We start from the raw sequence: 144,179 nt of genomic DNA on the forward strand, positions 1-144,179 counted from the left end.
TTTTAATGTAAGATGAGATTCTTGTATGCAGCAGATATCGGGCTTGAGTTTTTGTATCCAGTTAGCCAACCTGTGCCTCTTTCGAGGACAATTTAAACCATTCACATTAATTGAGAATATTGATAAGCCTTTTGAGAGTCCGGTGGACATTTTTAATCCTTTTGCGACTGTGGAAGTTGGAATTTGATCAAAATTTTCTGGGTGGGTTTACTTTTGTGGTGGAGGAATATACTGGTCTTTATGGAGGATAGGTCTGAGAATATCCTGGAGAGCTGGTTTAGTTATGGCAAATTTCTTCAACATGTGAATGTCATTAAAGTATTTAATTTCATTGTCATAAATGAAACTCAGTTTAGCTGGATACAGGATCCTGGGTTGAAAGTTATTTTGTTTTAGGAGATTAAAAGTCAATGACCATCCTCTTCTAGCTTGAAAGGTTTCATCAGAGAGATCTGCAGTTATTCTAATATTCTTGCCCTTGTAGGTGATGGTTTTCTTTCGTCTGGTTGCTTTCAGAATTTTGTCCTTCATATTAACTTTGGTGAAATTGATTATGATGTGTCTGGGGGATGTCTTATCTGGGTTGAGTCGTGCTGGAGTTCTGAAACTGTCTGCTATCTGGATTTCAGAATTTCTTGGCATGTCTGAAAAGTTCTCTTTCATAATCTCATGGAGAAAAGACTCTGTGCCTTGTGAAGCCACTTCATCATTTTTGGGGATCCCTATAAGACGAATATTAGTTTTCTTTGAATTATCCCAGAGCTCTCTGAGAGAGTGATCTGTTTTTGCCCTCCATTCCTCTTCCTCTTTGAGAGTTTGGGAGCATTCAAAACCTTTGTCTTCAATGTCAGAAATCCTTTCTTCTGCTTGCTCCATTCTGTTACTGAGGGACTCGACTGTGTTTCTCAGATCTTTGAGGGCTGCAACTTCTTGTCTCAATGTGTCAAAATCTTTGGTCATTTGGTCTTTGAATTCGTTGAATTCTTGAGATATCTTTTGGGTTATTGCTTGGAATTCTAGTTCGATCTTATTTGCTATTTGATTTCTGACATCTCAGCTATTTGTTTTTGCATGGGATCTTGTGCTGTGTCCACCCCATCGATCCTTGGGGGAGTTGATCTACTCTGATTATTCATATTGCCAGAGTTTTTCTGTTGATTTTGCCTCATGATTGTTTTTTCACCGTTGCCTCTAGCTGTCCTCAGAGTTGGGGAGGTGCCTCTCCGAGATTAGACCCCAGCGGGATCACTCTATTGTTGCTGGATTTTTGTAGGGAGTGACCATGTGTAGCTCATCTGGGGCTGCCCCAGCCAGGGAGTTCTGGTTGTGGGAGCAGCTCCGGAGTGTGACACACCTGGATCCAGCAACAGGGTGGGGGTGGGGGGGTGCACATGGTTCTGGGAGTGCCTGGCACCCAGTGACTTTGGCTCAGAGAGCCCAAGGCTCCAGCAGTCTCTAGCCAGGAGAAGAGCTCTGCACAGAAGCAGGAAGGCTCCGGAGGGCACAAAGCTACCAGAGTCCCTGGCCAGATGAGCAGGCCGGTGTGGAGGCAGGGAGGGTACAGGAGGGAGGACGCGGTTTGCGCAGTTCCCGGAGTTCCTGGTCAGGGCGTGTGGAGGCCCAGTGGGAACAGCTGTTACCAGGGTCTGGGCGGGGGCAGATCGCTGATCGCAGCGCAGCTCTTACAGAGGTCTGGGCGCAGATCGCTGATCTCAATTATTCTTTTTATTCCTCCTTTTCCAGTCGTTTCCACTAATAGATGGCAGGCAGTTGGCCATGGGGGCACTTGAAGAGATTCAGGTGGTTTTACTTTTTTATTTTTTTTCAGTGCAAAAGAGGAAAAGATCCAACCTGTTTTCAGCAGAGAGGCTGCACTTGAAAAGCCCTGGGGATCAGTTGTCCTGGGTTGGTGCCATTTGTTACTTTTCACACTCACAGGCAAGATGACAGAGGCCTTTAGCTGCTCACAGCTTTGCCATTGATGAGGATTAAATGGTACCTTGCTTGCGGATCACAGGTCACCTTCGCTGCTGCATTTCATGTCAGTGCCACTCTGAAAAGGTCATGCATGGCAAGTCACATCTCTCTCTTGCTTTTCCAGGAGCTGATGCAGTCAAGGGTCATCAGAGGTCTTCCAAGTGTCTCCTTCAATGTCCTCCTCTCTCATTGTGGAACCTCTCCTGGTTCCATATGAAGTGTAGGATAATATATTCTGGATCTGCAATTCTGAGCTCCCTGCCCTCCCCCCAACTCTCACTCTGAGGTCTAGAGGCTTGTACCCCAGGAGTCCAGATTCTTGGGTGATTTCTCAAGGGGTCTGGACAGGGCCTAGACTGCAGCTGGTCAGTGCTGATTCTTGGCTTTGCAGTTTTTTCCTGAAGCAGTAGAGTCTATTTCCTCACCTTTGAAAGTGGGCTGGCCTTGTGGTCTGCTCTGACCAACAAAATGCAGCAGAAGCATCTGGGTGGCAGTTCTGAGCCCTGAGCTCGGGCCCCAGAGGCCTGGCATGTAGGCATCTGCCCTCTTGCACCTCAACCAGAGAACCAGCCTGGGTGATATGCACGGAGCACAGCCCAGCTACCCCAGGGACCCCACCCCAGGCTGTCTAGACCAGCCAGCACCCAGCCATGTCAGATGTGCAAATGAGCCCATCCAAGATCAGCATCCTGCTAGCACAGGGATCTGATGATACTATTATCTTTTGCTGGGTGCCTGTTAAGCACCAGGTACTCTATATAACATCACACAATATCACAAATCCTTGCATCAACTCTACTGAATTATATAGATGAGCAACAGAGGCTCAGAACGTTCAAATGACTTACCCAAGCCATACCTCATTAAGTGGCAACATCCCACACCCCAACCCCTGCAAACTTTGACTCTTCCTATGGCAGCAAATAGCATTTCAGGTCCTTACCTCTTCCTCCCCTACCCAAAACTTCAGCATTTCCCAGAGCCAGTAGAATAAAAGCCAATCTCTTTAGCATGGGCTGTGTGGTCTTGCTTATTGCTATACTCACCCAGATTGGGATGCCCCAGGCTTCCCCACATCCTGTGGCCACTGCTACTTCCTCAGCCTGTGTGCTCCCTCAAAGGTCCAGTCCAGCTCAGATGCATCTTCCCCAGAAAATCCACTCCCCTGTGTTCCCACAGCCTTCTGCCAGGCCCTCTGTGCTGGCCTGGGTATGTCTCCCACACCAGATTCAGAGGTCCTCAGAGACACAGACTCAGTCTGACCCACTCCTGGATTCCCCTGCTGCATCCACCACAGAGCCTGCACTCAGTAGCTGCAGGACCAGCAAGCTGAATAGGATAGAGTCACTGACAAAATAAGAAAGTGGGCTCAGTCATGGCACAGAAATTGGTTGTGTAGATTCATTCAACCAATGTTTCTTGAGCACCTCCTGTGTGATCCAGGATTCTTGGTTGTAAGTAATAGTAACAACTCAGGTTAACATAAGTGAAAAAAAAAAAAAAACTGAAGTAATATAGACTATCAATGGGAAGGCTTAAAACGAGGCTCACAGAACAACTAGGAATCCAGGAAGGCTCGCCCGCCCAGGGGACCTTGTGGGCAGAGAGTCCGTGCAGAATTCTACTGCAGGTGTCCCTCACCTTGGGTAGGGCCTCTCTGAATGGAAGCTCTGCTGTCCCTTTATCTCTGAGTTATTCTCTCTGGATTCGATGTTCTGAACTTAGATAACATGCCCCTACCCAGCATCCAGAGAGGGGGAGGAGGAAATATCTGACCCCCGTGACCTCTGTGCAGACACTACTCTGCTTCCCTTTAAGACCCACGTGAGATTCTCTCAAGTTAAGGGCCGGGTTTGGGGTGCTGGGAAGCCAACATTATTTGGCAAAACATTAATAACAGTCCCTGCCCTCAAAGAGCTGATATTTTGGAAGTAGAGGTAAGGAGAGATGTAGAGATCATGTATTCCAACATTTCCTGAAGTGTTATCAGTGGAACACTGTGAGGTCAGGAGTATGAGAAAGTTCTGTGGTCAAATGAATTGTTTGAGATACACAGGTGAACTTGGACTTCTTCACTTTAGAATTTCTCGGAGCCTTTAATATGCCAGCATGAACATCCACAGGTGAATGAGATCACTAGGCTTTCCCTGGCTTGTTTGACACTCTCTTGAGTAGTCTTCTGTAGGACTAATGTTTAGCAGACCTTACTTAGGACAAAATCAATCTAACTCAACCGTCTTGTTTTCAGTTTCAGGGGAAACTAAAAAACTTTCCTGGTCTCTCCAGGTCCCTGACCTCCTGACAGTCAGCCAGGACTCAGGAAAGGGACCAGTTCCCAGAAAGAGGAGGCAAAGAGGGAGGTAGGAACTGCTCGCGCCCTCCCCAGCCTGGCATTGCCCACCCTGCTGTCTGCTGACATGAGCTCACCCTCCAGGTGCAGCTGAACAATGCTCCCGCTCCCTGCCTTCGGGCCTCCCTTCCACCCTCAGGAAATTCCTTCAGGGGAAGAGGGGGAAACTAAGCAAGACAGACCCAGAAACCCAGGTGACTCCACAACCAGAGGGAAGGGGGAAGACATTCAGCAATTAGCAAGTGCTCAGGGCCTGGCTGTGAAGCAGGGATGCTGGAGTCCAGCCCCGTCCTTCCACATGGCTGTGTAACCTTGAAAAATGGTAGTTAATTCTCTGAGCCTTGGTTTCTTCATCTGAAAATAAAAACTGATCAGTTGAGATGTTTCGAATCAAAATATTCAGTAAAGTGTGAGGCATTCTTCAGATGTGAAGAGTTATTATTATAGTGGAGAGGGAATATAATGCAAACTTTCCTCTTTTTCCTAAGGAGAGACCCTGAAAAAAACACTGAGAAGGTAGGGCATGGCAACTCTGAGGGGACCTCCCCAAGAGGAGGTGTCTCCTGTTTGGTTACATTTGACAAGGCTATGACCTGCTGAAAAACAGAGCGAAGGCAGCATTAACACTGCAGTATTCATTCCAGGAGTATTCACTTCACCACCCGGAGGCATGGAGCGTGGGCATTGTTCAGCTGCACCTGGAGGGTGAGCTCAAGTCAGCAGACAGAGCAGGGTGGGCAGCGCCAGGCAGGGGAGGGCCCAAGCAGTTCCCTTGGCCCAGGTCCCTACCTCCATCTTTGCCTCCTCTTTCTGGGAACTGGTCCCTTCCCTGAGTTCTGGCTGACTATCAGGAGGTCAGGGACCTGGTAAGACCAGGAAAGTTTTTAGTTTCCCCTGAAACTGAAAATGAGAGGTCGAGTTATGTTCACTGAGAGCTGCTAGTGGGCTAGGGACTGTGCTTATAATCACATGAATATGCACACTCTCACACACATACACACGCACATGTGCCACACCAGCTTGCACCTGCATCTCTGTGCCCTTGCTCTCGTGGTCCAGGTTGCCTAGAATGTGCTCCCCTATCTTCTGCTGAATTTTTATTTATTTATTTATTTGAGACAGAGTCTCACTATATCACCCTCAGTAGAGTGCTATGGTATCATAGCTCACAGCAACCTCAAACTCTTGGGCTTAAGTGATTCTCTTGCTTCAGCCTCCCAAGTAGCTGGGACTACAGGCACCCACCACAATGCCTGGCTATATTTTTCTTGTAGTTGTCATTGTTGTTTTAGCTGGCCTGGGCCGGGTTCGGCCCCACCAGCCTCTGTATATGTGGCTGGCACCCTACCCACTGAGCTACAGGAGCTGCCAGCTGCTGAATTTTTATTCACCCAGGCTTATAGTGGGCACTCCCCAAATTAGCTATACAGTAGAACCTCCCCGCATGAGCCACCTCCTTAAGTTGATCTAATTTTCTTTTTTTATTTCATATTAATATTAAGAGTACAAGTGATTAGGTTACAATGTTTGCATTTGTTAGGTAAAGTCCCTGTTGTAGTGGTGTCCTGCACCCAGAAGGTGTGCCATGCACCCTTACACTGTACTCATTAGATGGGAGCATGCCAATCCCACTCCCTCTTTTCCCCTCTCCCCAAGTTGAATGGAATTGAGTTTTTGTCTGGTGTGGAAGTATATTAGTTTGTCTACGTGCTTCATATTAATATTGTGTACATTGGATACTTGCTTTTCCATTCTTGCAGTACTTTACTAAAAAGAATGTTCTCCAACTCTATCCAGGTAAACACAAAAGACATAAAGTCTCCATCTTTTTATGGCTGAATACTATTCCATGTTGTACATATACCACAGTGTATTAATTCATTCATAGGTTGATGGGCACTTGGGTTGTTTCACATCTTGGTGATTATAAACTGAGCTGCAATAAACAATCTAGTGCAAATGTCCTTATGATAAAATGATTTGTTTTGCTTTTGGGTAGATGTCTATGATCTAATTTTCATAACATGCACCGTATGTACTCGGTGAAAATTCCCAATGCTGACCACCTCTGTATGTTGACCAGTTCATTACAAGCCCCTAGGTGATCAACTTACAGAGGTTCTACTGTATTATTATTTCACTGGTAGTAAAATGGAGAAAGTTGCAATTACCACTACTTCTCTCAGGGAAAACACTGTATCTGTTTGGAAAGGATATTTTGGCTAGTATCAAAGGTGAAATGTCACTTCCTCAGGAAAGTCATCCCGGCTTCTCCTTTCTCCAGGCTAAGCTGGGCACCTCCTTTGTGCTCTGACTGTGCAGACGATCATCCCTGAGTCTATTATCCCAGGATGACTCTAACCTGTCTGCACACCTGTCTCCTCCAATAGATTGAGAATGACTTCAGGGCTGTGACCTTTGAGCCTAGCCTGATTCATACAAGATGAGTGAATGAATGCGTGACCCAGCTGTTGACTCTTCCCGCTGAGGGATGCTTCTGGTTTTGCCTCCTGCCAACCCTTGAAGCAAGATTACACATGTCTTCACATCTTCCCCAAAGAAAATACATTCCACAAAGCATCTGAGTACTGAAGCTTCTACAATGAAGACACAGGGATGCATACCTGCAACAGACTCGTTTATTCTTATCTCCTTCCCACCAGCAGCAATCCTTGGTAGAAGGCAGGATGTTGATGATCTGATTCCATGATGCCCAGAACCTGTGAATATGTTGGAGTACATGGCACCGGGAATTTAAGGCTACAGATGGAATTACATTTGCTGATCAGCTGACATTAATGTAGGGAGAGTGTCCGGGATTATCAAGGGAGTCATTAAAAGTGGAAGAGGAGCCTTGGTGCGTTGGGTTGGTCCGCCTCGGGCCTCGACCCTGGCCAAGCAAGCCCGCCGTGGAGGGAGATGGCCCCTCCGCCACTGCCCGATACCAGCCAGCCAGCCCCCCGGGAGATGCTTGCGTTTACAGCAGCTGCTACTGTGATGAAAATATTTGGAAGCTCTGTGAATACATCAAAAACCATGACCAGTATCCTTTAGAGGAGGGTTATGCTGTCTTCATGTCTAGTGAGAGGAAAATGATACCTATCTGGAAACAACAGGCAAGACCTGGAAATGGACCTGTGATCTGGGATTACCATGGTGTTTTGCTTCATGTTTCAAGTGGAGGACAGAGCTTCATTTATGATCTGTCTGCACACCTGCCTTGCCATTTCCCTGCCCATTTGATACTTATGTAGAAGATGCCTTTAAGTCTGAGGATGACATTCATCCACAGTTTCGGAGGAAATTTAGAGTTATCCGTGCAGATTTATATTTGAACAATTTCGCTTCTGACCTATCTCACATGAAAGACTCCAGTGGGAACTGGAGAGAGCCTCCCCCACCATATCCCTGTATTGAACTGGAGATTCCAAAATGAACCTGAATGATCTCATCAGTATGGATCCTGAGGTAGGATGGGGAGCAGTCTACACACCATCTGAATTTGTGCATCGGTTTGGCAGTAAGAACTACTGAACTTGACATTAGGATGTGGAACTATGGAGAGATTTTAGGACATGAACAAGCTATCCCTTCATTTAGGATCGTAAACTATCCTATGGTACAGTTGGCTTGAAATTATGTTTTTCTTTTTCAATTCAATTGAGTGGAAACCTGAGTTAAAACAAATATTATAAGTGAACTGTAATTCAGCTTTTTTTTACTATGTCAAGTTGAAACTTGATTTAGTATATAATTGCTAAGATATTCCTGTAGCTCATTTGTTAAAATGTATAATGACTTGTGCCAGTGACTGTTCTTGTTAAGATAGAAGTGTGGATTCAAAGCCAAACCCTTGTGTCTGTTCTGGATGACTTATGTCTTTCCAGCTACATTGTAAGCTCCTTGAGGGCAAGGTTGTGGCTTACTGCTCTGTGAATCTGTAAAGCCCATAAAATGTTTTCTAGCGAATGTGCTGTTGCTTGAAAAGGGATGGTAACTATGAGCTGAATCAGCAAAAAGTATCAGTCTTTTTGGACTATTATATTGTTAAAGAGCGCAGCCCTTTCAGACTTGAGTGTTACTTGGCCTATTTATATATGGTTTTAAATAAAATTGATTTAAAATTTTTAAAAAAAAGTGGAAGAGGAAAGCAGAAGTGGAGGTCAGAGTGATGTGATGGGAGAAGGACTTGAGCTGCTTTTATAGATGAGGAGGGGGAGCCATGTGCCAAGGAAAGCAGGCTGCCAGAAAAGGCAGGTATGTGGATTCTCCCCAAGGGCCTGCAGACAGAAATGCAGCTGGCTGACCCCTTGATTTCAGTCCAGTAAGACCCATTTCATTCTGTCCTCCAAGACTGTAAGATAATTAATTTATGTTTTGTTTTGTTTTTTTGAGACAGAGTCTCACTTTGTCACCCTGGATAGAGTGCTATGGCATCATAGCTCACTGGGACTGCAAGCGCCCGCCACAACACCCGGCTATTTTTAGAGGTGGGGTCTTGCTCTTGCTCAGGCTGGTCTTCAACCTGTGAGCTCAAGCAATCCACCCACTTCAGCCTCCCAGAGTGCTGGGATTACAGTCGAGCCACTGCATCCGGCCCAAAAATATATGTTGTTTTAAGTCACTGAATTTGTGGTGATTTGTTTCAGCAGCAACAGAGAACTAATATATCCTCCTCCTTGACCTTGCCACATGCCATGCCCAGACTCTCCTGCTTCAAACAAGTCAGCTGTAGTCCAAAACTTGCTCATCTCACTCATATAAACAAAATCCCTGCAGTTGTTCAAATCTACCCTCCTTAAATAAAGGCAACTTAGCGACTCAAGGATATATCCCAAAACATTTATATCCCTGTGATATTTTGAAATAAAAAAAAAAAAAAGGATATGGCTTGGCGCCTGTGGCTCAGTGGCTAGGGCACCTGCCACATACACCAGGGCTGGCGGGTTCGAACCCAGCCCGGGACTGCCAAACAACAATGACAACTACAACCAATAAATAGTCAGGAGTTGTAGCAGGTATCTGTAGTCCCAGCTACTTGGGAGGCTAAGGCAAGAGAATCGCTTAAGCCCAAGAGCTTGAGGTTGTTGTGAGCTGTGACATCACGGCACTCTACCAAGGGTGACATACTGAGACTCTGTCTCAAAAAAAAAAAAAAAAGATATATCCCTTGGCAAGAGGGCTCACACCCTAGCAATTAGTCAAAGTATCCTTACCAAACAGATACATTGTTCTCCCTGAGGGAGGTAGTGGTACATTCAACTTTCTCCATCTTACTGCTAGTGAAAAAATAATACAAGAGAACCTATGTAAGTTGACCACCTAGGGGACTGTAACAAACCGGTTAACATACAGAGGTGGTCAACATAAGGAACTTCCATTGAGTACCTGTGGTGAATGTCTGGTCTATGAAAATCAGCTCAATTTAAGGAAGTGGTCAATACAAGGAGGTGGCTAACTGTGGAGGTTTTGCTATACAGCTAATGTGGGGAATGCCTACTATGGCCCTGACATTATTCTCAGGGCTTCACATGATTAACTTATTTCGTCTTCCCAACAACTCAGCAAAGCAGGTACCAGGATCATCCCCATTTACACCAGAAAGAAATGAGACACCAAAAAGTTTAAGCAGCTGGGTGCAGTGGCATGCACGCGTGGTCCCAGCTACTGGGGAGGGTGAGGCAGTAGGATCAGTTGAAGCCAAAAGTTCAAGGCCATATTGCACTCTGATCACACCTGTCCACAGCCACTGCATTCCAACCTGGGCAACATAGCAAGACCCTGCCTCTAAAACAAAACAAAACTTGCCCAAGATCACAGAGCTGAGATTGTATAATAATTCAGGCAGTCTGACTCCAGAGTCTGAGCTTTTGCCATCACTGTTTACTGTCTCCCAGTATACAAGTAAATGAATAAAAATTTTTAGTCATTTTTTTTAAATGACTTAACCATGGAAGCATGTGCAGACTTTAATCTATGCTGAGAAACACTGTCATTAAGACAGGGCACCTGCCCTCCAGTTTCTCATAGCCCGGTTGGGGACGCAGAGACATAACTCATCCACAACAGTACAGAGCTCAGAGAGCTTCTTGCATGGAGCTCTGGGAGTAAAGGGAAAGGGACTCTGAACTGAACAGGAGTGGTGAGAGAAAGCTTTCTGGAAGAAGTGGCACAGGGCTGAGTTTTGAAGGGTATGCAGGCGATTACTGAGGGAGAGGTGGCAAAGGCATTGGGTCAAAAAGACCCTGAGGCCTGAAAGAAAAATGCAGAGACAGGACAGAGACACTGAGAGACAGAAGAACCAGCCTGCAGTTGGTAGAGACAGCGCAAAGGCCACAGAGAAGGAGGAAAAAATAGCCGTGTCATGACTGCTGCTCCCAGCCCAACCTCCCTCCAGTCCTGGGACAGAAAATAGCCTGGCTGACCCGTGGTGTGCAAAGCATTTCCTGTGCAGCCCTGGGGACCCCTGAGCTGTACTTTCTCAGGGGTGGGGCTGGTTGGAGTAGGGTGTGAGGACGGAGGAGGAGGGGACACGCAGTCCCGGGCCTGGATGAATTCTCTGGAATGAGAGTGGCTGAAGAGGGAATGAAGTGGTGTGTGTGTACCGGGGTGTGTGCATGCATGTGGGTGTGCCTGTGAAGTGGTGTGTGTGTACCCGGGTGCGTGCACACATGTGGGTGTGCTTGGGCCCTTCCTTGCGCTCGTGCAGGCGACCGTGCCTCCCTGTGTGCACATGGCTAATCTGGGTTTCTATGTGTCTTTCCATGGAAACCGAAGGCTGGATTGACACACAGCAAGCCATGGCAGCCACCTCCCTATCTGCGGCCCCAGGGCAAAGGATGGCTCTGAGAGCCTCCTTGAGGTCACAAGCCATCTCCTCTGGGAAGCCGCCAGCTTCAGTGTTCCTGGAGCAGCTTCCAGTTCTCTGTCCTGCCTGGTCTCCAAGGACACCACCTCTGTGTACTCTCTTCACGGGTCAATGACCTGGTCCCAACTTTGACCGAGGACTGAGTAATCCAGAAAGGACTTTCTCTAAGGGCCTCGCCCTGGGAACAGGAAGGTGGAGCCAAGAGGCAGTTAGGACTGGCTCCCAGAACCCAGAACACCTAACTGGGGAGAGAATCTCCTCTCAGGAAGACCCCAAACATGCCCAGGTGGCTCCTCCCTGACCTTACCCAGCCCTTTCCCTCCCCACTGTTGAGTCCCTGTCCTTGTCCCCAAGGTTGCTTTTGAGATAAACTGGCTTTAAATCAGCTTTCCTCCTCCTGTGTTATGCAGTTTATTTTTTTGCCCTCTACCTCTGTTAGGTTGTCAATCTTTCCCACATGCAGAAGTACCTTTAACCCTACAGCAGTGGTTCTCAACCTTCCTAATGCTACAACCCTTTAATACAGTTCCTCATGTTGTAGTGACCCCCAACCATAAAAATATTTTCATTACTACTTCATAACTGTAATTTTGCTACTGTTGAGTCGTAATGTAAATATCTGATACGCAGGATGTATTTTCATTGGTCGTGACCCACAGGTTGAGAACCGCTGCCCTAGAGCATAAGCTGTTCCTACTTAATGGGCCTGCTCTCAGAAGCATTCCAGCAGAGGCTGAGCATCAGGCCTGCCACAGAAGGACTCCTGCCCAGGAGGAAAGCTGGCCTTTGGTTTTCAGTAGGGTAGACACAAATGCTGCAGGGGGTCATCAGGTAGAGCCCCAGTTTTCAGGACACTCAGAATTTATCTTGCTCTCCTCCTAAGCCTGAGTTCTCCCCTCAACATCTCAGCCAGGATTACCTCTCCATGACATTTCAACTCATACCCTGTCCCAACTAACCCCCAGCCAGGATCACTGATTCCACCACACTGGGACCTCCAGAGATCCCCCCCACCAAAAAAGTCCACAGAAGAGCTGCTGGCCTGGAAGAATGAGCTTCATCTGGCTGTACCTGGCCAGGCCTCCCTGGCCTTCAGGGCCCCAAACAGCTACACAGATGAGAGGTGCTACTGTCCCTGCCTTTCCAAGAGGGAACCAAGGAACTCATGGGAAAAAACTGACATTTGTTGTGCACCTAGCCTGTATCTCCCTTAATCAACAACAATACTTCTAAAAGGGAACTCCAATTCAGGTGAAGAGGGGTTTTCTAGCAAAGCAAATCAGGGTTCAGAGTTAGGCTATAGCTGATACATTGAAAAGCCAGCACCCCTCCACCCAGCACCATCTACACGGGGAGTTATCTGACCCAGAGTCTCCTGGAGAAGGAATGACCAGAGCAAGAAACCTTTCCCCAGCTCTGCTCCCGTGACCAGCTCAGACCCTCCAGAAGGGACAGGAGGAGCTTCTGGCAGAAGCTACAGGAGTGTCCTGTCCTAGGAGATTTTGTGAGAGAAGATTCACTAGCCACACTGCTTTGGGCCTGAGTGGCAAGGTATGATCTGGGTTTGGGGAAAGGAACCTTCTCCCCACTTCCTGGAACTCCACGTGGTTCCAGTTCAGTGAGGACCAATGAAACGTGATGCCACCTGGTGCCTAGGCTGTCTGCAGGTTTGAGGACAGTGGCACAGCATTGGGTGTGGAATGAAGACCCTTTAATGGGCCCCATAGTCTTTCTGTGGCTTGCAGGTCAGGGTCAGTCATGAAAAAGCAGGCTATAAAGACATAAGCGATATCCTGGGGGCTCTGACTAGGTAAAAGTCCGGGTTCTACAGATGGGTGTGACTATCAGGCATAAACATAGGGTAGTAAGGCCAGTGTGATTTCACCTGCATCCGCAGATGGTGAGGCCAGGGGAAGTTATACCTCATGCACTTTTAAAGATGGGGATTGGACTCAAAGACAAGCCACCTGCAGAGGTGATGGAGCTAGTGCCAAGCCTCACCTCTTTCCAATGCACCAGTCCACCTGGGTCACCTTTAACACCCATTTTCAAGCCCAATTCCTAAGAATCCTCATAGTCAAATTTGTTTGCCTCAGTTCCATTTCTAAGGCCAGTGCCCTTCTACTAAGAAATCACCTTAGCAGAGAGGGCTGAGTCCACCACTGAAAACAAGAGGCAAGAGGCAACATCATACCTGGTCCCCCATCTTGTGTCATCTAAGGAACCACGTGCCTTTGTTGGGAACTTGGCCCCAACACAATGGGGATTCTCTGGGATTTTTAGATTTAGAAACCAGGGATCAAAGTCAGCCCTCTCCTGTGACAGAACCTGAACCATGCAAGACTTGGGGGGGCCATCTGTGGGAGAAAGGGGTCTGCAGTAAAAGGCTGGAGCCACCTAGAAAGAGATACAGAGGTGAGAGTGATGTTTGAATCTGTCTCCGAAGCTGCTCTGTGAACTAGCAAAGTCTCCTTTTTGCCTGAACAAGTAAAAGCTAGATTTTAGTCACTGGCCTAAGGCCTTTCCTGATTCCCAGGAGAGGAAGGACAAAGGGCAGCAGCGCCAGGGAAAAGAAAAGCCCCTGGGGGGAGGGCACCAGTTGGGCCGTCCCTTGGGTTCTCCCAACAATGGCACGGGCAGCAACATTGTTTGTTTCTGGGATGGAGACCCCTCCCCGGATACCGCCACCCCTCAAGCTGGCTGCTGAGTGAGGCAGAGACAGGAATGGGTGGTAGGGGCAGTTGCCAGTGTCTCTGGAGACCTTCTGGGGACCACCTCTCTAACCACACCATCACTCAGGCAGGGAGGAGAACTGGAGAACAGCTTGTTCTGTGTTGGGGAGCAAGAGAATGACTCCGGCCTGGACGGAGAAAAGAGCTGGGACCTCCCACCAACAGAAGCAACATGGACGCGTGGTCAGTGCTGGGGCCCCCAGTGTGGCCTTGCATCAGCCATTGCTCTTTTCTCGCCTCAGCGTCCACACCTGCGGACCAGGCAATGGGAGCAGAACATAGTCTGGGCTAGAGACCCTAATCTCTGCCCAAGTTCAGAGACAACATAGTCTCCCATGTGATCCCAGAGGGGCTCCTGACCTCAGCACCTGCCAAGCTCCTCTGAACTCTACCTGCTGTGACTCTGTGAGCTTGCGAGCCCACGGGGCCTTCCTAAACCTGTCCAACAACAGTGGCCTCTGGTGCCAGGCATGCAGGAACCCACTGTTGGCGCAAGCTACAGTCAGGAAGCTGGGACTGGGGCAAGACCCAGTTCAACACTGATGTCTTTAGGCCCATCTGGTGTTCAGAGCAGGTTCCCAGTCCAGAGCTCAGGAGGACAGACACCCAGCCCAGCTGTTCTGGGAGGAGTGAGGGGGATAGTGACAAGGCTAATCAGAGTGTCAAGATGCAAAGTGGGGCTGAAACTGTGTAAACTGGGAACATTCTGCTGAGTTAGATGGCTTTGGTCCAGAGATGCCCAGGATTTATGCACACCAGGCAGCTGGCCCACAGAGGCTCAGATGCCCGTGCTAGGTGTGGTAGTATTGCACCTGCAGCTAAGTGAGGTGAGGAAGGAGAGACTGCAGGTCACCTGCGGGACACCCTGATAGCTCCCAGCTCCAATCCCCGCTGAAGGGATGAGGTGTTATCAATGTCAGGGCAAGGCCATGTGTATGTCTATGATTTCTCTGCTGAGGATGGGAGACAAAGGGCAGAGTGTGGAGTAGCAGGCTTTGGGATAAAGAGTCCTATGGTATCTGAGGCTTCCCCAGGCCTAAGGCAGTCACAATCCACACTTGCACAGGGGCTGCGGGACAAGAAGCAAACTTGGTTAGTCTGTAAGGTCCAGAGATGACCTGTCCCCAGAGCACAGAGCCTACACAGATGGCTTTGTCAGTCCAGCCTCAGAGGTGCCTGGCATTTGAGTGTTAGACCAAGCGTGCTGTGGATTAACCCCACTAGTGGGGGAAGACCCAAACCCCACAGACACTCTCAGTAGCAAAGGGACACAATTTGACTCAGTTCTCAGCCACCCACATCCCCTTTCCTCACTAATTTACCTCCTTCTGCTTATCAGGTTCTGTGATTACATCGCGTGCTCTGGCTCAGCCCTATCCAACATCAGTCTGCTGTGATGGAAATGTTCTGTGTCCCCAGTGGCACACAGTAGCCACTGGCCACATGTGGCTGCTGAGCACTTGAAATGTGGTTAACAGGAAGCTGAATTTTTCATTTTTGATGACTTTACTTTTAGCAGTCACGTGTGGCTTGTGGCTACCACACGGAACGCCCAGGCCTGGCTCTCCCTGGCCACGGGGCAGCGGAACCCCACTGAAGCTGAACACTAACCATCCTGATGCACCAGGAAGCATCAGAAAGGGCTCTCTGCCCAGGGTAGGGCTGAAGCGACAGAGACAAGGAGGAAGAGGGAGAAAAGGAAGGAAAATGCGTGCTGGGGAAGGGCGTGTGCATTGCCTGATTTCATCCTCACGGAGGCCCAGCAAAGTAAGCACCACTACCCTACCTTACAAGTGAAGAGGCTGAGACTCAAAGTGTCAAATAGCTCATCACACTATTAGTTAGGGCCAGAGTCTAAGTCTGAACCCAGGAGTCTGCCCCAAGAGTCCATAGTTCTCCACCTATCAGATAGCTGAGAAAGAGGGTGGCCCTTTCCTGGCACGGAAGGGGTGACAGAATTGGACAGGGCCAAGCCTCGGGCTGCCAGACAGTTCTCTAACTTACCTCTTCCGGAGCTAGATCTGTCCTGTTACAATGACATTATGTGGTCTGAAGTGAACTTCTAGAAATCAGACACACCCAGATTCTCATCTAAGGCCAAAGGCACATGGCCAAAGAAAAATTATCTATGACTGTGGCATCCATTAGTCCAGATAATTAATAGTTGATTTGATATTCTTGGCATAAAGAAGGCAGAGTAATGCTTTGTTTGGGCTGATAGTCAAATACCTCTTCATACCCCCGTACACACTAACTCGCTCGCTCACTGACGGGCCAGATCAGGGGGTCAGAAGTGAGTTGGAAGGGAAGGAGATGAGGGTGGAGAAGGAACTCATGCTTCTTAGATATCCAGTATGTGCCGGGTACCATGCTGACCACCTCAAAAGATTGTCTCAAGTCGTGATCATTCCTATGAGCCAGCGATGACTAGCCTCATTCACAGGGACAGGATTAAAGCTCGGAGGGGTGAGGTGACATGCCCAAGGTCACACAGTTGATAGTGGTAGAGGATGACTTCAAAGTCTAGATCTGCCTGACTCCAAGCCCGTACTATATGCCACACTGGTCTTGGTAGTTATCTAGAAAAACCACCACTGCTAAGAAAGTGCTGGAACTCCTTTCCGGCTCAATCAGGTATCATGCCCAGTCAGGCTCCTGCACAGCCAGGCCTTGTCCCAGAAGGTCAGGCTCCCATGAGCAGGAGAAGACCCCAGCCCCCAAGCCCATTGTGCAACCAATGACAATGAGAGGCAGGCACCCCCTTTCTTACCCACCACTTTCCTCCCCACCCCATGGGGTGCTGCCAGTCCAGCACAATAGTGCATTCTGTGTCCAAAGTCCGCTGGCAGCCCCCAGCCTTTTGCAGCCCCTCCAGACAATGGCAGGGCCCAAAAAGTCTGATAGCCAGTGACAAATGTATGTGAATGACCAGCTCACAGGAAGTGGCCTTCAATAGTCCGATAGCTTCCTGTATCCTGACATTGTGAAGGTCCACTTCCTGCGCTGTCTCCGAAAATATAGCAAGGCAAAGCTGGGGGCAGGGGCAGACGCAGGGTTTCCCTGTCTACCCAGGCCCAGGCTCCCCTACCATGGTCAACTCATAGCCTAAGTCACCACCAACCCCAACTGACTTCTGACTCAAGGGAGGATTCCTCACCAGCCTCTTGACCAGTCCCTCCGCCTCTCAGCCAAACCCCACCCAAGCCCAGTCAGAACAAAATGACCTATTTTTAAAGATTTTTACAGCCTTCTTCAGTCTCACCCCCCACACCCTTCCAGGATCTCAGGCCTTCTGCTGGGAAAGGTTTTCTCATGTCTGCTCACATACCTCAGCTGTACCCTAAACACATTTCCCGCTGTCCCTGGCCACTCTGCTCTGAATGATAACCTTCAATAGGCTTACAAATGCTTTATCTTCCCGGAGTCGATAATCACAATTCACTCAGCTTCCTCTGTATTGCAAAAAGCAAAGGGAAGCAAGAGAGCATGGGAGGAGGAGGCCTCGTTTATCTCTGGGGCCCAGCTGGACTAGGGAAAGGCCGTCCCAGGTCGCATCTCCCCACCACACCTTGCCTCTCCAGAAGCTAATCCCAGAGATCAAGACCACCTCCAAGCATTAGGAAAGCGGCAAGAGGGGGAGCTAATGTCTTCTATGGAGCGAGGCACCATGCCAAGAGCTTCCCCCTCGGTTACTTGGTGAAGCAGGTAGTAAATCCTCGTATTAAAGACTAGGACACAGCTGGGCACGGTGGCTGACACCTGTAATCCTGGCACTCTGGGAGGTGGAGGTGGGTGGATTGCTTGAACTCAGGAGTATGAGACCAGCCTAAGCAAGAGCAAGACCCCATATCTACTAAAAATAGAAAAACTAGCCTGGCCTAGTGGTACATGCCTATAGTCCCAGCTACTCAAGAGGCTGAGACAAGAGGATTGTTCAAGCCCAAGAGTTTGAGGTTGCTGTGAACTATGATGCCATGGTACTCTACCCAGGGTGACGGAGTTAGACTCTGTCTCAAAAAAAAAAAAAAAAAAGACTAGGAGGCCGAGCGTGGTGGCTCACACCTGTAATCCCAGCACTCTGGGAGGCCAAGGTGTGTGGATTGCCTGAGCTCACAGGTTCGAGACCAGCCTGAGCCAGAGCGAGACCCCACTTCTAAAAGTAGCCAGGCATTTTGGTGGGCACCTGTAGTCCCAGCTACTTGGGAGGCTGAGGCAAGAGAATTGCTTGAGCCCAAGAGTTAGAAGTTACTGTGAGCTGTGACACCACGGTACTCTACCAAGGGTGACAAAGTAAGATTCTGTCTCAAAAAAAAAAAAAAAAAAGGATCAGGACACAGAGAGGTTAAGTCCCTTAGTCCAGGGTTACATAGCTAATGAGAGGCTGAGCCGCACTACCCACAGCCTTGCTTGGCACTGGGGAACAGATTTAGATATATGGGACTGCCCCTCTCCTTTCATACCTGCTCTTAGGAACCCCATTCTCATATCCCAAGATCCAGGCCTGCCAGCAGCCCTTCTCCAGAATTGTTCTCCACTTGCAACAAAGTGGCCAGATCAGCCTCAGGCCATTGTGGCGTGGGGTGAGGGGGTACAGGTCAAGAAGTGACAACTCATTCATTCTCTCCTGGCCACTGGCATCTGAGAGCTCAGTCAGAAGCTCCAGGTTCAAAGGGTCCAAGGGCCCGGGAATCAAGAAGAACAAAGAGGCCTCTGGAGCCGGGAGGAATAAGGAAGTGGCAGGCCCTCACTGACTTTCCCACCCTCCACTTTCCAAGGGGAAGAAAGGGAAGCACAAAGCTGGGAGCTACAGTTGTGGGTGACAAGAGCTCCACCGCAGCAGACCTGGGCTTCACTCCCGGCATGACCACCTGGGCAATGTACAACTCAGACAGTTACGACTTTACCTTGGGGCTGTTTCCTTATCTATGAAACGGAGAAACAACGCCTGCCTTGAAGGGCTCTCAAGAGGAATGAGATAGAGTGAAGCACCCAGCCCACGGCTTACCCTAAAACTCAGTGAGCACACAGTTTTCCTTCTCTTCTTTTCTGGGATATACCTGTCTTGGGTTCCCAAGACTAAAGAGGTCTACAGGAGGAGGAGGGTTGCTGCCTCCTAGCCCTTTCCCAGAAGCAGGGAATCTGCAATCCTGGGATTCATGGAACTAGCTGGGCAGAAGGCCACAGGTTGCTGGACCTAAAGCATCCACCCCTCCTGCCTCTCCAATGCTGGTTCCTGGGCCCTGGGGGAACAAAAGGCCAGGTAAGACCTGAGGCTGCTGATGCCTGAGAGGGACACAGGGAGCTAGCAAGGGCTGTGCACCCTCAGAGGCCCCTGAGATGACCCCTAGCCCACCAAGTGGGGCTGCACGTAAGAACGATGGGGAGGTGGGCTCCACTTGTTGTCTGGGGTCAATTCTGATTCCTAGAAAGCTTCTGGTCCACTTCTCCACCCTGCACTCAGGCTTTTATCAAAAAACACACGTGCTAAAAGGGAAAACTCTCCACTAGACTATCAGCCCGAAACAACCCAATCAGGCAGGTAAATCTGGAAAAAATAATAGAAGTGATGTTTGGATTCTCAGTGTTGTTTCTACCACTCCCTGCCGGAGTTGCAGACCTCAGCTAAAACAAAAGCAGCGGTGTTACCCCCTTCAAAGCCAGTGTACCCCCATCGCGAGGGCCTGGAGCTCCAGCCTTGAGGCGGAAAGGAGTTGAGGCTTTGATAAGGCAGGGGAAGGATGGGACAGTACAGGGCTGACTGTTCCTTCACCCCAGGGACCACAGGGATAATCAGTTCACAGAGCCTTCCGGGAGTTCCCACCCTAAGGCTTCCAGTGGAGAGGAGGAGCCAGCACCAGCCTCTCCCCAGGGTCAAGTGAGAGGCCAGGGCCCAGAGGACCCTGCCCTCAGTAGGCTGAGCACCTCTTCTCTATGGAGGCCAAATCGCATCCCCTCAAAATGCATATGTTTAAGTCCCAAACCCCAGTACTTAATAATGTAATGTATCTAGAGATAGGTTTTAAAAGATGTGATTAAGTTAAAATGAGGCCATTAGGGTAAATCTAATCTAATTGCACTGGTGTCTTTATAAGAGGAAATTTCTTTCTTTTTTTTTTTTTTTTTTGAGACAGAGTCTCAAGCTGTTGCCCTGGGTAGAGTGCTGTAGCATCACAGCTCACAGCAACCTCCAACTTCTGGGTTTAAGCAATTCTCTTGCCTCAGCCTCCCAAGTAGCTGGGACTACAGGTGCCCGCCACAATAGCCCACCCGGCTATTTTTTGGTTGTAGTTGTCATCGTTGTTTGGCGGGCCAGGGCTGGATTCGAACCCACCAACTCTGTTGAATGTGGCTGGCACCTTAGCCGCCTGAGCTTTAGGTGCCGAGCCTACAAGAGGAAATTTAGGCACAGAGACACTTTGCCACAGCATTACTGTAGACCTCAGTTTCCCCTCTACATTTAAACACCCCTTCTCAGAGCCCAGAGAGAAACCAGCACTGGAGGGGCAAGAAAAATGGATGCTTTAGGTCCAGCCACCTGCTGCCTTCCACCCAGCTAGTTCCACAGGGTAGTATGCTCAAAGGGATAACCACGTGAGAGGCAGCAAAAGGGTGGCTGTCTGTAGTCAGTGAGAATAGCCTCGGGAGAACCCTGCCAGCACCTTGAACGTTCAGCCTCCACAACTGTGAGAAATAAATTTCTGTTGTCTAAGCCACCCAGTCTGTACCATTTCACTGTGGCAGCCCTAGCAAGATAGCTCCCCTGGCAAGATAGCTCCCCTGGCTTAGTGGAAGGATCTAAGGAAAGGTCTAGGAGCCCTTCCTCCTCCCCAACTCCCAGCTGACACTCACAGTGGGACAGTGAACCAAGAGCCACAATAATCTAGGTAGTGTCCCTCTGGTCCAGCCCCACCCCTCAGCTTCTCCAGCCTCCTCTAGAATCTCCATCTGCCTGGAGGCCAACCAGTGAGGTTGAGCAGGGCTGCATAGGTCTGGGGGACCCAGCTGGAGCTGGGCGTGGAGGGTGCTGCAAAACCCCTAGGCGGTGCAGGTCTGGGGGTGGAAGGTACTACAAAACCTCTAGGCAGTGCAGGCCTGAGGAGAGGGAGGCAGTGAGACAAGCCTTTGGAGCTGAGGATCAGGGTACCCTCACCACTCCCTAGCCCCCTGCCACAGCATTATGCAGACCTCAACTTTCCCTCTACATTTGAACACCCCTTTTCAGAACCTAGAGAGAAACCAATGTCTTAAAGCATGGCTAAATGTACGGAATAGTAAAAATACTACTGATCACAACCGACTTTTCCTAAGTGCTACCTGTATGTGAGTCGGTGTTCCAGATGCCTTGGCATTTTTCTTTCATCCTCACGATGATGCTGTAAGTAATACATTAGCCCCACTTGACACAAGATTGAGACACTGAGAAGTTAAGTGGCTTCCCAGAGGACATACTGCTGCAAGCCGCAGTGCTGGGGTTTGAACACAGGCAGTCTAACTCCAGAGCTGAGTTTCTGGCAGGTGGGGGTGGGAGCTGAGATCTAAGCCCATTAAGGTGCCAGCATATGTCAGAGAGGCAAGAGCAAGCCAAGGACAGGCCCTTAGGGACAACAGCAGCTGAACAATCCACCTTGTCATCCGTGGACAAATTATAAACACATGGGACTTCCATCTGTGGGAAAGTCTGTGACCTCCTACCCTCCTGCACGTGGGGAAACAGCTTGATGAAGGTCAAAGAAGCAGAGCTACCCCAAGAGTTTATCTTTGCACTGGGAAAATGCGACTGGGAAGGGGCAGGAAGAGCAGGCTGAGGCCTTCAGCAGAGGTTAAGTCACGTGAGCCACCGCCGCCATAGGGGCTGTGGCTGTAGCTGTGCCTGGTGGCCAGCAGATGCTCAGGGTGTTTCCCCTCATCAGCAAGTCAACCCCTCTGCAGGCCAGGAGCTGACCTTGGTTTGGTGTGATGAAGAGATAAAAGGGGGTGGGTGGGGGGAGAGGGGAACAGCTACGGTCGCAGCTTTGCCAAGAATCCTGTGTTATCATTGTGGGGGCCAATTCCAATCCAGCCACATGGGGAGGATCAGAGCTTTTCTCCCTTCTGTTTGATCTTGAGGGTGAGGGACAAGAAAAGAGGGCTTCAAATAAATACCAGGAGTCAGTACCGTCAGCTTCTTGATGACATGAGAAATCAGAGCCTACTCCATTTCTATTCTCAAGGCTTCCAGGCCTCACCTGCCACCCTGCCTCACTGTCAAAGGCCCTGGGGTGGGGGGGGAGGCATGACGGGAGAAGGGAGACAACCCCGTGACACTTGAGAAGCAGCAGCAGCTCCTACAAGCTCCCCGGGAAGCCATTCCCACTCCTTCCCAGGATTTCTTTCTCCCACTGGGTTGGCCCAGGGGTCCGTGGAGAGGCTGCTGGGGAGCTACACCTGGGAGTGCATTACCTTATGTGGTTCCCTGGGCTCAGACCCAGGGCCTTGCCAGATTCCTTGGAGTTTCCCCATCCACCCTGCTGAGCTGCCACAGAGCTTTGATCACTGCTACACGAAGGGTTTCCTGAATGCTTTCCTGAGGACATTGTTCCCCAAAGCAGAGTCAACGGGGTCAAATTCATCATGGGCTATGCTGATCCAGGTCCTACCCAGTGGGGAAATGCAGCCCTCAGACCAAGCCCCACTTCCCCTGGGAAAATGAAGCCAGTAGTTTCTTCGAGTTTAGCTCATTACCAGCTTAGGGGAAGGCAGAGCTGGAGAAAAGCACCTCTGCCTTAGCTCTAAGCAGCCGGGGTCCTCAAAGCACACACCTGGCAGCCCTGCTCCCTACCCTCCAGAGAGGCTTGTCTGCAACCCAGTCCCACACCTGCTCCATCTCAGAATCCCACCACAGCCGCTTAATTCATTCAACATTGATGGACAATGACCCTGTGTACTCTGTAAGGGGCAGAAAGGTAAGACTTGGTCCTGGCCCTCTGGGAAGTCATTCACACTGGGAAGTCAATGCCAATCCCAGTGTCTTACCAACAGATGTTAGAGCAGAGGAATGAACACAGGCCTGGGGCGCAGAGCAGCAAAGAGCAGCTCTGCCTAGGGAAGCTGGACAGGGACCCCGTTGCTAAATCTCGTAGTATAACCAGGAGCTCACCCGGTAGCCAGTGAGGGAAGAATGAGGAAGGCGCGATGCAAAAGGCACGTGGAGGCATCAGGTTTGCAGGAGCCCAACAAGCTCAACAAGTGGCAGAAATGAGATTCTGTCATGGGGACTGATGTCAGATGAAGCTGAAGGTGTTGGCTGGGGGCAAGCTGGAGAAAGATGTCACATCGCACACAAGAGGCTTTGGTCTTTTTTTCTGTGAGGCACCAGGAAGGTCTTTAAGGAGGAGTAACCTCATCAAATGTGTTTTAGAAAATGCTGGCAGATGTGGAGAATTTTCAGAATGAGATCAAAAGTTTAGGCAAGAGATAGTGAGGGCCTAAAGCAGCAAGTGAGATGGAGAGCAGAGGATGGATTCCAAATGTTGAAGAGGGTCGTCGCAGGTAAGTGATGGAATCCATGAGGGGGGATGTGGGTTGGTGTGGGGGGGAAGAGTCAAAAACAACTTGAGCAATGAGATGGACTCCATGCCAGACAATGTACTAGATATTTTGAAAATATTACCTCCATCTTGGCCAGGAGCCCTGGCTCATGCCTATAATCCTAGCACTCTGGGAGGCCGAGGCATGTGTATTGCTTGAGCACAGGCGTTCGAGACTAGCCTGAGCAGGACCAAGACCCCACGTCTACTAAAAACAGAAAAACTAGCCAGGCCTGGTAGTGCATGCCTGTAGTCCCAGCTACTTGGGAGACGGAGGCAAGAGAATTGCTCAAGCCTAAGAGTTTGAGGTTGCTGTGAGGTATGACGCCACAGTACTCTACCCAAGCTGACAGAGTAAGACTGTCTTTAAAAATAAAAGTTAAAATATATATATATATATATTACCTCAATCTTTACAACTCTGTACAGGAAGCAAAATTAGCTCCATTATACAAATGATGCTTAGTAAAGTAAATCTCTAGTCACACAACTAGATTACAGAGATAGGCTTCAAACCCAGGTCACCACTGTAACCATCACACTCCGTGGGAAATCCAGCCAGAGAGGGACAGCACGCTGTTTCAGATAATCATCTGGAGTTGAGGGGGAAACTCAGACTAGAGATAGACATTTGGGAGTCAGCAAGGTAGAGAATGGTGGTGGTGGAAGCCATGAATGAGGCTAAGACTGCCCAGCAAGAAAACAGGCAAGGATGAAGCTGAAGAACGTCTACATTCAGAACAGGAAGGAGCAGTGACAGGGCAGAGAGGTGCACAGGACATTGAGATGGAGGTGAGGTCAAAGGAGAATTCCACAAAGACAGCATCAAATACCAGAGCTAGAACCTGACTAGGACCAAGACAAGGATCCGAGACCTGCGATTATGAAGGCTTTGACCCAAACTGGCTTTACCGCTGTAGCAGTGGAGGCAGAGGGCAAGCAGCAAAGGGCTGTGATGAGTACAGGAGGAGGCTGGGGACTTAAGGAGCTTGGTTTAAAAACAGAGCATCTTGGGTGACTGGTGGGATCACACCTACAGTGCATCTTACAAGGGTACCTGTGAAACTTACTGGATGTAAAGTATAAATGTCTCAACACAATAACTAAGAAAACGCCAGGAAGGCTATGTTAACCAGGTTGATGAAAAGATGTCAAATGGTATATAAAACCAGTGTATGGTGCCCCATGATTGCAATAATTTAATAATAAATTAAGAAAAAAAAACAGCATCTTGCAATGCCACAGACTAGGCTGTTTCCAGAGAGGGCCAGCAGTGTGGTTATGCCAATTGCTCCAGCTGCACTTGGCAGCTCAGGCTCAGAAGTGAGAAGAAATGGACAGCAGAGCCAGCACCAGCAGTGGGGGACGGGGGCAGCAAGAGAGGTTACAGGGCGCAAAGGACTTTGGACTCTTCTAGACAGAAAAGCTGCCCTTGCCGGAACACTAATAAAGATTTTTTAAACTCTCAATCATTTGGAGGGTCCATTTGGCATTTTTTTTTTTTTTTTTTACAGTTTTTGGCCGGGGCTGGGTTTGAACCCACCACCTTCGGCATATGGGGCTGGCGCCCTACTCCTTTGAGCCACAGGCGCCGCCCTCCATTTGGTATTTTTTAACAAAAAACAAAGCCAGAGTTTACCTTTGCCTTATGTAAAAAGGATGTGTGAACAGATAACTAATGTTAACAAATTTCATTCAAAAAGAATAAACTGCTTTTAAGTACATCAGAGGCACTGCTGGAATAGGATGAAAACTGATATACCAATTACTAATTACTCTTTACTCTTCAAACTGATTCCCCCACAGGCTTCTATTTAGCAAATACTTTAAAAGAGACTGTGTACAGAAAAGGAATAAAAGCCTATTCATTTTTATTTCTTTATTCAGTCTGGCTGCCATCCCAATTAGTTAAAAGGGAGGTTTCACCGGCCTTAACATCCAGCACTTGGTGTTTTCAAAGCACTACAAATTGGTCCCTCACTCTTCACACTACCAGCAGGAACACACGAGCATCCCCATTGTGCAGGCAAACCAAGGCCAGGAAAGGTGACACACACTACTCCAGCTTCCCCCATTTTCTTGCCTCCAAGTCCAAAGTGGTTTTCTCCACCCATTCTCCTGATCCATAACCTCTTGGGCACCTCTCCCCCCATTTCTCATCTCTGACTTTGCAGACTGATGAAACTACTACTTAGTAACACCAGTCTGAATCCCCTGTCCACACTGGTTCTTATGCAAGGCAGTGCTTTCTGTAAAATATTCCAAAGAAGCCCTCAGCCACCAGGCCTGTGAGGGTCCCAGTTACCCTTCAGCCAAGATTCCCCTCTCCTCTAGATCCCCACCTCACCAGGACCACAAGGACACTTGTAACTACTTCAGGAAACATTGGCTCTTCCTGAAATAAAACTAAAGCAGCCAACATTCATCAAGCACCTACTGGTTGCCACAAACTGTGCTAAGTAGCGTATACACATTATCCTCACAACAACTCAACAAACATGTACTCATTTAACGCATGACGATATGGAGGTTCAAAAAGGCTAAGTGACTTGCCAAGGTCACCCCATTAGTCCTTGAGGCACTATTCATAACTTACGTCTGTCGGACTCTAGAATCCATTTTATTTTTACTCTACTACACTGCCCTGATCACCACTCTGTAAGTACTTAGGGACCCTCACCCAAGGAGAAAAGAAAAAGTGAGGCATTTCATTTTCACTGCCTGGCTCCGGAGTCACACTCTGCAAGGCTCAGAGTTTTACTCAGCCGACTGTCCCACCAGCCCAGGGCCCTGGGAAGCTGACAAGAAGCAAAGGGCTCCCTGGCAGGCTTGTCCTGGCAGCTGCCCAACTGAGTTGTGCTAACACAGCAACAGGCACAGGAAAGGGTCTAGAGAGAATGGAAAAGCACCAGACACCGCGCCGCTGGGGGAGAGAAGAGATTCCTGCGGTACTCAACAGGATAGCCCTGCTCAAAAGCTACCACTGTCATAGGAGGCTGGGAAGAGTGGGGGAAGGGAGTGCAGGAGGGCCAAGCAAAAAGCCCCAAGCATATCCACTTACTAATTCGTCTCAGTGAACTGTGACTGTTAGTCCAGTCAAACTGAGAATCACATGCCTTCAAGGTGAATTGGCAAGCATGGAAGAAAACCAGTCTGTGCCCTGGTTCATCCTAGCACCCTTGACACCTGTCTTTGCCCACATCCACATAAACTCTGCTTCCTAACATCACCTGAGCAGAGGCAAGAAAGGCTGCACTATCACACAGCTGTCCCAGCAGCAGATCTCAGCCAGCCCATGGGAAAGCACGATCTTGCTGAGAATATTAATAGACTGGCTGGCGGCAGAAATTCAGTGAGGACACACCCTAAGAAATGAAATTATTTAAAAGGGGCACAACCAAAGCGAAACTAGAAGAAGGGAGCAACTTGGATTTCCAAAAATAGGGTTTCCTCAACCACACACAGGGAGCAAGCACACCAAGGGAGACAGGGTTATTGTAAAACATCTGAAAATCCAAAATTGTCTGTGGGAAAAGCGTTTTGGTATTGTTTCTGAAGGCTTTTGGTCCTCAAATGTTTTTTTAGGTTGATTTTAAACTGCACGTATATGCAGGATGCCCAAAGTGTTGTGAGAGAAACCAGTGCTATGATCTAGTATTTGCCAGAAGTTGTTAGATTGCTAAAAATGCACACCTCTCACGTGTCATTAGAGAGAGGCGGTTTGAGAGGTTGCAAATTGGCATTTGTTGGGTCAAATTAACACCACAGGTATGTCAGCATGCTTAAAAAAATTTTTAATGTATTATCAACATTTAAAAATCAGAAGTACACACACACACACGCCCCTGTAATTTCTAGCATCTTAGAAAAATTGGGAGGCCAGGTGTGGATTGCTTTAGGAGTTCAAGACCAGCCTGAGCAAGAGCAAGACCAAGATCCTGTCTCTAAAAAATAAAATAGCCAGGCATTGTGGAGGGTGCCTATAATTCCAGGTACTTGGGAGCCTGAGGCAAGATCTCTTGAGCCCAAGAGTTTGAGGTTGTTGGGAGCTATGACACCATGGCACTCTACCAAGGATGACAAAATGAGATGAGAAGAGACCAAATGAGACGGAACGGGACAAGACGAGACGAAATGAGAAGAGAAGAGAAAAGAGAGTGGTGCCACTGGGTGAGCAGCACAAATAGGAAGATGATGAATCACTACTGCCCCCTTTCGGCAGGCCTGTACTTTCTAATTCCCAAACGGGCCAGCCTAGTGGCCCATTTAAGTCACGAGACTGACCCCTGCCGGCAGGAGGGTTTGGTACAAGCCCAGGGAAGAGATCCCAGGTGTGGTAATGCCCAAGACTGCCAGGAGGTGGCAGCACTGGCCCGTCAATGAGGCATGCCCATCAGCGGGCGCCTGTAACTTTCCAAACCATAAATCTCTTCCTTGTGTAACCAACAATCTTTCCCCGCTCTCCATACCAAAGACATTCCCTGGGGAAGCAACAGCAGCTCATTTCTGCATTCCCACTAGGCCTAAAGACACTGAGGACAAGCCATCAACTCAACCTGCTCTCTGCCTTCCACCTTCCGGGACCAGCACTTCCCACTCCAGAGCTGGCATCTCTACCCCCTCAGGAATTCCATCCTCACCCATCAGGTGAGAGAGATCCTGAGATAAGAAGCCCCTTTTAGAGTCAGATTTCATTCATCAAAGGCTCCCTACTTCCCTTTGCTCTCTTAAACAAGTCAGCTTCACCAAGAAACGGGTCTTCCTACCCTCTGCTCTCACTCCCTCACTCCCCTTACAACCTCACCAGCAATATGTAAGCCACTTAGGACAGACATTTGTATTATGCACCAAGACTCTACAATTGCTCATCCTCCGTGGCTCACGCCTGAAATCCTAGCACTCTGAGAGGCTGAGACTGGCCTGAACTACAGCAAGATCTCGTCTCTAAAAAAAAAAATAGCCTGGCTTTGTGGGGGGAACCTGTAGTCCCAGCTACTTGGGAGGCTGAGGCAAGAGAATCGCTTGAGCCCAAGAGTTGGAGGTTGCTGTGATCTGTGATGCCACAGAACTCTACCCAGGGTGACTGAGTGAGATTCTGTCTAAAAAAAAAAAAGATCAAGATCAAAAAACTGCTCATCCTATTCCATCCAAAACCAAGAAAAAAGCTTTATGTAACATATTCAATGCAGTATTTAAACCAGTGAACAACCAGAAACAATTCAAATATCCAGCAATAGAGAAATTGTTAAAAACAAACATGCTATGTTCCCACTTAAAGGGCAATTATGTAGCAGTAACAATTATCATGTGATAAGGTAGAAAAATAATTTAAATAATATGTAAAAATACATATACAATCAAATGTACAGTAACGATAACTATCTTTAAAACCTATGCAGAGAATAAGTAAAAGATAACAAAATGTGAACAGCTGCTTGTACGAAGAGCTGGAAGCACAGGAGACCTTTTCTTAATCCCTACCAAACTTCCTTTAATGTGCATGTATTATTTCTATAGAGAAACAGCATGTGTGTGTGTGTGTGTGTGATCTAATTTAGACTTGACGGTGTTGGGGGAACCGTTTCCCCTCCCCCTTCTCCTTTCCTCCTAAAACAAAAACACAAAAGATCTGGCTAGCCCACTCCCTCAGAAGTTCATGCCAAAGACCCTAACTTTCCAGGCAAGCTGTAGAATTTGCCCACCCCCTAGGCTCCATATAAAACAGTTGTCTAACTGTTCTAAGTAATGGTGTTATCCTATTCTGAACTTGGCTTTTCCAACAGTGGGACAAACCTATACTTTACAAATCTGCTGACCAAACCACTTCCAATATATACTATCTTCAACCAAACTGTTTGCCCATCCCCGAGGACCTCGGGCACAGACACCATCTTTGCACTGCCCGGGGTGTTGGGGCGGGGGGGGTCACTCTCCCTTTCAATAAACCTGGCTAGGCTCAGAGCCTGTAGCTCAAGTGACTAAGGCATCAGCCACATACACCAGAGCTGGGGGGTTTGAACCCAGCCCAAGCCTGCCAGACAACAATGACAACTACAACCAAAAAATAGCTGGGTGTTGTGGGGGGCGCCTATACTCCCGGCTACTCGGGAGACTGAGGCAGGAGAATCACTTAAGCCCAGGAGTTAGAAGTTGCTGTGAGCTGTGATGCCATGGCACTCTACCCGGGGCAACAGCTTGAGGCTCTGTCTCAAAATAAATAAACAAATAAACCTGGCCTGACCCTCTCCTCCGCAGCCTCGTTTCTGGGTGCCATCGTTTACATCTTTCAAAGGGTACTACTTTACATCTTTCAAAGGGTACTACAGCGTCTTGTTACCATGCTCTTGCAAACCTGTGCCTCCATGATTCAGTGCAACCAGGCTAGGACAACAAAGTTTCCAGCCCCCTTTCACTCCCCCGAAAGCCCTTAAACACCAGTGTTGTCCTGCCTCGAAATGCCTGAGCTTGCCTAACTCCTAAGGAGATCAAAAACACCATTTGGAAGATAGGATTCACTCCATGCAGTTCTTGGATGTCACTTTAATCAAGTTTTGCATTATACAGTGATGGGGGTGGATGATGGTGATTGTTTTCAAGCAAATTCACCAGGTACATGTTCCTCCCTCCCCCAAAGTGAGCAGCCTGGGCTTCCTTTGGAAGAACAGAAAAATGCTTTCCTTCCCCCATAGAATCCCATTCCTGAGCTGACAAGACAAAATTTCAGCAAGAATGAACACAAACGACAGGGCAAACTCATGAAGGGAGGCACACAGATTTCTGAATTCTTCCCAGTGCAAACTGGAACAGGACATGTAGGTATCCCTCCCAAAAGCAACACCTGAAAAGCCATTCCCACTTGAGGCCAAACCACCTCTCCACGGAGCCTGGCAGCCAATGTTCATTTCATAACATTCATCCCAGAAGTATACCCAGAAGCTGGAATGCCTGAGCAGTCGCGGCTACCACATTAACAGATACAGTCTTTTGGCCAGAACCCTCAAATGCCTTCCTCTTCACTGGCCCCTCAGCTGCTGCTATGTCTGCCTGGCCACCAAGAAGTAGCCAGTGTACGTGTAGCTGTATGGTGAGGGAGGGGCCGGAGTAAACAAAGCAAATCAGATGTGGGTTCTGGAGCCAAGTCGACATGGTGCCAGGACCAGTCAGGGCCCACAGTAGGGCCATAAAGACCTGTGTCCTCCATTAATTCTTCTCCGGGCGGTTTCTATTCAGGACAGCTTTAGGGGCAAATTCCAGCTTGTCTTTAAGGCTCACCACCTGGGTGTGGTCCTTGCCTAGCAGCTCATCCAGCTTCCGATCCTCCCGGCGCTCCGAGATGCTCTTTTCCTCTTCCACAGGCTGGGGATCCTTTCCCCTGATAAACCATTCCAGGTGGTAGCCCACTGCCCCGACCACAAAGGCCACAGGGAATGTGACATAGGGAGCGTAGGTACGTACCACGGTCCAAAACACTGGCCACATGACATCTGCAGAGAATAAAGGCACCATTAGGGAGAAACCAGCATCCTCTCTCCCAGCAAATACGGACAACCCACCAGGGCTCTCCATTTACCAGGCAAACTGGCACAACTTACTAAGCACCTACCTTGTGCACAGCAACGCAAGAGGATACCTAGCTTTATGCAAGAGGTGAATCTCTGAAAACATCTAGGAAATTTCAGAAGATTCAATTGTTGAAGAAGGGAGAAAAGATCTCTATTTTAGGTACTATACTCTGACAATTGAACACCTATGGATAGCAAGCAGTATTTACAACAGGTCTGCAAGGGGACTTCTCAGCCTTACCTAATAGACCTCTATGAAATTTCTCCATGAAACTTCACCAACATATACAAACCTACTCTGAATCTCCTGGCTCCACGATAATGAAAAGTAATTCATTCTCCTCTTGTTAAGTATAAGAAATATATTTAAACAGCCAAATCTATAATCCATTACCTGACTGTTCTGTTTTATGGACAGATATATAAGTAATGGTGTTATCCTATTCTGAACTTGGCTTTTCTAACAATGGGACAAACCTATACTTTACAAATCTGCTGACCAAACCATTTCCTGTATATCCTGTCTTCAACCAAACCCATACATTATAAGGTCCCGAAAATATCACAAACCCTATACATACTCTAGGTACCCTAGAACTTGAAAATGCTCTGTAAAAACTACTGAATAAGCCATGGCAGGGAGAAAAAAGGGAGTGGAATTGCTCCAAAGCCTCCTGAAATGAAGTAGGATAATATCAAAACAATGTAAAAACACACAAATTGGGTTAATGTAATGGTCATTTAAGCTCAAATGATTATCATTAATAATTATCAAAGATCATTCACAATTATCACAATGATAGTAACCATTTACCTTGTGCTAAGCACTTTACATATAATATCTCCTTTAATCCTCATGTCTATCATATGAGACAGACTGCATTATCAGAGGATTAAGCGACTTGCCCAAAAGTCTCAACTACAAGATCTTTCTAGTGATGCCCCTGTAAGTATTTCTCCAAAACAGCTATCTGTGGTCTAAACAATTGAAATCTCACCAAACAGAAGATAACCCTCTCCCTCTCTGTGGTTCCAATTCTCTTTGAAAGAATCCAGTGTTCTGTGGACCTAGAACTATAATGAACCATTATGAGAAAGATAAAGCTGCAGCAGCTCCAGGATTTCACTCCTGGTTCTTCATCCCAACACTAAGCAGTATGATGGACAATCTACACACCAACCATCATCTGAACCTCACCACACCCTCCTGATGTAGGAATTACTAACCCAGATTTTTGTCTAAGGCCACAAAGGCTCAAACGTATTATGTTAACTTGCCCAATCTCACCATAAGTGATCCTGAACCGAGGTCTCTCCAGCTTCAAAACCTAGGTTCTTGGGCGGCGCCTGTGGCTCAAGGGGGTAGGGCACTGGCCCCATATGCTGGAGGTGGCGGGTTCAAACCCAGCCTCAGCCAAAACTGCAAAAAAAAAAAAAAAGAAAGAAAGAAAGAAAAAAACGTAGGTTCTTTCTAGTGCAAAGAATATGTCACAGATAGATGTGTGGTTTCTGTCCAAATTCTCTGACTTCGAAAAAGCTTCCAGCAGTTTTTCCCCATATGTTTGGCATTTCATTACCTAGAAGATTTCCTCTTTGCAAACTCTGAGATTATACTCATAGATTCATGAAATTATAAGACAAAGTAGTTGTTAAAAGAGACATCCCTGAAGATGGCGGCCGAGTAACAGCTTCCCTGCAACTAGGCACGGTGAATCTGGGGAGATAAGACTGCAGGCATCTTTGGCTGGTGGGATCTGCCTATAATCATTCCTTTGAGGATACAGGGAGTCAGCAAGGGACTTCTGGACCCCGAGAGGAGGACAAAAACAGTGGAAAATTGGTAAATGGTTGCATATGTTGGATCAACCTAATCCTGCCGGCAGAGGTAAGTACAAGCCGCAGTGAGACTGCAAACCAGAAAGGCCTTACCTGTGAACTGTTTCGGTGTTTTTGGACTTGGCACTCAGTTGAACTGCCTTGGGGAGAGCCTGAGCAGGAGTGTGGAGAACTTTGGGCATTGTCTAGGAACCCAGACTGAGCCGCTGAGCCAGACACAGCTAATAGTGTTCTGCTGTGGGCCACAGGGAGCCATTATGAGAGAACTGCCCCGGCAAGCTCTGCCCTCAGGGTCACAGAGCAAGGATCGGGTGGGAGCTAGTAACCTAGTGACTGAGCAGCCTAAATGCAAGGACTGAGCTGCCTTACAGTCTTACTCCTCAGGGGCAGAATGAGACCGGTTTTGGCACACTAGAGCCTCGGGCTGTTGCCCTGGGCAGAGTGCCGTGGTGTCACAGCTCACTGCAACCGCAAACTCCTGGGCTTGAAGCCGCCCGGACCTCCATAAGAGCTGCGCTGTGACCCCTGACCAGCAACCCGAGCCCACCAGGCCTCCCCATGCCCTGACCAGGAACTGCGGGAGCTGTGCAACCCTGCGTCCTCCCTCCTGTACCCTCCCTGCCTCCACAGCGGTCCGCTTGTCTGCCCAAGGACTCTGGTAGCCGCATGCCCTCCGGAGCCCTCCCTGCCTCTGCACAGAGCCCTTCTCCTGGCCAGAGACTGCTGGAGCATTGGGCTCTCTGTGCCAAAGTCACTGGGCGCCAGGCACTCCCAGAACCGTGCACACCACCTCCCACCCTGTTGCTGGATCCAGGTGAGTCACACTCCGGAGCTGCTTCCACAACCAGAACTCCCTGGCTGGGGCAGCCCCAGAGGAACAACACAGGGTCACTCCTTACAAAGATCCAGCAACAATAGAGTGATCCCACTGGGGGTCTAATCTTGGAGAGACACCTCCCCAACTCTGAGGACAGCCAGAGGCAACAGTGAAAAACAACCATGAGGTAAAATCAACAGAAAAACTCTGGCAATATGAATAATCAGAGTAGATAAACTCCACCAAGGATCAATGGGGCAGACACAGCAAAAGATCCCATGCACAAACAAATAGCTGAGATGTCAGAAATCGAATTCAGAATCTGGATAGCAAATAAGATTGAATTAGAATTCCAAAAGTTATCTCAAGAATTCAATGGATTCAAAGACCAAATGACCAAAGAATTTGACACATTGAGACAAGAAGTTGCATCCCTCAAAGATCTGAGAAACACAGTAGAATCCCTCAGTAACAGAATGGAGCAAGCAGAACAAAGGATTTCTGACATTGAAGACAAAGCTTTCGAACGCTCCCAAACTCTGAAAGAGGAAGAGAAATGGAGGGCAAAAACAGATCACTCTCTCAGAGAGCTCTGGGATAATTCAAAGAAAACCAATATTCGTCTTATAGGGATCCCCGAAAGCGACGAAGTACCTTCACAAGGCACAGAGTCTCTTCTTCAAGAGATTATGAAGGAGAACTTTCCAGACATGCCAAGAGATCCTGAAATTCAGATAGCAGACAGTTTCAGAACTCCAGCACGACTCAACCCGAATAAGACATCCCCCAGACACATCATAATCAATTTCACTAAAGTTAATATGAAGGACAAAATTCTGAAAGCAGCCAGACAAAAGAAAACCATCACCTACAAGGGCAAGAATATTAGAATAACTGCAGATCTCTCTGCTGAAACCTTTCAAGCTAGAAGAGGATGGTCATCGACTTTTAATCTCCTAAAACAAAATAACTTTCAACCCAGGATCCTGTACCCAGCTAAACTGAGTTCATTTATGACAATGAAATTAAATACTTCAATGACATTCACATGTTGAAGAAATTCGCCATAACTAAACCAGCTCTCCAGGATACCCTCAGACCTATCCTCCATAAAGACCAGCATAATCCTCCACCGCAAAAGTCAACCCACCCAGAAAATTTTGATCAAATTCCAACTTCCACAGTCGCAAAAGGATTAAAAATGTCCACCGGACTCTCAAAAGGCTTATCAATATTCTCAATTAATGTGAATGGTTTAAATTGTCCTCTAAAGAGGCACAGGTTGGCTGACTGGATACAAAACTCAAGCCCGATATCTGTGCATACAAGAATCACATCTTACATTAAAAGACAAATATAGACTCAAGGGGAAGGGATGGTCATCTATACTCCAGGCAAATGGAAAGCAGAAAAAAGCAGGCGTTGCAAACCTATTCGCAGATGCAATAGGCTTTAAACCAACCGAAATAAGGATGGATCAGGATGGACACTTCATATTTGTTAAAGGTAATTAAAGGTAATACTCAATATGATGAGATTTCAATTATTAATATTTATGCACCCAACCAGAACACACCTCAATTTATAAAAGAAACTCTAACAGACATGAGCAACTTGATTTCCTCCAGTTCCATAGTAGTTGGAGATTTTAACACCCCTTTAGCAGTGCTGGATAGATCCTCCAAAAAGAAGCTAAGCAAAGAAATTTTAGATTTAAACTTAATCAGTCAACATCGGGACCTAACAGACATCTACAGAACATTTCATCCCAACAAAACTGAATACACGTTCTTGTCATCAGCCCACGGAACATACTCCAACATCGACCACATCCTAGGCCACAAATCTAACCTCAGCAAATTTAAAAAAATAGAAATTATTCCTTGCATCTTCTCAATGATCACGGAATAAAAGTTGAACTCAATAACAACAGGAACCTGCATTCCCATACAAAAACATGGAAGCTAAATAACCTTATGCTGAAGGATAGATGGGTTATAGACGAGATCAAGAAGGAAATCACCAAATTTTTGGAACAAAACAACAATCAAGACACGAATTACCAGAACCTCTAGGATACTGCAAAGGCAGTACTAAAAGGGAAATTTATAGCACTGTAAGCCTTCCTCAAGAAAACGGAAAGAGAGGAAGTGAATAACTTAATGGGACATCTCAAGCCACTGGAGAAGAACACTCCAACCCCAAACCCAGCAGAAGAAAAGAAATAACCAAAATCAAAGCAGAATTAAATGAAATTGAAAACAAAAGAATTATACAACAGATCAATAAATCCAAAAGTTGTTTTTTTGAAAAGACCAAGAAAATACATAAACCTTTGGCCAACCCAACCAGGAAAAAAAGAGTAAAATCTCTAATTTCATCAATCAAATGGTAATAATGAAATAACAGACCGCTCAGAAATTCAAAAAATCTTTAACGAATACTACAAGAAACTCTACTCTCAGAAATATGAAACTCTGAAAGAAATCGACCACTACCTGGAAGTATGCCACCTACCAAGACTTAGCCAGAATGAAGTGGAAATGTTGAACAGGCCTAGATCAAGTTCTGAAATAGCATCAACTATACAAAATCTCCCTAAAAAGAAAAGCCCAGGACCAGATGGCTTTAAGTCAGAATTCTACCAAACATTTAAAGAACTAGTACCTATATTACTAAACCTCTTCCAAAATATAGAAAAGGAAGGAATATTACCCAACACATTCTACGAAGCAAACATCGCCTTGATCCCCAAACCAGGGAAAGACCCAACAAGAAAATTATAGACCAATATCACTAATGAATACTGATGCTAAAATACTCAATAAGATCCTAACAAACAGAATCCAACAACACATCAAAAAAATTATACACCATGACCAAGTGGGATTTATCCCAGGGTCTCAAGGCTGGTTCAATATATGTAAATCTATAAATGTAATTCAGCACATAAACAAACTAAAAAATAAGGACGATATGATTCTCTCAATTGATGCAGAAAAAGCTTTTGATAATATCCAGCATCCCTTCATGATCAAAAAACTTAAGAAAATTGGTATAGAAGGGACATTTCTTATAATAGAGGCCATCTACAGCAAATCCACAGCCAATATCGTATTGAATGGAGTTAAATTGAAATCATTTCCACTTAGATCAGGAACCAGGCAAGGTTGCCCATTGTCTCCATTGCTCTTTAACATTGTAATGGAAGTTTTAGCCATTGCAATTAGGGAAGAAAAGGCGATCAAGGGTATTCACATAGGGTCATAAGAGATCAAACTTTCACTCTTCGCAGATGGTATGATCGTATATCTGGAAAACACTAGGGATTCTACTACAAAACTTTTAGAAGTGATCAAGGAATACAGCAATGTCTCAGGCTACAAAATCAACACCCATAAATCTGTAGCCTTTATATACACCAACAATAACCAAGCCGAAAAAACAGTCAAGGACTCTATTCCTTTCACAGTAGTGCCAAAGAAGATGAAATATTTGGGAGTATACCTAATAAAGGACGTGAAAGATCTCTACAAAGAGAACTATAAAACTTGAAGAAAAGAAATAGCTGAAGATGTTAACAAATGAAAAAACATACCATGCTCATAGCTGGGAAGAATCAACATTGTTAAAATGTCTATACTACCCAAAGCAAGATATAATTTTAATGCAGTTCCTATTAAAGCTCCATTGTCATATTCTAAAGATCTTGAAAATAAATACTTCGTTTTATATGGAATCAGAAAAAACTTTGAATAGCCAAAACATTACTCAGCAATAAAAACTTAACAGGAGGAATCACGCTACCAGACCTAAGACTGTACTATAAATCGACAGTGATCAAAACAGCATGGTATTGGCACAAAAACAGAGAAGTAGATGTCTGGAACAGAATACAGAACCAAGAGATGAATCCATCTACTAACCGTTATTTGATCTTTGACAAGCCAATTAAAAACATTCAGTGGGGAAAAGATTCCCTATTTAACAAATGATGCTGGGTGAACTGGCTGGCAACCTGTAGAAGATTGAAACTGGACCCATACCTTTCACCATTAACTAAGATAGACTCTCACTGGATAAAAGATTTAAACTTAAGACATGAAACTATAAAAATACTTGAAAAAAGTGCAGGGAAAAGTCTTGAAGGAATCGGCCTGGGTGAATATTTTATGAGTAGGACTCCCCAGGCAATTGAAGCAGTATCAAAAATACACTACTGGGACCTGATGATGAAACTAAAAAGCTTCTGCACAGCCAAGAACATAAGAAGTAAAGCAAGCAGACAGCCCTCAGAATGGGAGAAAATATTTGCAGGTTATACCTCTGATAAAGGTCTAATAACCAGAATCCACAGAGAACTCAAATGTATTAGCAAGAAAAGAACATGTGACCCCATCTCAGGGTGGGCAAGGGACTTGAAGAGAAACTTCTCTAAAGAAGACAGACACATGATCTACAAACACATGAAAAAAAGCTCATTATCCTTAATCATCAGAGAAATGCAAATCAAAACTACTTGAAGATATCACCTAACCCCAGTAAGAGTAGCCCACATAACAAAATCCCAAAACCAGAGATGTTGGCGTGGATGTGGAGAAAAAGGCACACTTCCACTAATACGTTCCTTCTGGAAGGATGTTTGGAGAATACTTAGAGACCTAAAAATAGACCTGTCATTCATCCTATAATTCCTTTACTAGGTTTATACCCAGGAGATCAAAAATCACAATATAACAAAGACATCTGTACCAGAATGTTTATTGCAGCCCAATTCATAATTGCTAAGTCATGGAAGAAGCCCAAGTGGCCATTGACCCATGAATGGACTAGCAAATTGTGGTACATGTATACCCTGGAATATTATGCAGCCTTAAAGAAAGATGGAGACTTTACCTCTTTCATGTTTACATGGATGGAGCTAGAACATATTCTTCTTAGCAAAGTATCTCAGGAATGGAAGAAAAAGTATCCAATGTATTCAGCCCTACTATGAAGCTAAATTATAGCTTTCACATGAAGGCTATAACCCAACTATAGCACAAGACTATGAGGAAAGGGCCAAGGAAGGGGAAGGGAGGGGGGAGGTTAGGGTGGAGGAAGGGCAATGGGTGGGGCCACAACTACGGTGCATCTTAGAATGGGTACAGGCGAAACTTACTAAAGGCAGAATACAAATGTCTACATACAATAACTAAGAAAATGCGGTGGCTCAAGCGGCTAAGGTGCCAGCCACATACACCTGAGCTGGCGGGTTCAAATCCAGCCCAGGCCCACCAAAGAACAATGACAGCTGCAACCAAGAAATGGCCAGGCATTGTGGGGTGCCTGTAGTCCCAGCTACTTGGGAGGCGGAGGCGGGAGAATCGCTTGAGCCCAGGAGTTGGAGGTTGCTGTGAGCTGTGATGCCACGGCACTCTACCCAGGGTAAGAGCTTGAGGCTCTGTCTCAAAAAAATAAATAAATAAATAAATAAATAAAAAGGTAAAAAAATAAAAAAAAAGAAAAAAGAAAATGCCATGAAGGCTACATTGAACAGTTTGATGAGAATATTTCAGATTGTATATGAAACCAGCACATTGTACCCCTTGATTGCACTAATGTACACAGCTATGACTTAACAATAAAAAAAAGAGACATCCCTGAAGAATCCCAAACCTAATACTTGTTCATTTTATTTCCACCTTTCCTGTAAGCAAGTTGTCTTTTTTTTTTTTTAAGTAAATGCTTTTCCTAAACAGCAACTCTAATTCGGATTTCCAATTTATCTTAAAATATATCAAGCCTGAGTCCACAACTAATATTCTCTCTCACACACAGGCAAGGTCTCTCTGCTGCCCCGCTCACATGCTAATCATTCCTAAATAAGTCAATTCGTTAATTTATCCAACACTTATAATCACTTGCTCTGTGTCAGGCACTGTGCTGGCTTACCCAACTTGTCAGCATTTCTGAAAACACTTTAGGCTCCAAGAGGGCAAAGACCATGTTTGTCTAGCCCCATTGTACCCTCCTCATCTCCCCACCTCTACCACCCTGCCCAGCACAAAGTGCTCAAAAAAAAATTGTTGACAGAATGAATAACAGTTCGAGCAACTCACTGGTGTAAAAGCACAGCAGTCATCCATCCACTCTACCTCAAAAGGTGGCAGGAACACAGCAGACGCTTTTGCTGATTACAAGAGGCTAGATACTCTCTGTTAAGTCATCCCCGGGATACCATAATGGAAAAGGTGAAAGTGTCTCACAAATACTGTGACGCCATTTCCAGCCCCGCACGGAGGGAGTTGCCAAAGCGTCAAGTAAAGGTCAACTGGGTTGCCGAGAAACCTTCCCGTGTGCCAGGGGACCGGAAGAAGTAGTCCCATATTCAGCAACTGTTGACAAGGACAGAGGCGGCCTGGGAAAGTGGAAGAATTAACCGTGACAGTCTCTCGAGCCCAGTACAGGGATAGGAGCACAAGTGAGGACAGGATCCAAATAGCTACCGTTGTCCTCTGAGATTCCCTCCCCAGCCCCTACCCCGCCGCACTCATGGCCTTGTCAATGTCGGTCCTTACTGAGGCGCCCGAGGCCGAGAAGCCCTGGCTGTCGAAGGCCAGCCGGGCTCCCAGACTACTCATCAGAGCATCGGGAAGAGAGGGAGCCGTCAGCCTGGCCGGGGCCGGAGCAGACACTAGCGATCGCCCTCCCCGACTCGGAGGTTACGGCCTGGGGAACGGCCGGCCCGGCAGCCGCTCCGGGGAAAGGAACTGCCCGCAGGGACCGCTTGCTCACCTACGGCTAAGCCCGCACTCGTGGGCCCAGCCCGCTCTCCGCCCGCTTGCCGGGAGCACCACGTCGCGGCTCCCAGCGGCCCCCGGGGCCTTGCCCGTAACCCCACCCACGGGCCGGGGAATCTCTCTAAGCACAGGGATTGGCTGAGCTCCAGCCACAGGACGGGAGGTAGCTGGGTGTCCGCAACGCGGCTCACGGTGCTAAAAAGGGCATAGTGCCCCCTCGTGTCCGGGAGGCTTCCCAGTGACATCGCAACGCGCTTTTCCCGTGGAAAAAGTGAAAGGTCATCTAATCTTTTATTCAATTCACTTTTTTTTTTCTTTGAGACAGTCTCACTCTATGCCCCGGGCTACAGCGCAATGCCGCAATCACAACCAATTGCAACCTCAAACTCCTGGGCTCGAGTAATCCTCCTCCATCAGCCTCCGGACCAGCGGAGACTACAGGCACCCCACCACCACCACGCCCAATTCAGTTTTCTTTTTTTTTTTTTTAAGATGGGATTCGCTATGATCCTCAGGCTGACCTCAAAATCCTGCTTTCAGGCGATCCTCCCACCTCAGCCTCCCAAAGTGCTAGGATTACAGGTGTGAGCCACCACGCCTGTCCCTTTGTTTTGTTTTGTTTTGTTTTGAGACAGGGTCTTACTATGTCGCCCTCGGTAGAGTTCTGTGGCATCACAGCTCACAGCAACCTCAAACTCCTGGGCTCAAGCGATTCTCTTGCTTCAACCTCCCAAGTAGTTGGGACTACAGGCGCCCGCCATAATGCCTGGCTATGTGTTGTTGTTGTTGTTGTTGTTGTTGTTGCAGTTGTCATTGTTGTTTAGCAGGCCCAGCCTTCGGTGAATGTGGCTGGCGCCTTTAACTACTATGCTACAGACACTGAGCCCACCACGCCTGGCTTCAATTGATTTTCTTTTTTTTTTGCAGTTTTTGGCCGGGGCTGGGTTTGAACCTGCCACCTCCGGCCACTCCTTTGAGCCACAGGCGCCGCCCTTCAATTAATTTTTTTAATTAGGCATCTTCTAAGACTGAGGTCTGGGCCCACAAATACAAAAGGCATGCTCCCTGACCTCAAGAATCTCTGCTTAGTGTAGCAGAAGGAAAGTCCTGAAAGGGAGTAAAAAATGATTTCTGGGGTGGTGCCTGTGGCTCAAGGAGTAGGGCACCAGTCCCATATGCCAGAGGTGGCAGGTTCAAACCCAGCCCCGGCCAAAAAGCACAAAAAAAAAAAAAAATCATTTCTGTCTTTTTAAAACCTCTCCCACTCTTTAGGGGAATTAAAACCCACATCCTCCACCCCCAGCTAGTTTTTCTATGTTTAGTAGAGATGGGTTCTCACTCTTGTTCAGGCTGGCCTGCAACTCCTAAGCTCAAGCAAACCTCCCTCCTGTGCCACCTACAGTGCTAGGATTACAGGCATCAGCCACTGTGCCTGGCCTATTTTAATTTTCTGAGATGGGGTCTCACTCTGTCACCCAGGCTACAGTACAATGGAGTTATCAGAGCTCACTGCAACCTCAGATTCCTGGCCTCAAGCGAGCCTCCTGCGTTGGCTTCCCAAAGTGCTGGGATTACAGGTGTGAGCCATCATGCCTGGCCCAGATATCCTGCTTTCCCACCCTCATGCCACTTATCTCGGCCTGGCAAATTTATTTCAGCAGCAACACTGAACCCAGCAGACAAACTGTTTGACACCTCAGTGCCTTACTTAGGCTTTTTCATCCACCTTCACCGCCCTTTCCACCTTTCTTTACCAAAGTAGCTCCAGCTCCTTTTTCTAAATTCAGGGTCACCCCTGTAGAGAGCCCCCTAGCCTGCACTATCAGGTTGGACACCCTTTTCTATTATCTAAAAACCCAGTGCTAAACCCTGGCAATGAAGATGGAGAAAATGGAACATTATTGTAGTACCCAAGGGAAAACTTCTCCTTTGCCCTTGGAAGGTTCAGTGAGAATCAATGGACAAAAGGCAGATTCATAGGAGAAAAGACATACAAAATTTTATTTTAATGTGCATAGCACAGGGCAGGGGTTGGTCACAGGAGACTGATTACCCAGTAATTTAGTGGAGTACAGAAGCTTATATACCCTTTTTCATTGGGAAGGAGGGGGATGAGGAACATAGACAATTTTTTGAGGGGCAGCAAATGATTATTAGGGAGAAGAAATAAAAATTAATTTGTAAAGAATTCTCTTTGGAATCTTTATGAGCCCAAGCGGCAGGTATCATCTTGTGAAATATCCATTCAGGCGCAGATGCAGTCCTCAGTCTTCTTTTCTGAGATAGATGAGATTTCAGGGAGGGGAGGAAGGCAATTGTGTTTGTTGTGGAAAGAAGCTTGCTTGGTCAGGTAAGGAAATTACAGAGAAGGTTGCTCCCTGCACTTGGACGGTGGAGTACAAGACAAGGTTAGAGGGACCTTGATTCTGACGCAGTGTCTAAGGCCTCTTGGCATGTCAAAGCGCCAGTCTTCGGGGTATCACTTTCTGAGCCCCAACAGTATAAAGAAATATTTAGGAGATCATTATTAGCAGAACTTGTTCACATACTATGTAAGAGGAAAGGGGGAACAGAACTGCCTAAAATAACTGGTATTCAGTCAGCCAATCAACATGTGCTAGTAGGCGTTGGAGATGCAGAAATGACTGGGACCCTCCCTGCCCCCGGGAGTTCTCCGACTGAAGAAGCAGATGGGTCTACGGAATGTCAGTAGAGTGTAGGAAATGTGATGACAGAAGTATGTACAAGCAGCACAGAGGAGGAGCGCCAGCCTAGCCGGGAAGATTCAGGGAAGGCTCACCCTGGAGGAACCAGCCCTTGAGCTGAGTCTTGAGTAATGGCCGGCTGTTCCCTCAGGCAGAACTGAGTGAGACTCCAAAGCATAGACTTAGAAATTAGATAGCCATGGGTTCAAATCCTGACTCTGCTGTCTGCTAATCTCAGAAAAGCTATTTACACTCTTTGTTTAAAAAAAGACAATAATAGTACCCACCCCCTAGAGTCGCTGTGAGTATTAAATCACCTAAATGTGTATAAAGTGCTTGGCATAGTATTTGGCACCTCCTAAGTGTTCGGTAAATGGTTATTGACGTGGTAAGTATTCCCCAAATTGAGTTCTTCTTCTATAATGTCCATTTATGGCATTACTCATTCTTTCGGCCTAAACCCTGAGTGACATCTTCAAAGCCTCTCCATCTTGCATTATTCCCCAGATCCAGCATATGGCATCTGTGCCCCTGAATGTATCTCAAAGTCAACATCATTATCTCTTACATGGACCATTTCAGCAGCTTCTTCAACAGTCTCCCTGCCTTCCTATTTCCCTCTGTAGTCCATTTCCATTCTATGGCCGAGGGGTGTTTCAAAAACTTAAATAAAGCCATGAAGTCTCCGCTTGAGATCCCCCCCCATCTCCATGAGTCCCTGTGTCCTTATCTCCTCTGCACCTTCGACACACCTGTCCTGTCACCCCTCTCCAGCCTATACTCGTTCCATCATTCCCAACACACATGCTTTTCCATGCCTTTACCCAAGCTGGTCACTTTGCCTGAAATGAACGTTCTCCCTTCTCTTCCTTGACTGTAAAATGCTAGTACATCAGACAAGACCCCCTAAGTCCCCCAGTTCACAAGGCAGAAAGCTTTGCCACAGGCCCTGTGCTATGGTTTGAATATTTGTCCCCTTCAAAATTCATACTGAAATTTAGTTGCCATTGTAACAGTACTAAGATGTGGGACCTTTAAGAGGTGATTAGGTCATGAGGGCTCCACCTTCATGGGTGGGACTAGTTAGTGCCCTTATAAAGGGCAAGTTCAGGCCCTTCTAGCCCTCACCTTCTGGCATGGGATGATGCAGCAAGAAAGCCCTCATAAGGTGTTGGCACCTTGACATCGGACTTCCCAGCCTGCAGAACTGAAAGCCAGTATCTGTTCATTATAAATTACCCAGTCTGTGGTATTCTGCTACAGCACAGAATATACTAAGCCACCCTGCTTGCTAGAGGCTCCAGCTTGTACCAGCACATTCGGCTAATGTGCCTGTCTGTGGCCAGATCAAGAGCAACTCAAGCACAAGGACAGAATCTAATCTTTCACTTACCCAACCAGCTCAGCACAATTGCCCAGGACCCCCACCACCAAATGCCTGCCCACATCAGCCCCACCTGAGATTTTAGACATCACATCGCTAGCAGGACAAGCACAGAGTTGCAAATACACAGAGGACCGGTACCTCTGTACCCACATGCCTCCTGATCCTGAGGAACCCAGGCCAATTTCTGAGAAAAGTCTTGGACTCATAAAAAGAGGGTTAAACTTGACCACTTCCCAGCTTTGTGATTTGGGGTAAGTTGTTTAACCTCCAAGCCACAGTTTCCTCATCTGTAAATGGAAGTGATAAATAACTGCTTTACAAGATTGCTCTGAATATCGTTGAGTTCAAACCTTACCCATATCCCTATTTTAAAGATGAGAAGACAATCTCAGAGAGGTAAAGTGACCTCACCAAGGTCTCATTTGGCAAGTCTATGGGAAATAGACAAATGAGCATTTCTAGTGGAAACCCAGCGACAGCCATCCAATCTAAGTGTCCCTAAACCTGTCTGCTCATCAGAATCATGTGAGCACTTGTTAAAAACTCCTTCATAAAGAGCCTATTCACGAAGTCTTGGACCAGGCCCAGGAATCTGTATGGGATCAGCTCCAGTTTCACTTTTGGGAAGTCAAATCACACTGGAGCCCTCCCCACCTTCCAGAAGGCTCATGTGAGCATGGGGGTACCATTTCTTGCTTTCTCAGTAGTCTGCCTGTAAAATATGTGTACGCCCCTCTCCTGTTCAGAACCCTCCTATGGCTCCCCACACTGTCAGGGCCTAGGGCACCCACCCCAACATGACCCCCAGGGCCAATATAATCAAGCCTCCACGTTCTCAATGCCTCTACCTCCTCCAGGCCTTTCCATAGCTGTTCTCTGATCCCAAACATCCTTCTCAACCCCAAGCCCTCCTCTAGCGGCTACTCCCTAATCATCTTTCTGGCACTCACCCCTGTATTTTAACTGCTTATTTACTTGTTTGGTTTTCCCAACAGACCATAAGCTCCATAAAAGCAGAAACCACATCTTGTTCAGGGCTGTCCCTGCTGTGCTCCATAGTGATACCCGTCTGTTGAACAAATGAATGAGAACTGGTTGGACCAGTGTGGCCCAGAAGAGCAGCCAACCCTCTAGAAGATGCTTCCTCCTGCCTCAGGTGGCACATCAACCCAAGGACTACTGGAGGATGGAGAAGGGGGCCTTCTGGATGGAGACTTTCAACAAACACTTTCTAGGTTAAAAAGGCTATAAAAATGAATGCTCATGATTTAGCATTAGACCTGTGTCTACCACTCTCAGCCCTGTGACCTTGGGCAGGTCACTTAACCTGCCCTGAGCTTCAGCTTTCTCATCTGTTGTAAGGAGGAGCTACATTCAGGTAAAGCACCCACCCTTGCCTGACTCCTATGAGGCGTTCAATAGATACTAGCCATCAATACTAGATTTGGGTTGCCACTTAGCTTCCCAGGAAAGTTCTGTTCTTTGTACCTCCCCTTCCCCAACCAAGGAAGCCCCCCCCCCCACAGAGGCTTCAGAAAACGTGACAGGACTAAACCAAACAGTTCTGCTGCTGCGGATCAGCAATGACTGGAGTGAAGGAACACTGTGCCCTTAGGGGAAAGGAAACCAATATTTGTCAATACCTAATAATAACCACACGCCCTGTTTTTTGAAAACATGCTGTGTGCTAGGCCAGCTCCCTGCTTCCCTCTCTGGGGGAACCCTGGGAGGGCTGGGAGCAGAATGGGAAGCAGCGAACCAGGAAGTGGAGAGAGATCATCCTCTGTCTTCACCCCACCTGAACCCTCCAGGAGAGTCTGGGTCCTTACTGTGGCCACATCTCCTGTCCTCCAGCTGGCCTATCCCTGGGAGGAGCTCAAGCAACCCCTGCTGTCCCCAAACCAAGAATGTGTTCTCTCTCCACCCCTGTGGACACGCGGGGCAGAGGTGGCTTCTTCCGGAGACAGCAGCTGGCTAGAATGCAGTTCTGCGTTTTATTTTTCCTGGGATACTCACGGGGATGTGGGAACAGCCACAGGTGTGGTGAGGGGAAGCCCCCATCTCCCCTCCCCAGCCACTGGGAAAGGGGAGAGGCCCAGGCACCCTGGTCCTGGGTTGGTCCAGCCACTGTGGTCCCTGGGCCCGGTGGGCGGAGGGCAGAGCCCTGGGGAGGAGGGTGGGGTGGCTCCTAGGCGGGGGTCGGGATTCTTCATAAAAAGCCACGAAGCTTGATCCCCACGAAGCCCAGCCCCGCGGGGTGGGGGGACGCAGAGCCCAGATGGGGGACCTGGCCCGGCCTGGCCCGTGAGGGGAAATGATGGCAGAGATGGTGCCCAAGGGAGGAGGTGGGGACAAAGCGTCGGACCAGGTGGGAGGGGGTCCCGGTGAGGGTCGCAGGGTGGAGAGGCACGGCCCCCTGCCGAGCCCGGGCGCCTCCGCGTGGGGTCAGGAAGGTAAAAAACCCACGAGAGCGTGACGGGCAGCAGGAGCCGGGACGTGCGGTACCGGCGGGGCGGGCGCACGGGGCGGCCCGTGTTCACAGTGACCTCGACGCTGGGTGTACAGTACGGGTAGAAAACCGCGGGCCCCGGCCGGGCTGGGCGGGCCGGGTCGGTCACAGCCTGGTCTGGGCCTCGGGGATGTAGATCTCAATGCTGTCGGCGCTCTCGGTGGCCGAGCTGTGGCGGAAGGAGGCGGCGCGCTTGGCCGCCAGGAGCCGCTTGCGCGCTTCCTGCCGCTGCCGGTCCACGGAGTCCAGCGAGCGCTCCTTCACCGGCACGCCCCGGCCCCGCAGGGGCTTCTTTGGTATCGGCGGAGGGACCTTCTTCTCCTCCTGCCGGGAGAAAGGCGGCGGCTGAGCTGGGACCGGGACCCCACACAACTCCCTGGTTCTCTCCCCCGCGTCCCTCGAGTGGCGCCAAACGTGGCAGCGCTCCGCATCGGCCCCGGATCGCGTGATCTGAAGCCTCAGGTGCGCTCGTTCCACCAAGGTCAAAAACCCACATTTTTCATCAAAGCAAGAGAAAATCGAGCGCCCCCTGGTGGCGCCATTCTCGACAGTTCGCATCGGAACGCAGGCTTTTCACTCTGCCCTGCAAGGCAATGGAGTCCACACCCCAGGCCCCTGGGCCACATTGCAGACAAGGTCTAGTAGGCTGGGGGCTGACTAGACTCTGAAAGCTCTTCCCTCTGTGCCTAGGCTCGGACTGAGGACCGCCCGTCCCTTCTGGAAGGTCTGGTTCTGATCCCTGAATCTGCAGCTGTCCAGCATCACCCCAGTTTGGTGACAAAAGGCAGCCACAGTTTTGGTAACTCATGCAGTGACAAGCACTGAGGCCAGGCAAACAGAAATGACCAGGATTGTGGCCATTCTGGAAGGGGGTGGCTACTCATCACCTGTCCAGGGCTGCCCTTGCTGCCATGGGTCTCTTCCACTGTCCTTCCCCACCCCACCTCTTTGAGTAAAAGGATTTTCCAGAGTCTAGGCCCTTGACTTGAAGGGACGCTCCCCCCAACCTTAGGCTCCAGGAGTTTCCAGCTGTTGGCCTTGAGTTGCTGTAGCTCCAGGAACTTGAGGGTCACATCCTCAATGGAGAGCTGCAGGAGGTCCCAGAAACCCGCCAGGTCCTGGAAGGTGGGTACAGGGAACGCAGTGGGGTCCTGAGCAGAGAGAAAGGTGGTGGGGGAATACAGGCAGTCAGGGAGGTCTGAGCTCCAGCCAGAACCAGAGAAAGCCCCAATCACCCTCACTGTCAGAAAGCCCAACCTAGGAGAGTGTGGCAGGGGACAAGAAAGAGCCCAGGCCGCTCCCTCTTTGGCACAAATGCCTGGTCCCGCCTCCAGGCACAATACTCAACAGCTACCCCTGCAGGCACACACATTCTCTGGGTCACCTGCCAGGTCCGCATACCTGGCAGGCTCTACTCCTGTGGGTGCTCACCATGCTTTGCTGACACAGCCGGAAGAACTGCTGAACCTTCTGGGACAGGAGCAGTTGTGTGCTGCCCACAGCACTGCGGATCTTCTCCAGAACTGGAAAGCAGAAGGAAATTCAGGGAGGGGAATGGTGCAGCACCCTCCCCCACCTTTGGGGTGCCTGCCCAGAATGACAATGACCCCCTCTAACCCCTCTGTTACTTGGCACTGTCCACCCATCAGTCTCCTCTAGCTCCAGCCACATCACAGCCTCAAGTTCCTAACAAGTCCTATTGCACTTCACCAAGACTATATCCTCGGACCCTAGAGTTCCTTCCTTATCCCAACCTCTTGCATCCTCCTTCCCACGTCACAGAGCAGATGCAGATCAGCCCGCACCTAGCCCTGCAGCCTTAGCCAGGGCACTAGCTCTGACCACCCTGTGGCTGAACTTTGTCAATCATCAATGCTTGATTCCTTGGCCCACTAAGAATTACTTAGTAATTTCGTGTGAGTGACATTTGTCTTCCTAGACACTACACCATCAGCTTGGAGATTCTAGGGTAGACTTCATCTCCCCTAAGACTGACTCAAAGGGAAGGGCCATGACCTCCCTGGGGCCAGGACCAAGTCTACTTAACTGAATCTCCTTCATCTGCCTCAGATATGATCTGATATTGTGATCTACCTCCCCTTCTGCCTTGAAGTCCTGGCCCCACCACCAGGAACCCCACACCAGTCCAGATGTGAACAGAGTCCCTATTGTCCCCATTGACTTGGTAATGTGGACTGGTAGCCATCCTCTAGCTGGCCCAGCCCTTCTGCCTGGTCAGCAACTCCCAGGCCTGGTCCTGACCTCTGAAGCTGCACCTGCTCCCTTCCAGATCTCCTGACATCCCTGCCACCACCAGGAATGAATGACTCATTAAACTCTAGTCTCCTGTTAGGCAGTAGCCCCACCCACCCCCATCCTGGTCTCCTCTGCAACACACATGGGAGGCTTTCAGAGTCCCCTCATGTCCACCTCAGGGACTCACTCTCTTCAGGCAGCTCATAGTCCTCCGCCTCCCGCTCCATCTGCTGGCACCAGTGCTCCAGCTTCTCCACCTCTGCCCGCAGCATCTTGATGAACCACTCACCGTCCCGTGGGCAGGGGGACGTGCGGCCTGAGTCGGGGAGGCTACGTGAACCACGCTCCATCCAGGAGTCCCGGCGGCCAGCCCCAGGGCCAGGGGTGGGGGCAGGGGCAGGGCCGGGTGACCCATCAGTGGCCGGTGGTTCGTAGGGCAGTGGGTAGCCCTCACGGTAGGCCCACTGGCCCTGCGTGTGGACCGTGCGGAAGACTGAGTAGGTGGGGGCCCGGGGTCCAGGCTGGGGCTCAGAGGCATGCCTCTGGAAGGAACGTCCAAACTGCAGGGCCTTGTCTTCTGTGGCTACCGCGGCCAGGCCTACCAGGCCCTCCAACTCCAGGTCTGCCTGAACGCCAGCTGTCACACTGTTGGAGCGCTTGAACCTTGCCCGCCTGGGGAGAGAGGAGGCTGTCACCTCTGCCCCTGCCCAGCCTCATCCTAGCCCTCACCCCCACCCCTGGTAAGGAAATAAAGAGAATCTACAAAGTAATGGACATTTTGCACTTTAAATATGTCAGTCCTTGCAACAGGTAGGTACATAACATCCCTACCTTCTGTGCCGCCCCTAGACAGCAGTGACATTCAATCTCTTTAACAAGCAGTTCTCCTCGGACAGAACAGACACTGGCACATACCGATCAGAGCAGCACAGACCAAAGTGCTGGAGTAGCACCCTCCATAAGCTGTCTGTGGGCAGACCAGAGGGCCCAGGGAGGTGCCAGGGCGTGGCTCTTTACCAATGAATGCAGAAGTAGTTCAGTATTTTAACAAATGTCATGTCCGTGCTAGTTTACACCCACTGTTTTAGTTGTGTCCTCAGCCCCACCTAGAGATGTGTAATCTAAGGCCCCTGTGAGGCTCACAGTCACCCAGCTACAAATTAGCAGAGCCAAGATTTGGACACAGGGCTGTTGGGCTGCACAGCCCAATCATTTCACACTCCCCCGGCTGCTATAGCATAACAGGAAAAAATGCCTTAGAGCAACTAGGAGTGGAGTGGGGCTGCAGCTGGGAGGACTTCCCCTCTAGGGACCCCACTGGCTCAGCCCAGAGCCTGGCCAGACACAGCAAGCCAGTGTCAGTGGAGCTGAATTAAGTTGTTGGCAGGAATGACATAGGGCCTGGAAATTTCTTGTCTTTGAGTTAATAATATGCAAATCTATGCAAAACAGCAAGTCAATCGACCTTGTTCTTTCCCCCTCGCCCCAGTTCAGAGTTCTTTTCTATAAAGAAGTCAGTGGCCCCCTGAGATGGGTGAGGTGGGGCCAGACATTAATACTTCAAGAAGTGGGAGTCAGGAGATGCAGGAGGTGGGGAATGAACAGAAGTTCAAGGTCTGGAAATTCAAAGACCACAAAAGAAAGACTCAGGCATCCTGAGCCACCCCTACCCCTACATGGTTGGAAGGGAGAGGACCTTGTGGGGCCAACTCTAGGGTCCCTCCAGCTTCCCAAGAGCCTCTCCCAACCCCCTTTCTCTTGCTGCCCAGGCCCTCTCTCCCTGCCTGCCTGCCTGCTTCCCTCCAGCTGGCAGGCTGCCTGCTGGGAGCCTGTTGCCATAGAAACCAGGCCCAGAAGGATGCTGCAGGACCCAGGAAAGAGAGATGCACTCAAGTGCAGTCTCCAACAAGCCCTATGTCCCAACCCCCACCCAGAGAAAGAGAAGGAGAGAGAACATATCCTCATTGTCTCCCACACAGTCTCCCCCTTGGGGCTCCTGCCTGGTCAAGGCTTGCATCACCATCTGCCTTACAGTCAGACCAGCCTCTTTCAAATGCCTCTGCCTTCACTAAGCATGCTGCAGAGGAAGAGCACTGGACAAGGAGTCAGGGCTGAGTTTTAATGCTGGGTTTGTCACCATGTGCCTTAAGTCACTGACTCTCCATCTAGGCCATCTGATGTGTGTGTGTGTGCGTGTTTAAAATATATTACATACATTACATATTAGATATAAATACACACATCTTGCTCTAAAAACACACACATATAATTTAGAAATAGATCAGTAATTACCAAGGTATCTCCTCTCTCTAAAATTATACCTTGCATATTTTAAGATCTGGGGTCCAACAATCCTTCCCCAATCCACCCAAGACTGCAGTCATCTTCCTGAAGCTGAGCTCTGCCAAGTCATTCTCTTGCTCGAAACCCTTCCACAGTTCCCCACTGCCAACAAGATAAAGTTCAAACTTCCAATGTGGGCTTTCAGTCGAGGCCCTCCTACACTGGCTGGTCTGTCCTCCTCTTTGACTTCACCCCCCCACATTCTCCTTATTCTCAGACAGATTACACGTGATCCTGACTCTAAGCCTTTGCACAGGCTACTCCCCTACCTGAAATGCCCTTCTTCCTCCTCCTCCTCGCTCCCCGCCCATTCCCTGCTTAAGTCCTGGTTCCTCCTGACTGCCCAAAGACGACTCCTCAATCCTGTAACTCTCTCAGCAATCCTCCTGCCCTCAGAGACAGCCTTGCCACTGGCTTAAATTGTTCTGTCTTTCTGGTGAGAGTCTTGTGTCTCACTGTACTGATAGGATGCACCTTGGCGTGCTTTTAATATTTGTATGCCTTTGAGCTCCAGTTAGCTGTGGCTCCCCCGGAGCTTCAGCAGTTGCAAACCACAGAAGGAAGGGATTTTCCCAATAAATACGCCCCTGAAGATGTGCCATCCTCACTTACTTTCCTGTTAGCCCCGCTGCACTCAGGTCTGTCCTTTGGCACCACTGATTCTCTGCACCTGTGCTCTGAGAAATTCCATAAGGAACACATCCATCTTGATGCAAACAGCCACACACACAGTCTGGGACATAAGATAAAGTTTCCCAGGCTTCAAGGTTCTCAAGTCACTCCCTCACTCTCCCATACCTGCCTCGAGGCAGACCAAAGACTGAGGAACTTGTGGGATGACTGGAAACACAGCACCAGGGGCCAGAGGTGTGTACAGCACCAAGGACTAGGTCATCTTTGAGCAAGTGGCATTGAAAACCAGCCGTGTGAGATAAGATCACCCAAGAAAAGAACAATGAATCAACGATCCAGCAATCCATTAGGCGATTTATTTTGTGATGAGGTTTGATGAAATAAAGTTGCATTTCTTGCAGATTTATTTCAGTGCTTGAATATTCTTTATTTTATTTTTATTTATTTATTTTTTATTTATTTATTTTTTTTTTGTAGAGATGGAGTCTCACTGTACCACCCTCAGTAGAGTGCCGTGGCATCACACAGCTCACAGCAACCTCTAACTCTTGGGCTTACGCGATTCTCTTGCCTCAGCCTCCAGAGCAGCTGGGACTACAGGCGCCTGCCACAACGCCCGGCTATTTTTTTGTTGCAGTTTGGCCGGGGTTGGGTTTGAACCCGCCATCCTCAGCATATGGGGCCGGCGCCCTACTCACTGAGCCACATATGCAAGGAAATCATGAAAATATTCTCACATCTACAGATAAAATTAATGCTTTCAGAGAAAATTTACTGCTCTGGAAGGAAAGGATTAAAAGAAAAAATGCAGTAGAAATGTTTGAACCAATGAAAAGGTGTAAAATGGATAAAAATCTTTTTTTCTTTTCTTTTTTTTTTTTTTTGTAGAGACAGAGTCTCACTTTATGGCCCTCTGTAGAGTGCTGTGGCCTCACACAGCTCACAGCAACCTCCAACTCCTGGGCTTAAGCGATTCTCTTGCCTCAGCCTCCAGAGTAGCTGGAACTACAGGCGCCCGCCACAACGCCCAGCTATTTTTTGGTTGCAGTTTGGCCGGGGCCGGGTTTGAACCCGCCACCCTCGGTATATGGGGCCAGCGCCTTACCGACTGAGCCACCGGCGCCGCCCTTTTTTCTTTTTTTTTTTTATTGTTGGGGATTAAAATGGATAAAAATCTTTTTTTTTTTTTTTTTTTTTTTTAATTTGGCCGGGGCTGGGTTTGAACCCGCCACCTCCGGCATATGGGACCGGCGCCCTACCCGCTGAGCCACAGGCGCCGCCCTTTATTTTTTTTTTTATTTTTTTTTTTTGGATAAAAATCTTATTGAATACATTTTACAAACTTTAGATTTATCATAAGCAAATTTGGAAAAATATTTTTCTGCACCTACACTGGACATAACATCTCTCAATCCATCTCTGGATTGGGTGAGCAATCCCTTTGTTTTAAGTGCATGTATGTCAGCAAATTTAAATATTACAGAAGAACAATTAACAGAAGTAAGAGAACTGTAGTTAAAATGTTCAACAATAGATATTTTGGTTACCTCTCAAGGATGAATTTCCATATATTACAAGAAAAGAGATAGAAATACTTCTTCAGTTCGCAACATCATATTTGTGTGAAGTGAGCTTTTCTGCAATGAATAATATTAAAAACAAAATCAATCGCAGCTGGAATCCTTGGAAGAGCATTTAAGAGTATGCCTGTCCAAAATTCGACCTTGCGAAGAAGATATTCTTTTTTTTTTTTTTTGTAGAGACAGGGTCTCACTTTATGGCCCTCGGTAGAGTGCCGTGGCCTCACACAGCTCACAGCAACCTCCAACTCCTGGGCTTAAGCGATTCTCTTGCCTCAGCCTCCCGAGTAGCTGGGACTACAGGCGCCCGCCACAACGCCCGGCTATTTTTTGGTTGCAGTTTGGCCGGGGCCGGGTTTGAACCCATCACCCTCGGTATATGGGGCTGGCGCTTTACTGACTGAGCCACAGGCGCCGCCCAAGAATAGGTCTTTTTTTTTTTTTTTTTTTTTGTGGTTTTTGGCCGGGTCTAGGTTTGAACCCGGCACCTCCGGCATATGGGACCGGCGCCCTACTCCTTGAGCTACAGGCGCTGCAGATATTCTTTTTTTTTTTTTTTTTTTTCTTGTAGAGACAGTCTCACTTTATGGCCGTGGGTAGAGTGCCGTAGCATCACACAGCTCACAGCAACCTCCAACTCCTGGGCTTAAGCAATTCTCTTGCCTCAGCCTCCAGAGGAGCTGGGACTACAGGCACCTGCCACAATGCCTGGGTATTTTTTTGTTGCAGTTCGGCCAGGGCCAGGTTTGAACCCGCCACCCTTGGTATATGGGGCTGGCACCTTACCGACTGAGCCACAGGTGCCACCCAGAAGATATTCTTAAAAAAGTCAAGCTCAGATATCTCATTAAATGTTAAATTATAATAAACAGAAAAATAAATATAAATGAGTTCATTAAAGAATTTTTTTTTTTTTTTTTTTGGCCGGGGCTGGGTTTGAACCCGCCACCTCCAGCATATGGGACCGGCACCCTACTCCTTGAGCCACAGGTGCCGCCCCATTAAAGAATTTTAATTGCTATCTTTTTATGACAAATTATAACAAACTGTTTTGTTTAAAAAAAAAAAAAAATCCAGAGATCCAAAGCCATGGGAAACAATGACATTTCAGGTGCAGGTAGAGACAATGTGGCCCAGACAGGCGTCTAAGCCAGGAAGGAAGATGAAGAAAACCAGTAAAAAAATCCACCTAAAGGCAGATAGGGGATAAAAAGGTCTCAGGAAAGAACGAGCAGCCAACATGGGAAACGCAGCCAGGTAAGAATGAAAGTTGCCCACTGATTTGGCAACGTGGAAGCTACTGGTGATCAGAGCAAGAGTGGGTTTGGTGGAATGTGGGGGCAGACACAGATACAGCAGGTTGTCAGGAGGTGGAGAAAACTTGTCAAGACGACTCTTTCAAAGAGCTTGGCTGAGAAGGGAGGAAGAAAGAAGGGAATGTACTGTTAAAGGGGGGATTTTTTTTCAGATTAATATGAGGGTACAAACCATAAAGTTATATAATTTACAAATGAAAGGTTGAAGTCAGAGTTGCAGCTGTGTCCTACGCCCAGGGAGTGTGCCATATATCCATGCATTGTACCCACTTGGGGGGAAGCTACCGAACTCTCTCCCCTCTTCCCTTTCTGAATTCAATTGAGATTTTCTCTCGTGTGGGTCTGTGACTGATTATCTCCTAGTTTCAAATTGGTACTGAGTACACGTGATGCTTGTTTTTCCAATCTTGTGATACTTTACTTTGGAGAGTGTTCTCCAAATCCATTCAGGCTGTTACAAAGGATGCAAAATCTCCATCTTTTTATGGCTGAATAATATTCCATGATACACATAAACCACGGTTTATTAATCCATTCATGGGTTGATGGGCACCTGGGTTGTTTCCACATCTTTGCGATTGTGAACTGAACTGCTATGAACATTCAAATGCAAATGTCACTATGTTAAAAAGGCCTGTTTTTCATATGGGTAAATGCCTAGAACTGGCATTGCAGGGTCAAAGGGTATGTCTACTTTTAGTTCTTTGAGGCATCCCCATACCTCTTTCCATGGAGGCTGGATAGTTTGCAGTCCCACCAACAGTGCATGAGTGTTGTTTTCTCTCCCCACCCACGCCAGCAACCGCTGCTTTGGGACCTTGTGATGTGGGCCATTCTCTCTGGGGTTAGGTGATATCTCAAAGCGGTTTTGCTTTGCATTTCTCTGATAATTGGGACTGAAGAGCATTTTTCATGTGTTTATTGGCCACTTTTCTGTTGAAAGGGGGACGTTTGTTTGCCGTATCCCAGGGGAGAGTGCCTGTGGGGTAGGCGGAATAAGGGTACCCTAAGAGGTCCACATCCTGACCCCCATGACCTGTGACTATGTTACCTTCTGTGGCAAAGGGGACTCTGCAGATGTGATTAAGGATCCTGAGATGAGGAGACTACCTAGAACTAGCCAGGTGTGGCCACATGGGTCCCTATAAGTGAGTGACGGAGGCAGGAGAGTCAGAGGAAGAAACAGTGTCATACACAGCAAAAGGATCCCTAAAGGCCCCTAACTGTCTCAAACCGCCCTTGGGTTAATTCCTCAAACAGGTTTCAGAATAGAAGGAGGAAGTTCCCTGAGTTCCCGAAGACTCCTAGCAACAGGTAAAACAATGGTAGAACTTACCCCCACCCCCTAGCAATGGCTAAACAATGGTGGAAAGCTTACTCAAGCAAAATTTCCCAAGCCAAGTTTGTCCCCATGCCAGCTGCCACGATGTAACCTCGCCCTCGTGCCAACCACCACGCTGTAGCACCCCTGAGCCAATTCTGTAACCCCACCCCTGGGCTAACTAACTGCCACGTTCTGCTTTTGTTTTTGCTTGCTTGCATGGCAACAAAAATGGTATAAAAGACAGCCTGCTTTTCTCTTCAGGGCCGTTTGCCCTTTGGGCAACGACCTGCCTGCACAGGTGTAATAAATCACCATCTGATTTATACCTGAAGTGGGGTCCGAGTTGTTCTCCAGGTGGCAAAGCAGTCTTACAACAATAGAATCAAGGTTTGAATGATGCAATGTGAGGACTCAGCCTGCAGTTGCTGGCTTTGAAGGTATAAGTGGGCCACAAACCACACAACTCAAGACAGCCTCCATCAACTGGGAAAGGTGACAAAATGGCTTCTTCCCAGAGCCTCCAGGAGGGATGCAGTCCTGCCAACACCTTGCGTGTAGCCCCCTTTGAAACCCAGCTGGACCTTCAGGTGTAAGGTGATAAATCTGTATTGTTTTAATTCACTAAATCTGTGGTAATTCGTTTCAGCAGGAATAGGAAACTAATACACTCTGTTCAGAGAAATTGAAGACAGAGAAGAGAGAGGCAATAGCCCAAGGAACCAGAAATAAAGGAGATAAAAAAAATAATAACATCCTCTGAGCACTCAGCATGTGCCAAGCTAAGCACTTTGCATGAATAAACGGGTTCAGTGGTCACCAATAAGGGTGTTAGCATCATCCCTACTTGCAGACGAGAAAACTGAGGCCTAGAGAGGTTCAATGACTTCCTAAGATGAAGACAGAGGCCTCCCCCTCAAAGGCAGGGCTGGTGCAGGAGGCAAGGGAAGAGAAGCAAGCAAATGGGAGGCTGGTCTGGACGTGGTCAGAGGTGCCACCAGTTGACCTTGATCATCGAAATGATGGCGATTCGGGGGTGGGGTTGGGGGAGGAATGAGAATGAACAGCCCATGTGCTCTGGAGCTTTGCCCAGGTCCAAACCCCAGCTCTAGGGACCGCGCCTCGGTTCCCCCCTGTAAATGAGAATGATAATAGGACCCGCTCCCAAGGTTGTCAACGTGAGATCATCTATGTACAGCACTCAGAACAGCACCTTGCTTTCCCATTGTGTCAGCTATTGCAGGGAGGCAGGATGGTTTGCAGTCCTCGCTGAAAAGAAAGGGAACTGGACAAACACACAACCGGAATGTGGCACTGAGAACCCAGCTAGCGTATTGTAGTTATTAATGATGATGATTGCTCTTGGTCATTTCCATCTGTTCTTTCCCAGCAAGCTGGAAAAAACCTCTTTTATACTCCATCTCACATGGTATTGTGGTCAGCGATTTGCATATCCGTCTCCCTTCCTAAATTGGACGGCTCCTCAAACAGAAACAGTGACCAGGTGGCTGGCTGATTGGTTGGAAGGATGGTAGAAACCACTAATTATCCCCCAACATCCATTCTCCCTTTCTTCCTTAGTAACAGAATCCCACAATTTTAAGCTGGACACATGGCCACTATGAATAACCCTTACAACTAGGTGTAACCCTGTAGCTAAGTTCTAGCCCACAGGATATAAGTAGAAGTGGTATGTGTAACTTCCAGAAAGGGTACCATCCTCCTTCCTAATGACCAGAATGCAGATGTGGTGGCTGGACCTTAAGCAGTCACCTTGGAACATGAGTTGGAAGGCACATAAGGGAAGAGACAATAAAGATAGAAAAGGCCTGGGTCCTGACACTGTGGGGCACCTACCAGACCTCATCTAACTCTCCCTGGACTTCTTATCAAGAGAGAAATAAACCTGTATCATTTAGGTCACTGATGTTTGGGGGTTTTCTGTAACTCAGTCAAACTTTACCCTATTTATACAGAAAATTTCAAAGTAGTGAAGTTCAGGACTTATGTCCCTAGTTTTGTGCTGTTTATTGTTTGGGGGGGGTTATTTGTTGGTTTATTTTTTCTTGTTTTGAGACCGAGTCTCACTCTGTTCCCTCGCATAAAGTACCATGGCATCAGCCTAGCTCAAAGCGACCTCAAACTCTTGGGTTTATATGATACTCTTGCCTCAACCTCCCAAGTAGATGGAACTACAGGCGCCTACTACAAGGCCCAGCTAACTTTTCTATTTTAAGTAGAGATGGGGTCTCACTCTTGCCAGTCTTGAATTCCTGAGCTCAAGTAATCCTCCCACCTCAGCCTCCCAGAGTGCTAGGATTATAGGCATGAGCCATTGTGCCCAACCCCTATTTGGTTTTTGATTTGATAGTATTTGCCATGGCCTTCACCAACAGCTGTCAGCACAGGCTAGAAACTGGCTTCAGCTGTGAATTATCCCTAATGTGTAACAATGCGTTCAAAATAATTTCCCCAGGAGCCTTTAAATGAGGCTGCAGAATCCTCCTCCCACCAAGTACTTCAAGGTGACAATGATTACATTCTGATGATTCTGCAAGTTGTTATCATAGTTACTTCTGGGAGAGTGTCTACTGTGATTCTCTAAGGGGGTACACAAAAGCCTCGGGGGGAAAAACTGGATCATCTCAAGAGACACAGCATCCAAGGAATGCTCAATATTCAGAAGTCATTGAGAGGTTTTTCCAAGAGTATTTGGCAGCATGCTGGCAGAGTGGGAGGGGGATGGGCAGGAAGGAGGAAGGGCAGTGATATTCCAGCAAGGCACAGTCACATACTAGTTCCTACAGAAGTCCTCTCTAAGAAAGCATCTAAGAGCTTAAACACACCATCAAGCAGAGGCCCTGCATCCACCACCCCAGCCTAGGGGCTGTGACAGTGATGCCAAGGTGGGGCCAGGGTGGGAAATGGAAGAGGAATCACAAAGGCCACTCAGGAACCATCCTGAAGATGAAGGCTAAGCACCTGCACCCAGGCCTCATGGTCAGTCAGCTCCTCATCACTTTTGCACAACTATTGTGGGAATATAACTTCCTGAGGATGGAAGGTACATTCCTTCCCAGGGCTCAAGGGGCCATTTTTCAGCAAATACTTTTCCCAGGGTCCAAAAGCTAGAAATAACCATAACTTCCTAGAGTTCTCCAGGTGCCCCTGGGTGTGCACAAGTGAGTATAAGTAAGGCTGTCAGATATCATAAATAGCTCCCAGTAGAATCTGAATTTTAGAAAAAAAATAGGGTTTTTTTAAGTACAAATATGTCCTAAATATTGCATGGAGCACACTTACATGTGTACCATAATTTATTCCTTGTTTATCTGATAATCAATTTTAACTGGGAATCCAGTTTATTTTTGTTTATTTTGGTGGGTTTTGCTGATGGTGATAGTGGTTTTGTTTATGCTAAACCTGGAGGTTAAGTTAAATTCTTACTCCAAGGGATCTAGAGATCAAAGACATAGGAGAGACCCCATGGTTAGAGACAATTGGATGCAAAAATCCCATTTTCTATGACCTCAAAAGGCTCCAGAAACAGTCTTTTTATGTTTTGTTTTGCTTGGTTTTGTTTTGTTCTTTTTTTTCTTTTTTTTTTTTATTGAGACACAGTCTCACTTTTTCACCCTCAGTAGAGTGCCTTGGCGTCATAGCTCATAACAACCTGAAACTCTTAGGCTCAAGTGATTCTCTTGTCTCAGCCTCCCAAGTAGCTGGGACTACAGGCACCCGCCACAATGCCCAGCTATTTGTTGTTGTTGTTTGTTTCGCAGGCCCGGGCTAGGTTCGAACTCACCAGCCTCAGTGCATTTGGCTAGCACCCTAACCACTGAGCTATGGGCGTCAAGCCTGTTTTGTTCTATTTTGTTTTGAGACAGGATATCACTATGTTGCCCAGGCTAGTCTCAAACTCCTTAGCTCAGCGTCCTGAGTAGCTGGGGTTACAGTGCCACCACACACAGTGAGCCTTCTAATCTTCAGCAAGGATATTTGATGCATTACTTTATCACGGCCCGGTGAGTGCTGCGTCTCAGAAGCCAGGTGCAGTGAGAACTGGTAACTGTTCAAGTATGTTTCTCTCCCCCCAGGGCCTTAGTGTCTCCTGCTTCTTCTTCCTGAAACATACTTATCTCCCATTTTCACTTGGTGAATTTTTGTGCATCCTTCAGATCTCCACCTACGTGTCACTACCCCAGGGAAGCACGATGTGACTCCTCTGACCTTCTACTGTACACTCTCATGGTTCACATACCTCTCCTTTGGGGCACCTGTTGCATCTGACATTGTTTATGGGATTCTTACGTTAACATGGTGGTAAAGGCAAGGCCTGTGACGGGTTCTGCTCACCTTTGTATTCTCAGTGCCCAGCACAGTATTTGGCAAATAATACGGATCCAATAAATGTCTGTGGACAAATAAAACCTGGGTGGGGTAAAGTGGAAATAGAACTGAAGGGACACCAGCCCCTACCCCATCATTGCTGATGACAGGCAACTGGAAGGACCCACAGAGAACTCCCAGATATAAGAGGCAGTAAGTCCAAGAGATTAGCAGGGCACATCCTGAAAAGCAGAAAAGGGGAGACCTTTCCCGCTTATCAATTTTTTTTTTTTTTTTTGAGACAAAGTCTCACTCTGTCATCCTAGGTAGAATACCATGGTATTGTAGCTAACAGCAACCTCGAACTCTTGGGTTTGAGTGATCCTTCTGCCTCAGACTCCCAAGTAGCAGACTACAGGTGCCCGCCACGATGCCCAGCTAGTTTTTCTATTTTTAGTAGAGACAAGGTCTTGCTCTTGCTCAGGCTGGTCTCAAACTCCTGAGCTCAAGTGATCTACCAGCCTTGATCTCCCAGAGTGTTAGGATTATAGGCATGAGCCACCACTCCTGCCCAGCAAATTTTTTTTTAAGAGACAGTGTCTCACTCTGTCACCTAGACTGGGGTACAGTGGCACAATCACAGTTCACCGTAACCTTGAACTCCTAAGCTCAAGAGATCTTTCTTCCTCAACCTCTATGTAGCTAGTATTACAGGTACACACCACTGTGCTCAGCTAATTTTTTACGTTTTGTAGAAACAGGGTTTCACTATGTTGTCAAGGCTGGGCTTGAACTCCTGGCCTTAAGTGATCCTCCTGCCTCAGCTCTCAAAGTGCTAGAATTTATAGGAGTGAGCCCACTGCACATGGCCCAGCCTAGCCATTTTTAAAACCAAAGTACAGAAAGAGACAGATACCAGGATGATCCAGATAGAAGTAAGGATAAGAGAATCCAAGAAAACGGGGTGGCAATGGGCGGGGGGCTTCTCCTGGATATTGGCCTAGCAAAGCTGATGGAATTCATGGCTTGCTGTTATGTACCAGCTGGGGCATGGTGTGTGGTGAGTCAGACTTAAAGTGCCAGGGACATAAGGGACAGAAAGGATTGTGCAGGTGGATAACGAAGCATGCCTACAGCAGACAAGCAAAAGAGCCTGGCCAGAGAGAGAGAGACCAGATTTCCCTTCTCCGCACCTGTCACTCCTTCTGAATTCCCAGTGTGATAACCTGTCCCAGGCAATTCGGTTCTTTTAGATGCTTATTCAATACCATTTCCCTCCTCAGCTCACCCCATCCACATCTCACCAAGCATTTGCAATGCGAGGAAGACCTGTCCCTGGCCTTCCCTGACATTCAGCATGTTTTTCAAATGGGTTCACTTCTCCAGCATCTGCTGAGATTAGCTCAGTCTAGTCCACCAATCAGTACGGCACACTGAACCAACTTAGGAAGCTCCCACCCACACCCCAAACACACAGAAATCCTGGATGAAATGAAACCAAAAAGGTGTGTTTGCTACAATGCCAAGCTTGAATAGGAAAGATAAATTTTCAGATACCAAAAGCGAAACGGAAATTCAAAATCTGAGTAGTGAGAGAGGATTCTAAGCCAACTGAGCCACAGGGACATCGGGCCAGACGTATGCTTGCTAGAGGCTAGAAGGAAATGCCCAGGAAGGATGAGAGGAGAGACCCCAACCCTGTGCACCACGAGGAGCTGGAAGGAGACCTGTGCATACAGCCGACCGCCAGGAAGGTCTGTTTCATTTACAAACTTGGACTAGAAAACCCATGCTAGTGATTCGGGAACGTGGCCTGGAAGTAGAATGCTGGGAAATCAGAACATTAAGGTTGCTTTGTGTGGGGGTGTGAGGTTCAAGTGAGTACTACCTGCGAAACACAAGTGACCCCAAGCTGAGATACTAATTTGAAAACTGGTCCCAAGCTCCAGCAGTACTTCGTCATGAAGAACACTGAACCCATGAGGAAGGAGTGGGTTGTGGCAAATAACAGTGGACACATAAATGCCTAAAACATGTTTGTAAATCTAAACGACCAAACTGTAAGAAGTACAACAGCAGCTGATTTAGCAGAGACTTTTAAAGAGCTATCATCAAAATACCGGACAAATACAACAGGGAAGATGGGAAGAGAGTATCAAGGAAATTGAAGTGTTTTGTGGCTCTTATTTTGTGCCTAAGAAGGACAGAAATACTGGCTAATTTTAGACCTTATTAGAAAAATACGAAATTAAGTATATTTGTGAGATTTCCCTACTAAAATGTGCACTTCCAAACCAGTGGAGGGAAGAAGAGAAAGAAACTGGAGCAATTCAACAGAAAAGTAGGAAAAGGGAAAAGCAAAGAAAAAGCACATCAGCTGGGCAGCGCCTGTGGCTCAGTGAGTAGGGTGCCGGCCCCATATACTGAGGGTGGTGGGTTCGAAACTGGCCCTGGCCAAACTGCAACAAAAAATAGCCAGGTGCTGTGGCAGGCACCTGTAGTCCCAGCTACTCGGGAGGCTGAGGCAAGAGAATCGCCTAAGCCCAAGAGCTAGAGAGCTAGAGGTTGCTGTGAGCTGTGATGCCACAGCACTCTACCAAGGGCAACAAAGTGAGACTCTGTCTCTAAATAAAAAAAAAAAAAGCACATCAGCTAGAAAATTTGTAAAGATACAATAGAAATAAGTCCAAATAAATCAGTAATCAACATATATCTAAATGGATTAAATATGTCTACTGAACTCTAGGTACACAATGCATCTAAAAAGGACAGAGGAAGGTTAGAAATAAAAGGATGGAAAAAGATATATTAAAAAATTTACTGAAAAAAAAGCAGTCACAGCAATACCATGGAATACTATGCAGCCTTAAAGAAAGATGGAGACTTTACCTCTTTCATGTTTACATGGATGGAGCTGGAACATATTCTTCTTAGTAAAGTATCCCAAGAATGGAAGAAAAAATACCCAATGTACACAGCCCTACTATGAAACTAATTTGGGACTCTCACATGAAAGCTATAACCCAGCTACAACTTAACAATAGGGGGAAGTGGGAAAGGGGGGGTGGGTAGAGGGAGGGGAATCGGTGGGGATCACACCTGTGGTGCATATTACAGGGGTATTTGCGAAACTTGGTAAATGTAGAATATAAATGTTTTGGCACAGTAACTGAGATAACGCCGGAAAGGCTATGTTAACCACTGGGATAAAAATGTGTCAAATGGTTTATGAAGTGAGTGTATGATGCCCCATAATCATATCATTGTATACACTTATGATTTAATAAAAAAATTAAAAAAAAAAAAAAAAAAAAAAAGAAAAAAAAAAGACTTCAAAGCAAAAACTGTTAGTAAGTATCTAAAGCAGTCTATTTAATGATAAAGGAGCCAACTTTCCAAGAAGATACACCAAGCTTAAGCTTGAATACTTATAAACTGCATACTCTCAAAAATTAATAAAGTTACCAGAGAAAATAACACGCTTACAATAATGGTGCTCTGTCACCCAGGCTGGAGTGCAGAGGTCCAAGCATAGCTCACTATAGTCTCCAACTTCTGGGCTCAGATCATCCTCCTATCTCATCCTCCTTAGTAGCTGAGACTACAGGCATACACCACCATGTTCACCTAGTTTTTCTTTTATTTTTTGTAAAGATGGGGTCTTGGGCAATGCCTGTAGCTTAGTGGGTAGGGCGCTGGCCACATACGCCCAGGCTGGCGGGTTTGAACATAGCCCGGGCCTGCTAAACAACAATGACAACTGTAACCAAAAAATAGCTGGGCGTTGTAGCAGGCACCTGTAGTCCCAGCTACATGAGAGGCTGAGGCAAGAGAATTGGCTTGAGCCCAAGAGTTTGAGCTTGCTATGAGCTGTGATGCCATGGCACTCTACTGAGGGCGAAATAGTGAGACTCTGTCTTTAATTAATTAATTAAAGATGGGGTCTTGCTATGTCAGCCAGGCTGGTCTTGAACTCCTAGCCTCAAGCAATCCTCCTACCTCAGCCTCCCGAAGTGTTGGGATTACAGGCATGAGCCACTGTCCCCAGCTCATGGTAAGACCTTTTATAGCATCACTCTGTCAGAACTAGTAGATTGAACATACCAAAAAAAGGTGGCATGAACATTTGAAAAATATAATTGATAAGTTTGACCATGTATATTATGTACAATGTATATAATATATATATCTGTGATGGAAGAAGCTTCAAAAAAATTGAAGGAATAAATATAATCCAAACATATACTATGACCACAATTTTGCAAATTCAGAAATAAATAAGGTAAGCCTGGACTCTGTCACAAAAAAAAAAAGTAGAAGAAAGGCAATATTAAAAATTTATCACCAAAACCAAAAGCTACCTTTTTAAAAGATTAATAAAATATAATTTAAAAAAATTTAAATGATAAAATATATAAAAAATAAAAGTCAGCTCACAGGCAAGGCTGATTAAGAGAGGCAAGGCAGAAATGTGTGGTATTTAGGAACAAAAAGGGGGATATAACATAGAGATACAATAAATACAACATTATAACATTATAATACTATGAGCAAGAATAATTTGTGCCAAAAATTTTGTAAACTGTTGATTTTTGTAAAATTGTCCATTTTTTGGAAAAACATAAATCACCAAATTTGACTCAACAAGAAAAATAAAATTGGAATAGATCAATAACCACTAACAAAACTACAGCTGTCATTTTTAAAGTTTCACCTATTCACAAAAGGCATCAGGCCTAGATAGTTTTATAGGCAAATTTCATGAAATCTTGAAGAACAGATAATTCCTGCTTTCCACAGATTGTTCAAAAGAACAGAAACACAGAAAAAGCTACCAAATTCATTTGAGGAGTCCAGCATAACCTTAACTGAATAACAACAATATAAACAAAATTGTAGGCCAATATCACTTATGAAAAATAAATACAAAAATCTGAAAGTAACACCTATTCAAAAATCTAGCAGTGTATATATAAGTAATATGGCAAGACGATGACAAAAACTGCTAGAGCTCCATATATGTATTCTTATCTTTGTCATTAACCACTCTGATTTTTAGCTATGTACTTCATACCCCAAACATTGCTTCCCAGCTAAAAGACCATACCTCACAGCCTCACCTGCAGCTAAGAGCCCCATGTGATGAGGTTTTAGCCAATGTGATGCAGGTTAAAGTGTTGTGTGTAACTTTCAGAAAGTCTTTTTAAAAAGGAAGGACTGCATCCCTCTTCGTCCCTCCTCCCTCCTCCCTCCCACTGCTCAGACTTTCCTGGTAGAGCCCAAACTTCAGCTCCTTGGACACAAGGTGATTGGAGTGTCTGGAGACCTAACACTGCACTTCTTACCTCCAGGCTGATTTTTTTATTTAAGTAAGAGAAAAATATACTTAAGACACTATTGAGGCTCTGATATTCACAGCAATTTTTCTTCTTTTGAGACAGTGTCTCACTCTGTTGACCAAGCTAGAGTGCCATGGCCTCAACCTAGCTCACAGCAACCTTGGACTCCTGGGTTTAAGCAATCCTCCTGTCTCCCAAGTAGCCAGGACTAGAGGAACCCACCACAACATCCGGCTTATTTTTTCTATTTTTAATAGAGACAGGGTCTTGCTCTTGCTCAGGCTCGTCTACAGAGTTCAAGGGATCCTTCTCCTTATTCGGCCTCCCAGAATGCTAGGATTATAGCCATGAGCCACCATGCCCACCCACACAGCTGAATTTAATGCAAACTGGTAATAAGATCAAGCAGGATTTATCCCCAGAATGAAAGAATGGGTCAACATGGAAAATCAAGTGATATAATTCACCACATTACACACAGAAGGAGAAAATCTATGATCATGTAAGTAGATTCTGAGAGAGGATAGAATAATATTCCATTTAAAAAATAAAAATAAAAACTCTTAGCCAACTAGGAATGGAAATGAGTTTCCCTAACCTGACAAATGATATCCATCAAAATGTGTGGTACACATCATCTTGAGAAGTATATCCACTAAAGTTAGGAATGACAAATGCACCCTACTACTCAGCAGTGAACTAATGTCCTATCCTAATGCATTATTACAATAAATTAAAATACACTTTTAAAATTTTAAAGAAATACACTCATTTGTGGAAAAATAACTTGACTATACAGGAAACCCATCATGATGTTCAGATAACCTGAGACCTAGTAAGAGAGAACAGTAAGGTTGCTGAATATAAGAGCAATACACAAAACTTAAGCACTGTCGTATACTAACAGTGTCCATTTATAAAGTACAATAGGAAACCAATCACAATGCCACCACAGTGTAAACCATCACCACTGTCTCCTGAATCATGAAAACTCCACCTTACTAGCCTCCTCATTCCACTATTGCTTTCTTCAAATTCATTCTCCACTCAACAGCTAGGGATCATTTGTAAACATAAATCATGTCATGCTCCTTTAACATTTTAATGGCTACTCATTACTTGCAATTAGCTTCCAATTAGGTATCATGCCCATTCTCCAATTTCCCTCCCTCAACGCTCCCCCACCCCACTCCAGACCAGCCACAGGAACCTTCTGTCAAAGTCTTTCTAGTCCTAGCATCTCCACATATGCCATTCCCTCACTCTGGAATACTTTCTCCCAAAATCATCATCTGAGTGTCCCTCATCAATCCTTAAGTCTTGGCTTAAATGGCACCTGCTTAAATCTAAATAAGGTCACTTCTCTCTTATCTCCTCTTTTTTCCCTTCATATTTCCACCATAATACTCAATGATATCTCATTATTATTATACCATGGTGTGTAATCATATTTTTATTCACAGATTATTTATTCATTGCCTCAATTTCCCTCTAGGCCATAACTTTTATGAGGGTAAGAGTCATGTCTTTGATGTTTCTCTAAGCATTCAATATAGTAAACAAGAGCAATCATACAACAAATGCTTAATAAGTATTTGATGAATGAATGAATCAATGAATGAGCAACAGAGTTTGCTGATTTAACACGAGTTTCAGCTAGAATGTCTACCATACTTTTCCCAGATTCCTTGTTAGGGGAATGGAAGGACCCTCCCCCAAAGAACCTATCTGGATGAGAGGGCAAAAAGCCTCCCGAGGGCGTGAGTAGGGACCCATGGGCTTGGCTTATGATCCATGGGACAGGATTCAGAGCATAGAGTTGCATCTATCCATGACTCCTACCCCCATCTCTCAAGAACTCAAGTCATGGATTTGCAAATTGAGTTTGCCATGAAGTGCTACTTTTCTGTCATCTTTATGGAACAGTAAGAATTTTCAGGGTGGCAGCTTTAGGAGAGATGGAGATAAGGGCAGATTTTTGCCACCCTTGGTGGAAGCATTTACAGACTCAGGAACATAGGGAACTTCAGGGAGCTAAGGCTGACGTGAAGAAAAATGGTGAATCCCACAGGAACCCCAAGAAGACTTGATCAGATATACACACAAGACATCCCCAGGGGTTCCCAGAAACAGCTGGGGGTACTTTAGGGAAAGTCTGAAGGCTCAACAATGGCAACTGGGAAGACAGCTGAGAATGCTGCTATTGAGAGGCTCCAGTGGGTATGGCCTGGGCAACTCACATTACCATGAAACCCTTAAGGCCAGTCCAACGAAAGTTCCCAGACACCATACCTAAGGCCCTGAGGTGAGAGCATAACAGCCCAGAGGGCAGATGGAGAAAATGTCTCTCCCCAGGCACCCAACAAAAAGAGGACGATTTCCAGTATTCCCTCCAGAGCTCACAGTACTAATTCTTCAGGTGGAAATTAAGGAAGCAATGTTTTTGAGGCCACCTAATGCCAGAATAGTGGCTCTGGTAATTCTACTGTCTCTGGTACACCACAGACTCAGGCATATAATAGGTACCCCCAACTGGTTAAATGCTTGTGTGAGTCAAATGAGGAGGAGTGTTATATCTGCCAGGGCCCCCTGAGAGGCAATCTTCCTGTTTGTTTCTTTTTGAGCTCACATGCTTATACACCACAGGATGTAATGAGGGATTGGCAGAATCCTGTTATCCCCTAGAAAGGACAATTGTTGTAGGCCATGCTCAGCACCTCCTTGTAGCCTTTCCCTGCCTCTCCTTCCCCTCAACCACAGGATAGGCCTCGGTCTACCCCTGAGCACTTGGATGAGCATGGGTACCAGAAGAATTCACTTTACATCTGATGACTACTCTGGTGACATCTCTAAGGACACCCTCTATGGCCACTCTGACTCCGCCTCCAGGAAGAAAAGGTGTTCGGGGAGACTGGGCCACTGAGGACATTATGCATCTCTCTTCTCCTGTGTCCCCTAAGGAAACCTGAGACAACCGGACAGTGACCTACCTCTTGTCCTCTTCCACCTGCACGCCAATGGAGTGGAACTCTCGTCGGCTCCTATTCTCGGTGTCCGAGTCTGAGATGGTCTCTACCTGGAGGCAGGATGATGGGAACAGCAGTGACTGGGACTGGCCAATGAACAAAAAAGCCCTTTCCAGGGAGATGGGCCAGCAATGGCTGTGTCCCACGCCAGCTGGCACATCCTGTAAAGACAATCTGCCTGAACAAGCTGAGAGACCCAGTAGGTCAGAGGCCTCAAAGTGACAACCACTGGGCAAGGCTCTCCAGTCGCCAGTAGGAGCCATGGCACCAAGAGGAGAGAAAAGACTGGGCCCTGTGAATGACCAAGAGTGGGTCTACTTGTAGCTCGGAGCACGCCAAGAAAAAAGGTGTACGTATCCAGAAGGCCCCTTTCACTGCCCCAGCCTGCCCCCCACCGGCCTAGGCCTTAGTCCCTCCTTCCCTACCTGCACCCCAATAGACGGCCGCCACTTCCGCTGCCGCGCCAGGCTCCGCAGCTCCTCCCTGCCCGGGATGGTCTTGATGATGAGTGTGGGGGGCTTGGGGCCTGCCCGGGGCGGCACCGGCGCCAGCTCCAGAGTGCGCGCGCCCATGGCGGGGCCGTCCAGCCCGTCGGCAGAGCTGCAGCGCCGGGCGGGGCCCTCTGCAGCGGTGAAACTCTCGTGGGCGGAGTCGGTGCTGCTCTGGGCGGTGATGGAGATACGGGGCGGGGCCTGGCTTCCCGGCGGGATGGGGGGCGGGGCCTTTCTGAAGTTGAAGGCTGCAGCGGGCAAACGCAGAGACGCGAGCCGGTGAGAAACGCGCGCCAGCAAGGGGCCGCGGCCCAGCCACGCGGTCCCACACGGCCCGGCAGCCACACGTACTCCACGTGCTGCTCCGTGCAGGGCCGAGGATTGTTCTCCCACATCCAGTCCTGAGAGGTTAGCGAGCTGCCCAAGGTCACACAGCACAGCCGTGGAGGTGGCCAGAGCCCCCGCGCGCTCTCCCACTTAGGGCCGGGCCAGGGGCAGAGAAGGCGTACTCACAGGAGCCGGGCCTCCCTGAGACAGAGGCAGGGGCAGCAAGAAGGGGCAGGCAGTCGTCGTCTTGAGAGCAGCCGGCCTGGATGGCCCGGAGGTAGCTGTGGCTCCGCATGCGGAAACAGCCAGGCAGGTCCAGGGCGTCCACGGCCTGGGACTCAAGCTCCCCAAACACGGACCCGCACACGGCCTCCAGCTGCTGGTTCAACTCCTCGCTGAGCTGGGGGTAGGGGGTCGGGAGGACAATTAGGGGGCTGGGATGAAGTGGAGTAGCTGAGGCTCTTTGCCTTAGGACTCTATCAAGATGAGGCTACTGTGCCTCTGGGTGACTCTTCTTCATTCGGACTAAAAGAAACCCTCACTCTTTGCAAAGAAAGATGGGGCACCTCTGCCCTTTGCTGCTCCCAGCCTTGCCTTGGGGCCTGGTCTTTCCTCTAAACACCCCCTCCTCCACCCCACCACGCCTCTTCCATATGTCTGCCTGTACCCCAAGCTGCAGACCACCACATTGTCCTCTCTACCTCGTCCCTGACCCTCATGTTTCTCTCATCTGGCCCTGACAGAAAGGACCAGGGAACTGACATCCACCCTCCTGCCCAATATGGGGGTGGGGACCAAAGAAGAAGACACCTTTTATTTTATTATTTAAAATCCATTACATTACAAAATTGATAGAAAACATCCTATAGATGTATATATATACCAATTGACAGGACAGAAATTAACATGTAAGTGATGGAGCAAAAGTTATCAACCTACAAGTGTTCCAAGCCTTCCTCCACCCTCTGCCCACAAACTAGGGTTCTGGTTTGACCAAAAGGTTCCTTCACTTCCCTCATCCTCTGAGGAAAGCTTGGCCATTGCTGGATAAGGTTCTTGTTTTTGTCTTTGACATTTAGTGGTGGTGCAGAATCCATAGTGTTAAAAAAAAAAGAAAAGAAATTAAGAAAAAAGCAAAACAAAAATTTTGGATTCAAGTGCTAGCTCTGCCACTTCCTAGTAGTGTGGCCTGGAGAAGTTAAAGTTTTGGGGCCTCACTTTGCTGACCTGTAAATGATAGTGATGTGGGTACATCTTCATGGGGCTATTGGAGGACTCAAAGAAAAACACACGCCAGGCACTCAGTGCAGCTACTGGCACACAGCCCTCAGTCCATGGCATGTGAAGGTCTCAGGGCCCACCTGGTAAACACAGGGCAGGTTTGCACGAGAACCACAACTATTCCTGTCACTTAAGCCTAAGAGAAATTCTCCCATGAATGGTGATGTAGAAGCCACTGGATAAAGACTCGGATGAGGCCCTCAATAGAGTCCTACAGTGAATGTAACAGCAAGTGTCCCACAGCTGCATCTTGCAACATCTGCAGTGACAATTCATGGTGTCATATTTACGTACAGTCAAGAGGCTCAATGTAGTGGCTTGATCCACATGTAAAATGCAGCTCAACAAACATTTCCATAGCTCAGCCTCTAAAACATAACATGATTTCACTAGATACTACCTCAAACAGAGCAGAAATGTCCAACCCACTCTACCAACAGGAAAACTAAGAGGGCACATGAACTGTCCGAGGTAAAACTGAAATGAAATGCCATGTTTCCTGGCTCACATGTAAGCCTGACTGAGTATCGGAATCTTCTGAGGGGTTTTAGTAAACTTGCATTAACTCAGGCCCCATCCCAAGAATCTGGACCCAGGGCTCACTAACTACATGCCCCTTTTTTTTTTTTTTAAAGACAGAGTCTCAGGCTGTCACCCTGGGCAGAGTGCTGTGGTGTCACAGCTCACAGCAACCTCAGACTCTTGGACTTAAGTGATTCTCTTGCCTCAGCCTCCCAAGTAGCTGGAACTACAGACACCCACCACAATGCCCAGCTATTTTATTGTTGTTGTTGCAGTTGTCATTACTGTTCTAGCTGGCCCAGGCTGGGTTCAAACCTGCCAGCCTCAGTGTATGTGGCTGGCACCCCACCCATTGAGCTACAGGTACCTCCCCCCCCCTCTTTTTTTTTAATACTTTAACTGCTTGGAATCTCAGAGCCAAAGGTGCTGGAGATTTGCATTCAATGGTTCCAACAAGGACCCAATAATTAAGAAGAACTATCTGGACATTCTGCAGCTTTTTCTGAAAGAGTATCATTGCACATGTATATAGAAATGACAGACCATATAAAAATCAATCCAAGATCCTACAGAATTTAAGTTTGACTGGCACAAGTCATACCATGTGGCAGCTGTGGCTCTCACTATGACTCCCTGTAACCTACCTCTCAGTCTTCTATGTTTGGACTTCTGGGGCACCAAGGACAACAGTTGCGAGGATATTTCCTGAAACTCAGAAACTAAACTAACTCCTGCTATTTCTGGGCTAGACTCAAAATACTCCCAACTAGAACAAACCCAGCCCAGAATGCCCTTCCTGGAGCACAGAGGAACTGATCTAACCCTAGCAGAGAGCATTCTGGTCTCAAGTCTAGACACCAGGGATCAAAGTATCTCACTCTGTTTCCTTATCTCCAGCCCTCTTCTGTGTGTAAATCCCTAGGCACACTATCTGGCACATAGTAAATGCTCAATAAATGTTAGTTACTGCTATTACTAGGAATAGGTTTTTAAATCACAGTGACAACGCCACTAAGACTGGAGGCTCTTCACTTTCCCAGGGGTTCTGAAGCTCTTGAATTCTCACCCATAGGCTATGTCCACAGTCAACTGCATCCAGGGCAGATAGGAGGAGGGTGAGTAACTCCCTGGGGCCAAACACCTTCTCGCTCAACTGGCCAAGAGGATCTTCTGGGTTTCCAACAAGGGAGCAGGACCCAAGGGATACACAGACTCATACAGACACTCAGATGAATATTACACCAAAGTTGATCTTTACTGTATTCCAAGAATACAATTTTAACACTGTCCTGTGAATACTCCCATTATCTGCACTGATTGCCACCCTGCTTCCCCCAAGCCCCACTTGCAGGAAAGTCAAAGAATCCTCTTGGGATAAGAATCTTAGCCTTTCTCCAAAGCAGACTTAGCATCAGTAGCTATTTCCAAGCTTATGGACTGTTTAGAGAAAAATATTTTGTGTCTAATTGAAAATTGTCCATACTAAAGTTGGTGGGTCCAACTAGGTCCAGGGCACATCCTGCATACTTTACAGATATTATTTAGTTTAGATAACCTTTGGAAAACTCTCTTATTTCAAAACACTGGATAAAATATAACAAACGTTTTATATGCATAGCTGAGCTCACAAGAAAGCAAGATAAGTCCCCAGGGAACAAAAGCAAAGAGGAGACTGGAAAATCAGAATATTAACTGTGTGAGCCAATGCTGCAAACAGCCCTGGAGTCAGGAGGTGGGGGCAGGGGCTGCTGGTCTCAGTAACCAAAAGGCTTAGGTTTTAACACCCACTCGGATACAGGAGGAAGGCTTTGGGCCCACATGAAGCATGGAATTAAAAATGAGAACCTGCATGGATCTAGAAAAGGGGAAACCTTTGAAGAAAATGGAGACTAGAAAAAATAAAATCAATCATCACTACAGGCTGATAACAGGAAGCTAGTCTGTGGTATAGGGAAGAGGGGAAAAGACGCAAATCCCCTAAGAATTTGTACCCACAAACTGGTACCCACACAGAGGACTGTGTAAATGCATGAACCTGCATGGGCCAACACCCCTCCCCATTACAAATTAACATAAAATGGTCCCAGAATCAATTGCAGAATATTTTGTGGGAGGACCCACTCCTAACCCAGGCTGTTCAGACTTCCCACATATAAAAGCTATATGGTAGACAACCTCTGACCTAGCCTCTAATAACCTCCATCTCCTGACACTCATGCCCTTGTATAATTCCTTTCTCATGAGTGTGGGCTGGACTTGCCAGTTCACTTTTTTTTTTTTTTTTTGAGACAGAGTCTCGCTATATCACCCTCAGTAGAGTACCTTGGCATCACAGCTCACAGCAACCTAAACTCTTGGGCCTAAGCAATTCTCTTGCCTTAGCCCCCCAAGCAGCTGGGACTACAGGCACCCGCCACAATGCCCAGCTATTTTTGTTGTTGTTGTTGTTGTCATTGTTGTATAGCAGGCCTGGGGTAGGTTTGAACCCCACCAGGTTGGATGCATGTGGCCAGCACCCTAACCACTGAGGTACAGGTACCAAGCCATACCAGCTCACTTTTAATGAATAGAACAGGCAGATAAAAGGGATCTCACTTCTAAGATTAGGGTACAAACAGACTGTGGTTTCCATCAAGTCTCTCTCTCTTCTGAGGGAGGAAAGCTGCTATGTTGTGAGTAGCCCTATGGTGAGTCTCACATGGAAAGAAACTGATGTCTCTGGTCAGTAGCCAGCAGGAATCTGAGACTGGCCAACAGCCATGTGAGTGATCATGGAAGCAGATCTTCCACCAGTCAAACCTTAAGATGGCTACACAGTCTTGGCCCATACCTGATTATATCTTTGTGAGATACCTGACCCAGGTGGCACTAGCCAAGCTCTACTCAGATTCTTGACCCACAGAAAGTACAAGAAAATAAATATTTGTTGTTTTAAGACCCTACCTTCAAGGACAACTTATTTTGCAGCAATAGAAAATGAGTTCAGGGTGGCGCCTGTGGCTCAGTGAGCAGGGCGCCGGCCCCATATTCTAAGGGTGGTGGGTTCAAACCCAGCCCCGGCCAAACTGCAACAACAACAACAAAAAAAAATAGCTGGGCATTGTGGTGGGCGCCTGTAGTCCCAGCTACTCGGGATGCTGAGGCAGGAGAATCGCCTAAGCCCAGGAGTTGGAGGTTGCTGTGAGCTGTGTGATGCCACGGCACTCTACCGAGGGCCATAAAGTGAAACTCTGTCTCTACAAAAAAAAAAAAAAGAAAGAAAGAAAATGAGTTCAAACTGTGACATACACAAAGACTATATCTTACTGAGTTAAGCCACTGAGGATTCAGAGCTTCTCTGTTACAGAAGCTAGTGTTGCTTTAACTAAAACAAAATATCTTTTAAACTATGCTTAAAAGTTCTAAACTTTGGGTGGCACTTGTAGCTCAAGTGGCTAAGGTGCCAGCCACATACACCAGAGCTGGCAGGTTCGAATCCGGCCGGAGCCTGCCAAACAACAATGACAACTACAACCAAAAAATAGCTGGGTGATGTGGCAGGCGCCTGTAGTCCCAGCTACTTGGGAGGCTGAAGCAAGAGAATTGCTTAAGCCCAGGACTTTGAGGTTGCTATGAGCTGTGACGCCACGGCACTCTATATAGGGTAATAGGTTGAGGCTCTGTCTCAAAAAAAAAAAGTTCTAAACTTAAAAGGCAAATTGAAAATACAAGCAAATAAAAGCTTAGAAAAGAAAAGACTAGAAAGACTTGAAAAGAAATCAAATCATATTTCTAGAAATGAATAAAAAGTCACCAAAATTATAACATAATTAATGGGTTAACAGTAGATGAGATACAACTGAAGAGAAAATTAGTGAACTGGAAAATACATGTGAAGAACTCACCCAGAAGGCAGCATAGAAAAAAACTATAGAAACTATAAAGAAGTTGAGAAACATGGAGGAAAGAATAAAAAGGTCCCACATACAACTTACAGAAATTCCAGAAGGAAAGATTAGATCGAATGTGGAAGAGGCAATATTAAGGAGATAATGATAGTAGTTGAGAGTATAACTCTCTGATATCTTTGCCTGAGGCTGCTTCCATTCCCCAAGCCTCTAGCTCTATCAGTTGCAATAGTTCAACAAGGGTGGTGCAGGCTGTGAAAAACATCTATTTTAATGCCACTGCCAGAGGGCTCTACTTAATTTGGCTCGTTGTCATTTATAGTGTCAAAAACAGAGAGGGTCAGCAGTACTGCTGGGTGGAGGTTTTGGCACTATCTGAAGCAATAGAATGGCATACTAGCCAGTGACTTAACAGGGAATTCCAGGGCTGTGAAACAGACATAGGTTAACTAGGGGCTGGATAAATACACAACAGAGATCAGAGAGGCTCTGAGCCACCCACACATCCCTGGTCAATGGAACATGTACTCATGTACAGAAGAAAAACAAAAGAGCCTGGTGAAGAGTAAAAGTGAAGGCAGTCTTGAAAACCTGAAACTTGTCCTCCCCAGCCCATAACTAGAACAATAGTCAAAGAAAGGAAGCCAGCCTTACTGGCCTTAGGTTTTTGAGTACAACCTTTGATAAATCTTAGGCAGAACACTAAACTATGCAGATACAGGGGTAACCCTTAGGAAACAAAGCTTAAAATGAAAAAGAAAAAAAAAAACCTGATGAAGACATCAGAGGCTGCATTTTGCAGGGAATACGATTTCACAGATTTAGTCCGAGAGTTAACAAACAAAGCAGCAACAATCTTCAAGAGGGAAAAGCAAGAATCCAGAGTTGCTTTTATATTGCCTAAAATGTTCACTGTTCAACAAAAAAAATTATGAGATATACAAATAAATAAGAAAGAACAAATATCCTTAAATTCTGGAATAGTACAAAGCAGCTATTATAAATATATTCAAAGAAATGAGGGAAACCACATTTAAAGATACAAAGGAAAACATGACAATAATGACTTCCTGAATACAAATCACAACAAAAACATAGAGATTTTCTTTTAAAGAAACAAATGAAATTCTGGAGTACAATAACTAAAATAGTTTACTAGAAGGCCTTAACATAAGAAACAACCAGTAAACTTGAAGATAGATTAGTGTGAATTACCAGTATGAAGAATGGAGAGAACAAAGATTGAATAGAAATTAACAGAGCCTCAGAGACCTATGGTACAACTTCAAGCATACCAACATACATGTACTAGAGGTTTCAGAAGAAGAAGAAAAAAGAGAGAGATAGGGACAGAAAAAAAAATTGAAGAAATAATGGCTGAAAACTTTCCAAATTTGATTTTTTTTAATATTAATCTATAGAGCAAAGAAGTTCAATGAACCTAAAGTAGGTTAAACATTAAGTGCTCCATATTTAGATACTTTACAATCAAAATGTTGAAAACTGACGACAAAGACACTTTTTTCTTTATTTATTCATTTTGTTTTATTTTGTTTTTTTAAGATACAGTCTTGCTGTGTTGCTAAGGCTAGAATTCAATAGCATAGTCTTAGCTCACTGCAGCCTCAAGTGCCTGGGCTTAGTGAGTCATCTTCCTGCCTCAGCCTCCTGAATAGCTGGGACTATATACACAAGCTACCATACCTGCCTAATTTTTAAAATGATTTGTAGAGACAGGGTCTTGCTATGTTGCCCAGGCTGGTCTCAAACTCCTGGCTTCAAGCAATTCTCCCACTTCAGCCTCCAAGTTCATGGGATTAAAGGCATGAGTCACCACACCTGCATATAAGGAAATAACTGGCTTTTCATTAAAAACACCACCAGAGAGAAGTGGAATGGTATATTCAACATGCTGAAAGTAAAAGAAAAAATACCTGGCAACCAGGAATTCTATAGGCAGCAAACTATCCATCAAAAACTAAATAAAAATAAAAAGATTTCCAAATAAATATAGACTGAAGAATTTCTTGCCAGCAGACCTACCTTACAAGAAATACTACTACTAATAGTATTTCTTACAAGAAATACTAATACTTCTTTTTAGAAATACTAATGGAAGTCCTTCAGGCTAAAAGGAAATAAAACCCTATGGTAACTCAAATACATATGAAAAATGACAAGAACCAGAAACATGTGATTAAATATAAAAGATTTTATAAATATATTTTCCTCACTTAATCTCTTAACTTCTTTAAAAAATATAAGATTATACAAAGCACTTATTACAATATCATTGTTGGTTTATAACAGCTGTTAAGTTTATAACATATATGGGTAATGTATATGACAATAATAGCACAAAGAGGGGAGAAAAAAGGAGCTATCTATGCTTGTATGTTTTAACAAAATTAATTATATTTTGATAAGGTAAAATGCACATTATAATTCCTAATGCAACCAATAAGGAAATAACTCAAATAGTAAAAATTAATCAAAGAACTTAAATTGTACACTTAAATATTTATTTAATAAAAGAATGTAGTAAATGATGAACACAGAATAAAAAATGATAAGAGATAATCCAACCATATCAATAATGTCAGATTGTCTTATTGGGTAAAAAAATAAAAAGCAAGACCTGACTATCTCCTGTCTACAAAAGACATACCTCAGATTCAAAATACAAAAGTAAAAGAATGGGAAAAAGATGCACCATGCTAACAGTAACCAACAGGAATTTCCCAGAATTGATAAAAGATATCAATCCTCATATTTAGGATGCAGAATACCAAGCTCAAAACAAGATCTTAACAGTAATCAGAGAGAAATGAAAATTACCTACAAAGACAATCGGGTTGACAGCAGACTTCTTTTTTTTTTTTCCTCCTTTTTTAGAGACAGAGTCTCACTTTGCCATCCTCGATAGAGTGCCATGGCATCACAGCTCACAGCAACCTCCATCTCTTGGGCTTAGGCAATTCTCTTGCCTCAGCCTCCCAAGTAGCTGGGACTACAGGCGCCCCCCACAACGCCCGGCTATTTTTTTGTTGCAGTTTGGCCGGGGCCGGGTTTGAACCCGCCACCCTCAGTGTATGGGGCTGGCACCCTACTCACTGAGCCACAGGTGCCGCCCAACAGCAGACTTCTTAACAGCAACAGCAGACAGATGACAAAGGAATACCTTCAAAACACTGAGAGAAAATAAATGTTGACCTAGAATTCCCATAATAAACTAAACTATATCAAATAGTGAAGGTAAAATATACTTTTTATTAAAGACAGAGTTTGCTAGTTGGAAACATTCACTTAGAACTCACTAAAGAATGTACTTTAGGAGGAAGGAATAAGATACAAGAAAGAAAGAAAAAAAAAAAGATACAAGAAAGACATAGTAAGGAGGGAAAAAGGTAAAGATGTCAGCATATATAATCAAGTACTAATAACATAAAGTAACAGCATTAATAAAGATTAATTTGAGGGATTGAAATGAAAATACTGGGCAGCAAGTACATATAAGAAGGGAAAAGACCAGCAAACTTAAAGTGCCCTAAGATCACTTACATATTTGACATGATAGATATGTTAATTAGCTTGATTTTATTCATAAGCCTAACATAACTTTATACCCCATAAATATACACGACTACAATTTGTCAAATTATAATAAAAATTAAAAGTAAAAGAAAGCAAAGAGAAACCGAGCAAGTGGAAAGACATTCCAATATTCAAGGATAGTAATATACAATATTGATAAGAACACAACAGCCTGGGCAATATAGTGAGACCCTCCCCATCTCTACTAATGATTCCAAATTAGCAGGGCCTGGTCCTAGCTATTGGGGAGGCTGAGACAGGAACATTACCTGAGCCTGGAAGTTCCAGTCTGCAATGAGCTATGATTGCCACCACTGCACTCTACCCTGGTGACAGAGCAAGATCCTGTCTCAAAAAAAAAAAAAAAAAAAAAAGGTTGGGTATGGTGGCTCACACTTATAACCCTCACACTCTGGGAGGCCATGGCAGGAATATTGCTTCAGCCTACAAGTTTAAGACCGGCCCGAGCAAGAGTGAACCCCCATCTCCACAAAAAACAGAAAAAATTAGCCAGGTGTGGTGAGGCATACCAATAGTCTCAGCTACTCAGGAGGCTGAAGGAGGAGAAGGGCTTTAGCCCAGCAATTTGAGGTTGTAGTGAGCTATGATGATGCCACTGCACTCTGACCCAGGTGACATAGTAAGATACTGTCTCAAAAAAAAAAAAACAAAAAACCACAATGCCCCATAAATTGATCTACAGATTCAATTCAATCTCTTCAAATTCCCAAATATATTTTTTATAGAAATCAACAAGCTTCCCACAAATCCATATATATGCAGAGCAAACACAAATCACAAAGCAATCCTTAAAAGGAGTAACAAAATCCTATAATTTAAACTTACTGAAGTCAATCATTACTAGAAAGTTGCAGTAATCAAAGCATAAAATAATAGCATAAAGACAAATTCATGGAGACTAATGGAATAGATTTGAAGGTTCATTAATAAACACATGCATTTATGGTAAATTGATTTTGATAAAGGAGCCAAGAAATTTTAATGAGAAAACAAATGTCTTTCTAGGAAATGATGCTGGGAAAATTGGCTATCTACATGCAAAAGAATTAAGTTGGACCCTTAACTCAAATCACATACCAAAAATCCAAAAGTTCTCAAAATGAAACACACACCCAAATGTAGGTGTGAAAACTACAAAATTCTTAGGAAAAACATTAATTTTTTTGATCTTGAATTAGGCAAAATTTTCTTAAATTATATACCAAAAGCACAATCAAAAAGAGAAAGTTTGATGAATTAAACTTTGTCGCATTTAAAATGTTTTGTCCTTCAAACAAACATGAAAAATATAAAAATACAGTTCACAGAATGGGAGAAACTACCTCAACTGACAGCTTAATATCAGATTTCTAGCCTCCAGAATTGTGAGAAAATAAATTTCCATGGTGAAAGAGAGAGAGAGAGGGAGAGGGGAAAGGAGGGAAGGAGGGAGGGAGGGGAAAGGGAAAGGAAAGGAAAGCGGAAGAGAAGAGGTCAACAAAATGAAAGTGCCTTCAGCTCCTTTCTTTTTTTTTTGTAGAGACAGAGTCTCACTTTATGGCCCTCGGTAGAGTGCCGTGGCCTCACACAGCTCACAGCAACCTCCAACTCCTGGGCTTAAGCGATTCTCTTGCCTCAGCCTCCCGAGTAGCTGGGACTACAGGCGCCCGCCACAACGCCTGGCTAATTTTTGGTTGCAGTTTGGTGGGGGCTGGGTTTGAACCCGCCACCCTCAGTATATGGGGCCGGCACCTTACCGACTGAGCCACAGGCACCACCTGTCTTCAGCTCTTTTCATTGGTCAGGATAGGATAGAAAAAATTATCAGCTTCAGACTTCAAATATGCATATTAAAACTACAAGGGTAACCACAAAGAATAAAATAGAATATAGAACTGCCAAACCAGTGTAGGATTTGGCAGGGAGAGGAATAAAGAAAACTCAAACCAAAAGAAGGTAGCAAAAGAGTAGAAAAGCAAGATAAAGAAAAGGCACAAAATAAGACGATAGAAATAAATCCAAGCATATCAGTAATCACAATAAATATAAATGTACTAAACTCTCAAATAATTATCACAATGGATACAAGACAAAACCTAGCTATAAACTATTTACAAAAACATAGGACATAAAAAACTTTAAAGGAAAAGATGGGAAAAGATGTTCTAGGCACATACTAAAAAAATAAACTTAAGAGGGAAAAAAGCATTATTACAGATAATAGGATGACATTTCTAATACTTTAAACCTATTTCCTCTTCTGTAAAGCAAGGATAAGAAGCCACACCTCCAAGCTAAATACGTCAAGTATACGTGAAAGTAGATAGTGAAAAGTGCAACAGGGAAATGAAGGAGGAGGTAGGATGGCCACAGCACAGGGAAGGGGAAAGAAAATGTTGGGAGGGGGCCAAATTAAAATTTTAGAACATCTGGGAAATGACCTAAAAGCAGTGAGGACGTGATCCATGGGAATGCCTGGGAAGGAGACATGGAGGCAGAGGTAACGACAAATGCACAGGCCCTAAGGTTGGAGCACACCCGTGGGGTCTGGAGCAGCAGGGGTTCTAGTGCCCCTGGAGTGAGAGGGAGGAGAACAGTGTTAGGAGAGGAACTCAGAGGCCACGTCACACAGGCCCTTGTAAGTCACAGTCAAGTCTTTGACATTTACTCTGAGTGCAGTGAGGGTTTTGAGCAGAAGAGTGAGCAAATGTGATTATTTTTTAATGATCACTCTGGCTATAATGAGAGGGTGAAGTAGAACAAGGGCAAATACAGGAGACCAAAGAGAAGGTAGCACCATAGTCCAGGCAAAAGTACGTGGGGACTGGACTAGAGGGGTGGTGGTCGAGAGTGGTGGGAGGTGGTTGGATCCTGGTACAGTCTGAAGGTGGGACTAACAGGATTTGCTGAAGGACTGGCTGTGTCGTTCAGTGGTTTGTGAGAGAGAAAGGACTGAAGACTGACTTTAGGCTTTTAGACCAGAGCTCCTGAAAGGATAAATTTGCTGTGATCTGAAATGGAGAAGACAGTTGATGGTGCAGCAATTGGTGGGGATGAGAGTGGGGGATGAGTAATCAACAGTTTCGTTTAGGACATCTTGAGTTGGAGATGTCTACTAGACATCCAAGTGAGATTTCAACATGTGATACCTAGATATATACACACCTGGCATTAATGGGAGGGTTTGGGCTGGAGAAGTGCATTTGGGAGTCATCAGGCTCTCAGAAATATTCAAAGCCATGAGCCTGGATAGGATCACCTAAATAGTAGGTGTAGAGAGAAATCTAGGACCAGAGCCCCTGGACACCCCACTGTTTAGATCCTGGGGAGTTGTAGAGGTACCCAAGACACAACGGGGAATCAGCAGCAAGGCAGAAGAATCTATGAGAATCTGGAAGTTGTAGTGTCCTCAAAAGCCGACTGAGCAAAGTGTTTCAGGAAGGAGAGAGCTGTGGGTCAAGTAAAATGAGGACTGAGCATTAACTAGTGGGTTTAGCAACACAGGCTGGTGTGGTGTGAGCCACGCCAATCAGACTGCCTGGTTCAGGCAGTGTAACAAAGGATACTGAGAGACTGTGGCACCGAACAATGGGAGCCAATGTGGACGGTCTTTTGCATTGCTTTTTTTCCCCCAGCAAACAGTAAAAATAGCTAACCTTTATTGAGTGCTGGCTATGTGCCAAGAACACTATTATGATGCCTATTTTTAAATAGGAAAAGTGGGGCTCAAAGAAGTCAAGTAACTTGCCCCAGGTCACTCAGCTGGTGAGGAGCTGAGGCAGAATTCAAACCCATCTCATGAGTTTAATTATTAAACTGTGCTGCCTCCGTTTAATTAAGGGGAATGTCTAACACCTAGGTATGGAACTTACATTTATAAAATACCAATTTTGGACCAAGTACCTTGTGTTTGCATAGATTTTCTCATTGAACTCTCACAAAACCCCTGTGAAATAACTCTTACTATTACTGCCATTTCAAAGATGAGAAAGGGGGGGTGTTGAAATTAAGGTATCTTGCTGGTGGGCCTGTGGATAGAGGGGGTGGGGCAGAACTCGGGCCCACATCAGCTCTGAGAGTACAGTGGGGCCCATGCCCTCTCTGCATGAATGAATCCTAGCTTCTATGGGGGACAGGAAGACAATCAGGCCTGGAGAGGACTGGGGAGCCTCAGAGAAGTGGTGTTGCCCTTGCAAGCTCAGCACTTTGAGGACACCTGGTGGAGGTCCCAGGGCTGAGTCAGCTCCAGGCATCCCAAGACAGGTTTCCTGGTCTCTCTAGAGCCAGATCTGAGCTCTGTCCATAGGCAGAGCCTCTGGTTTTAAGGCCTAAGCTGAACATGGAACTGAATTTCCTCTCCCACCCTTTCCTCTGAGTCCACTGGGCCTCTCCCTACCTGTCCGGTGGTGAGGGAACGGCTGTAGCCTGGGATGGAGCTCCGGGGGTGGATCCGGGGTGGGACACAGCAGCTGGAAAAGGTCAAAATTCCAGAGTCAGAACAGTAGACTGTTAGGAGGTGGAGAATGGAAGGGATGATAGCACTGGCACCCCTGAGCAGGTTCTATTGCGCTGAACCCTCAAACAGAGATTTCCCCAGGAGACTCTGGAAAGAGACTCCCTCCAAGAGGTACTCAGAGAGGAGCCATCACCAGGGACCTCCCCTTTATGTGGGACATGCCAGGTGAGCCCTAAGCAGGGGCTACCTGCAGGGACCCATTGTACACACACCTCCTGCAGGAGCCCGGGATCAGCTCCCCGAACCCCCCACCCCCCATCCTCCCTGTCCTTACTTGATCCTGGCCTGGTCCACGCTGGAGGAGCGGCGGGAGGTGAAGCGGCGGGCGGCGGCTTTGGGAGACGTCTTGGGGCTGCCATCGGAGTCCCCACTCTCCTCATCCCCCATGGCTTTGATGTAGCTGCCGCTCCGCATCCTGCGGCAGGGGATCTCCCCATCCTTGCCACCGGTGGGGTAACCCCCCCAGTCATCTTGTGGCACCTGCAGGGACAGGGCCCTCTGTCTCTCAGACACGTCCCTAGTAAATCTAGAGGCCAGGCCTCTATCCCAGGGCCAGTGGGAGACACTCTGCCTAGACTCAAGCAGGCTTCACTCGGGAGTGTGCGAGGTGGAGCAGGAGGTGAGGGTCTTGGGCAGTCCCCTCCCTCACTGAGAGATGCCTCAATCATCCTCTGAGGACCCTTCACCACTTAACTGAGGGCCACCTAGAGAGTCTGAGGGAGTGACATGCCAGGCACCAAGACATTGAAGATCAGAGGCCAAAGTGACCTGTGTTGACTCCAACCCCAGCCACCAGGCATCCTCTGACCTCAGTCACCTTTTACCCTCCTTCTCCCTCATCCTCTTAACCTGCGGACATTCCACACCCTCCAACCGTCCCCCTCCCCTGCAAAGGTTTGATGCAGGGGAGTGACACTGGATCTGAGTTTCAGAGAGGGCCCTCCAACAGACGAAACAGAGGCCGGATTGTGGAGGGCCAAGAGCAGGGCAGGGGCTCAAGTGGCAGGAGGAAGACCAATTAGAAGGCTGATGCTGTTATCCAGGCAAGAGATGATGAGGTCTAAATTAAGACAATGACAATGAGGGGGAAGACGAGATGGAAATGAGAGGTGTTAAGGAGCATCAGTGAGCCTGATTAGACGTGGGGGATGAGGGGGCGGGAGGATGACTGCTAGGCTGCTGGCTGAGGACCTGGGGGATGGTGATGCCTCTCACGGAGCCACGGAGCCCCAGAACCCCAGAGAAACAGGGTTCGGGAAAGGTGACGGGTTTAGGGTTTAGCACCTAGAGTTTGGGCATTGGAGTTTTGAGCAGGTGGTTGGACTTTTGGCTCTGCGGTTCAGTGGGGAGATCAGGGCTGGCAGCAGACATGTGGGAGTCATGGGTGGCAGCTGAACCCATAGGAGTGAATGAGGTGGGCCAGGGGAAAGAAGAAACAGAGCTGAGGAGAGATCCGCTGACATTTAAAAAGGGACTGCAAAGAAAGGAAGAGGAGCCGTGTGGAGTCACCTGAGAAGGAGTGGGCAGAGGGGTAGGAGGAAAGTCAGGAAAATGCCATGTCATAGAAACAGGAGACATTTCAGAATAAAAGGAGTCGATTATGTCAAATGCCACAGTGCGTTCAGAGGCTAGTACAGGAGTTAGATGATCCATGTGCAAATTCTGGCCCCATCTCTTGCTAGCTGGGTGAACTTGAGCAAAACCGATTAACCTCTAAGCGTCAGTTTCCTTGTCTGTGAATTGCTAATAATAACCACGCCTGCCCCAGAAGGTAGTGGGCAAGACACAGAAAGTGCTCAAGAAATGTGAACCATTATTACAACCATTGAAAGGTGCCTTTAGAGGACAGCACTCAAAAGACCATTGGCGACCACTGCCAGGGCCCTGCAGTGCCAGGGTGAGCACTGAAGGGATATGCAGAAGAGCCATCTATGCTCTAAGAGCTTGAACATGTGGGGAGGACAGGACACGTGGAAAGATTTTGTAGAATGAAAGTGGCTTTGGGCATGCTCTTGAGATGAAAGAAAGAGCCAGTCTTTAAACATGGGGAGGGAGGAAAACAGTCCAGGGATGGAGGGGTCCCAAAGAGATGGGCTCAAGCCCTTGAGGGCTGGGTCAGCCTGTAATGAGTGGCCATAGCTTTGCCTCTGAACCAGGGAGAGGATGAGGGTGGCTGGGGACTCAGATGAGGTTAGAGGGGCACATCTGTGGGGAGAGGGAGCGGAGGGAGCCCGTGATATCAGCCTTCATTGCAAAGAATGAGGGGTAGGTGAAGGCATGCGGGAGTGTGGGGGGGAGGTAGTGAGTATTTAAAACACTGTGAAGAAGCAATAGGGAGGGGAGCTCCAAGGGCACCAAGTCTCAGGAACAACATAGGGTTCAGAAGAGGGGTGGACACCCTGCAGGTGAAACTTGGCAATGAGACAGAGTTCAGGGTGAGAACAGGAACCCAGGGATGGGATGGGGCCCTGTAAAGGAACCCACAAGGAGAAACAGGGCTCAGATGGGAACCCAGAAAGGCAAGGCTCTGTAAAGGAACAAGAGCTCCAAGTGGAAAGAGGGATTCTGGAAGAGGGTAAGGAAAGCTGATGCCCAGTGAGAGAAACAGGCCCTTGACAATGGGATTGAGAGTCCCAACAAAGACACACAGTCAGATGGGGCTAGCCTCCCCTGCTTCAGTGCCAGGAGAGCAGGAGGCTATCTGGAGGGTCCCTGCAGCCCCTTGGTTCTCCCTCATATGTACTCAGACTTCCCAGTCCTGAGAAGCCCTGGAGCCCCAGACCCTGAGGAATCACTCTCCTTGCCCATACTCTACAGAGAGCAGCAGGCTGGAGTAAGGCCGGCCAGCAGATGGGACAGCCAGGGCACACTCTGCCGCGCTGCAGGGCCCACTCTGTAGCCACTGCAGAGCTTTTCGCTCCTCTGCAGGACACTGTGAGGCGCATGTTAAAAAGGAAGCCCCCAGGGAGGTCAGGGCAGCCCTGGCAAAGCAGCAGGGAGCAGCGGAATGGCAGCATGTCTTCAGGAATGGAAAGGGCTCAGTTGTGGGGAGGAGGAGGTGGGTGATCCCTCCCTGGACCCTTCGATTCCCAGCCTAGAGCACCTCCCTGCATGGGGAGGAGGCAATCCAAAGCCAACCCACAAGTGCTGAATCCCAGCAGTTTCTCCTGCTTCCACTATGGCCCTATATGCTCCCTTGGGCTTTCCTGCATTCCCCAGGAGAGCCCTAACTGGTGCGTACCTCACCCGGCAAGGCCAATGACACCCAAAAGACGCGCACAGTCTCAATTCTCCGTATCTTTGGAAATGTGTAGTCTCTTCCTGACACCTTTTATCTGTACTCAATTAACTCCAACTCCACTGGAATTCTGCCCAGGAGACATTCCTCCCAGGTATTCCTTCCAAGCCCCACCCCTGGCCACCATCACCCCAGGGGAGTGAGGTGCCTCCTTTGTGTCCCCATGGTACCCAGGGCTCTCTCCTATCAAGGCTCATCACTCTATTCTATCCACTACCCTCCTCTAAGCTGTGAGCTCCTTACAAGCAGCACCTGTGTCTCTTCATCTTTGTACCTCAGGAAATGCCCATTGAATGAATGTGTATTAATTGTACGGAATGTGGGTTTGGAGGATAATCCAAAATCTGCTAGACCTCTAGAACTTGTATGGGCTTTTCCTCCTAAAACCACAGCAAGGCTCAGAAAACAGTGTGAGCTGGATGAGGGTGGGAGGAAGGCTCTGTAAAGAGGGGTTGAACCTCCTCACTTTACCTGCAGAGACAGAGGTGGTAAGACAGGACGAGAAGGGCATGCCAGCTATCAGCTGCACCATGCACTCCCAGGAGGCCCCACCTGGAGTTATACAAAGGCTCAGCCTCCAGCATTTCCCCCCAGTCTAGGAACACCTGTGAGACAGGCCCCCAGGGCTCCCTCACAGCGTCATGGGCTGCCCCATCACAGGTGCCCCAGAATGACAAACCCCAGCAGAGGCACATTCTGGAAATAACTGACCTTCATATTCAAACATCACCTATACCACCCAGATAAGAGGAGAAAAGGCAGCCTTGGGGCAGCAGAACTGCTTTCCGACTGCCACTGCCAATCTTGAGGGCAGCTACAGGCAGGGAACACGGAACTCTCCATTGCTCACCTAACTTCATGCCACCTCCAGTCTCGTAAGACTGAGGCCTTATGAGTTTGTAAGTTCAGGCTCTTCCAAAACAGTAGGTCAAGAGGAAGCCTTCCTGGCACTGACATACATCATCGGAATAGAAGGGCCCTTCTTACACAAAAAGGGAAACTGAGGCCCCTGAAGGAGTTCAGGGTGACAAAACCGAGGCAGAACAGAGTCTCCTTGCATCGAGGCCCTCAATCACAAGGACAGCTGGCCCCCATCCAACCCTTTCCATTGCTCCCTGAATGACAGAACTGGTGAGGGCTGAGCACCCTGTTTCCCACCCCCCACCAAAGCCTCACCTGCAGATAGTGATAAGTCCTGGCTTTGGCCTTGGCCTCTGGACCCAGGAGCCCCTTGCTTGGCCCAGCCCCTGGATATCCATCACGGCCCTGGCTGACCATCATGGTGTGCCAGGCACTTCGCTTGGTCGACTGTCCATCCAGTGACATAGACATGCCAGTGCAGGCAAGGCAGCGGCCTTCTGGTCCGCCTGAGCGTGCCTTAAAGCTCAAGTCCCGGTAGGACCCATCCGGAGCCTCCAAGCAGAAGGGACCACCAGGCTCCCCAGGGGGCCTCCCACCCACCAGGAAGCCGCTGTCACTGTCCAAGTTGTCATCGGAGCTCCACCAGCCCGCGGCCCTGGCTTGGTGCCGCCCGTCCCCCTTGCGGTCCTTGCTCTTGCTTCTCTTGCCGTGCCGGGACTGGTGGTGGTGGTGGTGGTGGTGGTGATGGTGGTGGTGGGAGGAATGGGGGCCTCCAGAGCCTGGGCCGGGGTAGCTGTCTCCTCCAGAGCCGCCTCTTCCCTCAGCCTTGGGCCCATTATAGTCCCGCTTCCCAGGCGCCTCCAGAGAGTGGGACTTGGCAAAGAGCTTCTGCACAGAGTGAACCAGGTGCCGGATGCGACTCGGGCTCTCGCTGCGGGCCTCTGGGGCAGTGCCAGACCCTGGCCCTGGCCCGGGCCCAGCTCCTGCAGGCCCTCGCTGGTATGGTAGCGTGTGGAAGCCATCTTGCTGAACCGGCAACTGCTTTTCAAACTGATCCAGAAGTGTAGGAGGCAGGCGGGGGGCACCCTTGCCCTGTGGGTGGCCCACACAGTCTTCACAGGTGTCAAAGGGGCCCTGGCCAGGGTACATCCTGGGGAAGGTGCTGCTACCCCCCCCAACCCCAGCCCCCCCTGGACCTCCCTCAGGGCCTACTGACGGCCCCTCACTCAGGCTCAGAGGCCCTTCAGGAGAAAGCTGTCCCAGGCCTGCTCTCGGGGCACAAAAGCGGGGCTCAGTGGAGAAGGCCTCCCTGGAGCCCAGCAGGTAGGGGGCCCTGGCAGCTGGGCCCACGTCCATATGCTGCTGGTCAGCAAGGCGGGCTGGGCGGGGATGGCTGCCTCGGTCGCCATGGTAACCCCTCATGGCCTCAGCGAAGGCTCTTCATAGTGTTGGGGGCCAGGCCCCAGGAACCTCCTGGAAAAACAGAAAGAACAACAAGCCACTTCACCTAAAACCATCTTTTATTAGGCATTCTTGTATTGCTTTAGGTAATGCATATCAATTTATTGTGATTAATTGTACTATCTTTCCATAAATTGGCTAAAAAAGAAAAGTCCTTAAAACAGTCACAGTAGACAAAGATACTCACAAGGGCACCAAATGATCCCATCATTCATCAAATGCAGCCAATCTGATAAATACTTATTCGCAAGAGGAAGTGCCCTCAGCCAAATGAGTTTCTGAATGTCCTTAGATTATCAAAAGCAAAAGGATACCCAAGCATACAAAATATTCAAAGAAACCCTTCATTAGGTGAACTAGTTTTTAACAGGCTGGCTGTAGGCAAACAGATCCAGAGCCACACCTTTGCCCAACCCTGCCCCACACCCCCTGGCTGTAAGAGCCAGGCCTCTGGGTCACAGCTCCCAGCCACTGGGACTAAAGAGAACACTGGACTCAAATCTACATATCCAGCACCATTCCACAGAAAATCCCTCCCCTTCCTTCCAGGCCCTGTTCCTTCCATCTGGCTGCAGGCTCATTCTCCCTCCCCTCAGGACTGAAATAGGAAGGAAAACCTGAGATGACTCCTTCTCTTTCCCCTTTAGGGTTCCAGATATTCCTTGGTGGAATTTCCCCTTTTGCCTTTTACCACTCCCCTCCCCCCTACACACACCACTCACATTCCACTGGAGGGGAGCCATGGAGGGAAGAAAAGCCACAAAGAGGCACAAGAGTGGCGAAACAAAGTGGCATCTGAATCCCTAAACTGGGATTGGAACCCAGGAGTTCCTCCTCCCAGGAGTGGAGGGCTGGCAAGGCAGGAAAGTGATGGGGAAAAAGCTCTGGAGTTAGTGCCCCTGGCCCCCATCCCAGCCTTGCCAAGACTACAGGACAGAGAGGTCAGCTCTCAGCAAGAGCTGCCTGCAATCAGGATTCCAGGAGCTGCCAGGACAGGAGCTACAGCAGGAAGGGGTGACAGCAGGAGAGACAGGGACAGAGGAGCTGGCAGACGGTGGCCTCGCTCATCCCAGACCAGGCTCTTGGGCCATCTGCTGACTAGGAGGGGATGATAGCCTCCAAGTCTCCAGACACCAGCACCTCTGAGGACTCGTTCGTCTTTTCTCCCCACCCCCACCGCCCCATACCTACCCTGTTTCAGGTTTCCTCCAGATCCTGCTCACAGCTCATCTCCTACTATTTCCCTAGCACTTGCTATGTACCAGGCACCATGCATACCTAATATTCTCTAATCTCACTGAAATCCTATAATGTAGATATTATCCACACTTCCCCATGAGAAAATTGAGCTCCAAATGGTGAGGTCACAAAGCCAGTAAGTGGATGAGTCACTTTGAATCAAGATTCAAACCCAAGTTATTCTGATTTGAGAACCTGAGTCTAACACCCATCCCTTAGACTCTCCCATCACTCACCATCCGGGGTAGCCCATCCTTGATTTCGGGATCCCCACCAACAGGCAGAATCCTAACTTCAGAAGGCTCAGGACCACTGGCTCCTGACAGAAAAGAAAAGGGTAATATAAGGAAAGGGAGAAAGAGATTCTCTCAGAGTCCTCAGAGGTCTCAGGGTCTTTGGCCTTGACAATTTCCCTTCTCAACCCCCCAAACAAGGACTGATTGGATCCCCCACGATGCAGAGCCTTTGGACCCCCAGGGAAATGAAATTGGCTTCATTATGCAAATGTATGCAAATAAGCTTACAGGTTGGACTACCTCCAACTGCAGGTGTCTGTGTGATCTGTCCATGGTACTGAGCCACTGCACTTTCATTGCCCTCAAATATGATTCCATTCCACAAACATTTGTTGAACAGCTACCATAAGCAAAACTCTGAGTGAGAAGTGTATAGAGGTGATTTAAGTGTGGTCCCTGTCCTCGAAGAGTTTATAGTCTAATAGGGGAACAACCTCTCACGTGACAGAGTTATTTCAGGTCACTATATTTTTGCATAAGCTCTTCTCTCCACCTAGAGCAGCGGTTCTCAACCTGCAATCGGTTCCTGTCGCGACCCACAGGAACTGTATTAAAGTCTTGCGGCATTAGGAAGGTTGAAAACGATTGAACTAGAGCCTCCTTTCACCTAACCCCCCCCCCCAACATGCCCTCAGCTAACCCTTACTCATATTAAACCCCACCTTCCCTGGAAGATTTTCTGTACTCTTATTCTGGGTTATACCCCTCTACTGGTCTTTTGTAACACCCTGGGTGTCCCTATGAAAGTAGCTGTCACGCTGCATTGAAATGATCTGTTTTGGTTTTTGTCTCCCCAACTAGAATGTGATCTTCTACAGCAGTGGTTCTCAACCTTCCTAATGCCACAGTCCTTTAATACAGTTCCTGAAGGTCGCGACCCACAGGTTGAGAACCGCTGTTCTACAGGATAGGAAACAAGTCCTGTTCACCTCTGGATCTTCACCACCTAACTGAGGGCTTTGCCCAGAAATGGTCCTTAGTAAGTGTTCACTAAGTAGATGAAGAAATATCTGTGTTGGAAAGAATTACCAAAGTTTAAGCTAGTTCAGATGGAGTGAGACTAGATTCGATAGAGAGACATCAAGGAGGACTTCCTAGAGAAGAGGATGTTTGGGATGAAGTACTAGCTGGCTCGTGTTCCACAGACAAAGGTGGTAGGGAAGATAACCTTCCCAGAAGAGGAAAGTGAAAGCACAAGGCAGAAGAGGTATGCAAAAAGGGAATTCTGAGGGGTGGGCTGGGGGAGATGCAGCAGATTATTGAGATTTGGCAAATAGTGGGAAGAGGAGAGACAGTCAGAAAGAAAGACGACTCTGAAGTTTGCAGCAGCCGTGACTAAAAGACTAATGATGCCATTATTAGACACAGGCATGTCAGGAAGAAGAGCTAGCTTTGCAAGCATGATTAATAGTAGTGGAAGAGACACAGTCAGACATCAGGAAGAACTTCCTGACCCTGAGGTATACGAGACAGTAAAGAAGATTGCAGCATCTCCTGGGAATCTTCCATAGAAGAGAGGGTGAGACTTGCCCACTCCCTGGCCAGCCCAGGGCCTGGACTGGAGGAGCTGTTGGTTATCTTGCCTAGAGAGAGACTGGGATGACCTCACAGACATTGACTGCCTGGCTCTAGATGACCAATTCTTCTCCTTCATTGCCCTTCTCTGGGGAAAGAGGGGACTTTAGATCAAGATGGCCTCTTAAGCAGTTGTCAGAAAAGCACCTGGAAGCATATCTCCGCCTTGAAAAGAAGCTTTGATAACCTGGCCTTTCATCCATGGCATTTTCTTCTTCCTGCCGCGGGGAGGACCAAGACTCAAAACACCACTTTGGCAGAAGCCCAGACCATCCTATTTGCTTTGTCTGTGCTCACGCCCAGCTGGAGCCTCCCTGAACTTCCCACTGGTGGGCTTTTCCAGGTGCCTCTCCATCCCCTGCTTCACACAGGTACTGTTACAAAGCCACTGAGATTACATCGAGATCTTCCTAAACTTCAATCTCTCTGGCATCAATCCATGTTCTCCTGGCTCTAGTATCAACGGGTCTCCATCATTGTTGATCTCCAGGAAGACCACCCCTGACTCCTTTGCCCATGACCTCTAGGGCAAAATTGTCTAGTGGAAAAACAGAGGCCACAAGACCAGCAGCTGTATGTCACCAGACAAGTCCCCTATCCTCTCTAAGCCTAATGATATCTGATTGCTTATCTCCCAGGACTTTAATAAATATCAAATAATAAAATGCATATGCAACCACTTTTACAAACTCCAAAAGATTACCCAATGGATATAACCCCTCATGTGAAGCCCTTCTTTTCGGATTTCCAAAATCTCCAATGTCCAAATAGTAAGCAATATAATCAAATCCAAATTACTGGGGCAAGAGATATGCAATTTATGGATTTCCTAAAGAAAAGATTTAGTTAATGACTCACATTTCTCCACCCCCCACCTCACTGCTAAACACAATCGATGAGAAGGGAAAACAAGTGAGGAGGGGACTAATAATTCAATCCATCACCAAATTCTATGAATTTTGCTTCCTAAAGGATAGATGTACCCACTTTTTTCCATATCCACCCAATCATTGTTGGCTCACTTGTTAAAATTCATTCCCAACCTCCTTTTCCCTTTTCCAGCCTCCATTGTAATAAGGCACGTGAGTCAGTTTTGCTTAAAGATATATACCTAAAAAGTATGAGGGCTTCTGGGAAAGAGTTTGCCTTTGTGACCAAAGGGGTGATGCGTGTCAGCGTCATCCTATGTTCCCTTCCTTTTGGCTTGAGTACAACCACGATGGCCAGAGCTAGAGCAGCTGTCTTGCCACCACAAGAGAGAATTCTCTGCCTGGATAATTGCAGAGATGTTAGTCCTGACATCATGGAGCCACGGAACCAAAACAAGCAGTTGCCTTTCTTTAGTCCCAAATGTGGTAAAGAATAAACTCCTCATTTACACCACGGTTGGCCAGATTTTCTGTGGTCTTTGCAGAAGAAAGCGTCACTAATGAATCCAACTGTCCCTCAGAACATCATCTCCTGCCTGCTGGTCCCTCCCCACTTCCGTCTCCCCCTGCTCCAATCCAGATGATCATTTGGAAATGCAAATCTGATCATGTCCCTTCTCTGCTTGAAAGTCTTCATTGGTTTATTGATGTTCTTAGGATAAAACGCCTTAACCAGTCCAGCATGGCCTGCAGGGTCTGGCCCTTCCTACTTTTCCAACATCCTCTCACAACATGTTCCCCTTGCCTTCTCTGCTGCAGCCAGGCCAGTCTTTTGTCAGTTCCATGATCCCTCACATCACGGGGCCTATTCCCCCTATTGGGACAGCTTTTCCCACCCGCCTCTGCCTTGCTAACTCCTACACACCCTTCAGATCTCAGCCCAGTTGTTTCTTCCTCCGGGAAGCTTTCTCTGGCCTCCCTGACTAGGTCAGATCCCCCTGCTGTTTGCTCTCAAGGCACCATGTACCTGGCTCTTATATCGTTACCATTTTAAATTTATGTGATTCCGAGACTGTCTCTCCCACTAGAATGGAAGCTCCACGTAAGTGCGGGGATTTTATCCCTCTTATTCAATGTATTGTCCCCAGTCCCCAGATGCTTAGCACATGGCAGGTATCTGTTGAGTGAACATGATCCTACAAAGAACAAGATCCTTTCATTGAACAATATTTTATGTGATTCCCAACATTATTCCAAAGCATAGATAATATTGGCTTCTCCCAAATTTCAGAAGAAGAAACTGAGGCTTGGAAGGGCTAAGTGACCTGCCCAAGGTCACACTGAGAGTTGGTGTTAAAGCCAAAAGTAAAATCCAGTGTTGCCTGACTTCAAAGCCTTAACCTTTCTCCTACCTGTGCTGTAAGCCCAATGAAGTCAAACTTATTAAATGCCATTCTGAAGTGAACATGGTAATGAAAGTGAATCTGGTTTCTTAAAAAAAAAAAAAAAGCAAACAAACAAGTAAAAACATCTCACACATAACACAGCCTCCAGAGCTGACCAGACTGTGGCTTAACATTTTCCTCTGTGCAGTCAGCACTAAGTTTATACCAAGTCCAAGGTCAGGTAAGTACAGAAGAAAGGATGCTCCCTGAAGCCCTGTGACAACCCTGCGTACTAGTGTTATTTTCCCCTCTTCACTGCACCAGGTCATCTATCTACTGTCCCAGGACACAGAGAGCTGCCCAGATGGTGAACTCTCTGGGTCAAGGGAAGCAGCCACTTTTGCCACTGCCTGTGAATTGGCTGGGAATTGGGTAGTGAAGGAGTCTGGGAGGGTGCTGCATGTGACAAATTCTTCTCTGGTGTAGCTCAAATCTATCTGGGAATGGAAGAAGTGGCACAGATGCCGTCACCAAGAAATTACCCAATTTAGCACCAACTACACAATCCAGCAATTAGTTTCTTAAACCGGAACTTGCTGGGGGCTGCCAGGCTGGCGGGGCTGTTGTTACAAATCTCACTGGGAAACCAGCTGTGTAATTCGCCAGGAGGTTGTCACTGCCCCAAGCAATTACCTTCCAGAAAAAGAATGGAAAATGGGGGAAGGAAAAGGGCTGCCGAGGAAGGAGTCAGAGTGTTTTCTCTCCCTTTCCCCAGGGCCCTGCCCAGCCAAAACAGTTGGTTTTCCTTTCTGAGACGTAGGCAGTTCCCTGGATCAAAGCTGTTATCAGTGTGGATTCTTCCATCAGACTATGTGGACTCTTCCGTCAGACTATCTGGACTCAAATCTCTTTCCACTCACTTCCTAGTGTGTCTACTTGAGCAGGTGATTCACCTCTCTTAACCCATTTTCTATCTGTAAAGTGGGAATAATATTAGAGCCAACATCAGGCTTCTAATGATGCAATGATGACTGACAAAGTAAAGCTCATAAATCCCTTAGCACTGTTGCTGGCACAAGGTACATACAAATAAAGGTAGCTGTCATTATTTGCACTTTTACTTTTATTATTTATCCCATTGGTTCACAGTGTAACTTTGGGTAGGTCATTTAATCTCTCTGGACAGCCCTCTAAGACCAGAGGTACTCAGAGGGCAAAAGGTAAGTACTTCTTCCTCAAGATTGTTCACATCTGGGCACCCAGGGATCCAGGTGTGTTTGACAAAGGCCAGTGTCTCAGAGGTTGACACAAAGTGTTTCCTTGGGCAAAGATAAAGATTTCAAAAATCAAATATTAGCCGATTCACTCCTTCCGCAGGAAGCTGTCCGGGAGAGCTAGCTGTAGGCTGGACATGATGGTCTAGATAGCAGCAAAAGGGTGTAGTTGCTCTCTTGTTTGGGGTCAGCCCTATCCAGTCCCCCCATGGAGCCTAGGAGTCGCACCCACACCAGCTCCAACATAGCAGAACTGACAGCACATAAGGCCTGGAATTCATTTAGCTGCTGTCAGCCTGAGCTCCTTCAAGCCATGTGTATCCCTAGGATCTCAAAGTTTGGGGCTTTGCCTACCCACCCCCTCTCCCTGTGTTGCCTGAACCAGTATGGCCAGGGTTCTACCTCAGTTTCTCTGTCCAGCCCTGCACTACCCCCTGACCTGCCAATAGCTTGGGTGGCTGAGGCTGTGTGTGCACTGTGATGGGCTAGGAAGCCCTACACAGAGCTTTTGACCTAAAGATCGTACTTCTCATTACCTGCCCATGGATAGGCATCCCTCCCACAACCCCTTCCCTCTTCCTACATCCAGCTCTGCCTAAGCCCCCCGACCAATCTGATACTGGCTTTGCCCAGATGCCTCTGGCAGGATGTCTGTAGCTGGGCTGGTGCCCTAGTCCCTGGCCTTCCTCCACCCCATTACCCAGCCCCATAGCTGAAGACTCAGCCTGGCTCACCCCAATCTCAGCCCTTAGGACCCCAAGGAAAATCTTCCTTTTCCTACCCTCACAGCCCCAGAAAATGCAGCCAGGAGGAAAGAAGAACAGAATGGAAGGAAAGGAGGTTGCAATCTTCTTCATTCACCTTTATCACTTTATTTAATCAAGGGCTTAGGGCAGGAATTTTACAGAAAATGGGCTTACAGCTCCAAAACACTCGAGACATTTAGGCAGATACAAGTCTAAATCCATCTCCTGACCCACTCGACAGTGCTCAGCCTGTGAATAACCCGCACTACCTATAATCCTTTTGAAAATCCCACCTCAGGGGGCTTTGCACTTGATGTTCCCTCTGCCGGAACACTGTGCCCCAGATATTCCCATGGCTTCCTCTGTCTCATCTTTTGGGGCTCAGCTCAGAGTGGCCTTCCCTGACCACTCACTCTAACTAAGGTTGAGCCTTAACCCTAGGTACACTCTACATCACCCTGTTTTGTTGCCCTGATAGCAGTGACTGACCTTTGAAATTATTTTCTTTATTTATTACATGCTTATAGTATAACTCCTCTTAGTACATAAGCTTCCAAAGGGCAGGGGATATGTCTGTCTTGTGAGATGCAATATCTGGAGTGTCTAAAACAATGCCTGGCACTAACAGGTGCCTGAAAAATATGAATAAATGTCTTCCCTTGCTGCCCCCGGCCACTCTGCCCCTGGGCATGATGATAGCTCACAGAAAGCCCACCTACTTCCCTCTAAGTGCTTTGGAGAGCTCTGGAGGGTCAGGTATTAGAAATTCAGCCTCCAGGCAGCGTCTGTGGCTCAAGGAGTAGGGCGCCGGTCCCATATGCCGGAGGTGGTGGGTTCAAATGCAGCCCCGGCCAAAAATAAAAAACCACAAAAATAAAAAATAAAAAAAAAGAAATTCAGCCTCCAAACCCAGCCTTGGTCATCATGGGGTTCATCCGGCCTCTCCAATCGGTAGGTAAAGATGGCTTTTTTCCAGCCACACCTATTTTTGCCCCAGTTGTTCCCCTCTGCATAGTTCAGGAAAGGCAGTGGAGTGGGAGAGAGGAGTGAGAAGGGAAAAGGTGACCCCCCACATGCTGCAGAGAGAAATAACAAGGCAAAGAGGTGGGACCGCAGCGCTGAGCTGTAGGGGCAGAGCTGGGCGTCTAGCACCCCCCTCAGCAGATCTCGTCACTCAGACTTGCTGGGCCCCAACTTCTTTCCCTGTTGGGCATGTACCCAACAGTCACTGAGAGCAAAATTTGAACTTCCTCCTCCTCCAGGGCTCCCAAAGGCCCTTTGAGACATAATTCAGTCTGATCACTCTCACCCCTCCATGCCCCCTAACTGCAGCCAGCTCCAGCCCTTTCTCGGCTCTCTCTTCCCTTTCTGTCAACTGGATGAATTCTCAGGCTGTGCTGCCTTGTCGTATACACTCTCCCCTCTCCCAAGGTCCCCAGGAGTCTTCTTGGGGAAGACCATCCACAGCTGAGAAAGAAGATTCCCAGACCAGAATTTCCACAGGACCCAGTTAGGGGCAGCTGGTGACACAAACTGTGGCTTCTGGGTCTCAAGCTAAACTGAATCCACATCCCAGATCCACCACTTACTAGACATGTGGCCCTAAGGAAGTCTCTTCATCTCTTTCCAATTCAGTTTCCCCATTTTCAAATAGGAGCAAGAATCGTCCCTTTCTCATGGTGATGTCACAAGGATTGAGATAGTGCAAGTAAAATGCCCAGCACAGTGCTGAGGGTTTAGCTTTTGGTAACTAGGGAGACGCCACTTAAATGCGGGAGATCTAGAAACAGGGCCACTGAGGGGGTTTCTGAGACAGTTTGGGGCAGAGGCTGTAGCCATACTGGACTTGGGTTTGGATCAGAAATGAGTAGTCTGAGAACTCATTTGCTCACACACCTAGAAACTTCGGTTTGCCTGGGCTGCTTGTGAGGACCTCCCATACCTTGAACATACAGAAGACAGTAGAGCAGCCCTGGCGGCCAATGATGGTGGCGTCTGAGAAGACCAGAGGCCCTTAAGTTACAGACCTCAACGAAGCTCTGCAGCCAGAGCTGGTGGTCTCTTTTCCATCCGGCAAGAACAGAACTGGGTTCCACAGGGCCCCACAAAGGCTGGATGGTTCCCACCGTGGTGCCTCCTACCCCTCCGATCGGCCGGACCCTGCCCCAGACTCGGGGATGTCCAAACCTCTGCTCTCCTCTCTGGATTTCTGGGCTCAGCAGGAGAAAAGAGAGCTGGGAGATGCAGGGACACGGCAGGAGAGCACATGGGAAGAGGAAGCTACACAGATTCCAAGATCCCTTCATATGGATGACATGTCCTCCTGACTTCACCCTCTGATACCACTCAAGTGTACTCTCTTCCAAGAAGCCTTTTCTAAGCATGCCTTCCCCCATCAATCTCAGGACACAGCAGTCACTACCCCTCTTAGGATCCTATACCTCTACTTAGCACACTAGGGTCAATAGTTGTTTGCAGGCTGTGAGCTCCATGAAGGCCAGGATTCACGTGATCTATCTCTGTATGGCCAAACCTAGCATAAGGTGGTGCTCAGTGAGTTCGGGATCAGTGACTGAGCCTTCAAGTAACACCCCACAGCTGAGGCATAGGCAGAGGTGGGGAAACAGGAAAGGCAGGAAGACAATGACCCCTGAAGCTGGACCAGAGCTCCCAGCAGGCAGAGCTGGTCCTAAGCAATATGGTTTTCCTAAAGAGCTAGGAGTGTTCTGTCCAGGGAGGCATGCAATCGGAGGCCAGAGGACCACTTCGGAGAATGTTACAGAGTGGATTCAAGCGTTGAACACATTTCAGACCTGTGGGGTCTTTCAACTCTGAAGTCTAAGGCTTCACTCTTTGAAAGCCTACGACTGCACAGGCCCAGTGTCAAGAGTTTTAGATGCATTTTCTCATGTAACCCTCACAACTATCCTTTGCAGTAGGTGCTATTACTTCCATTTTACAGATGAGGAAATTGAGGCTTAGAAATATAAAGAAAATTGCCCAAAGTCACACAGGTAGTAGAAGAAGGATTTGAAACTGGGCCTGGGTCCAGGCCTGACACTCTAACCACTAAGAGACCAAGCCCCTGCCAAACAGAGTATGTCTAAAGTGTGTATCTCCCTAACCCAGCGGTTCTCAACATGTGGGTCACGATCCCTTTTTAATAATGAAAATACATTGCAGAATTAGGAAGGTTGAGAACCACTGCACTAACCAAACTGGTCTGATGAGGCCAACAGGTGGAGTCCAGTGTATCCCAACTCCTAGCTCAGCCTCAGGAAATCTCCACCTCTACTACCTCTCCCTCACTCGTGGCCATACACATTCCCAAGACTGTTCATTCACAAATTAACACACATATTCATCCAGAGCCAAAGTACACAGCCACAGAGTCATCCACACACAACTTACCTGGCATCTATCCTCACCTTCATCACATAATATACACAGATGCACATAAACTTGTTCCCACGAGCATTCACACACATGTGCATCGCTATCCAACAGATATTGATACTCATGTGCTGAACAGATACAAGACCTTAAATACATGTTTGCGTGTTTAACCCCATACGACAGATATACATGTTCATTTCACAGCACTTAGGCACCCATATCTACTCAATGTCATACACCAAATCCTCCCCCAATAACAACTTTACCCATTGTTCCCAGATCCAATATTAGGCCCAGGTGAGCAATGATGCGCCATTTCTCTGGGGCTGGCCAGGCAGTCCAGAGAGGGAAAGAAAGCTCAGCTTGCCTGTGATGGATGGAATTAATCTACTGAGCTGGAGAAACTAAATAATTAAATCCCTAATCACCCCCCAAGCCAGCCTAGGCCAATATAACTGAGGAAAGGAGGGGACTCAGAGGCCCAGACCAATATCCTAGACAGGTGGAGGGGCTTGGGAAGAGGGGCACAGACAGAACTCTCCAGGAAGGTACTCTGGGAAGAACTCCGGTCAGCAGGAAGGCAGGCAAATGGGGCTCTCCTGTGCCACAGACTCTCCCTTTCCACATGGAATGGTGCAGCTTGGGAAGGCAGCCCCCCACTACCCACTAAAACAGGGTTAGAGGAGGGATACTCTTCCCAATCCCAGAGCCCTCCCTGCCCTTCCTCAAGGTGAATCCTAGGAGTGTATGAAGACACTCAAAGTGCCCAGGACTGCGGCAGACAATGAGGCCTGCTCAAAGTGGAATAGACGTGGGACCAGTCAGGCCTTAGCCCATTCCTGGCCCCCAAAGAACAGGCTGCTCTCCCAGCCTGGCACAATGGCAGGGCAGGACCCCTCCGCACAGATTCACCTGCTGCCCTTAGGAGGTGGATCCAGCACATGGCTAACAGGCTGAGGATGGGAGGATGGGGCAGAGGCCTGGGCAGGGGGGGCTCAGGGAATCAGCCTGGGAACAGGCCCCTGTCCTATTGGCTGAAAAGTGGGTCATTTTCCTTTTGAAAAATAGTGAGAAAATGGAGAAGTAGGTCGGGCTCTTATCCCCTCAGCCCCAGGCACCATCCCCGACTTGCTGGGGAGGGAGAGAGAGGCCTACACATGGCAAAGCCCCATGTCCCCCAGGACCCTGGCCAGGGCCCCACAGAGCAGCAGGCCAAGGTCATCATTACTCAGGACACCCAAGGACATGCACACTCCGAGGCCAGGGCTGAAACACCAGCCCCACCCTGCCCTGGGGGCCCTGGGGTGAACTGAGCTGGGGTTGGACCAAGCTAGAGGGGCAGGGGCTCCAGCGTGCAAGACCCTCCAAGCCCCCTCCCATCCTCACGTCTGCTGTGATGCCTCCTCTCCTCTCTTCTCCTCCCTTTCCTCATCGTCCACGTGGGCAGAGTCGTTGCCATGACACCACGGGCAGGTGGGCGGCTCTGGCGGCTGTTCTGGCCCAACCCCCATGCTCACAGCCCAGGTGGGAGGGGAGCAGTGGCAGCACCCCGGCCCCTAGCCCAGATGAGAGAAGAGAGAGGCAGATGGCCCCCCTGCATCCCAGAATCTGAAAGGGGCTCTATCACTGACCTGGGGAATAAAGCAACCCAGGCTCGGAGGTCTGGAGAGGAACCTTCAAAGAGGCTAGCAGGCCTTGACCGCTCCCCTCCACCAGAGGTCAGGGAGTGGCACAGGGTAAGGAGTAACCACAACTCCCACTTCTGCCTCTTTTTATCCTCTGCTCTCCTCCCAGCTTTCCCCACATCCTGTGCCTTAGCCCCTTCCCACCAGCAGCTGATGGGTCCTGCCAAGGTTTAACCTCAGTTTCTCATTCTGCAACACAAGCTTAATTCTCCACGCTTTCTTGGGAGAATGGAAACAACAAAAGTGGAGACTCTCAGAAAAATTTCCCCACTGCTGCCAAGTCTCCAACTGTCTTCCAGAAGAAACTGACCCCTTTCCCCAGGTCTCGCACACATCTGAATTTACATGACCAGTAACTCCTAAACCCATACTTGGCTAAGGCAGCCACCCCACCAGGGGAGAGAACTCGAAGTGGAGCAGAAGAAGGGAAGGAGGGAAGAGGTGGGAGCAGATGTAGAAGCTGCCTGGGTGCGCTGTCCTGCCCCCACCACATCCGGCTTCAGGAAGTCTGGGCCCAGCCGGAGCTCCCAGGCTCGGAACTCTCTACAGCCACCCTCCTCCTCCCTCTCCTCTCCGGGTCCACACGCCTCTGAGTGTCTGTGGCTCTGATTTCCTAATGCTGTTCCCACTGTTCAGGATGATGCTCCCAACTCCTGTTCCCTAAGACAGGTGCCCTGCATGGCCGACGGAACGGGACCGCAGATACCCCTGTGGGGCAACCCCCTGCAGCCTGGCTGGCAGGGCTGAGCATATGTGGCATGGGGAGAAGACACAGCAGGAGAATGGCAGGCGGGGTCAGCTGGAGGGTGTCCAGCTTGCCATGGGCTGTTCATGACACACATACCACATGTACACAGATCGACACTTCTGCTTTCCTCCTTGGCTGGCTTTCCCCTAAACAGTAGATTTAACTAACTAGATATGTGCACATGTGTGTGTGTGCGTGCGTGTGCGTGTGCTTGTACACTGTGTCTCCTTTGCTCACCTCCACTGCCACTGTTTTAAGTCATCCTAAATCCTCGCCAGAGCTATTACAACGGGTTCCCAAAGGGTCTCCCAGCCTTGCATCTTGTTCTGCCTTGATCCTTTCTCCTCATTGGCTGCCAGCAATCTAAGATTTGTTCATTCAACAAATATGTATCGAGTGCCTACTCCAAGCCAGACAGATATAGCAATGAACAAAACAGATGAAGCTCTCATTCTCATGAAGTTGATATTATAGTGGAGAAAGAGGGATGATAAACAAATACATGAGCCAGGAGTGGTGGCTCACACCTGTAATCCTAGCATTCTGGGAGGCTGAGACTGGTGGATTTCTTGAGCTCAGGAGTTCAAGACCAGCCTAAGCAAGAGGGAGACCCTATCTCTACTAAAAATAGAAAAATTAGCTGGGTGTTGTGCCAGGTACCTGTAGGCCCAGCTACTTGGGAGGCTGAGGCAAGAAGATCACTTGAGGCCAAGAGTTTGAGGTTGCTGTGAGCTATGATGCTATGGCACTCTACCCAGGGTGACAGAGTGAGAATCTGTCTCAAAACAAACAAACAAAAAAAAATGAAATAATGATGATGGCAGGCACTGAAATAAAAGTAATAATAAAGTGGGGTGAGGAGACAGAATGACAAGGGGCTATTTAAGACAGACGACTGAGGAACTCTCTCCAAAAAAATGACTTTTGGGCTCTGCGCCTGTGGCTCAAGCAGCTAAGGTGCCAGCCACATACACCTGAGCTGATAGGTTCAAATCCAGCCCGGGCCCACCAAACAACGACAGCTGTCACCAAAAAATAGCCGGGCATTGTGGCAGGCACCTGTACTCCCAGCTACTTGGGAGGCAGAGGCAGGAGAATCGCTTGAGCCCAGGAGCTGGAGGTTGCTGTGAGCTGTGATGCCACAGCACTCTACCCAGGGTGGCAGCTTGAGGCTCTGTCTCAAAAAAAAAAAAAAAAAAAAATGACTTTTGAGGGCGGCGCCTGTGGCTCAGTGAGTAGGGCGCTGGCCCCATATGCCGAGGGTGGTGGGTTCAAACCCAGCCCCAGCCAAACTGCAACAAAAAAAATAGCCGGGCGTTGTGGCGGGCGCCTGTAGTCCCACTGCTCAGGAAGCTGAGGCAAGAGAATCGCGTAAGCCCAAGAGTTAGAGGTTGCTGTGAGCCGTGTGACGCCACGGCACTCTACCCGAGGGTGGTACAGTGAGACTCTGTCTCTACAAAAAAAAAAAAAAAAATGACTTTTGAGCAAAGACCTGAAAAAGGGGAGGAAGTGAGTTGCTGGGTATCCCAGAGAAGAGCATTTCAGGCTGAGGGTAAATGCAAGCACAACAGCCTCAAGGTGGGACTGTGCCCTTTATGGAATAGAAAGGAAACTCATGGGCGGCGCCTGTGGCTCAGTGAGTAGGGCGCCGGCCCCATATGCCGAGGGTGGCGGGTTCAAACCCGGCCCCGGCCAAACTGCAACCAAAAAATAGCCGGGCGTTGTGGCGGGCGCCTGTAGTCCCAGCTACTCGGGAGGCTGAGGCAAGAGAATTGCTTAAGCCCAGAAGCTGGAGGTTGCTGTGAGCTGTGTGACGTCATGGCACTCTACGTGTGGCAAAGTGAGACTCTGTCTCTACAAAAAAAAAAAAAAAAGAAAGAAAAAGAAAGGAAACTCATGTTGGAGTGGTCTCCGAGATCAGGAAGGAAATTGGGGGCTATTTCACATAGGGCATTCACATCACTCAGACCCCACTTAAGCACTTTGGATTTCACTCCAAGTGAAATGGGAGGCCACTGGAAAGGCAAGACCTCATGCTACTCAGGCTGCTTTTTAGGGGAAAGTCTAAAGATGAGGGATTGGCAAGGGTGGAAGTAGGAAGACCAGTTAGGGTATTTCCTGTCACCGAAATACTTTTTCCCACAGTTGCCCACCCAGTAAACACCTGTTCAATTGTTAAGTAAGCCTCAGTTCAAAGGCTTTCCAAACCTCTTCATCCCCACTCCAAAACTAACCCTCTTTAGGTCCCCACTGTTCCCAGTGGGGAACACTTACATGCACCACCTTCCTCAACACTCTCCTTACTTTCAACCTCTCTAGATTATAAGTTATGTGAGGTCAAAGACTATCCCTAGTGTCCCAGTATATGGCACATTCGGGCATAAAATCAACATTGGCTGAATGAAGGGCTGCATTGGACCAAGCACATGTGATGGGGAAGGGATTGTCTGCAGGCTGTCGGTAACCTGGGTGAGTGCGGTGCACAGGTATATGGCCATGGGGTGCAATCAGGCCAGTGTAAGCACATGCCCACAGATTTCCAGATGCTCTGTTCAGGTATACGTGTATATTAGCACGTGCATGCACAGCGACAATTCCCTGTGCTGGTATATACCCTCCTGTATGCACATTTTAGTAAGTGAACCTATGTTGATACCTGCATGCTATGGCATAGACAGGTAACATACACATATCCATGAATGCACATACTGCCACGTGTCCCGTATGTGGGAGTCTATGCACACCCTTGGGCCTCTCTTAGAGCCCCTACCACTTTCATCCACTAAACCCTACTTCTTCATGATTTTTTGAAACTTCTATAGCCAGTGTTTAAGCCCCTACACTCTCTCCCAACATACACTCCTGAGCAACACAGCATCCAAACAGCCTTGAGCCTGGATCCCTTATGCAGCTGCCCCGAAGGCCTGTACAGGTTTTCCCTCAGCAAACTCCATTCACATAGATGGTGGCAGAGAACAGCCGGCTCCTGAGGACACGGGAATTTGAGAGACCTTAAAGAGCCTACTTTCCGGAGAAGAGCCACAAAAGCATCAGGGTGGATCAAGTGTAAGCTGGTGGGAAAACAACTTTTGAGTACCCTATAATTCTTGAGAACCAATCTCTCTTGCTCTCTTTCTCTCTCTCTCTTTCTCTTACAATTATTCATGAGTATGGCTCAATTTATGTACAAATATTCACAGGTTGTTAATCTATGTGTTTATAAATATGACCCACATACATGATCATAAGCATGCTTACACTCACATACATGCATTACGAGATAAGCACACCACACAAACACACAGGTTTAATCAATCATCTTCACAGTCACTTATACACACAGGTGCATACCTAGTAATACACACATATGCAAATGTATACATGTGTCCACAATTACACAAATAAATGTCCTTACCCATACATACAACAAATTCATACATACTTTTGTACATATACACAGTCATTCGCCCACTCACAGGAAGTATACATGCATGTATATTCTGGAGCTGTAGGTTCTGCAGAGATACCCAACACGCCCCTCCTCATGGTTTCTATCCTGTCCACAAAGCCAGGAGTCCATATTCTCTCCAAGTATAACACAAGTTTGCATTTTCTCTCTCCTCTTGCTAGTCTTCACTTCTCCATTTGAAAAGTTGTTCCTATTATCAATAGACTATGTCCCATTCCTGGATGCATCCTATGCCCACCCATTGTCAGAAAGAAACAAAAATCCATTTTAAAAAGGGCTCCAAAGTTCCCTTGTCCCACGTCTGGAAAAACCAGTATTTCCTGAGACAACCTGGGTGGGAGCAACAATGAACAGGTGCAACTTGGAGTAGGTTCATCTCTTCCTGCCCCATATGTACAACCCCTTAATTCTAAAAAAAAAAAAAAAAGGCAATTCAGGAGAAAAATCAAGCCTACAGTCCTTCCTCCCAGTACCTTTTGGTATGATCCACCACTCTCAAACTCTAGAACAGTTACTGGTTACTGGGGCGGGGAAGAAACAGTAAGGAAATTATCTTGGGCTCTAAAACCTCCTAGAATGCCCCTCTTCTTCCCTAGAGGGCAGCTTCATGATGTTCGGTGAACCCCTCCCTCCTTAGCCTGAAGGCCTTGCCTAGGGAGAGGGTAGACCAGGAGGCTTTATAAATATAAAGAGGGTCACCTGGGCTCAAAATAACAAAAAAAGCAGTATTTAAAAACAGGAGCTGGGTAGGGAGCAGGGAGGCAAGCTGCAGACACCTCCTGGCAGGGAAGCAGCTGCTAGAACACTGGATCATGAATAGCAGGACTCTCCAAGGGGCCAGGGAGAAGGGGGTGGACTTCCAGCATTCCATGTGGGGGTGACTGCTTCAGGCAGTAGCAGCAGCTCCAAAGTAAAGTCTTATCAAATCTGTTATGTAACCAAGGGAGCTGAGTAGAGCACAAACACCTCCCCTCCCCAAACAGGCACCCACACCCACACCCACCACCTCCCAGCACCCACAGCATAGGAAAACTCAGCTCCTCCCAAGCAGCTAGAGAAGAGAGAAATCATTTTGATGAGCTACATCGAAAACATGATGGGTGAGGGGCTCCTTATTAACTAGAAATCACATCTGGCAAGGAATGAACTGGTCCAATTTGGAGTCCTTAGATAACTCTCCCTTTTCTTGAACTCACCGCCACACCCAGTTTTTGCCCAGCACTCTCTGGAAACTCTCTCCTTCACCTCCCTCCAAGAAGAATCCCATTTGAATATTTGATTGTGCCCTTGGGGATGGGAGACGAAGCTGCCATCAACCTCTCCTGCCTGTTGTTCCCCCAGTCTCATCTGCATGTCCTGACATTTGGCTCTCGTCCCCCTGGGATGACAAGGGAAGGGACCTGGAGAAATAACTCCTTTCTCTATTCTCTTCATAGTTACAAAGTCAATACGTAAGAACCCAGATAACTGATATGACCCTGACCCTAGGTCAGTAGGAAAAAGATATCTGAGGGAATGCAGGATTGAAATCCAGACCTCACCCCCCAATTTGAATATTTTTTTACTCTCCCAGATCTTCTTCTTTTCCCACTGCCCTGTCACCAGTAGCCTCCTCCTTCACTTCTCCAAAGCACTGAACAACCCCACCCACTCCTTTAATCCTTTGCTTGGAAATGTTCCTCTCCAATAAAGGTCTCTCCCAAATGCTGCTCTAAGATGAGGTTGGGAATGGGCAGAGCACAAGACAGGCTTGAAGACTATCTCAGCATTCCATGTCCTAAATTTCAAAGTATAGTGGACAGGGGTATAACAAGTGATCAATCAAGTTCAGTCCTGAACTTCTGAGCTCCATCCACCCAGGCCTAACCAAAAAGATCCAACTTCTTTTTATCCAGAACTACCTTGAACCTGAATTTCTGGGACCCAGTAGGAGAAAGGCTGGTGCCTGTACCTCTGAGCTTAGTGCCTGCACTAAGAGCTATCCCAGGGGAAGAGAGATCACAGCCACAATATCATCCTCCATCTCTACCCCCACACTAACAGTAGGATGACTTTGGAAAGGAGAGGGGAAACTGAACGGGGAAAGGAGAGAGGGACTGCTTTGGGAAAGGGTTCCCAAATACCACCAATAACTGTGAGGCCTAAAGTAAGAAGGAGGACCCCAGACTATATTTCCATCCAGGGACTCTGCCCTTGGAAAATGGGTCATCTGGGAGAATTTTTCTAGGGAGCCCTCCCCATTCCCCAGCCGCCTTTTCACCATCTGGTCCGAAAGAACCCTCATTCAGCACTTGGGACAGCTCTGAAGGAGCAAATACCCTCCGAGTCCCATTCAGCACCCAGGACAGTTCCCAGCAGCACTCCCGGCCCGGTTACTGGAAACCCAGGATGCCTGTAAGGAGCAGGCTTATCCCATCACGCACCCTCTTCAGAACAGAAGCCCCTCTCCCCCACCCCTCCCACTATCTTGCTCATCCACCAGGGACACCTGATACCCCTCCCTTCCCTCTGTGTCCCAAGAGAGGAAAGAAACCCAGACACCGGGCTTCCCTGAGGAAGCCTAGAGAGAGGACCCCACCCACCTCCTTTCAGCCCAGAGCCTCTCAACGCCACTCACAGCTGGCTCTAAAAACCACTTTTCTTCTTAACCACCACCCCAAAAATAAAAGAAATACTCACGTGGGGGCTCCCAGCCCTGTAGGCAGATGTGGTGGGGGGAGGCAGAAAGAGGTAGCTCCCCACACCCTGTTCTGAGCCCCCTTTCTGAAGGAGCCAGCTCCCATCTGGACTGGGGGGAGGAGAGACATGTGGAAGCACTGAGGGGAGGGGAGAGGGGAGGAAACAGGAGCGGGGGACCGCGGGGCGAGGGTGTCGGGATGGGGGCGAGGGAATCCTTTTTAATTTCATTCTCTCCCCATGTCTACATCAGCCCTGCAGGCTCAGCTCTTTAATATTTACACACAGGAAGAGGAGAGGATGAGAAAGAACAGAGAGTGAGGGGGCAGGGGCTACCTGAGCTCAAAGGGCACAGAGGCAGGGGCCTTTGGGAGATGCGACCTTGGGCCCCCCACACCATGCCCAGCCCACTCCCATTCTGATACTGGAAGGGAGAAGAAGGAACCCTGGGACCATTCTGTCCCTTTGTTAACAAGTCACTTTGAAGCTGCATCAGAAAAAGATCAGATCCCCACCCACATACCTGGACACCCCCACAAACCCAGATTTCTTGGGTGCCTATGTACAGATTGTAGAGGCAGTATTCACACACAAGCATGATCCGATGCTTTGAAGCATGACTGCCTGTGTACATGTCAGCCAGCATGTACAAGTTTACACAAGCATGTTCCATATGAACTCACATGTCAACAGCGCATGCAATCATATGCAAACCTGTGTAACCCTGTGTGTAAATAGCCCACAAGTCAGCTCCCCCAACCTCCCCAACTATAGTCCCAGGGACGAGACTCCCACCTCCCCAGACTCTCATTCCCTGGCCCCTTCCTCACAGCCTCACTTTTCCTGTCTGTGACATGGGAAGAAGGGCTGGTGGGAAGGAATGCTGCATCCAGCCCAGGAGCCTGACAAGTTATTACCAGCGATGAGCTGGCAGCTCGTTACCATAACGATGGTGCCACCACCTCACCCCAGCTCAAACCCAGACTCCCCAGACAGCAGGAGGCCCGCTGAGCCAGCAGCCTTCAGACTGCAAGGCGGGGGGGGGGGGGTGAATAAAGAGAGAACCAAGACATAATGCTTGCATAGTGGAGGGTACACAGCTGTTCTTCCAACCCCCCACTGAGAGACAAAGCTTTGAATCTACCAAGTGGGAATAAAATCAGAATCTGGGAAGATTTCCTGACCATTGGGGATAGTAAGACAGTGAAAGGGGTCTTTGATAGCCCCTCTAGACAAAAGCTTTTGTTGTTATTTGTTCTCTTCATCACCTGACTTCCAGAACCTAAAAGCCAACCAAATAGGAAGCCCCTCCCATAATTGCAGTCTCCCCACCTGTAAAATGGGACAATCATTTTATCAGTTGCCTCAGACTTCTGAAAGATTTCATTGGAAAGGGTTTAGGGTTAACTACAGACCCTTCCAAAATCAGACAAGTCCCAGAAGTTTCTCTACTCATCAGGAATCCAATAAGGTAAGCAATTGTCAGTCCAGCTAGAGGCAAAATGCATCAGAAACTGGGTGGGATGAAAGAAAATGAGCTCTGCCAGCTCCAGCCTCAACATCAGCTGGAAGAGATGATGTTAGGTGCCAAGCAGCCACTGAAAGCAGGCACCGGCACAGAAGAAAGTCTGGGAAAGTCTGTAGCAGCTCCAGCCCCTCACCAGCTGGAATCAAGACAAGCCCATAGCCTTCCCCAGAAATATCTGTAGCTGCCTCTCTTTGGAAAGGGATTTCAGGTTGAAGGATTTATAGCCTTAGGCTTACTGAGTCTTCATTTCTTTTCCCCAAGTACCCTATGTTCAGCTCTGACAGGGATGGGGGGAGTTCAGGAATAGAAGGCAACAGGGAGGTTGGAAAGTTCCTGGGTTAGACCCACAAATTTTCTGTGTGACCTTGGGCAAGTCCCCTCCCTTCTCTGGGCTTCAGAGTCTCCAATTTGTAATTAAGAGGCTGGACGAAGTTAATTCTAAAGTTCTTCCCCTGGCCATCATTCTATAGCTACATGCAATCTTACTCCCTGGATGTGAGCCCCCTGGCAAAAAAAATGCAGTGGGTACTGCCTGCCAGATCAGTGGGGCAGTGGGGGTTGGGGGTGCGGGGGCTGTATTTGAGGCTGTTCAGCCTATGTTCATGTTCCTTTTAGAAACACCTGCCACCCTAGCCCTCCCAGCTCCCTTTTTAGACCCTGATTCACTGCCAACTCACGAAGCCTCTCTCTCCCCTCCTTCCTCCCTTTTCCCCCCTCTCTCTTTTAGGCATTGGCAGCTAGGTACAGAAGTAGCCCCAGCATTCAGCTAAGGTGGAGGTAGAAGGCAGTGCCCCTAGGGTCAGAGCCAGCACACCAGAGAGTACCACTGTCAACCTTGGCCCAGACAAGCTCTTTGAGTCACCAAAAGACCTGGGTTAGAGTCCTTCTATACCACTGACTAGTAATATGTGATTGTGGGAAATGCAATCCATTCTCTCAAGCCTTAACATTCTCATCTGTAAATTGGCATTATATTAGCTTGAACCATGTGAAACTGCTAGTTTTGTAAAAAAAAAAAGTTGAACATTAACAATTTCACAGGACTCAAACTGCCCTGTCTGCTTCCCACAGCCATTGGGAAAATAAGAAGAGTTGAAAGGGGAGCATTTTCAAAAGCTTGGGGTTAATAAAAAGGCATTATTATTGTTATTATTATTATTATATCTTAGAGCTTAGCACAGACGCACCCAGAGCCAGTGGATTGAACCAATGACCCAGAACTTGGAGATTTGGGGCTTGGAAGTCTGGGAGAGTGCCACCTGCTCTGATGACTAACAGGGCAGACGCTTCCACCTGGCCTCCTCAGCTCCTGACTCTAAAAGGCCCTCAGTGAAACATTACTGAGATGACACAAGTTCCTGGGCCCCAAGAAGCAGCAGTACACACGCGCACACAACTCTCCAGTGCACTTCAGACCCTGCCACCACCAGGGGCCTCAGCATGCAGAAAGGACATGACCCTCGCATCACAGAGAGTTATACCCTCCTCCCCAAGGTAGGCGAAGGTGGAGACCAAGGTGGGGAGTGCCGTGGAGCGCCTGCCTGAGTCGGAGGTGAGGAGGCTCTGGGGAAGGGGAAGATGATCTGACCTCTGAAAAGTCTCCTTGTCCCCTGTCCCACCAGGAATTGGGGGATGGGGAGAGAATAAAGCACGGGTGTGGGTGATTCAGAGTGAACTCTGCTCAGATATGTTCTCACACAGCCAACACACAGTCACACAGAACACAGATGCCGGGACCCACTCACAGAGACCGAGTCACGCGGGCACACATGCATCCATTCACACACACACACACTCGCAGAGACATGCACAGGCACACTCACTCACATGTCCACAGATGCACACACAGGAACACCCTCCACACACACACTGCATACGCTCATTAACACGCGCGCTCGCTTGCCCACAGTGACACACACAATCACCCACAGACTCACACGGTGACACAAGCACAGAGTGACACGCACTCACGTTCACACACCTGCAGAGGAAACTTCTCTCCGGATCTCCCCAACATCACGACTTCACCCCACAACCAGCTGGCTACTCCCTCCCAGACCCAAGCCTCCAGCCGGGCAAGGGCCGCCCCCCGCAGCCCCCGCGGCTCTGGCCGGGAGGGTAGGTGCTCGTTCCGCGCGGTCCCGGGTCCGCCCCTTGGGTCAGGCCCACCTGCCTCCAGGCCAGGGCAGGGGCGGCCGAAGAGGCCCAGCCCCTCCCCCTCCCGGGGCCGGAGCAGAGGCCGCCCGAGCCCGGGGCGTGGGCGGCACTGGGGCCGCAGCCCGGGCGAGCCTGGGGGGCGCCGCAAAGGGCACAGCAAGCACAGCCGGGTCCCCACCCCTCCACGCGGCTTACCTGGCCCAGCTCGGGCTCCGGCCGGTTACATGGTGCCGGCGGCCCGGGCCGGGGGCGCTGCGGCGGCGGGCGGGCGGGCAGGGACCGGGGCCCGGCACTGCGGAGCCCCCAGCGGAGGGGCCGCGCCGGCTGCGGAGCCCCGAGCGAGCGCCGAGCGGCAGCGGGCGCGGGAGCGGGAGGCGGCCAAGCCACGGAGGCTGGATTTCCCGGGGACCAGGAAGGGGAGGCGGGGGGATCCCGCCCGCGCGCTCCGCCCCCGCCCCCGCCCCCGCGCAGGGCGGCCGAGCCGAGCGCCGGGGAGCGGGAGGGGGACCGAGCTCCCCGCCCCCGCACCGGACCCGGGAGGGCCGAGGTCGCAGGCGGCTGGCGGCTGCCTGGGTCCTCGAGGAGCGCCCACCTCGCTGAGCGACAGCGCTGGGGAGGCCCAGCTTGGGAGTGCCAATAAGCTCTCCCTCCCCGGGGACCCCCGGGTCAGGGTCCAGCGGGGACCCAGGGATGAGCACACTGAGTGTCGCGGCCACGCACAGCTGACCCAGGCACAGGGATCCGAGCCCAGAGGCGTGCGGTTGGGGACCAGTCACCCAGCCTCAGAGACGAGATCTCGCGCCCCACCGAGGCACAGTCACGCCCTGAATGTCACACACGGCCCCCAGGCACGTCTCCTTAGGAGACTCTCCTTTGGGTTTCCCGGTCTGCCCCCCGACTTCAGCTCCTGCCCTCGGTTCAAGGAGCTTCCCCTCTTCTACCCCAGCCCCTGCCAGGGTGGGGCGCTGTGCCCGGACTCAGAGCCGCTGGCAGGCGTTCCCCACCCACAGTCCGCACAGACGAGGCATCCCCAGTGTGGAAGGTGAACTCCGCTACACCTGCCGCCTTGGCTGGGGCCCCCACCGTGCCCACTGTGCCCGCCCACCTCTGGGCCCTCAGCGGTTATGCCGTGCGGGGGCGGGGTGGGAGAAGGGGAGGGGACTGTCCGAAGCACAGCTGGAGGCTGCAGAGCCTGGACACAAGCTGCAGGAGCCAAGAGAGGCGGAGAGCTGACTGCAGCAGTCCCTGGCTTGAATCCTTCTTGGCGCCCAGAGCTATGCTGTAATGGGGGGGAGGGGGCCTCGTTGGGGAAGCCGCAGGGGGAGGGGCTGAAGATGTGGGGGAGGGGTTCTGGATTTTGCCAGGGTGAACGTGAGGGAACACTGCCTTAGACGCTAAAAGTTAGGGTTGGAGGGTAGTGGGCACCCTTAAAGCCCACTTCCCTCCTGTATCTTTTCAGGTCTTGAAAACTTGGGGTGGCCAGGTGTGGGTTAGGGAGGCTTAACAGACTGTCCATCTCTCTAGGGACAGAGCTTAATCATGCAGTGCCCCCCAACAACTCCCTTCAGTCTGTTGTATGCCTCTCGTTCTTCTCCTTGTATAAAGGGGAAACCGAGGCACAGAAAGTCCAAGCCACACGCCCAAAAGAGCTAGAAAGGGAGCAAACCAAGCCTTCCTTTCTTCAGGAATATGTTTGAAGATGCAACATTACATAAATGATATAAAGGGAGTTGGAGAGCCCTTCTCTCAAGGGAAACCCAGGAGAGAGATTAGCAGATTGACCAACTATTCTGCTGCCCAAGGCTACTTCATTGTCCCTTCAATCATGAGCGAGGATTGCAGACCATTCCCAGCTCAGGGTTCAGCCAAGAGCAAATGTCAGAGAAAGTAAGATACAAAGTTGATCCCAGGAACCCACTTTAGAACTGAAAGAAACATCTCTCATCCTGCAGTGCATCAGAACAGCCATCATATAGGATGCTAAAAGGCACCATCATGTTTTCTCATTTCTAAGATGTGTGTTTTATAAACTATTCTGAAGCTAGAAAGCATCTTACAATGAATGGGGACATTCGATACAGTTTTCTACTTTTCTCTTAGAGGTGTTATCAAAGAGTTTGGGTGTGTTTTAAAATCAAGAACACAACGCAGTTTTCCTTTGTTCATTCAATAACCATTTACTAGTTGTATGTGGCACCTTGCTAGCCTCTTGGGGGCACGTAGACTAATCAGACAATCTTACCTTAAACAGTGTTCTCCCATTAGCTCTTATCCAGTGATTAATAAGGGAGATGGAGATGTAAACGAATAATTACTATCAGGGCTAGTTTCATGGGATCAGTGACTGTGTGTTGTACAGAGCCCTACATATAAAAGGGCCTCACTCTTGGTTTAATGCTCTGCTGTCATTGTCTTGAATTTTGGGGGGTGGGTGGACAGAGTCTCACTCTGCTGCCCTGGGTAGCGTGCCCTGGCATTATCATAGCTCACAGCAACCTAAAATTCTTGGGCTCAAAAGCTCCTCTTGCCTCAGCTTCCCAAGTAGCTGGGATTACACGTACCCATCACAGCACCTGTCTAGTTTTTTCTATTTTTAGTAGAGATAAGGTCTCACTCTTGTCTCAGGATGGTGTAGAATTCAGGTGATCCACTCGCCTCTGCTTCCCAGAGTGTTAAGATTACAGGCATGAGCCACCACACCCAACCAGTGTCTTGAGATTTTTAGTAATTTTTGACTAGCACTCTGGGAGGCTGAGGCGGGTGGATAGCTTGAGCTCAGGAGTTCCAGACTAGCCTGAGCAAGAGTGAGACCCTGTCTCTAATAAAACTAGAAAAACTAGGCATTGTGGAGGGTGCCTGTGGTGCCAGCTACTCGGGAAGCTGAGGCAAGAGAATTGCTTAAGCCCAAGAGGTTGAAGTTGCTTTGAGCTATGCTGCCACAGCACTCTACCCAGGGTGACAGAGTGAGACTCTGTCTCAAAAAATACATAATAATAATAGTAATAATAATAATTTTTGAATAGGGAGACTCAGTAAATTATAATTGCTATATTCCGTGTTTTAATAAAAGTGGACATAGAACACTTTTAGAGTCTAGAAGCAATGGCCAGCTCTTCCTAAGCAAAGAAGGCAGTCAAAGAAGCACAGAGGAGGCCTTTGAATAGAGTTTCAAAGATTGGGAGAGAGAATTTCAGGTAGAGAGTCATACACGTGCAAAGACAGTGATTTATCAAAGTGTCAATCAAGCAACAGGACAGGCTAGGTGCTTTGGTTGATCCTCCCACTGAAAACAGGACAAATGACCAAAAAATAGATAAAATATTTTTAATCTTCTTAAATTTATCAATGTACAAGAAAATAAGAATGATTCCACCCAAAATCTAAATAAAGACAGAACCTGAGAAGTAAGCAGAGCACCGAAGCTAACTTTAGCCTTGGGAACTGTGATAGATTTGTTGCAAAAAGGCACCAATTCTCCACTTTCCTTGAATCTATGTCCTTTGCCCTGTGACTTCATAATTCCCTACCTCTTGAATCTGGGTGGACTTGCTTTGGCCAATAGAATGTGAAGTAATGGTGTCCCAGATCCAAGCCTAGGCCTCAAGAGACACGCATATTCTGCTCTTTCTCTTGGTCTCCTGCCTCCACTGTGAGAGCAAGCCTGAGATGGCCTGCTGGAGGATGAGGGACAAGATGGGAGAGAGTAATAGCATCCCAACCAGCTAAGACCATTGTACACCAGACAACAGGTGACCCCAAACATGTCAGAGAGTTCAGCTAAGAACAGCAGCGATATCTACACATACCTGACCACAGCTGATGCAGACACATGAATGAGAAATACCAGTTTGAGGCATTTATTAACTGAGAAAGACCAGTTAATAAAATGCTTATTAACCGAAGCCATTGAGTTTGGGTATGGTATGTTATGCCACAAATTGTGGCAATTAATAATGGATACAGGGGCATTTGCTTCAGTTATCATGATCTCTTGGGGCATAAGAGAAAGAAGATAAAACTCAGAATCTGCTCACAATGGTCAGATAAGCCCCTGCGTAAACTTAGAACTCCAAAGGGCTATACTCTGAATCTGCAGAAAAAGTAGGAAAAAAAAAACTTCACCCTACCCCTACCTCTAGGAAATTGCAAGAAAATCACATATTTTGAACCTGGGCAATAATAATGGGTGTGTGAGGAGAGAATCACCTCTTTGAGTTTACAAGTTAGACCTCAAATCATATGCAGCCAAATTCACTGTACCTAAGTGATCTGGAAAAACTCAAACCAAGAATTTAGTGTGAAATTTTCCCAGACTGGTAGTGCCTCAGGTACCTGGCAGAAGCAAATGTTTTGTTAGGGGATTTCATCTCTGGTTTCAAATAATTTCCACAGATAAAGTTCCATAGAAAGGAAATAACTTACAGTTAACATCACTGAACACACAAGGAAACACAGCACCATAAACCAGAACCAGCATGGTGATAAATTTTAGGTGTCAACTTGACTGAGTTAAAGGATTCCCAGATAGTGCAAAGACATTGTTTCTGGGTATGTCTGTGAGGGTGTTTCCAAAAGAGGTTAGTATTTGTATCAGTAGACTGAGCAAAGATTTGCCCTCACCCATATGGACAGGCATCATCCAACCCAGGGAGGTCCCAGATAGAACAAAAATGGCAGAGCAAGAGCAAATTCGCTCTTTTTCTTGAGCTGAAAACATTCATCTCCTGCCCTAGGACATCAGAGTTCCCTGGTTCTCAGGGCTTTGGACTCAGACTGAATTACACCCCAGACTGTCCTGGACTTTTAGCTCTCGGTAGCATAGTGTGGGACTTCTCAGCCTCCATAATTGTGTGAGCCAATTCTCATAATAAAGAGAATATATCTATATAGACTCCTATATATATCTATATATCTCCTATATGTCTATATAGTATTTAGACTATTGGTTCTGTTTTTTTAGAGAACCCTCCCTAATAACAACCAGCAAATACAACAAGAAGTAGAAACATACCTGTAAAGAGGTTAACTATTAGAATTAGGAGACACACGCCTTAATCCTAGCACCCTGGGAGGCCAAGGTGGGTGGATTGCCTGAGCTCCCACAAGTTCAAGACCAGCCTGAGCCAAGAGTGAGACCCCCCCTTCTCTAAAAATAGCTGGGTGTCGTGGCGGGTGCCTGTAGTCCCAGCTTCTTGGGAGGCTGAAGCACAAGAGTTGGCGGTTGCTGTGAGCTGTGACTCCACGCACTCTACCAAAGACAACAAAGTGAGATTCTGTCTCAAAAAAAAAAAAAGAATTAGAAGATACACAATATAACTATGATTTGTATTATTTGGAGAAAAAAATAATCTTGCTGCTTCAGTTTATTTTTCTTGTCTTACTGTGCTGGCTGGGTTCTGAAATACGAGGTTGGATAGAAGTGGTGATGGTGGGTCTATTTGTTATGTTCATATCTTTAATGCTTCTGACATTTCTTCTTTAGGATGATAATTATTGTAGGATTTATGGAGACCACTCTTGATCAGGTAAAGGAAGTTACACTTTATAATTTACTAAGAGTTTTAGTCAAAGGTATGATGAATTTAGTCAAAGCCTGTTTCTTCATCTTTTGACATTACCTATAATGTGATCAATTACATTTAGAGATTTTTCCCAGGATTAAATTTTACTTTCCTGGGATAAACCCAATTTACTCACGGAGCATTATGGTTTATTTCACATATCTCATCAGATTCAGTCTGCTAATATATTGTTTCTTAAGTCTGCATCTATACACATATTAATACATAAAATGCACCTGAAATTTTTCTCTCTTTGCTAGCTAGAATTTGATATCTATGTTATTCTAACCTCCTGACATGAGTTGGGGAGTATTACCTCTTTTCCCTTTCACTGAAAAAGTTTGTGTGAGGTTAGAACGATCTGATATTTGTAAGGTTGGTTAAACACATCTCTAGAACTGGTGTTTTCTTTCTGAAATGATTTTTTTTGCTATTGTTTCTATTTCATTAACAAGTCTATCTAAAGGACTAGTTCAGCCTCTCTAATTTTTATTTTTTTAGTCACTTCTAATAAGTTACATTTGTTAAGGATATGTCTATTTTATCTAAGTTTTCAAATAGATTGCCATAAAGTTGTTGACAAAATTCTCTTAAAATTTAAATCTCTGCTTCATCTGTAATTATGTCTCCCTTCATAATATTTCTTTGTATCTTCTCTCTTTTTCTTGATTCACATTGTCAGAGGATTGTCTATATTTTAATCATTTTGAAGAATCAAATGCTTACCCTCTCATTTTGTTGATCTTCTTTATTGTATCTTTTCTAATTTATTAATTTCTGCTATTTTTATTATCTACTTTCTTTGAGTATACTTGTTCTTTAAGTAATTGCTTAAGTTGGAAACATAGTTCCTTAATTTTCAGCTTTTCTTCTTTTTAAATATAAATATATAAGGCTATAAACTATCCTTGAAGAACTGTTTGTGCTTCATCTCACGTGTTTTTATTATTTAGTTCTAAGTTTTATTAAATTATTATGATGATTTTTCCTTTGACCTATAAGTTACTTGGAAGTGGGATTTTTATTTCCAAATAGCAGTATTTGGTTTGCATTTTTGTTATTAACTTCAAACTCAATTGACTTGTGATCAAAGACTCTTGCCTATATGATACTTATTCTTTGAACTTTGTTGAAACTTGCTCTATGACTAGTATATGGCCAAGGTTTGTAAATGTTCCGTGTGTGCTCTTAGCAGTCAGTCTCCAAGGTGGGCCCCAATTATACTTGCCTCAAGGTGTTTATGGCCTTGGGTTATCCCTTCTCACATTGGGTAATAGGGCCAAGACGTACAACCAATTGCATGTTGCAGAAACAACTCCTAAGGCTAGGTCCTAAAACAAAACATGTTGCAGCTTCCACCTTGCTGTCTCAGGTTGTTCACTCTGGGACACCAACTGCCCTGTCATGAAGACACTCCAGCACGCATAACAGGAAGGAACTGAGGCTTCCTTCCAACGACAAGCACCAACTTACTAATTATGTGAGTGAGTCAGTTTGGAAGCAGATTTTCCAGCTCCAGTCAAGCCATCAGATGACTGCAGCCCCTAATAATATCTCTCTGAATTTCATGAGAAATCTTGAGCCAAAAACACCCAGTGAAGCCACTGCTGAATTCCTGACTCCCAGAAACTGAGATATAGTAACTGTCTATTCTTGTTTTACACTACTAAGTTTGTACAGCAGTAGCACAACTAAGACAATTCTGGAGAAGATTTTGTCGTCTCTCATTATAGGAAGCAGAATTATGTATATGTCAAGACTCCATTGTTCAACTTTGTTGTTCACATCTTCAAAATATTTGCAAAATTTCGGGGCGGCGCCTGTGGCTCAGTGAGTAGGGCGCCAGCCCCATATGCCGAGGGTGGCGGGTTCAAACCCAGCCCCGGCCAAACTGCAACCAAAAAATAGCCGGGCGTTGTGGCGGGCGCCTGTAGTCCCAGCTGCTCGGGAGGCTGAGGCAAGACAATCGCGTAAGCCCAAGAGTTAGAGGTTGCTGTGAGCCGTGTGACGCCACGGCACTCTACCCCAGGGTGGTACAGTGAGACTCTGTCTCTACAAAAAAAAAAAAAAAAATTTGCAAAATTTCTATCTACTTGACCTATCAACAACTTTTAAAAATATGTTGAAATCTCCCACCATGGTGATAAATTTGATAGGTGGTAGATCTGTCTATTTCTTGTCTATTGTAGCCCTATCAAATTTTCTTTGTATATTTTAACGATGCTTTTTGGGTGTGTGAATGTTAGAATTAAAAAGGGAAAAAAACGATCATGATTTTCAGTTTACATACTAATTTACTCAGAAAATGGAAAATAATCTAAACAAACCATTAAAAATACTTGTATTTAGCAAGAAGTCTGGATAGAAGAGCAATATACAGAAGTCATTTGCATGTTTATATATTAGCACAATAATAAAATATGCAATTTTTTCAAGTACACTATTTACAATAGTTACAAAATATATATTTAGTAATCAATCCAATAAAATTATATAAGCTATAAATACTTACTGAAAGTCATTTTATAAGACAATAAATGGAGAAATATCCTGGATGGAGTTGAAACACATTCTTCTTAGTAAAGTATCATAACAATGGAAAAGCAAATAGCCTCAATACTACTATGAAGCCAGCAAACTATCTTATTTGTTGTGGAAACCAAACTGTTTATCCCAAGAATTTCCTACAGTTTGGATTTTGCCTCTGGAGTTATTTATCATATTTCTTTATCCCCGATGTTTCCAGTAAATTGGTAATGAGATTTAGAGGTTTGATCAGAAACGTGTTCAATCTGGGGGCAAGGTTTCTTCATAGGAAGTGTTGTATATTTCCATTAGTAGATATCTCCTATCTGGTTCTATCTCTGTTTATTGCATCTCTTTTATGCCTTAGAGGTCGCAAAATGGCAGTGTACCAGTTATGTAATTCTCTCCTCATTATAGAGAACACTATAATATTCACTTATAGCTGGAACACTTCTATGGAGAGAAACTTCCCTCCTCGATTGTTTTATTACTTCACTGCACAGTTCATATAGGAAAAGCAGAAAAAGCACTTGGTTTGTTCCCTTAACTTTTCAGTTTTAAAAACAATGAGTTGGAGAGGAAAAAATGAGCTTTGGCCTCTGAAAGTAGAAGAAAAAAAACATCTTAAGCAACTCAAAATGACCTAAATGTGAAAGACCTAAGATTCATAGATCTAAATGTGAAAGGTAAAATACTAAAGCTTCCAGAAGAAAATACAGGAAAGTATCTTTATTGGCAAGGACAAATATTTGTTAAGCAGGTTGCAAAAAAGTGATAACTATGTAAGAAAATATTGACAAAATGGATTTTGTTAAAAATTAAAGACTTATACTCATCAAAAGACATAATTAAGAGAAGGAAAAACCACAAACTGGGAGAAAATATTTGAGATATGTATTTAGAGAGAGAGAGAGAACATTTATATTCAAAATATCTGAAGAACCCCTACAAGTCACTAAGAAACAAACAAGGCAAATTTTTTAAAAAATTATTTGTATAAATTTATTTATTTACTTATTTATTTTTGAGACGGTCTCTCTCAGTCACCCTGGGGTTGAGTGCCACAGCATCATAGCTCACAGCAACCTGGGGTTGAGTGCCGCAGCGTCATAGCTCACAGCAACTTCAAACTTTTTTTTTTTTGGCCAGGGCTGGGTTTGAACCCGCCACCTTCGGCATATGGGACCAGCGCTCTACCCCCTTGAGCCACAGGCGCCATCTGTAACCTCAAACTCTTGTGCTCAAGTGATCCTCTTGCCTCAGCCTCCCAAGTAGCTGGGGCTACAGGCACCCACCACAGTTTTTGGCTAGTTTTTTTTTTTGTTTTTTTTTTTTTTTAGGGTCTCACTTTGCTCAAGCTGGTCTTAAACTTCTGAGCTCAAGTGATCCACCAACCTCCACCTCCCTGAGTGTTAGGATTACAGGTGTGAGCCACCATGCTCAGCCTATTTGTATAAATTTAAGGGGTAAAAATGCATTTTTGTTACTTGGATAAACTTCATAGTGGTGAAGTGTGGGCTTTTAGTGTATCTATCACTCGAATTATGTGCATTATACCCATGAATAAGCCAAAAAATTTTTTTCTTTCTTTTTTTTTTTTTTTTTGGTCAGGGGAACAAAGTCTCACTTTCTTGCTTCTGGTAGCATGCAAAGGTGTCACAGCTCACAGCAACCTCAAACTCTTGGGCTCAAGAGATCTTCTTGTCTCAGCCTTCCAAGTAGCTGGGATTACAGGTGCCCTCCTTAACACCCGGCTATTTTTCTAGAGACAGGGTCTCACTATCACTCAGGCTGGTCTTGAACTCGTAGTTCAAGCAATCCATCCACCTCAGCCTACCAGAATAAGTCAAAATTTTTAATGAGCTTTTGCTCATCAGATGCTTAAATGAGCGTTCTGAGAAAAGGATCACTACCTGGCCAACAAGGATATAAAAAGTATTCAAATTTATTACTCATGAGGGAAATTAAATCTGAACCTTCAATAGCATACCATCACACATCTCCAAAAATGCTACAATTAAAAAAGATCAATAGCTGGTGTGATGGCTCACACGTGTAATCCCAGCTACTCAGGAGGCTGAAGTAGGAGGCCAGGAGTTTGAGACAGGCTGTACAACATAAGGAGACCCCTGTCTCTTTAAAAAAAAAAAAAAAAGACCAAAATTACCAAGAGTTGGTGAAATGTGGAATAATGGATATATCGCTGGTAAGAACATAATGATGGTACAACCATTTTGGAAAACTGGCAGTATCTACTAAAGCTAAAGCTAAACATTTGCCTACCCTATGACCCAGCAAATCTACTCCTAGATATGTATTCCCCCCCAAATGATTGCTATGTCCACCAAAAGACATGTATAAGGTTTTCCATTGTAAGTTAATTCATTATAACCCCAAACTAAAACAACAAAATATTTATCAACAGGGAAAAAAAAGTAAATAAATTATGGAATATTGATGCAATGGGAAATGATGAAACAGTAACAAAGAACAAGCTACGGCTCCATGTTACAACATAAAAGAGTTCTACACCCTGGCCCCTCAAAGGGTGGGCTGTAGACTTGAGGGCAGCAGCGCACACTGGGGGGGAACTTGCTGGAAATGCAGAATCTGAGGTTCCGCCATAGGTCTACTGAATCCGAATCTACATTTTAACAAATTCAGTGGGTGATTTATAACCACACTAACATTTGAGAAACACCATTCTACATCATATTTGGAATGATGGTTACAAAGATGTATGTAAGTGTAAATTTTCATCCATCAGCACATTTAAAATTGTAATTTAGGTTGTACATATTAAGATCTGTACATCAAAGATGTATTTTACTACGGGTCTTTCTTAACTCAATAAAAAATAAAAGTAATGAGTTGGTTCCCTAGCATATTCCAAAGGTGAATAATAAAGGACTTTTCTGGTAACATTACAAACTCATGGATTTAAACATATTTGGTGTAGTTTAATCTATCAAAGCTATTATTCTACTATGTTTTCCCCAACTTTAGCCAATAGTAACCTCTTCAGGTTGGTTGCTAAGTCCTTCGCAAACCCAGAAATATTGGTAATTTTCTTGCTTTTTAGTCAAACAAATTATTTCAATTCACTTTGTACATTTTCTGTACCAGACCCGAAAATAGCCATTTTTCAAAGGATTCAGGATGCTTTTAATTCAGAATGGTATTAAAAGCTCCAAACTGGGTAGCAAGAGATCTCATTAATTAACCTAAACACTTCCAAAGAAGAATAAAGAAGTATGATTTGCTGTAGCAGTATCAGGACTGACTTATTAAGAAGATACAGCCTTAAGATCATGTGGTGCTAGCTCAGAGAAACAAAATGATCAGTACAAAGACAGAGCTCAAAAACAGATTTATACAGGGGACTTGTGTGTATAACAGAGGTGGCATGAAAGATTAGTAGGATAAGGAGGAAAAATGATCATTCATTTGGAAAAATAATTGTATTCCTACTTCACACAATACAGAATTCAACTCAGTTGGTTTGGGTTAATGATTTAAAGACAAAAGAAAAACTTTTCATTGAAATCTGCTGTTGTGGCTGGGCCATATAATCCCAGCACTCTGAGAGGCTGAGGTGGGTGGATTGCTTGAGCTCAGGAGTTCGAGACCAGCCTGAGCAAGAGCAAGACCCCATCTCCACTAAAAATAGAAAAAATAGCCAGGTGTGGTGGTGGATGCCTGTAGTCCCAGCTACTTGGGAGACTGAGGCAAGAGGATCACTTGAGCACAGGAGTTTGAGATTCCTGTGAGCTATGATGATGGCACTCCAGCCAGGTCAACAGAGTGAGACTCTGTGTCAAAAAAAAAAAGAAAGAAAGAAGGAGAGAGGGAGGCAGGGAAGGAGAAGAAAGGAAGAGAGAGAGAGAAGGAAGGAAGGGGAAAGAAAAGACAAGCTATGAATACAGGACATACTCGTAACATGTATAACTGACCAAGAATTGGTTATCAAAGATTTTTAATTTTTTATACGAACTCCTTCAAATCAGTAAAAAGAAAACACTCAAGTAGAAAAATACATGATACGTGAGCTAAACGTATAAGCAGAGAATTCTCAGAGGAAACACATATGGCTGATATGCACGTAAAGACATCTTTGAATGTATTAGTAACCAGAGAAATGCAAAAGATCAGAATAAGATACCAATCTACACCCATCAGATAGGCAAAAATTAAGAAATCTAACGACTCCAGGTGTTGGACAGAATGTGAATCAACGGTATCTCTTACAAATTTCTGTGTGGAGGGGGTCAATTAGAACAACCCTTTTAAAATAATTTAACATTACCTTGCAAAGTTTACTATTCCTAGACCCCCAGGGATAGCATTTGAAGTATTAACAGCCAATACTACATGGTACCAACCAACTAGAACAGATCCAGCCAAGCTGGATGCTAGCCAATAGCTCTGCTGCTGTGCACTGGCTGACTACTCACCTTACATACATTACAATCCTAGTTACACACCCAGTGGAACTTCTGCTAATATTTAATCAAAAGCCAGATACAAGAATATTCATAGCAAAACTGTAGTGAAAAAAAACTATAAACAACCAAAATGTCCATTAACAGAAAAATACATAAAATAATCATAGAGTCTGGGCATGGTGGCTGATCCCTGTAATCCCAGCACATTGGGAAGTTTGGGCGGGAGGATTGCTTGAGGACAGGAGTTCAAGACCAACCTGGGCAACATAGCAAGGCCCTGTCTTTTTAAAAAAGATAAATAAAAACTTAGCCAGGTGTGGTGGGCTGCTGCTATGGTTCCAGCTCTTGGTGAGACAGGAGGATCATTTGAACCCAGGAATTTGAGGTTGCTGTGACCTACGATGCCATGGCACTCTATCCTGGGCAACAGAGTGAGACTCTGTCTCAAAAAAAAAAAAAAAAAGTCCAGAAGATTATATATACCATAGTACCTTTTTAATGAAGTTAAAAAATGAACTGAACAATGTATTTAGGCCACATGTATATTTGATAAGACTATAAAAACAAAGGGAATGATAATCATAAATCTGCAAAGGAGGAGGCAGAGTTGTAGGGTAAGGGAAGGGTAGGGAGGTAGCTCTTCCCCCCATTGGGTTGAGTGGTATTCACTACATTCTTTTATAAATATATACAGGCATGCATTTTTTTTCCAATTAGTAGCATTCGAATCTCACAGGCATACATTCATACACAAAATAAGACATCTACATCCAATGACGACAGTGATCAATAAGCCATGGATTATGATTTATCCAATTCTGTGTATCTCAGGTCCACTGAAAAATAAAAGACAGGGCGGCAGTAAAGCGCTGGCCCCATATACCGAGGGTGGCGGGTTCAAACCCGGCCCCCGCTGAACTGCAACCAAAAAATAGCCGGGCGTTGTGGCGGGCACCTGTAGTCCCAGCTACTCAGGAGGCTGAGGCAAGAGAATCGCTTAAGCCCAGGAGTTGGAGGTTGCTGTGAGCTGTGTGATGCCATGGCACTCTACCGAGGGCCATAAAGTGAGACTCTGTCTCTACAAAAAAAAAGAAAAGAAAAATAAAACACAGGCTGGGCGCTGTGGCTCACATCTGTAATCCTAGCCAAGGTGGGCATTGCTGGAGCTCAAGAGTTTGAGGCCAGCAATATATAAGCTGAGACCCCATCTCTACTAAGAATAGAAAAGTTAGTCAGGCACTGTGGCTACTCAGGAGGCTGAGACAAGAGGATCACTCGAGCCCAAGAGTTTGAGGTTGCTGTGAGCTGTGATGCCATGACTAGAGAGCCACGGCACTCTAGTCAGGGTGACAGAATAAGACTCTGCTTTAAAAAGAAAAAAAAAAGGAGGGAGGAAGGAGACAGACTTAAAATATGAGTAGAGAACAGACATTTTAAACAACAATCAAGCAAATAAGAAAAGGAGCTATAGATAACTTCTAGAAATGAAAAATACAATAACTAACATTTAAAACTCAGTAAATATGGGCGGCGCCTGTGGCTCAGTGAGCAGGGCGCCGGCCCCATATGCCGATGGTGGTGGGTTCAAACCCAGCCCCAGCCAAACTGCAACAGAAAAATAGTCGGGCATTGTGGCAGGCGCCTGTAATCCCAGCTACTTGGGAGGCTGAGGCAGGAGAATCACCTAGGCCCAGGAGTTGGAGGTTGCTGTGAGCTGTGTGACACCACGGCACTCTACCGAGGGCAATAAAGTGAAACTCTGTCTCTACAAAAAAATAAATAAATAAATAAAATAAAAAATAAAATAAAACAAAGAAAGAAAAAAAATAAAATAAAATAAAATAAAACTCAGTTGGTTTAATAGCCAAGTGGACAAAGGTGCTTGGTTTAATAGCCAAGTGGACAAAGGTGCTAATAGAATCAGTGAATAGGAAGAAAGAGCTAAAAAATATACCCACAAAGTATCGTAGAGAGAGAAAGCGCTAAGAGTGTGGTTAAGAAATGTAAAGGGTAACATGAGATGAAGGCTGGGCTCTGTAGTTTATGCCTGTAATCCTAAGACTCTGGGAGGCCAAGGAGGGAGGATCACCTGAGCTCAGGAGTTCAAGGCCAGCCTGAGCAAGATCAAGACCCCCTTCTCTGCCAAAAACAGAAAAACTAGCCGGGCGTTGTGGTGGGCGCCTGTAGTCTCAGCTACTAGGGAGGCTGAGACAAGAGAATTGCTTGAGCCAAAGAGTGTGAGGTTGTTGTGAGTTATGATGCCATGGCATTCTACCAAGGGCAACAGAGTGAGACTCTGTCTCCCTAAAAGGAAAAAAAGGTAACACGAGATGGCTTAATGTACATCATCTAATCAAGAGCCCAAAAGACAGGGAGAGGACAGAGCAGGGCAGCATGTGAAGAGATAACGGCTGATAATTTTAAAGATCTGATAAGGATATTAAGCTACAGATGGCCCAACAGATTTCAAGTAGAATAATCACAAGGAAATCCACACCTACAACATTTTATTAAGACTGCAAAACCAAAGATAAAAAGAGGAATTTAAGAGCAACCAGAGCAAAGACAGGTTGCCTTCAAAGGAGCAATAAATAGATAAGCTGACAACCGACTTCACAGAGAAACAATGGACACCCAGAAGATAGAAACAAAATGGGGAGCCTAGAAATCCATAGCCAGCTGAAAGGCCTTTTAAAGAATCATAGTGAAGGCTCCGCGCCCACAGCAGAGTGATTACAGCACCAGCCATACACACCAAGGCTGGCAGGTTCAAATGCGACCCAGGCCAGCTAAACAACAATGACAACAGCAACAACAAAAAAAAAAGAAATGGCCAGGCGTTGTGGCTGGCGCCTGTAGTCCCAGTTACTTGGGAGGCTGAGGAAAGAGAATCAATGGAGCCCAGGAGTTTGAAGTTGCTGTGAACTGTGACGCCAAGGCACTGTACCGAGGGTGACATAGTGAAACTCTGTCTCAAAAATAATAATAATAATAGTTAAATAAGGACATTTTGGAGAAGAAAAAAATTGAATTTGCCATTAGTATACCCTCTTTAAGTACAATAATAAAGGAAGCTCTTTAGATAAAATATAATCGCATGTCAGAGAAACAATCTCAGAATGAGGGCCTAGGATGCAAAGAAGTAAAGAAGAATAAAGAAAATTATTGTGGATAAATATAAATAAACCTTGACTATATAGAATAGTAATAATGAGGGCCAGTGGCTTTTTCCAAGATAGAGTTATGTCATTTATGCCCATTGTATATATATGCTATATAGTGTACAATATGTATACAGTATACTATCACCTAACTTCTCAAATAGTTGTAGAAAAATTGAAATAGACAAAGTAGAAATCCACATCCCATTTCAGAATGATTAGACTGTGGAGATAGTGGCAATAAGTGAGGTTAATGACACAGGCAGGAGTCATGTTACAGAGGGTCTGGTGTGCCTGGCTGAGGAGATAGACACTTTTCCTTTTTTTTCTTTTTTGAGACAGATTCTCAAGCTGTTGCCCTGGGTAGAGTGCCGTGCCATCACAGCTCACAGCAACCTCCAACTCCTGGGCTCAAGCGATTTTCCTGCCTCCTCCTCCCAAGCAGCTGGGACTACAGGCACCTGCCACAACGCCCGGCTACTTTTTGGTTGTAGCTGTCACTGTTGTTTGGTGGGCCCGGGCTGGATTCGAACCCGTCAGCTCAGGTGTATGTGGCTGGCGCCTTAGCTGCTTGAGCTACAGGCGCCAAGCCATGAGGAGATAGACTCTTAAACAATGCAGAGTCAATGAAGAGTTTTAATTTAAGTGAGACTGGGTATGATTAGATTTGTTTTTAAGGAAAGAGCATTCTAACAAAAGCGTAGACATGATCCAGATTTTATTTATTTGTATACATACATAAAAAACACATATTATATATTAATAAAGATATGATTTGGCTTACCATAACCTACGTTGTTAACCTATCTGCCAACATCCCCACATAGTCTAATCATTCTGAAATGGTACTTGGATTTCCACTTCCATTGAGAGTCCCTTCTTTCAAATGTTCTACAATGATGGAAGTTATACATTCTATTTCTATCCTTCCAGTGATGACCCTAGAAATCTTAACACGTACACCTAATCTATCAAAGTCTGAAATTAATCCATCCCTTTATCCTCACCATCCAAAGCGCAAGGACTTTAGACCCTGAAACTTTCTTTTTTACCTTCTTCTCTCACTCCCTCTCTCCATTATCTATACATATACACACTATTGCCGTCATCTGCTTTAATTCTATCTTTGATAAACACACCATCATACCTTATTATGTTTTATACATATCAAGTTTTATACAATCAAGTTCCTTATTTTTTTTATACAATCAAGTTTTATACAATCAAGGTTTTATACAATTAAGTTCTGCTTATATTTATCCACACATTCACCATCTTCTTTTTATTACTTCTCTCATCCTGGACCTTCATTCTGAGATACATTTATGAAATCTCACCAAGTTTTGGGTGTGGTGGTGCTCATCTATAGTCCCAGGTACTTGGTGGGGAGCTGCGGGTGAACACTGAGGCAGGAAGATCACTTGAGCCCAGGAGTCTGAGGCTGTAAACTGACAGCCCATGTCTGTAAATAGCCGCTGCACTCCATTCTGGGCAAAAAAAAAGAAAAAAGTCTCCAACTTCACCAGTTAGTGAACCCAACTGTCATCCATGAACACTCACAAGTAAATCTTGATAGCTTAAAACCTAGAAGTTTGGCAAGCAAGCAAAGCATAGGGGCTTTAGGCTATGGCTAGCCACGCCAGAAACCTGCATGCTCAGGACCCAACCATTAACCGAAGGGCCAGTCCACACTGGCAGTTGACTCCCATCCTTGCTATGTGCCATTGTTAGTGGAATTGAAATACTGCTGCTTTGGCTTGATGCCTGAGATTAAAGTTATCTCTTGTGAAATGGAGAGAATGATTTTTCTGTTATGCTCAGTTGGAAAGGTCCTGCAGTAAAATTGCTTGAGCTGTTAGTTATATTGTCCTTTTTCTCATCGCTGTGGACATCCAGGCAGGGACTCTATAACCTCAGGCCCTAATGATTTTGCAAGAGTCATGCTTCTGCTGAAACTCTACTCCTGCTGATGTTATCACTACCACACCACTCAACCAGTGGAGCAGAAGCTCAGCCATGCCGCATGCTGGTGGAGCTGGAATTCAACTGTAGCCTGAAGTCCATGGAACTTGGAGACTGCATCACATTCAAGGCAGAAAGTGCATGTTTTTACTCCTTAGAAGTAAAGAAGGGACACTCCTTCTGAAGACTACTTAGGGGGAGAGAAAAGGTGAATCATTGTAAGGTTGACTGAGCCCCATGGTGTGTCTCAAAAAAAAAAAAAAAACAAGCCACAACCTATGTCTCCCAAGGTACACATCTATTCCCGGAGTGACTAGATTGGAATTATCTCTGTCTTGTACCTGGAACCAGGGAACCAGCACCCTCCTCCATCACTTAGGATCCATTTCTAGAGTTGGTCCATGTGCCCAACTCCTTCCATTTATAGTGAGTTCTCCTTTGCTAAACTCAGTGACTTCTGATTTCCTTCCCTGCTGCTGGGCTTCTGTTGGAGTCACCCCAGTCTATCACTCATATTTCTGTATGTCTGAAAAGTTCAGGACTTCTCTTTAGGGATCTCTTGGGCCTTGTGTAAGTTGTAAATGCAAATGGATACAAAGGGAAGGAGGATTTGCCTTCTTATCTCAGAAGGCCCTGAGTCCTAATTCATGACCCACCATGGCATCCTCTTACATTTATATAATTTAAAATGTTTAGTACATTTTATTTTTCTTATATTTTCTTACATATGTGATTTTTTAAATATTATTTATTTATTCATTTTTTTTTTTGAGACAGAGTCTCACTTTGTCACCCTTGGTAGAGTGCTGTGGCCTTATAGCTCACAGTAGCCTCCAACTTTTGGGCTAAACAATCCTCTTGCCTCAGCCTCCCAAGTAGCAGGGACTAAAGGCACTCGCCACAACTCCCAGCTATTTTTAGTAGACATGGGGTCTCGCTCTTGCTCAGGCTGGTCTTGAACTCCTGAGTACAAGCAATCCACCCACCTTGGCCTCCCAGAGTGCTAGGATTACAGACATGAGCCACTGTGCCTAGCCCTAGAAGTACATTTTAAAAGTACATTTTTTTCTGGCTCAGTGAGTAGGGTGCCGGCCATATACATGGAAGCTGGCGGGTTTGAGCCCTGCCCAGGCCTGCTAAACAACAGTATCAACTGCAACCAAAAAATAGCTGGGCGTTGTGGCAGGCACCTGTGGTTCCAGCTACTGAGGAGGCTGAGGCAAGAGAATGGCTTAAGCCCAAGAGTTTGAGGTTGCTGTGAGCCGTGATGCCACGGCATTCTACTGAGGGTGACATAGTGAGACGCTGTCTCAAAAAAAAAAAAGTACAAATTTTTTCTTTTCTAAGATAAATTTAAATGTTTAATAAATGCTTAAATTTAAATAATTTATTGAACTGCAATTGCATCGTATAGACGTATGCATATAGGGCATGAATTGTAAGTGTACCACTTGGTCACTACGTCGCAAAGTAAACATATGCTGGTCACCAACCCTGATCAAGAAACAGAACATTATCAGCATTAAAGTATATGTTCAAAAAAGGAGGATTTGGTGGGGGGAGAGCAGAAGAGCTGAAGATCATCCCAGAGTGTGTCTTGGGTGACTGAGAGGATTGTGGTGCCATTCACTGAAGTAAGAAGCACAGAACAGAAAGGAAGTCTGGAGGAGAAAACTATGAGTTTGATTTTGAACACGTAGAGTGGGAGATGTCTGTGGAACATACAAGAGACTATTTATAGTACTCAGTTGAAATTATGCGATCAGAACTCCAGGGAGATGTTGAGGCTGGACAGGTAGATTTGATGACTGTATTTTCTGAAGCAAGAAGTGAGGATCATGGTTTGCAAGGATTTTTGTTCTTCTCCCAGACTTAAGAGAGAAAGTTTTAATACCAAAATTTTGACATTCTTGAGTTGTTTTGGTGCTTTGCGTAATTTGCTTAAACTCTCTATCCTCAATCACCTCATCTGTAAAACTGGGATAATCATGGTACATATTTTATAGAATTCTTGTGAGTAAATGCTGAATATTTAATAAGTAAATAAATACTAAATGCTCAGAACAAAACCTAGTACATAGGAAACATTTAGCAAATGTTAGCCACTTCGACTTATGGGGACAGTGGGACTAAATATATGAAATGAGAACCCTTCTCAGTATTGGGAGATTTACAATTACTCACTATAGAACGGGTATTAAGAAAATAAAAACTAGCAGAGTGCAGTGGCTCATGCCTGTAATCCTAGCACTCGGGGAGGCCAAGACAGGTGGATTGCCTGAGCTCAAGAGTTAGAGACCAGCCTGAGCAAAAGCAAGACCCCCATCTCTACTAAAAATAGAAAAACTCAGGCAGGAGGATCACTTGAGCCCAGGAGTTGGAGGTTGCTGTGAGCTATGACTTAAGACGTTGTCTTAAGACTTAAGACTTTGTCTTAAAAAAAAAAGAAAAGAAAAATGAAAAAAATTAGATGAGCGCAAATACAACAGGGACCTTACCTAAAAAAAACACAAACATTGTAACCTAATGATTTGTACCCTCCCATTAATTTGAAATTTTTTTTAAAAGAAGGGAAAAAAAGAGAATACCAAAACTACATGGATTCAGCCAGTAGCCCCTTTGAATTGAGATAAAATGGGACAGTCTCTGGCCCCTGTGCTATGAAAGACGGTATGTCACACACACACACACACAAACATGCCACAGTTTTTTTTTTTTTTTTTTTAATTTGGCCGGGGCTGGGTTTGAACCTGCCACCTCCGGCATATGGGACCGGCGCCCTACCCGCTGAGCCACAGGTGCCGCCCAATTTTTTTTCTTTTTTTTTTTTTTGGTTTTTGGCCGGGGCTGGGTTTGAACCCGCCACCTCCGGCATATGGGACCGGCGCCCTACTCCGTGAGCCACAGGCGCCGCCCACACAGTTTATTAAAAAACATATTGAGTATCTGTCACTCTGAATCCAGATCAATTAAAATTTCATCTAATAATTATATGTGAAAATAATCTTTAAAATGCCAATAATTAATAGTATTCAATGTATATAAATTTTGATATAAAACCTTGGCATGGCATTCTTAAAAGAATAACATGTTTTGATATTTACCCGACAAAAAACATAGCACTTCCAGAAAAGAATAGATATTTTCTAGCTATAGTCGGAATGATTTTGAAATTTGATGTAAGATGGATAAAAAAGTAATGATACAATAAACAATCACAATCCGACATGGAGAGTTCAAAATGAAATTAATAACTTAATGAGCAATGGAGTGAGAGAAGAAATTACAATCAGCCCTCTGTGTCTGTGGTTCTGTGTCCAAGGATTCAGCCAACCATGGACTGAAACTAGATTCAGAACAAAATGAATGGTCATGTCTACGCTGAACGTGCACAGACTTTCTTTTTCTTGTCCTTGTTCCCTAAACAATACAGCATAGCAATTATTTACGTACCATTTACATTATATTAAGTGGCATAAATAATCTAGAGACGATTTAGAGTATAAAGATGTGCATAGGTTATATCAGGATTTTGATATTCACAGAGGTCCCAGAACCAATCACCCATGGATACCCAGGAATGACCATATATGTAAATTTTGAAAAAGCAGGGCGGCGCCTGTGGCTCAGTCGGTAAGGCGCTGGCCCCATATACCAAGGGTGGGGGGTTCAAACCCGGCTCCAGCTGAATTGCAACCAAAAAAATAGCTGGGCGTTGTGGCGGGCGCCTGTAGTCTCAGCTACTCGGGAGACTGAGGCAAGAGAATCACTTAAGCCCAGGAGTTGGAGGTTGCTGTGAGCTGTGTGATGCCATGGCACTCTACCCAGGGCCATAAAGTGAGACTCTGTCTCTACAAAAACAAAATAAATAAATAAAACAATTTGAAAAAGCAAATATTACTCCATTTAACTAGATTGTACCGGAACAAGAATCATGTTGAACAACTAACCTTATTATAGAAATCGTACACTACAAGAAGAAAATATGAAAGTCAAAAATAATTAGCACACATCATTAGCTTCATGTTTGTTAGAAGAAAACAAGACTTTTAAAAAAAACTCGGCTATCCTGTATAGGCAGTAAAGTGCACAAATCTTAAGTGTACAGACCCATTAATTGTTACGTATGTAATTGCCAGCAGATGAAAATATAGAATTTTCCAATACTCCATATAGCCTCCTTACATACACCAGCTAATATCCCTCAAGAGAAATATCACTATTCTGAACTCTATCACCATAGGTTAGATTTACCTGTACTTTACATAAAAACAAAATCATAAAACAATATTTTGTGTGGCTTCTTTTGCTCAACTTTATGTTTTGAGATCTATCCAAGTTATTACATGTAGTTAATTCTTTTTCATTCCTGTGTAGTATTCCAGAATTTATTTATTCATTCAACTGTTGATTAATGTCTGGTTTGCTTCCAATTTGGGGTTCTTTTTTTTTTAAAAAAAAACAGAGTCTCACTATGTTGCCCTTGGTAGAGCACTGTGGCGTCACAGCTCACAGCAACCTCAAACTCTTGGGCCTAAGTGATTTTCTTGCCTCAGCCTCCCAGGTAGCTGGGTCTACAGGTGCCCACCACAACACCCAGATGTTTTTTGTTGCAGTTGTCATTATTGTTTTAGCTGGCCCGGGCTGGGTTTGAACCCGCTAGCCTCAGTGTATGTGGCCGGCACCCTACCCACTGAGCTACCGGCGCCACCCTGGAGTTCTTATTAATAATGCTGCTATGAGGAATTCAAGACCAGCCTGAGCAAGAATGAGATTCCATCTCTATTAAAAATAGAAAAACTAGGCTGAGTGTGGTGGCTCATGCCTATAATCCTAGCACTCTGGGAGGCCAAGGCAGGTGAATTGCTTGAGCTCAGGAGTTTGAGACCAGCCTGTGCAAGAGTAAGACCCTGTCTCTAAAAATAGCCAGGTGTTGTGGTAGGTACCTGTAGTTCCAACTACCTGGGAGGCTGAGCCAAGAGGATCTCTTGAGCTCAAGAGTTTGAGGTTGCAGTGAGCTGATGCCATGGCACTCTACAAAGGGTGACAAAGCAAGACTTTATCTCAAAAAAAAAAAAATGGAAAAACTAGCTGGGCATAATGGTAGGTACCTGTTGTCTCAGCTACTCAGGAGGCAGAGGCAGGAGGATCTCTTGAATCCAAAAGTCTGAGTTGCTATGAACTACGATGATGCCACAGCACTCTATCCAGGGAGACAGAGTGAGACTCCGAAAGAAATATAAAAATAGCCAATGTTGACAAATATGTGGAGCAACTGGAACTTTCATGTATTGAAATAATAATAACAATAATACCTCTACGAATAGTCTCTTAGCAGCATACACATTCATTCTTCTGGGTGTATACCCAGGAGCTGTGTTGCCCACTAAGGCGTTATTGCTTTGTTTGGTTTTAGTTGATGCTGCCAAACAGTTTTCCAAAATGTTTATGCAAATTCACAGTCCCATAAGCAATATATGAGACATCTACTTCCTCTATTTACCAACTCGTAGAATTATCAGTTTCATTTTGGCTGTTCTAAAATCGTATGGGGGGCGGCGCCTGTGGCTCAAGGAGTAGGGCCCTGGTCCCATATGCCAGAGGTGGTGAGTTCAAACCCAGCCCTGGCCAAAAAACAAAAACAAACAAATAAAATCGTATGGGGTGCTCGCTTCGGCAGCACATATACTAAAATTGGAACGCTACAGAGAAGGTTAGCATGGCCCCTGCGCAAGGATGACACGCAAATTCGTGAAGTGTTCCATATTTAAAAATAATAATAATAATAAAATAAAATAAAATAAAATTGGATGGGTATGACATTGTATCTCCCTGTAGTTGCAATTTTTCTTTACTTGATAGTTAACAGGGTTGAACACGTTCATAAAGCTTATTAGCCATTTGGATAACTTCTTTTGTATGAATTGCCTACTGGAGTCCTTTATATATTTGAAATTTGGGTTGTCTTTTTTATAATTTATTTTAAAAGGGTTCATTATATATTCTAGTTATGAGTTCCTTTTTCACAATATGTATTGCAAACATTCTCTCCCAGTGTGTGGTTTGCCTTTACACTCTCTTAATTTTGTAATTTGTTAAAAGAAGTCTTTTATTTTAATGAAGTCAAAATTACCAGTCTTTCTTTTATAAGTAATTCTTCTTATGTCCTATTTAAGAAATCTTTGCCTACCTGAAGGTAATGAAGATATTCTCCCTTTTTTTTTAAGCTTTATCATTTTACATATAGGTCTGTGCTCCATCTCTGATTAATTTTTAGGGATGATTAGGCTTATTTTTGCTCTATCATTTATTTAAAAGCCTTTCCCCCACTGAACTGAATTAGCACTTTAGTTATAAATCACATGAATGTAGATGTGGGGGCCTATTTCTTCTCCTCTATTCTGTTATGTGGACTATTTGTCTATTCTTGAATCAATTACACCCTCTTAAAGCAGTACCTGTCTGCACTTCTAATTTAGGCAATGGTAGAGTAATAGGGCCCTGGCTTACCCTTTCACCAAAATGATTAGGAAACGTTAAACATGAAAAACAACTTTTTTCGTACATCAGATAAATAGTATAGGACTATGGACCTAAAAAAAGAAAAATAAACATAGTTGGCCCTATGAATTTCCACCTTTCTGCTTGGAGATACATTCTGGACCCATGATGCAAAGTAGCAGACCCCAAGCAGAGTATAAAAGTCTTACTTAGGTAAGAAGAACAGAAATTGGGATTCATGGAGCCTGAGGTAGTTGCAAGTATTAGAGCAAAGTTACAAATAATAGGAACTCTCTAGAAAAAGAGCTCTAGATCTCTGCTTTGGAGTCCCTTTGAGTATATGCTGGAATCCAACCCAGACGTTTAAGGGTGGATACCACAAGCTAGGCAAAGAACATGTAGGGAACTGTAAGCTGAAAAATGATCAGAGCTCACACAAGGTTAGGAGACATTCAAGCTCTCACCAGCCAGAGTAGAGTCTACACTGAATAGCCAGGACATCCAGCAAAGAAGAGAAGCGTCAGGCATGAGTAGTAGGGGGAAATTATCTGTAGAGGAGAGGCTATTGCAGACCAGCCCTGATAAAATGTAAAAACAAGGCTCAAGAAGATCCATAGGATCTTCAAGTAACTTAGCTGCTTCACGGGACAAAGCCCAAAGTTTTCTAGAGGAAGACACTAAAACTCAATAACATAACTTTCCCAATGCCCAACATCCAATCCAAAAATACTAGAGATGTCAAGCGGTAGCAAAATATGGTCCATAATTAAAAGAAAAGTTAGTCAATGAAAATAAAGATCCAAAATGAGAAATATTATGAAATCAAGAAACAAGAACTTTAAAATACCTAGCGTAGATGTGTTCAACATATTTAATAATTTGAAGAAAAACGTGAATATAAATAAATGAGAAGAAATGGAGGATTTAAAAACAACCAAATGGAACTTCCAAATGGAACTTCTAGGTGTGAATAATGCAACATGAAAAAGGCACTTGCTGGGATCAGTAACAAATTTGAAACTGGAGGAAAAAATATTGGTGAAGTTGAAGACAAAATACAAACTAACCAAATAGGAGAAGAAAAAGAAGAGAAAAAAGAACAAAAATAAGGGGAAAAAGGACTGGGGAAAATAAACAGAGACTCAGTGGAACAATTTCAAGGGGTTGAACGTATCTATTTTTGGAGTCACAGAAAAATAGGAGAAGGACCCAAAAAAGCTATTTTGAGTGCTTACTTTGGCAGCACATGTACTAAAATTGGGATGACACAAAGATTAGCATAGCCCCTGTGCAAGGATGACACGTAAATTCTTGAGGCATTCCATGTTTAAAAAAAAACTGGATCGGAGCCCGTAGCACAGTGGTTATGGTGGCGGCCACGTGCACCAAGACTGGTGGGTTCGAGCCCAGCCCGGGCCACAATAACAACTGCAACAAAAAAATAGCCGGGCGTTGTGTGGGGCACCTGTAGTCCCAGCTACTTGGGAGGCTGAGGCAGGAGAATCGCTTAAGCCCAAGAGTTTGAGGTTGCTATGAGCTGTGACGCAACAGCACTCTACCAAGGGCCACATAGTAAGACTCCGTCTCAAAAAAAAAAAAACTATTTTAAGAAACAATGACCAAAACTTGTTCAAATATGATGAAACCTATAAAGTCATTAATCCACAAAGTCCAAAGAACCAGGATAAACACCAAGAAAGGCACAGTATATTTAAATTCCTGAAACCCAGTGATGAAAGGAAAATATAAAAAGTGGCCAAGGCAAAATCCATAATATATATGGAGAAACGAAATCAAGAATGGAAGCAAACTTCCAGTCAGAAACTATGCAACCCTGAAGACAATGGAATAACACCTTGAAAGTGCTAAAAGGAAAACAAAAATTAAAAAAATCAACCTAGAATTCTGTATGCAGAGAAAATATTCTTCTGAAATGAAAACCAATGAGTGAGTTTCGTGGTATGCTAATTACACTACAATAATGCTATTATGAAAACCATGAGAAATCAAAAATTTTTTCAGACCAAAATAAACTGAGACAATTCGTGGTCGTCAGGCTTGTACTTGAAGAGATTAAAGGAAATTCTTAAGGCAGAGGAAAAATAATCCTAGATGGAAGCATGGATGTACACTGTGAAATAAAAAGCTCTGGAAATAGTGACTATAAAACTTTTTGTTTTTCATTTTGAAAATGTCTTTAAAACATAACTGATGAGGGGGAGGGTGTTAATGTTCAGTGGATGTAGAGTTTCTGTCCTGCAGGATGAGGACCTCCCGGGGATCTGTTGCACAACAACATGCATCAATTTGACAATGCTGTACTTTACACGTAGAAGGTGTTGGGAGGGTGTGGCTCAGTCGGTAAGGCGCCGGCCCCATATACCGAGGGTGGCGGGTTCAAACCGGGCCCTGGCCAAACTGCAACCAAAAAAATAGCCGGGCGTTGTGGCGGGCGCCTGTAGTCCCAGCTGCTTGGGAGGCTGAGGCAAGAGACTCGCTTAAGCCCAGGAGTTGGAGGTTGCTGTGAGCTGTGTGACGCCACGGCACTCTACTGAGGGCCATAAAGTGAGACTCTGTCTCTACAAAAAAAATAAATAAATAAATAAATAAATAAAATAAAAAATCATATAAAAAAAAAGAAAGTGTTGGGAGGGTGACTTTTGTGTTATGGCATGGAGTCCGTAACCTGAAAACATAACTGATGTTTCAAGCAAAAAAAACACAATTTGTTACTGGCTTATTTGTAGAAATAAAATGCATGGCAACACTAATACAAAAGATGGACGTATACTTTTGTAAAGTTCTTACATAATATGTGAAATATGAACTAGAATAATATTACTTGGAAGTAATTGGCAGTAAGTTAAAAATGTATGTTGTAAATCCTAGAACAATTGCTAAATAAAGAAGAGAAAAAATATAGCTGATAAGCCAGCAGCAGGGATTAACTGAGAATTAAAAAAAGAACAAAAAAAAAAAACAAAGGGAAACCAGAAAGAGATAAAAGAAACAAAGTAGAGATGAAAAAAATAGAAGACAAATAGCAAGATGATAAATTTAAGACCAGCCATGTTGATAATTACATTTAATTTGTTCTTATTGTTTGTTAGTTTCTGGGAGTTTTTTTTAGAGACAGAGTCTCACTCTGTTGGCCAGGCTGGGGTGCAATGGCATGATCATGGCTCACTGCAGCCTTGAACTTCTGGGCTTAAGAGATCCTCCTACCTCACTTCCAGAGTAACTGGCACTATAGGTACATGGCATCATGCCCAGCTAATGTTTTTTGTTTTGCTTTTAGACACAGGCCCTCACTATGTTGCCCAGGCTGGTCTCCAGCTCCTGCCCTCAAGTGTTCTTTCCATTTTGTCCTCCCAAAATGCTGGGATTACAGGCATAAGCCACCATAACAACCTGATAATTAAATTGATTGTAAATAGTCAAAGCACTCCAGTTAAATAGCAGATATTATATATATATTTTTTTGAGACAGAGTCTCACCATGTCGCCCTGGGTAGAGTGCTGTGATATCACTGCTCACAGCAACCTCAAACTCTTGGACTTAACAGATTCTCTTGCCTCAGCCTCCCAAGTAGCTGGGACTATAGGCACCTGCCACAATGCCTGGCTACTTTTTTTTTTTTTTGAGACAGAGCCTCAAGCTGACACCCTGGGTAGAGTGCTATGGCATCACAGCTCACAGCAACCTCCAACTCCTGGGCTTAAGTGAGTCTCTTGCCTCAGCCTCCCAAATAGCTGGGACTACATGCACCTGCCACAACACCTGGCTACTTTTTGGTTGTAGTAGTCATTGATGTTTGGGAGGCCCGGGCTGGATTCGAACCCTCCAGCCTGGATATATGTGGCTGCGCCCTAGCCACTGAGCTGCAGACACCGAGCCCAGATATTATACATTTTTAAAAGACCAAATAGGCTAAATGTAAGAGAGGGGGAAAGATCTAGCATATATTTTGACAAACATTAATCAAAATAAAGTGAAGCCGCTATACTATTATCTAACAAAGTAGACTTCAGAACAAGAGCTATTATCAGGGATAAAGAGCTATATTTCTTAACAGTAAGTAGTCAATTAAATGAAAGGTCACAGTGGCTCATGCCTGTAATCCTAACACTTTGGGAGGCCGAAGTGGGTGGATTGCTTGAGGTCAGGAGTTAGAGATCAGCCTGAGCAAGACTGAGACCCCATCTCTGAAGAAAAAAATAAGAAAAACTAGCTGGGCATTGTGGTGGGCGCCTATAGTCCCAGCTACTTGGGAGGCTAAGGCAAGAGAATCACTTGAGCCTAAGACTTTGAGGTTGCTGTGAGCTATGCTGCCTTGGCACTCTACCAAGGGCGTCAAAGTGAGACTCTGCCTCAAAGAAAAGGTCAGAATAACTCTAAATTTACATACATCTAATAAAAGAGCTTCGGGCCCCACAAAGCAAAAACCGAGGGAAGAGAAAATCAATAGACATATCTGCAATTTTATTTCGAGATTTTAATACTCCTTTCTCAGAAATTGATAGGACGAGTAAACAAAAATTAGGGAAGGTAAAGAAGTCTTGAACATTGTCTACCAACTTAATGTAATGGACATTTGGAAACACTCTGCAGACACAGGAGAACAGCCTTCTTCTCAAGTGCACAGGGAACATTCAGTGAGATAGACCATATGCTGGGCCAGAAAATAAATCTCAATAAATTAAAAGGGATTTCAACCATGCAGAATGTGTTCTCTGGCCATAATGGAATTAAATTAGAAGGCAAAAACAGAACCATACATGGAAATAATGAAAGTGTCTGGGAATTAAACAACAAAATTCTAAATAATCCATGGTCAAAGAAAATGTGAGAAATCAGATAAACTGAACGAAAATGAAAGCACAGCATATCAAAATTTGCAAACGTATCAACTACTGCTTAGCAAAGAATGTATACTTTAAATACTTTTATTAAAAAAAAAAATAAAGATCCAAAATCAATGACCTAAGACTCCACCTTCAGAAAAAGGGAAGAACAAATTAAACTCAAATTAAGCAGAAAAAAGAAATAATGAAGAGCAGAAATCAAAAAAGTCAAAAATAAATATTAAGGGGAGGGCAACTGGCAGGATCTCACCCAGTGTGCACAATGGGAGGGTGTCCAGCGCACTTCCCGGGTGAAGGGCTCAACCACAATTCAAATTTTATCTTGGAAGTGAGAACAATGTAACCTAAAAATCTGTGCCTGCATATTAATTTGAAATAAAAATAAATAAATAATAGGAAAAAACAGTAAAATGTAAAGTTATTCTTTAAAAGATCGGTAAAATTCATAAACCCCTAATTAAATTGACCAGGAAAACAGTGAGAAGACACAATTTATTAATATCGAAAACAAAAGTAGAAACATCCTGGGACTTTAGTCAGGGAGTGGTTTATCATGGGGAGAAAACAGTTCTTTAATAAACAAAAATATATTGTACTCTTCCCATATTCCATGTGTTAAGTATTGAAAATATTTGGAGGCAGTGATCATTTATTCAAGCACTGGTATTCATCTCTTATAAGGTAAATAATACTGTACAAAGGTTTTTTGGTAAGTTACAATTAAATGGCAAGCACTATCTAACTTCTGTGTGTGGATTTTACACTAAGAAAGTAAAAAAACACATTTTATACTTCCGATTAACTGCTTGCAGGAAAATGGAAACTTTTGCTTTGTGATATTTCCTGTCTATAGTGTTAGGCATGAAATAGATTTAGATCGGGAATTTCTTTGAGTAAAATGAAGGAAACCCCTGTTATCTGTTAAGGAAAACATGCACACATATACATGGTGTAGGTGTGTTTAGCTTTATCTTCCAGTGTGTCTTATAAATCTTTGCTTCTATAACCTGTACATACATGTGTGGGGAAGTGGTTATGGCGCCAGCCACATACACCAAGTCTGGTGGGTTTGAACCTGACCAGGGCCTGCTAAACAACAATGGCAACTACAACAAAAAAATAGCCAGGCATTGTGGCGGGTGCCTGTAATCCCAGCTGCTTGGGAGGCTGAGGCAAGAGACCTGCTTAAGCCCAAGAGTTGGAGGTTGCTGTGAGCTGTGAGCTGTGAGCTGTGACGCCACAGCACTCTACCAAGGGCGACATATACTGATTCTCAAAACATAAAAGTGAAAAAAAAAAGCCTTCTTATGAAGAAAACTCTTAACCCAGTTGATTTTGGTGAATTCTATAAAACATTGTTCCATTCAGCTGAACTCACAGCTAATTCTCCCCAAAAGTAGTAGGAAGTTCCCACAATGGACTGCCCCAGACCTTCTGGATAGGGGACCGGTTAGAATTCCAAGAAAGAAACACTAAACGCTAGGGTGGTAAGTTCAAAATATTTATTAGAGGAACAATCTTTGCATGGAATGGCAAAAGAAAGAGAAGTTCTGTCTAGGTATGTCCATAAGGAAAAGGATTAGGTTATAGAGTTTATTTGATGGTTTAAGGAATTTGAGTCAGGGCAGGAGCTGGCTTCCTCCTGAGCAACACGTTTGATCTTTCTGTGTATCAGGCAACAACCTAAAGAAGTTTTTCAGTATATGGGACTACTCAAAATACTAGACTGTGTTCAAGTCTGTAAGGAAAAGGAAGCAGCCAGCCAGAACGCAGAGCAATCAAGGCACTCTGTTTCTCAAAATAAATAAATAAATAAATAAATAAAAAGTGGAGAGAACTGGGGGGCACTAGAAACATCCAATAAAAAATAATACCATCCTACACAAAACTTCCTCACAAAGTAGGTAAGTACACTGCTCAACTTGTTTATGAGACCAGCATTCCTGTGATCCCAACATCACACAAAGACGTCTCAAGAAAAGAAAGCTACTGGTCAATACACCTCGTGAACATAGATACAGAAAGTTCTCAACAGATATTAGCAAATCAAATCAAGCATTAAATTTTAAGATATATCATGATTTATCTGGAGTAAGTCCTCCAGATTAGTACTTTTGTCAAGACTGGCTTGGCTGTTCTAGTTCCTTTGTATTTCTGTATGAAACTATAAGTTTTAGAATTAGCTTGTCAATGTCCACAAAAATAACCCTGTTTGGATTGTTACTGAGATTGTATTAAACCTATACATCAGTCTGAGATGCACTGGCATTTTAAAAACATTGATTGCCTTATCCTGAATATCCTTTCATTTACTTAGATCTTCTTTTAAAATATCTTAGGGCGGCGCCTGTGGCTCAGTGAGTAGAGTGCTGGCTCCATATACCAAGGGTGGTGGGTTCAAACCCAGCCCCGGCCAAACTGCAACAAAAAAAAAATAGCTAGGCCTTGTGGCGGGCGCCTGTAGTCCCAGCTACTCAGGAGGCTGAGGCAAGAGAATTGCCTAAACCCAGGAGTTGGAAGTTGCTGTGAGCTGTGATGCCCTGGCACTCTACCTAGGGCGAAAAAGTGAGACTCTGTCTCTAAAAAATATATATATATATCTTAAATAGTGTATAGTTTACAGTGTAGAACTCTTGAATAAT

The 144,179-nt window shown here is 46.2% G+C and overlaps 2 protein-coding genes, 2 non-coding genes and 1 pseudogene across 8 annotated transcripts; 3 read left to right on the forward strand and 2 right to left on the reverse strand.

The window, feature by feature from the left end:
• The first annotated feature begins 6,967 nt into the window (after positions 1-6,967).
• Positions 6,968-15,737, forward strand: LOC128574528 (protein N-terminal glutamine amidohydrolase-like; annotated as a pseudogene).
• Positions 15,738-30,004: 14,267 nt separating this feature from the next.
• On the reverse strand, positions 30,005-40,612 carry SMIM12 (small integral membrane protein 12). Of its 4 annotated transcripts, XM_053575165.1 has the most exons (3): positions 40,486-40,612; positions 32,344-32,475; positions 30,005-30,977 (listed from the first exon to the last, which is right to left on the reverse strand). In XM_053575165.1, exon 3 carries the CDS (start codon positions 30,970-30,972, stop codon positions 30,694-30,696), a length of 279 nt encoding a protein of 92 aa, XP_053431140.1. In that variant the 5' UTR covers positions 30,973-30,977; positions 32,344-32,475; positions 40,486-40,612; the 3' UTR covers positions 30,005-30,693. The 4 variants fall into 4 exon arrangements, with proteins under 4 accessions (XP_053431140.1, XP_053431139.1, XP_053431141.1 ...); XM_053575164.1 differs by lacking the exon at positions 32,344-32,475 and having other exon boundaries at positions 40,486-40,596; XM_053575166.1 differs by lacking the exons at positions 32,344-32,475; positions 40,486-40,612 and adding an exon at positions 39,810-40,407.
• A 1,870-nt stretch (positions 40,613-42,482) lies between these two features.
• On the reverse strand, positions 42,483-112,910 carry DLGAP3 (DLG associated protein 3). 2 transcript variants are annotated; one of them, XM_053575157.1, is made up of 12 exons: positions 112,711-112,910; positions 90,948-91,030; positions 88,327-89,484; positions 84,127-84,332; positions 83,733-83,805; positions 70,239-70,452; positions 69,660-69,973; positions 69,199-69,284; positions 49,535-50,019; positions 48,523-48,614; positions 48,099-48,242; positions 42,483-47,415 (listed from the first exon to the last, which is right to left on the reverse strand). In XM_053575157.1, exons 3-12 carry the CDS (start codon positions 89,431-89,433, stop codon positions 47,197-47,199), a joined length of 2,940 nt encoding a protein of 979 aa, XP_053431132.1. In that variant the 5' UTR covers positions 89,434-89,484; positions 90,948-91,030; positions 112,711-112,910; the 3' UTR covers positions 42,483-47,196. The 2 variants fall into 2 exon arrangements, with proteins under 2 accessions (XP_053431132.1, XP_053431133.1); XM_053575158.1 differs by lacking the exon at positions 112,711-112,910 and adding an exon at positions 108,834-108,968.
• Positions 112,911-135,834: 22,924 nt separating this feature from the next.
• Positions 135,835-135,941, forward strand: LOC128575624 (U6 spliceosomal RNA). The gene has a single exon (XR_008377051.1). It is a non-coding gene; the product is annotated as a U6 spliceosomal RNA (small nuclear RNA).
• A 1,957-nt stretch (positions 135,942-137,898) lies between these two features.
• Positions 137,899-138,002, forward strand: LOC128575657 (U6 spliceosomal RNA). The gene has a single exon (XR_008377078.1). It is a non-coding gene; the product is annotated as a U6 spliceosomal RNA (small nuclear RNA).
• Positions 138,003-144,179: the final 6,177 nt, after the last annotated feature.

The sequence above is a fragment of the Nycticebus coucang genome, chromosome 22 (genome assembly GCF_027406575.1).
Source record: "Nycticebus coucang isolate mNycCou1 chromosome 22, mNycCou1.pri, whole genome shotgun sequence".
Lineage (NCBI taxonomy): Eukaryota > Metazoa > Chordata > Mammalia > Primates > Lorisidae > Nycticebus > Nycticebus coucang.

Bases quoted from the DNA above. Each gene is read 5' to 3' on its own strand.
- SMIM12 (XM_053575165.1), bottom strand. From the start codon at position 30,972: ATGTGGCCAGTGTTTTGGACCGTGGTACGTACCTACGCTCCCTATGTC.
- DLGAP3 (XM_053575157.1), bottom strand. From the start codon at position 89,433: ATGAGGGGTTACCATGGCGACCGAGGCAGCCATCCCCGCCCAGCCCGC. The intron at 84,333-88,326 runs GTGAGGCTTTGG...CTGTCCCTGCAG, and splicing joins GGACTTATCACTATCTGCAG to GTGCCACAAGATGACTGGGG. The intron at 70,453-83,732 runs GTAGGGAGAGGC...CCCTACCCCCAG, and splicing joins GTTCCCTCACCACCGGACAG to CTCAGCGAGGAGTTGAACCA.